A 143524-nucleotide genomic window follows, 5' to 3' on the forward strand; every position below is an offset into this window, starting at 1 on the left:
TGGGGAGGAGAGGCTTGAACCCTGGTCCTGGGAGACACTGTTGCTAACCACTAGCCTACCAAGCCACCCCCCTCCTTTATTTTGATTTTGCCTGGATGTTCCTTCCTCACCATTAGTTAGGCACTGGTGCCGTTTCAGGTAAAGTAGGAGACCGAGTTGTCAAGTTTTTGTACTGGTCTGTGTGGCTTAGTTGGCTAAGTGTCTTTGCTTGTGATCAGAAGGTCATGGGTTCAAGCCCAGCCTTGGCCTGCCTGTTGGTTTATAGGGAAAGAAGGGTTAAGGGTTGTGTATTATTATTATTATAAGTCTTGCTGCTCTCACACTTGTTTAATAATAAGGTGGGGGCCCTAAGTGTGGCAATTGATTTTTTCTTAACTGTATATTCAGGGGGGGGGGGGGGGGGCCTGAGGGTGGTGGTCATCTGTCTTGGCCTCCACATGTTGTTGGGGTGGTGGTTGTGCATGGGGAGGAGAGGCTCAAACCCTGGTCCCTGAGGTGTGAGGCCAGAGTGCTACCACTGCACCACTGCACCACCAAGACACTCAGGCTTTCCTACTTTAGGCTTAAAAAATTCAGGTAGACATCATGCGATAAGAACTTTCATTGTCATAAAATTCAGTTTCACAACAGGTAGACCAAGGCTGGGCTTGAACCCACGACCTTCTGGTCACAAGCACAGACACTTAGCCCACTAAGCCACACAAGCCAGTACAGACACTCAACAACTCGGTCTCCTACTTTAGCTGAAACGGCACCTGTGCATAACTAATGGTGAGGAAAGGATGTGCAGGCAAAATCAAAATAAAGGACAGGCAGGCCAAGGCTGGGCTTGAACCCATAACCTTCAAATCACAAGCACAGGCACTTAGCCCACTAAGCCACACAAGACAGTACAGACACACAACAACTCGTTCTCCTACTTTAGCTGAAACGGCACCGGTGCATAACTAATGGTGAGGAAAGGATGTCCAGGCAAAATCAAAATGAAGGACAGGCAGGCCAAGGTTGGGCTTGAACCCATAAGCTTCAAATCACAAGCACAGACACTTAGCCCACTAAGCCACACAAGACAGTACCGACATGCAACAACTCGTTCTCCTACTTTAGCTGAAACGGCACCGGTGCATAACTAATGGTGAGGAAAGGACTTATAATAATAAATAAATATAATATAGTCTTATAATAATAATACACAAGACTTATCCCCATCTCTTCCTCTAAACCCACAGGCAAGCCAAAGCTGGGCTTGATCCCATGACCTTCTGATCACAAGCACAGACACTTAGCCCACTAAGCCACACAAACCAGTACAGACACTTCCATCAGCCACCCGCCAAACACTCGTATACAGTTACCTGCTGGCCGTCAGGAGGAACACTGGAGGAACATGAAAATGCCTCACAGCAGATATGAGGCAACAGCGCCCCCATGCTGGTGAAGTCTGTATAGCACCTCTTTGAAATTAGTACTTTGATTAAATTAACGACAACAGAACATTTTTAATGGCAGTATGTGATTTTTTTTTTGTTTCACGCATAATACATTTGTAAGGTGGAACTTTGATTGCACACCTACATGAAGACTTGATAAAGTCACTTTGATCAGCTGCAGGTGTGAACAGCGACACCAGCTGGTGGGCCTTAGCACATTCACCTTGGTTATAGAGCTCAGGCTGGGTAAGACTTAGCGGCCCAGCGGCAAGACAAGCCACTAGGAACATCACACGGGAGGTGCAAATGGGTTAAAAGAAAGGGTTGAGTGCCGCCGAACTGGGAGGGAGAGAGAGAGTGGTGAAGGAGACCAGCCCTCGGCCACCCCCACAGCCCATGGACATGCCCCCCACAGGAAGACAGACAGCTCACGCTGTAGACTGATGACACTCATGCTTTAGGCTTAAAAAATCCTGGTAGACATCATGCGATAAGAACTTTCGTTGTTATTGCCTTTTGTCATAAAATCCAGTTTCACATACTTCCAAATTTATACACAGTGTTTCAACAGCCAGCACAAACCCCATTACATCACAGGGAACACGAACACGAACACATACACACACACACAACCTTAGCAGAGACTTGAACCCTGGCCCCCAGGGTGGAAGGCAGTAATGCTCACCACATCACCACCATGACACACACTTAGCCCAATAAGCCACACAAGCCAGTATAGATACTCAACATCTTGGTCTCCTAGTTTACCTGAAATGGTGCATAACTGATAGAAAAAAATCAGCTTGGTAGGATAGTGGTTAGCAGCATTGCCTCACACTCCCAGGACCAGGGTTCAAGTCCCTGTCATGGCACCATGTGTGGAGTTTGCAGGCTCTGCCTTTATCATCTTGGGGTTTCCTCTTTCTCTGGGTAAAAAAAATCAAGAATTTTGACCAAATTAAACATCATGTAAAGATCTGAAAATGTGTGAACCTTAAATTTTGTGACAAAAGTTAAGATCAAAGGGCTCTATATATATATATTTTTAAAAAATTATTGCATGCTTGCTACCTGTTTCTTTTAACGATGGTATTTATCATGACATATTTTTAGTTCAAATGAGCCCAGTGTGGGTGGCATGGTGGTGTAGTGGTTAGTGCTAACTGCTATTGCCTCCCACCCCTGAGACCAGCGTTCAAGTTTCCACCAGTAATCTGTGTGTGGAGTTTGTGTGTTCTCCCTGTGTTTGAGGGGGGGGGGGTGCTGGTGTAGCAGAGCCTATAAGACAGGAAACAACCTAGGCTGGCAGGGAGGGGACTGAGTCCCTCCCTGCTGTGTGTGTGTCTGCCTCTAAACCCCTCCCTGCTGTGTGTGTGTGTCTGCCTCTAAGTCCCTCCCTGCTGTGTGTGTGTCTGCCTCTAAGCCCCTCCCTGCTGTGTGTGTGTGTGTGTGTGTGTGTGTGTGTCTGCCTCTAAGCCCCTCCCTGGGATGTGTGAGTCTGCCTCTAAGCCCCTCCCTGCTGTGTGTGTTTGCCTCTAAACCCCTCCCTGGCATTTGTGAGTCCATCTCTGAGTCCCTCCCAGTGTGTGTGAAGATCACACTCATTCCCATGTGCTTCTGCTAATTCAGAGGAACTGCCCAATAGGCCCTGCTTCCTGATAGGCTGATAGGCCCTGCTTCCTGATAGGCTGACTTGGAAGTTTTTCATCTGTATAATCCACAGCTCTGGTGCAATCAGCAAACTTCAGACTGTGCTGCGCTGTGACACAGGGAGGAAGCAGCCCACAAGTGTGACACATGATGACTCTTTCCCCCTTGCAGTAACAGCCTTCAAGCTGGGAAAAGAAAGTCCTTTCTGAAAATCATACATCCATATCATTCAGAAAAACATCTTACATTGAGCCATGAACACTTCCCATTTCTCAAATAAGGACTTCCTTTATTCTGAGCCTTGACAAACATGGCAACCCTTGCTCCTTAAAGTCCTCTAGAAAATTATACTGACCCTGAGAGGACAGGAGTATAATTACAAACATCTGGTAACAAACCAGTGTTTGTTACTACCTGACATCTGCAGAACTTTGAGTGTGCCTTTCCATTAGATTCTTTTGGACCAAGAAGGAGCTATAAGATAAAAGGGTGAACAGCTTCCTCATTAAACCAGAACCAAAAGGCAACTTCAACCCATATCATAAGGGTCAAAAGGAACTTGTTGTTATAAATTTTCTACGCCGTACCACTAATAGAGGTGAGGAGGCACTGCCATGGACCTGAGCTAAGGAGCCATTAGGGATGATGGGAAATGAAATGCAGGTGTGTCATCATACCGGGTCACAGGGCCCCGCCAGAGGAGCCAGGATAGTGGGGTTGGTCAGCGAGACCACAGCTTGCCTCACCGGTTCAGTGTGAAACACAGTGATGCCTCAGATAGACCCCAAGCTGACCTCTGGGCCCCCCATGTGAAGTAAAAACAGAGCGTGTTTGTCACCTGCTAGCGTGGAGCACGGGCAGTTTCAACACAACATGACCCACAACCTGCGTCCCCCCCCCTCAAAACACATCTACCTACGCCCCAAATCAAGGCCTCTCTGCACCAACGAGACTGACGCAGACAGACAGGAATCTCCGCGGCTGCTTTACCAGGCTTACTGGCCATGTGATTAAGCTCAACCTTCAAAAGGAGCGCCTTCAAGCCAGCCCCCAGGAGACCCCAGCGTCCCTCCCGAAACACACGGAGCATGCCTCAGCACCTACACACACCAGTCCGGAGAGCCTCGGGCCCCTCTCAGCCTTGTTTGGTCACTGGGGGTGGGGGTATCAGGTATGGCTGGTTTATGTCACCATCACAGCAGACGGGGGACACGATAAAGCCCCCCGCAACACACGTTCACTTAGTGGAGAGCGTTTCTCATGAGGCCTTTCATCTTCTCGAAATCCACGTCACGGTGACATAAACAAGCAGACGGCTGTTTGCAGAGAGCAGCACAGTGGCGAGGGGCAGCTTTTAATGCTGTGAAGCTACGTGCTAAATGGAGGCACGCTTCCAAGCACGGCCCCCAGTCACTCAGTTGCGGTCCACAGGTCACCTCAGCAGACGCACCTTAACACATGGCCAATGTGCACACCCCACCACGTGAGACTGAGAACAATCTGCCAATGGGAAATGGCCGAGTGCACAGCAGCAAACTGGGGGCAAGTTGGGCCAGCCAATCACATCAGGGGTTCAGAGGATGGATTATTATTTTTTTAATTTTTTTTTTTTTTTTTATGTGTCCTGTCCGGCAGCTTTCACAAGCAGAATAATGGTCTGAATGCACTGCTGTGTCAGACATATTTGCTTTACCATGAGGGGCTCTATAAACTCTGTATAGGCCCTTCATGTTAGTCAATTTCTTTTTATTCGTATATTCATTGTATTTTATTTAATACATGTAAAATATTCCAGTTGCCGTGCTGCCCAGAAGGGAGTGATAGATTAGGAAAATGAGTGAAGAAAAGGGGTAGGGAGAGAGATTAAAGAGAAGGAAGGAAAGAGAGAGATAGCGAGAGAGAGAGAGAAAAAAATAAAAAATGAACAAAGGCAGAGACAACAGTGGGACAGAGAGGCTAAGAAAGACAGGAGTAACGTAAAAAGCACATAAGGCAAGAAAAGAAAAAAAAACGCATTTGAAATACAACCAAAAAAGGATAACTACAAAGACACAACCAGAAATAAAGAAAATGGTTTATAACCGGGCCGGCAGACAGGAGCTCATGATGCGCTGGTGCTCGCCGGGCCTCCATAGAGGCAGACAGCCTCCAGCGATGCGCTGGTGCTCGCCGGGCCTCCATAGAGGCAGACAGCCTCCCGCGATGCGCTGGTGCTCGCCGGGCCTCCATAGAGGCAGACAGCCTCCCGCGATGCGCTGGTGCTCGCCGGGCCTCCATAGAGGCAGACAGCCTCCCGCGATGCGCTGGTGCTCGCCGGGCCTCCATAGAGGCAGACAGCCTCCCGCGATGCGCTGGTGCTCGCCGGGCCTCCATAGTGGCAGACAGCCTCCCGCGATGCGCTGGTGCTCGCCGGGCCTCCATAGAGGCAGACAGCCTCCCGCGATGCGCTGGTGCTCGCCGGGCCTCCATAGAGGCAGACAGCCTCCCGCGATGCGCTGGTGCTCGCCGGGCCTCCATAGTGGCAGACAGCCTCCCGCGATGCGCTGGTGCTCGCCGGGCCTCCGTAGAGGCAGACAGCCTCCCGCGATGCGCTGGTGCTCGCCGGGCCTCCATAGACCCCTCTTTTGTGCCGCCAGCTAGACGGGATCCCAGCATCACACTTTCCGCAATCGCCGCCATCTCTGGATCCTGCGGATTTATCCACAGGTGTTCTTAGTTCATGTCTGCCCCCCCCCTGCTGTCTGAGTGTCCAGCCTGAAAGGATTAACAGGAAACACCCCCACCAGCATCAGTTAGTAACTGACAGTAATTCTGTGAGGGTCATTCAACTTCCATTGTGATCATTGGAGATTCGACTTTGGAGAAAGAAACAGGAAAAAAAAAAATATATATATCAGCTTGGGCTCCATACTGGACTCCGCTGCCACATCTCCATTCAGCTCCATCCTGCGATACTGGGGATGGTGGGGGGGGGGCGCACAGACCCACGAGGATTCGGCTCACAGAACACACTCTCGCAAAACCTTACAAACACTCTCAGTGTGGAATGGCGGCACCGTTCCGGGTCATTTCCTGGCTCGTTCGCGCCGATCTGGGTGGGGTCCTGTTATCCGTGGTGAATCTGAGGCTGCGCGACATCGGGGGCTTTGCCACGGAGACACCCGGAAAGTGAAGGCGTAGCGTTCACGGCCCGCGGCAGCCTATTAAACACAGCTGGGGTCCCAGCAGCAGCCGTGTGACCTAATGAACAACAGAGCCAAGGGCAAGAGGCTTTTATTGGCTCATCACGAGTCACCTGCTGAAAGCCGCAGATTGATGGGGGGGGGGGGGGGGGGGCACTGGGCAGATGTGAGCCTGGCTATCAAAAGGACATCCTGTGCTTAAACTGCAAGGCTTTAAAATTACAAATTAACATGGGGAGAGCTCCATTACTGGGGGAGGATTTGCACATTCCTCCCAAAGGTAAGAAGGGATGAATTGTCAGCCAACATTTAGATGATGGATGTACCAAAGGCCCGTAAAGCGGCCCGCTGGATGCAGGGAAGGTGCCGGAGGAGCCAGCAGGACCACGGCCAAGTAAAAGGTCGCTGGGACTCAGAAGGTGAACCGGCGCTGAGGGAATAATTAATAAAATAAAGGGAATGATTCTATAAGGCTGTAACTAATCAAAACAAGAACTGACTGGCGCGCCGGCAAGTCAAGGCTACCTAATCGGAACAGATAGGGGGGGGCGACAGAGAACATCAGCGGCCCCTACTTATCTTTTAGCCTTCCAGAAGGCCAAGAACAGTACGAGCCGGCTGGAACCACACATGTGGTTGTCACGTACACGGAAGGTACCGAGAAAGGGGGGGGGGATGCCCAAAGGGCTTTAAAAGGGATACAACTGATGCATATGGCAGAGCCTCCTCCTGTACATGCTGAATGTATGTCAGACGGCCGCTCCCGGATTGCAATCTGTCAGACAATAAACCGGTGATTTGCAACTTCTCCCCGTGTCAGCTGTGAATCTCTTCTCATCCACGGACCCGGTGGAGACGCCGTGCTCCAACAGCGCCTAATGGTATCGAACCCAGTGGCCATGGAGGAATGACAGCCATAACGCCCTGGCCATTTCTTACTGGGATTGCAGCTCAAACAGGAATCCTCAGACTGACAGAGGCAATGGCACATGCTAGGAGTCCACAGCGTCTCCTGGGGTGGGACTGACAGAACCACAACGCCGTGACACGTTTGCTTATGGTGCTTAGCTCACGGCATCCTCTCCCCCATCCTGGTTTCTACTCAGATCACATGTAGAGAAAAACTTTGATTGATCACTAAGAAACAGAAAACATGCAGCACCTCTGGGACTCAGACAGATCCACTGATTTAACAAAGTCCCAGTAGGAACACAAACACGCAAAGATAAACCAGAAGACCTAAATTAGCTCTTAAAAATGACACATCCTTCTCATAAACAAAGCTTTATGGTCTGTCATAACCGACACAAACGGGATGAGCGATGCTGAACTACAGGCTGTGATTGGGATGGCGATTCTTCACTTATGAAAGCAGGCATCAAGCTGGGCATTTGATAAAAGCAGGAATGTGGCTGGATCTGAGGACAGAAATAGCCCCGTACACAGTGAACATCTGGGCACTAATTGGAGGAGACATGGTCACCTGACAAGTTGCTGCCCAAAGGGATGGATCACTGTCACACAGGACCTCTGGACAGAAAGGCTGCCTGGTCTGAACCGCCGGTTCACGAAAGCCTTGTCCCATCTGTCATTGAGCTGTGCAGGGGGGGGGCGGCGCTCCTCACCATGTGCTGGGGGGGGGGGGGGCGCTCCTCACCATGTGCTGGGGGACGCGGAGATATTCACTCACCTCCAGGGGGAGACATGCTTAGGGGTCACCGCTGTGCTCGACAGACACAGGTGCGCCACAGAGGGAAAGCCAACCGCGGAAATCAACCAGGTCGCGGTCGACTCCGAGTCCAGCAGGGAGGCTAAGGTGCCCGCTGGAGTGACCCTGAGAGGCTAAAACACTTAAGTCTATCAAACTCTCTGCCCCTAATTCTGCCCAACATGCAAAATCTGAGCACCGCATTTGCTAAAAATAAAGGCACTCCCCGCAATCCTGAGATTAGTCACTAGAGGGCGAATATCATGCATGACGTCTGGCTCTTTCCAGTACAGAAAAAGCAGCACCAAGGCGACCTGCTGTAAACCACAACACAAACCACAAACCACAATACAACTGCTTAACACAACAACATAGGGGCTGTGATTGGCTGGCACGTTGAGTTATTATGGTCAATGAACGAACCGGCCTCAGCTTTCCGGACTCTTCCGCTAGCAAGGCTTGCCCTATAAGGTGTCGGTCAGCGTGGTTTGAGGGCCTCGAGTCCTGACCTTCACACGCTCAGATTTCACCATGAAAACGTACGTGCTCACATGGGCCCCGGCTTCCAGGATTTCGTTTCACAAAGGAAAGAGACGCTTACCCCATAAAGCTTGAATGCTTTATATTTAGCAGAGGCTTTAGTCCACAGAGACGCATACGGCAGGTGATACATCACAGGCGCACAGCTGACAAGGAGCCAGCTTAAGTACAAACGCAGCAAGACAGAGCTTCCAATGATGGACTGTTAGCAAGTGACAGTTAGCATAGGCGCTGCGCGACACAGCCATCGGAAAGCAAGGGCAAGCTGGGCACCTACAGAATTATCCAGCGCCGTTAAGGGAACGTGCCCCGCACAGGCAAACAGCCCATCAGCATGGAAAACGACACGTCTCAGAGCAGACTGATCCAGCCCCAGCTGGGTGGAAAGTTGGTGACTATGCAAGAACGAGGGGCGTCAGATATTGTGAGAAATGGCAGGAGGGAGCAAAGCAATAATTCAGATAGGATGTCTACATAAGAAAAGGAGACAATTTTACAGCCCGGAGCGGAAAATATATCCGCAGCTTCTGTCAATATGGACTCCCATTCTAATTTACGCCGGAAAGTCAGTTTGGACCGGGGTGGTGATTTAGCTGCTCGGCGCTTAAAGTGCGTTTCTGTGTATCACCTAACGCTCGTAAACATGGAGCGCAAAGACCTTAATGATGTACCGCCATCACGCTGACTCAGCACGGGACGCGGGGAGGACATTACTACACCAGAACGGGGACTTTCACAGATGGAGGCTTCACGGTCATTTGGGGGGAATTTGGATGTCCAGGACAAAAATGAGAGATATTAAAAGCAATTAAAAGAACATTTTTTTTTTTTAAAGTAAAGAGTGTGTTCTGCGTTGTTGGAGTCACATATTTGACTTTAGGAATAAGCAACGGACCAAAGCTCCATACAGACAACACAGAGAATTAGTACTATACCTACTGTGTAATTCGTGATTAATTAGTGATTAAGAAGGAAACACAAACACCATTCAGGCCTCGCATAATAAACCGATCAATAGCCGTAATGTCCTGCTCCTTTCTCTGTGCTGGGAGAGATTTAAGGACTACACTGAAACACCGGGGTGCAGCGATGCACCCTGGGTAAAAACAAACAACTCGGACGGGTGATTAAGCCTTGTCCGCAGAGCAAGGATGAGCCAAGCGCAGGGTAAACAAGTGTATGCTTCAGGGGAGGGTCTAAAAGAGGAGGGGGATTAGCTAATCGATACATCACCTGTGTTACCCAAACAGACCAGTGGGACTCAAGAGAGTTTTAGGGAGAAAATGTCATAATATCACGAGTCTCTCTTCAAGACGAGAAATCTGTAGTGATGTGGGATCAAGCCCGCAGTGCATGCTGGGATGGGTAGCGAGGACAGAGCCACTGTAAAACAAAAACAAGTTAGCGTATGAATTAGCAGACAGACAGCACACTGACCTCTCTCGCTACCCTGCTTTGAGATTAACTTCTCGCTGCTTGACTGTTATCGGTGTCAGGACTGTCACCAGGAGCCCCCCCGCTTAACCTCTGAGGTGGACCAGGCCACAGAACGCAGGAGAGGCTCATGAGAAGGCGCCACACATGCCACAAGATGGTCAAAACAGTGAACATACCAGAGTCTCAGAGAGCTTCTCTGTAAGCGGTCTGCGACTGTCTCCCGTAAAACGCTGTAGCGCTCTCTGGTGTTCGGCTGGTAAATCTACAGCCGCTGGGAGATTCACAGTACAGGAAACGCGTATGTGTGTGTGTGTACCAGGACAGAGAGAGATGTCCACCTTGCCCTTTATGCAGATTTCCCGCTGGGATCGCCCGCCTGTTAGGTTTGTGGAGCAGAGTCCCACCCCCGCGTCAATTTTCACACTTTGGTGTCTTTCTGCTGCACCCGCCTGTCAGCCACACCACTAGCCATACGCTTCAACTTCCGACTGCTGCTGGAGGAGGTTGCCATGGTACCCAGGAGGGCCCGCCACCTTCCAGAGCCAGGCGGCCTGCAGTGTGCTTTAGCCCCGCCCACATCACACCTCCCGGGGGACCCACATGGTCACTTTGTCCTCACCTTCAAATGTTCTGTCCCACTCCTGCTTTTCTTTCCTGATCTAATATTTGTCTTAAGGACTGTCTAAAGGAAATCAGTGGGGATTCCTCCAGACCCAGAACTTCTTAACAGGCAGACACTTGGACCTCACGGGCCTGTTTGAGGGTGGCATCCTGTTAAGCCACAGGATATTTTGTTATTTTTCTACGTACTTACGTAAAATAGCGTGAAGATGTCAGCTGGGGACTCTGGGACAGCTACAGCTCTTCTGTATTCCTGACAGCATCCAGCATCGTCGTCTTCCTTGATCACAGGAGAATTAATCGCAGAAAACACCCCCCACACGCCTGTCAAGAGTGCCCCCCCCCCACAGAGGCCCACTGCACAGCACAGCACACACGTAAAAAAAAAATCAATACACAATCCTGCTCGTTTGTGGGAGAATCTTAAAGAAATTCATGCCTGCAGAAGCACATTTATATACACATCTCCACCACAGAGGCGATGCCATATCCATCTCCACGCTTTGCCAACGATCCGATACATTAAAGATAAAGCAATTACCATTGCAATATGATACAATTCACCCCTATCGCGGCGGTGTGATTCGCCATGATACGACGCATGACCAGACACGACTTCAACTCGCGAGATACTTGGCCGACAGACAGGCAGGCAGAGAAGCCGCGACTGACCGCAGTGGCGAAATGGAGCTGCGGCAGGAAACGGCGTGCTTATGAAAGCGTAGAGAGGGAAATTAAATTAAAATGGTCAGAAATTATTGGTCACATTTCTAAATAATAAAGGCGTAGTGTCACGCCCAGCTCCGTCCGATCCTAATGTGTGCCACGCCCACCTCGTTACCTCATGTTCATCCCTGATTGTTCTCACCTGTTGCCTGTTCCGTTTGCCTAGTCTTGGGTATTTAGTCCTTGTCTGAGTCAGTCTTCCCGAGACTTGTCATTAATGTTTGTTGATGTTTGCTGTCGTGCTTCCCCGGTCCTGTTCCTTGAATAAATCCCCGTTTGACCCGACTTCCGGCTCCTCTCGCCTGCTTCCCGGCTCACCTAAAGCCCACGACCTGACAGAATGACAAGTCTCTCGGAAAGCACAAAGCGGCAGTCCGAGCATCACCGGCTCGGGCTGCTGCAGGAGTTTGTGTACTGGCGTTCCCAACCAGAAGTCGAGGAGGACCCCGTAGCCCTGGAGTTGGCTAACCGGGGCACGGACCTCCTCGGCAAGGAACGCCCGCCAGGTCAAGATTACCCTCTCAGGAGGGCAAGGAAATCTCTTCAGCGGCTGACAAAGAGGATTTCGGAGCGACGGGACGTGTGCGTTGCCAGGAGCCTGGGCAACGTGTCCGAGCCGGCTCCGCCCTCTCCCCCCAGCGGCAGGAAAGATCGGCAAAAGCAGCACCCAGCGCAGCACGAGGAAGAGACTGCGCTCTTCCTAGGAGCCTGCTCCATTGTGCCCGCTTGGGGAGACGCCGCTGTTACCAGTAAGCCTCACGTTGAGGAGAAGCCACCTCCATTAGAGGCGTATCAATATCGGCCGGAGCGTCTGGGGCACGGAGGGATACGTGCCGTGAGAGACTGCATTTCCCGGCTCCCTAAAGCCCTTAAAGGGGCAGTCCCAGGCTTACCTGCTCCGGACTTGCCTGCTCTGGACCTGCCAGCAGCACCGGCTGCTGCTGCCGCCGCACTGCCCACGGCAACGGCTACGGCTGCTGCTGCTGCTGCTGCATTGCCCGCGGCAACGCCTGTCCAGCCTGACCTGCCTGTCAAGCCTGACCCGCATGTCCAGCCGGACCCGCCCATCCTATCTGCAGTCCCTGCAGCTACTGCTGCTGCCGCACTGCCCGCGGCACTGCCTGCTGCAGCTGCCGCCGCTCTGCCTGCGGTGCCTGCAGCTGCCGCCGCTCTGCCTGCTGTGCCTGCAGCGCCGCTCTGCCTGCAGTGCCTGCAGCTGTCGCCGCCCTGCCTGAGGTGCCTACTGCAGCGCCCCCTGCTGGCCATGTGACGGAGGTGCCCACCGAGGCACCCCCTGCTGGCTGCACGCCCGAGGTGCCCGCCGAGGCGCCCCCTGCTGGCCGCGTGACTGCGGCGCCCGCTGAGGCACCCCCTGCTGGCCACACGCCCGCGGCCTTGCCTGAGGCCGCCGCTCTGCCCGTCCAGCCCGGCTCTCCTGACCTGCCCGTCCAGCCCGGCTCTCCTGTCCTGCCTGTCCAGTCCGGCTCGCCTATCCTGATTGCCCCTCCAGTGGCACCGCCCGCGGCTCTGGCTGCTCCGCCTGTTGCCTCTTTAGAGGCCCAGACTACTCTCTTCCCAGCACTAGTCCAAGTCCCCGAGGAGGTCTCGGACAAGAGAACCCCCACTCCTTTCTCCTCTGAGGAGGAGGAGCTGGAGTGGGATCCCTCGGAGACCTCCCTCATGACTCCCTCGCCCTTGCCCCGACAAGGCTGACACCCCCCAGGACCCCACCTTTCGGTATCCCGGAAGGGACGGGGACATAGGCGCAGGGCTCGGGTCCTGCCCGCCCTGCCCCCTGGCTCGTCCGTTCGGCCCCTGGTTGTGGCTCGGTGGCTGTCTGCGGGTCCTGTGCCGTCAGGTCGGCGGTCAACTCCGGGTCCTCCCCCGGTTCCTCGGTCCCGGTCCTCGGCGTCGCCTCCGGCGCCATGTCGGTCGCCTCCGGGCCCCCCTGCTCCGGCTACGCCGTCACCTGCCGCGGCTTCCCCCTCCTGCTCCCTCCTGCTCCCTCCATGTCCCCTCTGTCTCTCCCTCGTCCCGTTCCCTTGGCCCCTGTGTGGTTCCCTCCTGCTCCCTTCTCCCCTTCACCTGTGGCCCCTCCGGCCACTGCCCGTCGCCCGCCTGGGCTCCCTCTGGCTCCCTTTTGTCCCCCTTCCGTTCCTGCCTGGTCTCCCCTGTCTGCCCCTCCTCCTTTCGTCCCGCCTGTGTCTGCTCCTCGTCCCTCTGTTCCTCCTCCGTTCACTCCTGGCCCCTTCGTGTCGCCTGTGGGTGTTCCCTTCGTTTCGCCCTTTTCCGTCTGCTTGTCCGTGTTTCCTGTGCTTTGTTGGGTCCTGTCTTTCTTTTGGTCCTTCTTCCTGTTTTGTGTCTCTGTCCTGTTTCCGGTGTCTCCTTGATGTTTTGCTTTTGTCTTCCAGGTCCTGTTCCCCAGTCTCGTTTCATCCGTCGCCTCCTCTGGGGCGCGCCCGGTGTGCGTGCCTTTGGGGGGGGGTTATGTCACACCCAGCTCCGTCCGATCCTAATGTGTGCCACGCCCACCTCGTTACCTCGTGTTCATTCCTGATTGTTCTCACCTGTTGCCTGTTCCGTTTGCCTAGTCTTGGGTATTTAGTCCTTGTCTGAGTCAATCTTCCCGAGACTTGTCATTAATGTTTGTTGATGTTTGCTGTCGTGCTTCCCCAGTCCTGTTCCTTGAATAAATCCCCGTTTGACCCGACTTCCGGCTCCTCTCGCCTGCTTCCCGGCTCACCTACAGCCCAAGACCTGACACGTAGGGCCACCATTAATAATTTAATATTAACGTAACCCTGGCAGTGTGCTGCGTCCCATTCGATAACTCCAGTGGCTGAGACTGGTGCGGTGAGGGAGGCTCAGCCCAGGCCCGGCACCCTCCCGTCGGGACACCTTGCGATACGATGGCAGAGGTGGGTGATGCTGAAAACAGTCTGGAGGTGAATGTGACAAACGGACTCTTAATACTACATCTTAATAGAATGTTTTTAAAAAAATAACAAAGCAAAAAACAAACTTTGGACTGTATTAAAGATCTCATTTTCTCCGATTAAACTTTTCAACGTGCATAAAAGATACCAAGTTACCGGCTTCGTTAACTTTCCCATAGCGGATTAAGTCCTAGACATGTTACATTTTATCAAAATCTTTTAAATGAACCAAATGAACTTCCTCCCGGCTCAGTGCCAAATACGCTTCAACAGTTATACAAACAGATGGCTCCGTTTATTGAGCCCGATCTTACCTTCTCAAACAGACACAAATCTACATAAAGGGCAGCTTACAAACACAAGCAGGTTCGCCATGTTGGACATTCCCTCCTGTGATCTGAAAGCATGATGACCCAGAAAACATTAATAACGGCAGTCGTGAGCTAAATAAATAAAACGAAATCAACAAAGCATAATGATTTAACTTGCTGTTTTAAATCGGATTTTGCCGATGCAAATATGTTAGAAATGTTGCATCCCGAGGTCATCCCAAATTGCAACAGGTGCACACTTATTTAATTGGGACAGTCGCCCTGTGAACTTTCACGTGAATCGGTGTATCTTACCATCCCTAATATTTATACCCGGGTGAGGAAACTGACCCATCTGACTGCAAGCTTTTGCTCCAGGTAACAAAGGGAGCCCTGTAAGGTAACCCTTCACGAATAAGTGAGCAGTTTGATAGACCTTAAACCAGGGGTGTCAAACTGGAGGGCCGCAGCCCTGTGTAGCTTAGTTCTTTATCTGTTCCGCCACAAATGATTCAGCTCAACATCTATATGGTAATTAGCACAATAAGTTGAATCAGGTGTGTTAAGGGGAAACCCAAAAATGTGCAGGACTCCGGCCCTCCAGGACTGGAGTCTGACACCTGTGCCTTAAACGCTCCACGTCTCAGCTGACTAGACTGTAGGACAGGATTCTTCAAATCTGGACCTCGATTCCAAATCCAGGCCTTGTTTTCAGGTAGTTAGTTTAATACTTACTGATTCTGATTGGTCAGAGGCTTCAGACCTGACTGACAGGTAAAGGAAGGCTGGAAAACCAGCAGTGCTCGGACCTCGAGGACCGTGATTTGAATAACCCTGCTGTAGGACATCGACTGTGGGCCTAACACTACAGAACAGCCACTAGATGGCAGCAGCTCCCAATATAAGCCCAGGTTCTTGCGGCCTCCAAAGCAGAGCAGCCAGAGAGCTGCGGCCGCGTGCCCGGAGCTCGCGGGGACCTGCTTGCAGCTTTAACAGGCTTAGGTCCGGAGCCAGTTCTCCATTGTGTCAGACCATTAACTGTACTAGTGGGAGCGGCTAGAAACATCCCAGTCAAGGAAGACGCCTTGATCTAATATGTCATAGGCTGCCATCGTTTGGTTGATGTACTCAGGATGGAGTGTTGGCCAAAGGTGAAGTGGGATAGTCCTGCTCTTATTCCTGCATTTAGGAGTGATGAGGCATCTCTGAATTAGAATCAGTCTCAATGAACCCCTCCCCCCTCCTAAATGTTCATTTCTGTACCAAAAACAAGACAGGCAGCTCACACCAAAATTCCTGAGGGTTGCTGAAGGCTGAAAGTTCCCCTGAAGTGGGGACGTTGACAGTGAAGACGTAGGAGACATGACTCTCCCCCCTGGCCAACTTTTTAATCTGAGCATTTCCATGGCTCCTGCATGAACCCTGAATGATCTGATCACCTTTTGCTCAGAGATCAGGACAGACGGCAGTCACTGCGCTAAATAACCAGAAGCCTCATTAAAATGGGTTACAGTGTCATCTGCACAGAGATCCATCCATCCACACACTCCCTGCCTGAAGGAGTGACTGGATCAGAACCAGGCAGAATGCTGTGGTGCAGGCAGTGATGAGGACGCACACAGATACATGGACCCAAGCTGACAGCCTGTTATGCCCCCCCCCGCCACAATCACATGCAGAGGACACCCAAGTGCACAACGGTGCCTTCCAGCAGTGCATTACGTGCAGGTGCCTGGGGGGGGGGGGGGGCACTGAACTGTGTAAATATTTGGTTACTGCAGGCTCCATAGTAACCGTGGGCCTGGTGAGCCACTGCGCTGCCATACCGCCAGATGGATGGATGGATGGATGGATGGCACTCGTTCCGGACACACTCACTTTACTATTCCATTCTCTCAAATGTGCTATAGGATCAAAGCGTTTCCAAACGGTCCCTCACATTTACACTAGAAACTGACTCTAATTGACAGCAAATGCCTAATTTGCACACCATTCACTGGCTACAAACTCCCCAGAAATGAAACCAGATTATAGCATGTTTCAGATATTTCCCCCTGGGCACCTGCCCCCCTCCCTCTCCCATTGGGATTTGAACCGGCAACCTTCCGATCACACGCCCAGGATCACTGAGCTTCAGCACCCCCTCTGACTGTCTTCAGAAGACACTGTTTAACTTGCTTGATTAAGGCAATGAATTACAGCTCCAGGGATTTTAAATGTAAAGATTTAAATTTTAAATTCCACGTCAAGGCTCCACTTCTAGTTTAAAACTAAACCGAAATACTGCGTCAAGTAGGCATAGCTTATGAAATGCACATATTTAAAGAACAAACACAGTTCACCTTGACCACCTGAATCACAGCTGAGGGACCCAGAGTCAGCCAGGAAGGCCAGCCTCCCCCCCCCCCCAGGGTCACCGTCATGCTCACCAGCTCCTCACTGAGGATGCTAACATGCCCTGAACACCCCCCCGCCCCCCAAGAGTACGGTAGCCCTTGCTAGCCACGCTGGTAATATAATTAGCCCGACTGCAATCCCATTCACACGAGCCCTTCACGGCGAGTGATCGGCTGAAACGCGGAAGACGCAGTGGGACCATGTGGTAGTCATTTACAGCGCTTGGCAGGGACTGGGGGTGCGGGGGGTTCTGTAGCAACTGATGGTCTGGATTTTCTGGTTGGCCGGACAGAAAATAAATCACTCTGTGGAGAGAGGGAAGAAGCCCGGGCTGAGCTCTGGAAAGGGTCAAGAAGTAAATAAGCAGTGATGGAAGCTTCCGGAAGAAGGTTTCACCAGCTCGGACCCATAAGGCACGTCTGCACATTTCACTTTTTTACGGTTCTATAAATAGCAGCTGGAATGCCCCCCCACAGCCCAGATTTCCATCTGGTTATTAAATAAAGCTGGATTTGGCGGGTTCCATTTCACGCCGGCGGGTGTGAGCGCAGAGCGACCCTCTTTCTGGAAACATGGATGGCTGTCACCTACTTCCCAGGCAGGCTGGCGGCCCGCCGGCCCAGAACACGCCGGCGTTACCTGCGAGGCCCGGCAGACAGAGCCCCATATCCGCACTGCGGATCTTAGGGGATGTCAACCTGCTGTAAGAACTGCAGTGAGATTTATAAGCATCCATACAGAGATGGAGTTTGTTGCTAGCTGAGCAAAATGCTACTAAGTGTACAGAAAACCCATAACAATCCTGATAAATCATTAGCATACGAACATAAGAAATTTACAAAGGAGAGGAGGCCATTCGGGAGAACTTAACTAATAGCTCAGAGATGTTAAAATCTTATCTAGCTCTGATTTAAAGGAACCCAGGGTTTTAGCTTCCGCTACACTAACAGGAAGACTATTCCATACTCTAACTACACGCTGTGTAAAAAAGTGTTTTCTCAAATTCAGTTTAAAATGTTCTCCCGCTAATTTCCACCGATGGCCATGAGTTCTAGTATTTAAGCTAGCAGGAAACCTTCCTGTGACGATTACTCTACACAAACCCTTAGAACTGAGATCTGGCTGTACCTGTATACAGCTCTGTTCTTATTTATGCGATCCTTCAATAAAAAGTTACCCAGCAGAGTCTCATTCCAGCAAACATCCATCTAAACGCGCCTCTCCTAAGATGTCTGAGGAGTCACCGGTAACCAGTGGAAACCTGCCAGGGACCCCTTCCTGACCTGATAGCCCTAAGGGCGCCGCTAAGGGGCCCTGATACCCAGACGGAGCCCGAGAGCCTGTGAAGCAGCAGGGGAGTGGAACAGCACACCTACTGGGTAAGAGAGAGCGCGCCTGGGGCGTGGCAGCTGGGGAGGAGCACCCCCCCATTCGGGGGGGGGGGGGGGGGGTTAGGGTCCACACTCATGACTTAAACCAGATTCCCCTCCCTGGTGGTATCACTAGGGGGGGTATGTTCCCTTTGAGGGTGTAAAGAACAGTTAAGGAATAAATTTGTCATGTTCAACAGGTCCTCTACCCCCCCCCCCCCCAGCAAACCTACATACGGATGGTGGGGCAACAGTGGAGCTGGGCACTGGGGCGCCACCGCGATGGCTGAGCTCCGACCCAATCCTCATGGGCGGAAGACCCGACACCAGGACCACACCAGCGAGGGAAATGGAGCACATTTGCTGGTCCCGCTCCAGAAGGTTCTCATTTGCAGGGAGTCCTCCATGAGATGGGAAAAGTAAAGAAAGCAAAACAGGCAGCTTGCTAGCCTGCTAACACTTCATTTTGTCAGGACCCTCACCTCCCCCCCCCTCCAAATACACACTGCAGAAGCACCATTTTATTCGAACCCTTCTCTTCATTCACCTGGGCTTTAAATGTCTGGTAAATGTGCCCTTGCCACCTGACTGGCTGCTACGATTGCAGCCGCTTCTTAGAATGCCAGAGCCACCTGCAGGATGGCGTCACCCACCGCACCGGCTGCCTGGTGACAGCACACACACACACACACCCACCGCACCGGCTGCCTGGTGACAGCACACACACACACACACACACCGCACCGGCTGCCTGGTGACAGCACACACACACACACACACCCACCGCACCGGCTGCCTGGTGACAGCACACACACACACACACACCGCACCGGCTGCCTGGTGACAGCACACACACACACACCCACCGCACCGGCTGCCTGGTGACAGCACACACACACACCGCACCGGCTGCCTGGTGACAGCACACACACACACACACACACACACACACCGCACCGGCTGCCTGGTGACAGCACACACACACACACCGCACCGGCTGCCTGGTGACAGCACACACACACACACACACACACACACACCGCACCGGCTGCCTGGTGACAGCACACACACACACACCGCACCGGCTGCCTGGTGACAGCACACACACACACACACCCCTCCAGCCTCCATAGCTGACACCATCACAGGCATGATGCCTCAGGGGATGATCTGCAGAGCACACAAAGTCCAACGTGTGCAAGTGATCGATGGCAAGGCTGTAAGTGCAGAGCTGCAGCCCATCTGGTGGCTCTTCATTTAGACCTACACCCCCAAACCCACCAGCATTTGCTCTGGAGATACAGGTCTCGCTACTGAAGGTGAGATTGAGCGGCACCAGAGGATGGGCTGGATCAGCGGCTCGGCCCTGTTCCCCAAACGCAGCCAGGGATCCTGACCTGGCACCTACATACAGAGCCCTGCTATTGGCGTACAGAGCAATGGCTGCTCTGGAAACCCTTCGCCTTCCAGGGAATGGGGAGGCCGCCACTGCGGGGGTGTGCAGCATCCATGATGGATGGATTACTGTTTCCGTCGGGTCCTCCGGGGGCCGAGGACAACCCTGAACGCCGGCTTTTCCGCGGACACGCGGCGCCAAGTCAGCCTGAGTGCGCTTTTGCGGCCCGTCCAGACCCGAATCCGCAAGTTAAACACGGGAGTGTGGGGGGGTGTATCAGGAGATCCACTTTCCACAAGCGGAGAACCCAGTGGGTTGGCAGCGTGGTTTGGGGTTTGAGGCTCAGAGTAGCTCTGGAGGGGATCGGCCAAGAATGATCTGGGTTTGGGGAAGGCGTGATCACCTAATAAGGCACAAGAAGTTTGGCTCTGATCAAAAGTTTGAAAGGCGGCATGTGGAGCCATCAGAGGCCACTCCGATGTCAGTGGCTGTCCGTGTTCGGCAAGTGGAGGGAGGCCATGTATTCATAACAAGCATTTCTCAACATTGGTTTATGCAGACATTAAGCAACTTAAACAGCCTTTAATTTAATCTGTACCCAGCTTTGCAGCTGGGATTTCTGGCGGCATGAAGGTCTGTGGTAAAGGTTAGGGCAGCATCACTGCGTGTGCACCTCCAACCTGTGACCCTCTGGTCAAAAGCCCAGCTCCTTAAATCACATCAAGGGTCTCCAGACATTCTGGAGGTTCCTCCACTTCCAGGCACGGTGGGAGTTCCCCCCAAACCACATCAACCTGAAAAGGCACTCCGAAGGCGCGGCATTCACACCACAGAAATAGCTAAACATACTTTCCAAACGGCATCCAACTCGCATCTTGGCCCTCGAACAGAAGTGAAATGTGAAATTCACAACAGCTGAAACACTCATTTTACCCAGAACTCTTTACTTTTAAGAGATGATACTAATTCAATTGCCACAGATGCAACCACGGCAACAAGGAGAGGAGTCAAAAAAAAAATGGGATCAGTATTTCCTAAACAGAAACACGTCAGGAAACCCCAAGGGGCCCATCTCGCGGGGAGGGAGGAACACAGAGAGCAGACTGGCTGGGGTCAGGGTGCGGGGCAGTGAGGAGGTGCGGTGGGAAGGCGAGTTTCTGAACAGACACACCACAAGGCAGCGGAAGCTCTGGACGTCAGCCGGGGGGGAATCGCTCAGCCTTGTTTACGGAGCGCGCTGACAGTGTGTGTATATTACATTAACTTCCTCACAGCCCCCGACGCTCAGCTCGGCCGGGCGCGTTTCTGCTTTAAAAACCCGTGTCCCATTACGGGACTGATGGATCGCGGCGCGTCTGTTACGGGAGTGCTGTCAGTGCAGCGGGGACATCCATCTTTCCGTGGATTAAAGGAGGAGGTATGGGGAGCGGGGGGCACAGGTAGCGGAGTGTCATAATAGCAAATGCACAGGGAAAGAGCCGGTGAGACAGAATATGCGTGAGAGGATTTAGGGGGTGACGCAGCGGAGAGTGCACCATTTAAACTGCAGTGTTTTGTTCAAACTTCAGCAGGTTTGATCTCAGCAACGTGACCGTCAGAGCCTCTGAAGGATATAAGCAACACCGACACACTCTGGGACAAAACCGGGAAACTCCTGCAGATTCACAGTCTCCACTAGAGGGAGCCAAAGCTCTAGGACTCACTTGTTGCTTCTTAAAACCGGGACCAATTGTTGTAATCCAGCCGTACAATTCTAAAATAGCCAGCATTACATTTAACATTCAGAAGAATCAAATGTTTTAGTGCCAATTTCAACACAAAATACAGAGATGTTACCACACTGCCTGTGATCTACACACCCAACACTCTAGGATTTCATAGAAATCGGATCACAGACTATCCCAGAATACTGGCAGCATGAACCCTGAGAACCAATGAGGCGTCTCATGGGCCGAAGGGCAAGGCAGCCTACAGAAATGTAACAAATCACACTCCCGGTTACAAAGTTTAGCACATCGCCCTTAATGACCCACCGACTGCACAGCTCTGCCCCCCCAGGGATCCGTTTCTGCCCCCTGCAGCAATGTACATTACCCACAATCCCCCACTGTGAGCCGTGCATGGCCCCGAAGATCAGATCACCGATCCAGGATTTTCCATTGTTAAAAGTGTCGGAAAAGGGAATCCATGCACCACCCTCTACCCAAAAAGCAGAGTTCCACAGAAACCTTCACGCCACGACAGCTTCTCCTGCCCACATCTCAAACCGTACACAGAGCAGCATGCTGACACATCAAAGCCACGTTACAACCAGTATTCATGTAAAAAGCCACTTTATTGCACGTATCAGCAAAGCCCTGACATGCACACGGAATTCTCTCAGAAAGGCAGCATGTTAAACACATCACTACTTATAGCCTTGGGACTTGCGAGGCACTAGGAGGAAAAGACCAGCTTCCTGCAGATGTCCCATGAGCCTCTGGGGCCAGCCGGTCCTGACAGCACCTAGAGTGGTGACGTGTTACAGGGCACCAGGCAGGCCGGCCGGGCGTGACAGCAAGCATCTAGGTGATATTAACAATAAATAAATGTCCCCGGCCGACACCCCGGGGACCAGCCCCCCTCCCCCGACATAGGCGTGCTGAGAGGGGGCCTCGCCACCAGCTCCACTCCCCAGGCAGAGAGCTCAAAGGGCCGTCCCGCTATGAGCTCCATCGTGGAGGACAAGGCTAAGGGCTACGCTAAGGAGGGCTGGCAGGCACCTCCGGGGCAGCCTTGTAGAGCACTGCAGGGGCGACGCCCAGCTCACTGGCTGGGAGAACTGGGAGGGGGTCTTACTTTAAGAGCAAACTGGAACAGCAGCACATGGGCTATTGGGATCAGTTAAAGCAAACAAATCCCTCTGGTGGGGGTGGGGGGTACACTGGCAAGGACTTCCTCTGGCACTTTACAATAAACCATTCCAGATGAATTACGGACACTTTCTGAACTGCAGGCCCTCTCTGCCCCCCCCCCCAAGGCTTTGGAACACCACGCTCCCATGGAATAAGACCATCAGGGCTTTCCCACAAACGCACGATGCCTTACGGTCCCACACCACGACACTGCGGCAGCTCAGAGCGTGTGCATCACAGCCGGGAAAGCCCTCGGTATCCAAGGCGATGACGGGATGTCACCAACGCTCTGACACCAGCCTGCTTGCAGCCAAGGCCGCGGACATCACCGCCGCGCCACTGCTCACTGAAGCAGGCCAGACTTCAAAAGGTGTTCATCTTAACACACAGCTGGAGATCCTACAAATTTCAGATTTCAAATAAAAAATCCAACAACAGCAACAACAACAACACAGCAGGATTTCTTGCTTAACCAGATAACTTGGTGGATTTAAGGTAGTCATGGACATTATCATCATTCACTTAAATTTAGCCCAGACCACCTTAAATCTGACAAGTGATCCAGCTAAGTAAAAAAATGCTTTGTGTAATGGCCAGACTGACTGACTGCTCATCAATCACGAAAATTGTACCATATTAATACTCAGACACAAATAACAAGGGATGAGTTTAATTAGTCATGAGGACAATCCTCAGCAACAGTGGCTAGATTAAATGGGATGACGTGAAACATAATGGAACAGGAGGCAGTTTGTGCGATAAGGTGCAGAAAGTGGTCTGACGCGGGGTGGCAGTGTGCTTCATCAGTCACGCGCCTGGTACGCAGCACAGGACTTACCTGGGAGATGGATGGATGGATGACACTGTTCACTGATGCTGCTGGTGGGTGGAGCTTTAGTTCAAACAGGTGTCATTAACTACAATGGCTCTCAGTAATTAAGTCCTCATTAGTTACAGTCATACCCACAACTGGTCAACCAGGTAATATTTCTGATGCTGGAGCACAATATGGACAGCAGATACAGGTCAGGAGCTTCAGTTAATGTTCACATCAAACACCAGTACAGGGAAGAAAGGTGAGTTTAGTGGCTTTGAACGTGGCATGGTTTTTGGTGCCAGATGGGCTGGTGTGAGTATCTCAGAAACTGCTAATCCGCTGGGATTTTCACACACAAAAATCATCCAGTGAGAGGCGGTTCTCTGAGAGAAAATGCCTCGTTGATGGCAGAGGTCCGAGAAGAATGGCCAGACTGGTTCATGCTGATAGAAAGGCAACAGTAGCTCAACCAAGGTTTGCAGAAGAGCATGTCGAACCCTGAAGCAGATGGGCTACAGCGGCAGACCAGAGCGGGAGCCTCTCCTGTCAGCTAAGAACAGGAACCTGACTGGTTCCTTGAACATGACAGTGAGTTCACTGTAATCAAACAGCCTCCACAGTCACCAGATCTCAATCCGACAGAACAACTGTGGAATGTAGAGGAACATCATGAAGGTGAAGCCGACAAATCTGCAGCACCTGCGAGATGCTGTCATGTCAACATGGACCTGAGTCTCTGAGGAATGGCTGAATCTATGTCATGAAGAATTAAGGCAGTTCTGAAGGTAAAAGTGGGTCAAACCTGGCACTAGCAAGGTACCTAATAAAGTGTATATGTGTGTATATCAAAAATAATAAAATCTGGAAGAGGCATCAGCATGGACCCTGGGTTTTAGGGTTACTCTATTACCAGGCAGGCAATAAGCCCTTTATTTCTGCCCATTTTGTCATGACATTGTTAACAGTTTATGAAATAAGGCATTTCAAGCTGGACTTCCTGCTGCGCACCCCCCCGATCATTAAGCAGCCCCGTAACACCCCGACGGGACACACTCTGCCGCAAGTTCCCTCCTGACGGTCATACTTGCTTTGGTCCATAACGGTAATGACATCGCTTTCAAACAAGCACGTCTCAAGAGGAGAGCCCATGTTGGGAGTCTTTTCTTTCATTTGTGTCATGTCCACCTTTTTAGCGGTTACTGCTCGTTATAGAAATGTTTTAAAGACAGCATTGTGAGATCTAAAATAATCATGTCTACCATCAAATGTTTCGAGCAGGACCTGCTTCGTGTCTGGCAAGGCAATGGCTTGTGAAATAGTTTTGTAAATTGGAGTGCTGTGGCATTTATTGTTGCCAGACCAGATGCCTTAAGAAACATGTCATTGACCACTGTGACCCTGGACATTACATTGATTGCAGCGGATCAGCAAAGCGGTTTGAAAGCAAACTAAACTTCATACCCCGGAGCTGAACAGTGAACGCAAAATGAGGAGAATGTCTCTGAGGAAAAACCTGCAATGTTCAAGCCCCCCCTCTCCCCCACCGGCCGCCTAAACACAAATGCTCATTAATCGCCGCAGAGTCTAATATTTTCACTAAGCTCCGGGGTACAAGACGGAAAACGGTACAATAAAAGGGGGGCCGGGGTGACTGCAGGCTGATTTGCGGGATAATGGTGCCCTATGAACACGGTGTAGGTGGGAGATGCTCTACAGCCTTCAACATTGTAGGGGTGCGGGAAGAGAAAGGGGTCATGGGCGCAGTCTGGCGGTCCCTGGCGGTCCGGGGTCACGTTACCCTGCATGTGGAGACATCAAGCCCTCCACTGACGACACGGTCATGTTCTCCAATGGCCACGACCCGTTACGGGGGGCTCACTCAGCGAGGGGTAACACTTTGACTTCAGTATTTTAAAAATCCTGGCTCTGCAATACATTACATATTATGACATAAAAGGAGCTTTTTTCTCCACACAGTAACGCAGACTGCTTTCACCACTGCCGCAACTCAGTTTATGTGTTTTCTGAAAAATAAACACAGAAATAATTACAACACGGTAAGGCAGGCGACGATCCACATCATTACACAATGCGACGGCACTCCCGTGAACACGAGTGACAACAAAATAATACTGTATTCGCGAGTCTTCTCCGAAAATCACGAGACGCAAAGAGTTAAACGCTCAGGGGAGTTCATGAACTGAACCGAGCTGAGAGATAATTTGAGAAAATCTCATTAAATGCAAATAGCATTTTACAAGAAATGCCTATTGCTACAACAATTAGGGAAGCCCTGCTCTGTGATTGTTTTACAAATTCTATAAAGACTACCAGCACTGGAGGGTTGATCTGAAAACAGGCTGCAGAGATTGGAGAGCTGGTGCCCCAAGCCTCCTCTGACAGCATCACCACTAAGGAGATATGACATCATCAAAAACCCAACGCCAAAGAGGCCATTTTCTGGGAACGATATCTGTAGATGATCTGAATAATGCTACACAAGAACATCTTACAGAAGTTTTACTTTACCCAAAGAAGCTGGGAGCGTCAGTGTTTTTGTTGAGAAGGTTTCTGTATAAATTAAGCTAAATAAAACCAAGTGGTTATGTTTCTTTTGAAATGTGGATTCATGCCTGAAGAATTTCAGTGGGAATTTCGCTGTTCTTATCTCCATCAGTGTGGCTGCTCTTTGTCTTCAGCTCGTGGACTGATTCACTCAGGCCCGCTTCTACAGATAGATGCTTCCTTAGGAACTACACACGTTATGTTTACCTGTACAAGCTGAAACACAGAGAGCTTTAAAAGAAAACTTACATTTTGTGTCCTGCCTGAGCAGTGCAGTATTTACCAGTTCTGCTGGAGGGGGCCACACTGGGTACTTTGCTACGGAGTATTACAGCAGAGGGTCCAGGGCACTGAACCCACCAACCTACAGGTTACAAACCCAAGCCCTTAAACACTAGACTAACTGGTGCTGCCATATGGAACCCAAGAATGAAAACACAAATGTTAGAAAAGAAAATGCATTCTGATACGGTTAAAAAAATAATAGCAAATCAAAACAGTATCAAATCATGCACATCGGCCCGACGTCTAGGCAGGAGATGCATTTGTCGGCCATCATCCGAGTCGGGCTCCTCGCTGCCCTGCCTGGAGAGTAATGCCCTTGATTTCAGGAAAACGCACACGTTTACCATGAAAAGATTTATATTCGCCTAACCGGTACCATGTGTGAATACTGGATACCACTGAAAAACAGCAGGAAAAAAGAATCCATTTTCTGCTGAAATGTTTCTGCAAGTCCTGGGAAAAGGCTGCTGGAGTTTCGGGTCACGTGACCACATGGGTTCGCCACCCCCAGGGACAGCCTCGTAAATTTCTCCCTCTCCTGGAAGCCGCTACCTCGCTGCCCCCCCCCTCCCCACTTTGGACGATCATCCTGGACAAACAGACCACCCCTGGCCCGAGTCCCCCGGACAGGGGGCTGCTGTTCTTGCTTCTTGTTTGTGCAAACAGGGCATGGGATCAAATCCCGGCGACTCTCTTCCTTGCGGACGCTAAGAGCTGGCGGGCAGATAAACGGTCTGTGCTGTTTCTCATCCATTCGGAGGAAAACAAACCACCGAGTTTAATGTGATTAAACGCTGCTAACGGCTAATGGCAAGCGGCTGGCTGCACGGGGAGGTCCCACCCCCCCACCCCAAATAAGAAACCAGAAGAAAACAGTCAAATCAATAAGCGTGGAGGGATTAATGTTTCTGGGGGCCCTAGGCGGACTTCAGCATGAACACCCCGGTGCTGCCGGTTTAGTGGGACGGGGGCAGGGCCGGTGTTTGCCGGGATCCTGGCCTATAGGGACCCAGCATGGCCTGTGTATTAATCTGCTCCTGACGATAAGCTGAGTCTGAATCTGAGCTCCTTGTGCTGGGGGGGGGGGGGGAATCCTCTTCATCCCAGGATAACTTCTGGCTTCTGGTCCCCCTAATTAGGTGAACTGGAAAACATCTCGAGGTGTAGCTTGTATGGCCCAGGTACACTGACCTGCCCTCTGGTGCCCCCTGTCACATCTAGAAGAAACTACAAAAAAAAAACGTCTAACATCTAAAAGAGCTACTGAAATCATACCAGAACCAAAGGTCACACACGTTAGCTCTGTGCAGAGTCTGTGAAAACATAAAAATCATACGTTTATTTATGCAAATAAAATCAACGCATATTGACATTTAAACGTGATTCACCGACCACTCACCTCAAACAAGTGACATCAGCGTGCAAGTTCCTATTTCAAGAGCACATTTGACAACCGCCATCAATTCAAGCTGTTTCAACGGCTAACACTGAAAGGCAGCCTCCTTCCTAAAGGGCAAAGCGACGGCCTCTTCCCTGCCTGCCACGCTGGGCTGTGTCGGGCCCTTTGGAGAGGTGACCACGCTGTTAGAGTGTAAAGGGGGACAGCAGGAGCTGTCAAAGCACAGATTTCAGAGCACAATTACCAGCAAGCTTTCGCTTCATAACACAAGCAGCGAGTGTGACCTCCTGTGATAAAAGGCAGTGCTTCACTCGCGAGCCAGTGAACGCCTCCAGCACAGAGGGACCTCACTGAGTCAGGCCAACCATAACCTCACTGATGTCCCACAGCTTGCCAGCCAGATCCTCGTCGGTCGCCTTGGGCAGCAGGTCCTGCTCCCTGCAGTCAGCGAAACACTTGCCCTGGACGCCCTCCACGTCGGGGGAGCAGGCCAGGAAGATGGAGGTCTGTGCGCCTTCCAGTGGAGACTTGAAGCAGACCTGGGAAGCTAGCTTGAGCAGGGGCCGGGCCAGCAGCGGCACGGTGACGTGCCTGCCCAGGTTGGTGCGGACGATGCCCGGCGTCAGGGCGTTGACGGTCACCCCGGTATCCTCCAGCCTCTTGGCCAGCTCCACCGTGAAGAGCAGGTTGGCCAGCTTGCTGCGGCTGTAGGCGAAGGCCCGATCGTACCTGCCCTCGCTGTTCAGGTCCTCGAAGTTGATCTCACCGCCCTTGTACAGCTTGGAGGAGACGACGACGACGCGGCTGGGGGCCGACTTCTTCAGCAGGTCCAGCAGGAGCACCGTGAGTAGGAAGTGGCCCAGGTGGTTGACGCCGAACTGCATCTCGAAGCCGTCCTCGGTCTTGGCGTAGGGACATTGGTAGACCCCGGCGTTGTTGATCAGCACGTCGACCCGGACCTCCTCCTGCGAGAAAATGGCGACACAGGCGTGGTTACCAAGCTGTCAAGCGAGTTCAAGGGAATTCAAAATAAAGCGAACTGAAAAATCCCACAACGATCAAAAATTCCACTACGCAGTGTATGTGGGAGGGGCCCCAAATCCTGCAGATAAGGGGGACTTGCTTGGCGAATCAGATTATTTCGAAACATCCCGAATAAAATAAAAAACAGACCGTGGATTCGCGACGCAGCCTGTTCAGCCCCCAGTGGGCGAGGCGTGCTCCAGCGGGTTAAGCACTTTGGATAGAGGCTCGTCGAAACCACACACAAGCCACTCAACACCTCGGGCCGTTTTGGCTGTGACGTGGCCCGTTTGAGGACCCGCCTGGCCCAGAAAAGCTGTGGGAACGGCTCTGTCTCCAAGCACAACAGCGGAGCTGTGCATATCAGCCCGTACAGATTTCGATCTCCCCCCTTTTTTTGATTAATAGTGGCGAATGGTGAGGCCGCCATGTTTCACTGGCTTGTGGGGACTCCAGAGAGTAAAAGCCCCCCCCCCCAAACCCACACAACACTAACCGACATTTTACGAGTCCCTGGAAACCGGCGTCAGGCTTGTGGGCTTCCAGTCTGACATTATGCTGGGCCCAACTTGAAAAGGGCAGAAAAATAATGACTGGGGGATTTATATGTGTAATAAATTACTAATAAAACAACCTTTTATGCATTATGGAATGAATGTGTGGTTTCCGGGCGATGTTAAGTGCACGGGGGACACCGCAGGTGAGAGCGATGGAGTCTCTCCTTCTGACCCCAACCGTTTTTTCCAGAATACAACATATCCATCCACCAGGCATCTTCCTTTATCACAGGTAGCGGCGACCATAAAATGCGGCGCAGAAACCGCAGGTAAAACATTACAAACACAAGGCACTCGTGAATGCCAGCGTTCAGTGGGCGTTATGATCGAGAGGTTTCACTAAATGCTTCACATGATCGGCATTGTAGCTGGAATAATGCACGTTGGGGCGCTTCGCCGGCATTTACGCTCCATTACATACGCCGTATGAAACGATCGCGGGTCACACGTAAGTGTTAAAAGTGCAGACGTGCAGGAATCGTTGCATCTGCGCATACGCATACGCAGGACCAGCTACAAACGCCTGCATCCCGCTTCCTGCACGAGTGCTGCGCCGCACCTTAATGATCTCCGCGCAGAAACGTCGCACCGACTCAAGAGAGGCCAGATCGAGCTGTTTGACCACCAGCTGCCCCCCATCTGGCCCGGCCTCCCTTTGCATGTCCCGCGCCGCCTCCTCGGCCCTCTGCCGGTCCCGGCAGGCCATGATCACTCGGGCCTGCATTCTGAGCAGCTCGGTCGCCGTCGCCCGACCGATGCCGCTGTTGGCTCCGGTGATTATTACGGTTTTTCCGCGCATCATCTCCATGTGAGAGCTGCCGGAGAGTGTCCGTCAACAAATAGCAGCCTGCTGCCCGGCTCGGTGGCCACAAATACCGCTGCGTACATCAAAGCGAAACAGCTACGTCTTTGGCAATAAAACGCCGTGGGGGGCTTGCAAAAAAAAAAAGACTTCAAAACCCAGAAAGCCTTTCGAAGTCGCGATGCATCTATTGCACATGCGCATATGCGTACGACAGCTTGTGTATTTGGCATTAAATACTGTGTGTGCCCTCGGGGAGCCGGGAAGTCAGATTCCTCGTCTTAATGAGAGACCCAAGGAAACAGAATTACCTATAAAACAATTCGGTAACATATTATGATACATCTGCCCCACGAAGGTTTTCTGGCAGTTAGATCAAATGAATAGTTATTGTTATAATATAAATTAATAATTAAGTTGTCGACACATTCAGGACGTGTGCGGATAAACACATAAAGAAACGGAAAGAGGAGTTAAATATATTAAAATGTATTTTTAAATCCATGTACGTCAGGCAGTTCACAGATATGAAACAAAAACATTACACACCAACTCCAGACAGTTCATACAGATTACAGATATATGTAAACAGACAAATCAAAGGGAATAGATCCAGTGAGTTAAAACAGTCCAGCTTGCACCCGTGTCAAATGAACCTGATTTTAAATACTTAACGCATATTTTGATTATTGAAAATATTCTCTGTACTGGATAGCAATAAAGCCGGCGAGAAACACAACAGTAAAGTATATCGCGATCAGGCGGTTACAGTATTACAGTGTGTATGCCCTAAGTGTAAGATTACCATGCAACTGAAGTATTACACGTAGCCTAGATATATACAACAGAACAGTTTTATAAACATGTTGCCTAAAAGGTATGCCAATATTTTATTTCATTTACTGTATTAGCAGTGACTAACTGGTTAACCACAGTGTTCCCAGATAAATATTGCTTAAAAGTGCATATAAGCTAATACAACCAGAAATTCACATTCTTACTCTTCCAAAGGAAATACCTGAGCAACATTTTTTTTCTCTCTGCATGTATTTCCCTAAAAATACAGTGGAACGGTATAAAATGTTATTCTTTTGTAAACAGCTACATCAGAGGTAATCTTTGTGCGTTCGATTTTCTCTCAAAGTCGGAACTCGGATGAAAACGTCACTTCCCGTCGGAAACACGCCTCTTTTATGACGTTGAAGTCGGACAAGATTGTCCGAGTTGCCCCTGTGACATAATTTCAACATGGCGATTTGGTTTGTTTGTAGTTTGTTTGCCGTTCGAAAAAAGAATATCGCTATGAATGTACTAAGATATTTTATAAAGCTTTTAATGTGGTTTGACTAGTTCGTGTTTCTTGTTTGTCTCTCGGAAAAATCTCCATTTGGAAAACTCAAAATCTGCTAAAATATAAAGCAACAACACACAGCAACGTGTTCATGGAGGCAGCCATGTTTGTTCCGAGATGTGGGTAGCTCGAACGGGAGATTGTCGGACGTGATGTCACTCAACTCGGAATTTCCGAGTTCCGAGAGAAAAACTAAACGCACCAAATGTGTCGGAATGATTAAGCGAACACGTCACTGTCCTCGAGGTGCGCCAGTCGCAGCTCAAGCGCTGTCCCGCGTACTCATTCACATCATTACTTACGTCATACTATTTAGCTCATGCATAATTTGATTTTAGTTAATGCCTCAATTAAACTGCACCATTTAACAGATACTAACAATCAGCAGGATATTGGTCATTAATAATAATAATAATAATAAAAAAATACTCTTTCAAACAGGAGAGGTAATTTTTCACTCTTATACACTAATTTGGTTTTTAAACAACTGATTTAAGTCACAGAAAAATCCTCAGATCAAAAGAACAGGAAACAATAACATGTGTGTCCAAACTCCTAAACGCTAGTGATGACTGTTGCCTTTACTGGACGCATGGCTGAAAGGCTGCATCTGGGTCCCTAGTGACCAGGGGGGCTTGGCTGTAGGGCTATCCCCCTATGGTATTTCTGTCCTATCCCATAGGGCACGTGGGCGGCGATGGTGCCCAGCTTCTGAGCTCCCTCGATGTGGAACATCTGATCGTCAAAGAAGATGTGTGGCCGGATCTTCTGAAGGAGTGGGCCCTTGGGGGCCCCAGCCAAGAAGAGGGCCTCGTCCACCTCCAGGCCCCAGCTGCGCATGGTCTTCAGGACCCGGGCCCCTGCGCTGGCCGCGCTGCGCGCCGTCACCAGATAGGTGCGGATGGGACAGTCCATGCGCTCGTCCTTGCTATAGAACTTCCTCTGGAGCTTTCCCAAGGCCTCCAAGAAGCACTTCAGTGGACCCTGAGGAGACAGGACAGGGCTTGAACTGCGCTGAGGTCTGGGGCCTGTTTCACCACAGCTCCCAGCATTCTGAGTGATTAAACATCATCAACAGTTCAGGGTAAAACATTGTTCACAGCACGCTTGCTCAAAGTGTGGAAGTTCTTTAGAAGTTCACCCAGTAGGTGCAGGATGTGAGAGCAGGTCTGTCTAAACTGGTTACTTTCAAAGTGGAAACGATTTGAGTGAAAGGAAAGTCAGGAAGGAGAAAAACTATGTATCTAAAGATAGGTTAGGAGGACTCAGGAGTGTAACAGGTAACACGTTCAAGTAGGCCTCCCCCCGCGTAGCAAAGCTGACCTGCGCCAGAGGTTTGTTCGCAAACTGCTTCTCGTGCTCAAAGAAGCTGTCGAGTCCCTGCGTCTTCATGATGATCTCGGATTCGTCGGAGAACAGGACAGCGTCTCCGTCGAAGGCCACACGCAGCTGGCTGTCACTCAGATCGTTCTCCCTCTCCAGTGTGAACATGGTGGCTGCTGCGATCCCTTGGGGGGGTGGGACACCTCGTTACCCATATATGATCACCTGTCGGCCAGCTCGAACACGTCAGCATCCTTAGATTCTGACACCTGTAACTCATCTCATACATACAGCATCAGGAGAACCAGCCACACCAACTAAAGGTACAGCAGCAGAAAGTGAAGATGTGAAAGCACCTGGGGGGGGGGGGGGGGCTTCTGCACAGTCACAGGTGGTACATAAAGCTTTAAAGGGCCGCCTCCCCACATGCGTTAGCCACTACCTGCCTCAATCGCCTCCTGAACTTTTTTGGAATCCTTGGACAGGTAGAGATCCGTCATATATGCCGTCAGGTATCCGATTGGACTCTTCCCACCAGTCATGCAGAACCTCTCAATGGTCAGATCTGATGAGAGAATTAAGGGAGTGAAATTTCCAAGATTACTGACTAAGCTGAGCTCTTAAACCACTATGCTATTGAAGTGTCACACCATCTGTCAAATAGAGATATACTACCCCCTTATAACCGGCCCTACAACGAGTCTGCATAACGCTTCAGTGCACCATATTTTTAATTATTTTCAGTTTATTTTACAGTGTTTACTCAAAATGAAGTGGTGTAGTGTCCATGTGTGACTATCCAAGACTGGAAATTAAACAGAGATTGTATTACAAATTAGATTACGGACTGGATGGGATGAAATGTAATTTAATGACACTGTCCCTCAATGCCTCCTTGACTTGTTGAGTATTTTTCTCCGCTGTACTTTGTCTTACCATAGTAGTTGATGCTGTTGATAAGGCGAACTCCGACCTGGGCGTGATTGTTTGTCACCAGGACAATATCGAACATCTCGTCACTTTCTGGGTAGAGGTCACGGAGGCGGGCGTTTACCGTCATCAGAGCCTGCCAGCCACACACACACACACACACACACACACACACACACACACACACACACACACAAATACAAGTCAGTTAAACACCTGGCCAGTATGAGCACTGAAATACCAGTACGTGCACTGGGTACCTCCAAGCTCAGGTAGCACTGCTGGTGACACTGAGATGTCACGTGCAGCGATACTGAAATGATTATAAGCGCGTTACAGATCATGGTGACACCTTGACGAAGGGAAAAGCTGCCCCGGGCGTCAGGGGCTCCTCTTCATGCTCCTGCTGGTAGGAGACGTACTTCTCCAGCCCCTCCTGCTCGTATATGCGATTCTCCTGCGCCATGTTAAACAGCGTCCGAGAGGAAACCGCGATGGTCACCGCGTCTCGGGGTTTGGGCTGCGGGCACATCGCCGTGTTAGTCGGTAAAGCCCATATGCTGACAGTTCTGCAAGTATATAGCCTAGTTTGCGACTAATGCACATAGATGCGCGTCTGTTTACTGTACCAACGCTATAACAACAGAAATAAAGAGCAACGCTCACCGGTCGCGGCTTCTTGGTGGTTTTGAAGTTGTCATATAATCCCTTGTCGCTGTCTCCCTTTTCATCAGGCACCTCCGCCTGGTTTGCTACCGTTTCACACATATTGCTACTCATACCGTGACCTTAAGGAAAAGCCGCAAAACGCAGGCAGGACCGAAGGCGCAGCGTGACGTGGGTCCGGTGGCGGAGGGTGACGACATGCGCGGAGTGACAGCGCCCTGCATGACCCATCACACTCCAGTTTTTCCAAAAAAAAAAAAACAAAAAACATTTAAAATACATTATCATAAATAAATAAAATTTGAATTAAAATAAGTTTACTTTTGCTCATTTCCTAGAACTGGTGTTGTGCAATTGCAATTCCTTGCAGTAATAGCGACACAGAGTGTGTGTTTTAGCCCTTTTCGAAATGTCCAAGTTCTTTTTTGTTACCTGGCACATACAGAGTCAATGCTTTATACCCCGTTAAGATCCCGCTAGGACTGTCTATGAAATATTTCAGCTGATTTAAGATGTTTTTTGGACAGCAGAGGTACTGTACCGGCAGATCTACTGGCGAATAATGGGGCCAGTCCTCCTGAAACCAGCGGATAAGGTCCTGCCGCAATTTGTTCCATGGCATCTTCTGATGGTTTAAATCCTGCACACTGCGTCTTGAGGAAGGTCGCCAAGGGAAACCTCAGTGTACAATAGATGAGTATCAGCGGTGTTTTCAGCTTCCCATTGTGTTGATTTGGCTGGAACCCCCCAGCTCTTCCCTTCCTATGGACACAGTGGCCACGGGGAGCTCGGGCAGATTCAGCCTGCCATGCCTACAGAGTCAGGAGGCCTGAGCCCAGGACCGCGAACAGGCTGGATGCTGGGAGCACGCCGGCCCTCCTCCAGAAAATCACTCTGCTTTGGAGGAGCCCTGCGCGATGACTGGGACTAAGGGGCTCAAACGTGAACCAAATAAAACAGTACAGGGCCAAGTCAAAAAGAGAGCATACCTGCCCGTTTCAGTGTTACTGTTTGAGTTTTTTTAATTACTGAGACGGTATGTTAACAAACGGCCCTCCAGCCCCAGATTCTTAACTAAATAAATTGTAATTTTTATTTGAACAATCTGCCGTGTCTAGCATATCAGAAATTGAGTTTTAATGTCAACACTTTTGATTTGGCGAATTAGCGCAAAACTAAAATAAAAACACTATGCAGACATTAGCTCCCATAGGCTATGCCGTGAATTATTTCCGAATTTACTCCTTGGTGTTTTAATATACTTAACTGCCGCAACTGTACAGGATGTAAACGATTTAATCGGTACATTTTCCCATGCGCTGGCAGCCTGAGGTGCTGCACACTGAATGGGGCTAAGCTCAGGCGAGGTGCTTTTAATTAAGCCCTGAATCAGACCCGTTTCGGCGCGGTTTATTTGCACAGTCCGCGGGGTGGTATTCCTTCGTAACCGTAGCTGCCGAAGCCCCCACTGCCCCCCACCCGGCCTACTTTACTCCCCACTCTCCTTCTTTTACCTATCGCTTCCAAGCTCTAAGAAAAATAAACGGAACACTTAGAGACCCCCGGTGGCCAAGTTAAATATATAGCGCTTCACCGGTCACGCTGTCGTTTGCACAGTTCGGTACCCAGGGCATATCTGACATGTCGTTTCCCATAAGGCCGTGCTCCCGTGATGAGGTCTAGCTTAGAGTCACACCCTAAGGGATAGGTCCAGGGTTTCCTTTTCTACAGCTCCCTAATTGTGACCACAGACTCACACGTCTGGCTTATGTCATTGCAATGGAAGGGAAGGTGTTTTTCAGCGATGCCTCTTCATCGGCACACACGCACGCTCCCTCCATCCAGACCTTAAAGCTCCTGTCCATTCTCAGGCTCCTCGTCAACGGTGACATAATCGCCCCGGTCACCTGGGGATGGTTCACACGAAAACAGAGGCTGAGGATTTCTTTCAGCACGTTGTGATTTACGTGATTTAATGTAAGAGCGCTGGCTCCCTCACATGCAGAAATAGCCCCCACCGTTTATTTTACTTCGCATGAAGAATAGAGCGGCTCATCACTGTGGCCGGGCCGCTGCCCTGCCAGAGAAACAGCATCAGAACCCGTGTCACACGCATCGACGGTCAGAGCTGGGTGATGTTTGGTGGTTTGGACCCAGCAAATGCCTCAGATGTCGTGTTCATCGGTGAGCAGGCTCACGGTCTGTAAGTCCAGGGTGTGAAAACGGACACGTTTACAAAATGCAAGCAAAACAAACAAACAAAATCACCAGTTAGCAAGTTCCAAGGCCGTTTAAGGCCCATCTAGCTGGTGAATAGTTCATGGTGGGAGCCCGGCTGACCTTTGACCCAGTGCGGTTTGCTGTGCTGATAAATCACCGCACCGCAACCCCCCCCGGCCCAATTTCCCGGTTTATTTCTCACAAAGCATCAGTCGATCGATTCCCCACCTTCACCCGTGACTTGTTTGCATCCATTAACAAGCTGACACCAGTATTTGATACTTTCTAAAACACATGGCTAATTATGGGGCACAAATTCTGCCATTAACCCCCGGTGATAGCCTCCCCCCCCCCCCCGCCCACATTAAAAAAAGCAATTAAACAGTGATCTGTCATCCTGCTAATCAAACACACATTTTCTAGGTCCTTAATGTACGAGCTGGATGACAAGGCCCATTCCAAGCTGCCGTTGTTCGCTGCCGCATTCGCTGCCGTTGTGATTAATGTTGGGGGGGGGGGGGGGGGGGTGGATTCAAGCAGTGTGAGTGCAGCAATGCAGCTGGCCATGACTTAGAGGGGACCCCCAACCACTACCCCATCCCCCCACTGGACCGCCAAGCCCCATCTACTGGGCTCCTCGGGCGTCCAACTGGGGCCCTAATCTTCCACTGGGGGGCTGATGGCCCTGAACGGCTTGCAGGTCGCTCTCAATCAACGGCTCCTAGTGTTACGGACCCTGGGCCGAGAAACATCGCCCATCCCCCAGAAGCTGAAGGGTCACCATGGTAACGGTCCTCTGCATGACTTTGGTCACTTGTGGCCAGATTCATATTTTTTAGCTTTTTTTTTCAATGAAAGTTACGAAACCTCTGGCAAGTCCCTGGGGCCCGAGGTGTGTGTAGTGGGGGCCACTGATCCGCCAGCCAAGGGCTGTTATGGTGTGAAGGGGGGGGAGCGATGACAGCAGGGAAGGCTGGATGTGGGGGGTGGGATGAAGTAATCCTCTGAAGAGCGGCTCCTTGGGAAACTTAAAGCCTGGTGACCTCAGCCTCACGTCTGCAGCCAGGGGGCGCTGTGCTCCGTATGTGGTATGAGCTCACCTTTACACCATGTCGGCTGGGATGCACATGTCATAAATTGGCCAAAATCTCTAACAGAGTGGGAGGGGGTGACTGCCTGTTACAGCTCGCACCCTGCACCTTCCCCAGACCCAGTGTCGTGCTCTTGATCAGGCGCTGGTCAGTGATTTTTGGTCCGAAGGGGCTATTCCTGATGTCGACCGGTGTTCTAATACCAAACCTGTTATAGAAACAAATCATCTGAGAGCAGCAGTGGGCATTTACAGACTGTGGCTGGATTTACTTGCCTTACTGAGAAAGAAGCGCTCCATAAATGCTCTGCAAATGCTCCACAGGAATGCTCCGTAAACGATCCGCACGAACGCTCCATAAATGCTCCACACAAACGGTCGGTAAACGCTCCACACTAACGCGCCGTAAACGCTCCATACGAACGCGCCGTAAACGCTCCACATAAACATTCCATAAACGCTCCACACAAACACTCCACAAACGCTCCAAACAAACATTCCGTAAACGCTCCAAACGAGCGCGCCGTAAATGCTCCACACAAACGGTCGGTAAACGCTCCACACTAACGCGCCGTAAACGCTCCACATGAACGCGCCGTAAACGCTCCACACAAACATTCCGTAAACGCTCCACACAAACACTCCACAAAAGCTCCACAATCGCTCCACAGACAAACTAAACAGCCTTTTGTAAATGCTCTTGGTGGTTTTTCAGAAATCTGCTCATGGGGAGACAAGGAGCGGGACTTAAAAGAACTTTCATCAAGACTTTGAGATCTTTCACCCAGCTCTTCACTGGGGAGGGACATCACATTAAGGCAAGCACTGCTGTGCTGCAGGCCACAGGGTGGAGAGACGCCACACTGCATCACGGTGGGGAGGGTGGGGGTGTTGCTGCAGTGCAGGCCGCAGGGTGGAAAGATGCCGCACTGCATCATTGTGTGGGCACTGCTGTGCTGCAGGCCACAGGGTGGAAAGCTACCACACTGCATCATGGTTAGGGGGTGGGGACACTGCTGTGCTGCAGGCCGCAGGGTGGAGAGCCGTTGCACTGCATCATGGTGAGCAGTAATTAGGAGCATAATTGTCGAAGTGGGATAATCCATCAGGAGGTGGAGGCAGCATGCAGACCTCACCGCACCGCCCCTTATGCCCCCCCCCCCCCCATCTACCACTCCGTAATTATTCCAGGGATATGTAAACAACCCAGCAGTGGCCAGCTCCGCCACTGTGGGGTGACAGATCACGGCCCCCTGTGTCCCCCCCCCACCCCCACCCCCACCCCCACCTGAAACGCCTTTTTTGAGCGAAGTTTTAAGAACAGGCTTTGGAGTGAAACACAGCTGCTGTGTCTAGCGGTCTGGAATTCCGACCTCTGTGCTTACGGTCGATTCCGATGTAAATCCGGATTCCAGCAAAAGAGGTCCAAACCACTTAGGGCCTTTGAAAGGTTTCCAGTGCCCGACAAAAACCCCCTCTCCCCATTTTGAACCAGAGGGGGGCGCTCTCTGACAGTCAGCATATCTCATCACTATGTGCAGTGTCTCCAGTAAAGCGGGGCTGGTTTTTGCTGGGACCGAGTGTGACCCAGTAGAGGTGTCTATCTCTTTGTGTGTGTGTGGGTGTGTGTGTGTGTCAGTCTGTATGTATGTGTGTGTGTGTCCTTGCTCCTGAACAGCGCAGCGCCTCCACTTGACGTAACATTACACCTGCGATTTTGCTGCGCTTCTCCGCTCCAAGGTCAACATGGCTGTGTTTTTTCAGCTTTGGCGAGCTTGAGCGCCTACATAACATGAGCAGAACAGGTTCACTTTGCACAGAAAGAGGGGGGGCTTCTTAAAAATGTTTATTTATTTACCTTTTCTTAGCATGGCTTATATTGTACTCGCTGTGGCAATGACCTGCTGTATTACTTAATTGTTTATGTGTTAATGAATGATAGAGCAAGGTCTGAACCCACAGAGCATGTTTAACTGCATTTTAAAAGGTTCCCAGGGCACCGCAGTGTAGCAGCAGCAGCCAAACCAGTGATCTAACCTACGCTTGCTGCCATCGGAGTGAGAGGGAAGGCAGCCCATCTTGCCGGCTGAGATCCCGTGTTTTCTCATGATTGCAATCTCGGCCGCAGTTCAGACAGTAATGTGAGTAGCTTCACATCCAGCATGGGGACCCAGCGGGGGGAGGTCAGCCAAAGGGAGCACATAGAGTAACATGGGAAGAACATAGTGAGCACACGGAGATACAAGAGAAGTCCACAGAGGGACACGGGGAGCACACGGCGGGACAGGAAGAACACGGAGGGACACGGGGAGCACACGGCGGGACAGGAAGAACACGGAGGGACACGGGGAGCACACGGCGGGACAGGAAGAACACGGAGGGACACGGGGAGCACACGGCGGGACAGGAAGAACACGGAGGGACACGGGGAGCACACGGAGGGACAGGAAGAACACGGAGGGACACGGGGAGCACACGGAGGGACACGGGGATCAACATGTGGGAGAACACAGATTCATGGGAAACACACAAATGGACATGGGGAGCACACAGAGCAACATGGGGAGAGAACATGGAGTGACACCGGGGAGTGCATGGAGGTACACAAGGGGAGGATACAGAGTGACACGGGAGTGCATGGAAGTACACAATGGGAGGATACGGAGTGACACAGGGGAGTGCATGGAGGTACACAATGGGAGGATACAGAGTGACACAGGGGAGTGCATGGAGGTACACAAGGGGAGGATACAGAGTGACACAGGGGAGTGCATGGAAGTACACAATGGGAGGATACGGAGTGACACAGGGGAGTGCATGGAGGTACACAATGGGAGGATACAGAGTGACACAGGGGAGTGCATGGAGGTACACAAGGGGAGGATACAGAGTGACACAGGGGAGTGCATGGAGGTACACAAGGGGAGGATACAGAGTGACACAGGGGAGTGCATGGAGGTACACAAGGGGAGGATACAGAGTGACACAGGGGAGTGCATGGAGGTACACAAGGGGAGGTTACAGAGTGACACAAGGGAGTGCATGGAGGTACACAAGGGGAGGATACAGAGTGACACAGGGAAGTGCATGGAGGTACAAAATGGGAGGATACGGAGTGACACAGGGGAGTGCATGGAGGTACACAAGGGGAGGATACAGAGTGACACAGTGGAGTGCATGGAGGTACACAAGCGGAGGATACGGAGTGACACAGGGGAGTGCATGGAGGTACACAAGGGGAGGATACGGAGTGACACAGGGGAGTGCATGGAGGTACACAAGGGGAGGATACAGAGTGACACAGGGGAGTGCATGGAGGTACACAAGCGGAGGATACGGAGTGACACAGGGGAGTGCATGGAGGTACACAATGGGAGGATACAGAGTGACACAGGGGAGTGCATTGAGGTACACAAGCGGAGGATACGGAGTGACATAGGGTAACAGCTGCAATACAAAGCTGAGAAACGGAGCTACTGCTTCGACTCCCATAACTGAGGGAGAGTTGTCTGAATCCTCCTGGAATTCAAACCCACAACCTCTAGACTGCAAAGCCTGCATCCTTAACCACCACACTGCCTGCGACAGGCGCTACTGATTTAGCAAAGTAGAAGCTGGAACAGCACAGTAATCACTTTATAGATGGAGAACATGTCAGCGTTTTCCAATACGTGCCACCTACCACACTGAAGAGACCCAGGAAATCAGGTTCAGGTTCAGGGCACTTTATTTGTATCCATAGGTAGATTTGATTCACGTTACTTTAGCATGCAATTCCCCGACATGGCCACCTGGTGGCGACAACTGCTCTTCTTTGAGTTTTCTTTTGGGAGGGTGAGTGGGGGATGCACACAAAAAAGACTGAGCATCCCAGAGGAAAGAAAGACATTACACATTCTTCAGGAAGATAATCAGCTTGCCGCTGCAGATGTGGGGCTCGGTGCCTCAGCTTTGGCGCGCTTTCCCAGCCCGAGGTAGGGGCCAGCTCTGGGGCGCGGCCCCTATTCTCCTCCTGCCGGAATGAAGCGCTGTCCTGCTACTGGCTTTGATATGTTGGTCCCATTTTTCCATGCTATTTTGTTGTCAGTGGCTGCTTCAGAAACAGGGCGCAGGCACGGCGAAGCGTGTCTGTCAGGTGACACTCTTCTGAGGCTCTCCATCTGCGCTTCTCACTGGCTTCCTGACGTTTGTGCCATCTTCCCCCTACCTATGCTCAGGGTGTAAAGGGAAGCGGGCAGTGCTGGGCTTGGCCCCGGCCAGGGCTCAGGCACACCAGCCCTCCCCCAGCACCCCCGCATCCTGTCCCATGGCCCTTCTCTCCCCGCTCCCCCTCCGCCACATCTGCACGTACCACCTGCTCCGGACGGCCCCCACGAGCCCAAGCTCCCGCCCCCCTGCTCCCCATCTTATAATAAACACTGGCCGTTTTATCTGCCGCGTGTTTGGATGACAGAGTCTTCTGAGCGCTGCAGCTGGGGATTGGTGTGTGGGGGGGGGGGGGCTCTGACCCATGTAGATGGACGCCTGGTCACCCGCCATCCACTCCACACTAGATCCCCATCCCACAGCCAGTGCCCACAGCAGGCGGAGGAGGACCCTTATGGGGCACTGGGGTCAGAAACAGGCTGGGGGGGGCACACTCCCCGACTTTGTTTATAGGAGCCGCATCTGCTGTGGACTTGTCTCACCAGGCTTGGGGGGGTAGGGGAGTGGAAATGAATCCGTACTTCTTCAGAAAGCGGTGAGGGGTGTTTAAAGTGTCGTCCCTCCCCCTGGTAGCTCCCTCCCAATAACAAACAGGATGCAGACCTGTCCTTGCTCCCATCAGGTCCACCAGGCACCCCCTGCTGGCCACCGACAGCTAAAATGTCCCTCTCATTGCTGTAGGTTTGCTCTGTAAGTCTTGGTCCTCAGCCTGATCTTCATACAGGTCCTCAGCCTGATCTTCATACAGGTCCTCAGCCTGATCTTCATACAGGTCCTCAGCCTGATCTTCAGTTTAGTCTTCAGCCTGGTCCTCTGTCCTTAAGTCTTCACATGCTGTCCTTTCTCACTCTGGTTCGGCTTGTCTGCTTGTTTCGCTCCTCCCCCCAATTTCCTGCATTTTTCAGCCATGGAGAAAATGCACAGGGAACCTGAAGAGACCATCAGAGGAGTGGAATCATTACAGATGCCTCTGACAAATTTACCAGACACTTTTGTCCAAAGTGAAGTAGCAGTGGGGAACGCTTGGGCTCTGACAGCATCCAGCCCCTCTGCAGCAGTTGGGTTGAGGGCCACAGGATTCAAACCCACAACCAAGCACTGGCACAGATCCCTGTCCTGACCCTGACCGCAGGATTGTAAATGAGAGCGGCTGGATCAGGAGCCACAGGATTGTAAATGAGAGCGGCTGGATCAGGAGCCACAGGATTGTAAATGAGAGCGGCTGGATCAGGAGCCACAGGATTGGAAATGAGAGCGGCTGGATCAGGAGTCTCAGGATTGGGATTGGCAGTTTTGAGATCAGGAGCTTTGGGATTGGGGGCAGTGGGATTGGGAGCTGTGGGATTGGAAGCTTTGGGATTGGGAGCCGTGGGATTGGGGTCTTTGGAATTGGGGGCAGTGGGATCGGGGGCTTTGGGATTGGGATCTTTGGGATTGGGGGCTGTGGGATTGGGATCTTTGGGATTGGGGGCTGTGGGATCGGGGGCTTTGGGATTAGGGGCCGTGGGATTGGGATCTTTGGGATTGGGGGTCGTGGGATTGGGAGCTTTGGGATTGGGAGCTGTGGGATTGGGATCTTTGGGATTGGGAGCTTTGGGATTGGGGAGCTTTGAGATTGTGGGCTGTGGGATTTTTGGTATTGGGGAACTTTGGGATTGGGGAGCTTTGAGATTGTGGGCTGTGGGATGTCTGGGATTGGGGAGTTTTGGGATTGGGGAGTTTTGGGATTGGGGAGCTTTGAGATTGTGGGATGTGGGACGTTTGGGATTGGGGAACTTTGGGATTGGGAGCTTTGGGATTGGGGAGCTTTGGGATTGGGGAGCTTTGGGATCTGGAGCTGCACAGGGACATTTGGAAAGCTCCCCATGACTCCTGTGGTAAAAATACCTCCACCTCAAATCCAGGCGATTACAGAGGCGGGTCTGAGAAAGGAGCACATTAGCCATGACTCTCATAACAAGAAGCAGAATGCCCACATGAGCAGTATTCCCTAATTTCAGAATATCGCCATTAATCATTCCAAGGGCTTATGCTCGGAATAACAGCAGACTTCATCGGTGTGCAATGCGGCCATTCGTTTCAGCAGACCCAAGCGGGACATGTAACGGGCCCTCGCTGGGGCTGGCCTGCCCAGTGAGATTGCCTGCGTGTAAATATGACCTTGTCTTTCCTTCTGTTTACCCACGATGCTTCACTTCCCAGGCTTTTAAATGCACGTATGCCTGAGCCTTTGCAGAATTTAAATGGCTAACTGACTAAATGACTATGAAACACTCATAAGAAAATAATGTAATAAATACAAACAGATCTGGAGTGTAAACTATTTCGATATTAGAGAGATATACATCTGGCTAATTCTGTCCTTCCTGGCCAGTCAGTTGGGCTCCTGTAAGGCATATGAACAATAAACAAATGTTTATGAGTTTAACGCATGGCTGTCAGAGGATAATGAATCTGGAATGGGTCTGATCCAGTTTACTGCTGATTTATTTCAGAAAGTCAGACTTAAAACAGTCTATGGAGGGGTGGGAACGGTGACACTGAGTTTGAGCGGCTGGAAGAGAAATGAAACTGGTCTCTAATCTTCTATGAATGAAAATGTACCATGATCACCCTGGGCGAGAGCCATTGTACCACAGTACCCTGTGAAATGGTTTTATTTTTCCAAATTCGAGAGTAATTTTTTACAGTTGCAGCTCTGAAAATGTAGCCAATTAGTCACAGTTTCTTGGTATGTCGTTTTGGATGAGCGGTGAGCAGGAAATATCCCTTAGCTGCATGTGAAATGAATATGGACGTGTTATTAAGCGATAGCTATCTGTTTCTCATTCTTCATTTGCCACCCGTGAATTATCTGCCTCAATCTCACTTTCTGCATTTCCTACGCCGTCCCCAGCCAGTCAGAGTGGAACGCCAGCAGCCATCCCCAGGCTGTTAGCGGCTCCCGCGGAGCCACCCTGTTACGCTGGGAAGGACAGGCAGCAAATACGTTTGTTTTTGCTCAAGTGTGATCTGATACCCTTGCTCGGACCGGAGGGGAGATTTGACTATGGCGGGTCCCAGAAACGCGGTGTAGGAAAGTTTTCTGGCTCTGATCTTCAGGTGTGCCTCATCAGGTGTGGTGCCTGTCTTTCTGGAAAATACCCGGGGGGGGGGGGGCATCCTTCTTCTCAGGGAAGGGTGGAGGAAGCGGGAGGGCGACTGGACCCCTCTGGTGCCCACTGCAGACGCAGAGAGTAAACGGTCCTGGAGGAAACACAAAAAGGCAGCTACTATGTTCAAGAACGCAACTCGCACTTGGCTGTAAATAACAAAACATTAAATCATTTAATATTTAACATAATGTGCTTTGGAAAATTTGGAAATTGGAAGGTCTGCTAATGACACCTCTGCTGCTTAACGGGCCGTGCGTTTCACTCGGGATTCGGAGCCCGTCTTTCTGCTCACGGCTCAGGATAGCCGGGAATCTTACACTCACTCTACTGGTGCTTCTGGTTCTGCTATGTACAAAACCATATGAGAGATCATCAGAGAGTGATACACAGAGAGTGATACAGGCTCAAAACAGTCAAACGGCTTGCAGAGTCTATCTTCCTGGCATAAAAGCATCACTTAAGGAGATGGATTTGCTCATATCCTGTCTTCCAGTGGCATTTTTCCTACTCCAAACCTCTGGACTAATAATATTTATTTGTGGAGCTGGCAGGCTGATCCCGAATCAGATTACATTTTCCTTCAGCACAGCTGGGTATTCCATAAGCCTGCTCAGGTTAAGGATTCAGCTCAAGGTTGCAACCGCTGGCCTCAAATCTGAAGTCTTCCGGAGAGTCCCAGAAGAAGGCGCTAACGCCAGCCCCCCCCACCCCCCAGTGGTGGACTGCTAAGCAGAGGCGCTCCTATTTTAACTGCTCAACTCATAAAATGCTTTGGATGGGAACAACAGCTTCGGAGTGAAAAACCTTCACCATCTCGGTGAGACATGATTTAAAGACATGGGAGGGATGACCCGCCCCCCCCCCCCCAAACCTGACCTGAGACGCTTTCGGCTGATGACCGCACCTGTGCCATCCTGCAGAGCATGCGATGTTTGGTAGTTTTGCCAGGAAATAGTCTCAGCTATGGCTCCATCTATGTGGAGTTTGAATGTCCTCCCCATGTCACCATGAGGTTTCCTCTGGGTACTCTGGTACCCCTCCCCCCCCCCCACAGGCATAAAATATGCTGAGGTTATTTGGAGTAATTGCCCCTAGGTGTGCCTGTGTGAGACTGTGCCCTGTGATGGGCTGGCACCCCATCCCTGCTTGTGCCCTGCCTTACAGCTGTGGCCTCTGAGATAGGCTCTGGACCCCTCACAACCTTGAATAGCACAAGCAGTTACAGAAAATGGATGGATGGATTCCTTCATGTCCATCTTGTATTCATCAAAACCAAACTCGACTGAATGCGAAACCACCGACTCTATACATACACGTATGTACACACAAAAACACATTTTTCAGAGGCAACAAAACAGTCAGATTTTCCAGTTTTTCTGGGGAAGCCCAGCTTTGATCTATCGCAGATGTTCCCTGGACCACTTCAAGCAACAGACACTTACTGAATGTACCCCAAAGTTCCTGCTCCTCCCGGCCCCTCATGCTCCAGTCCTCATGCGGCTCGCTGGGACTCTCCGCCAATCGAACACTGCTAAGCCAGCCAGCATCCTTTCAGCCAGCCTATCAGCCGCACCCGAGGTTCAGCGTTGCTATACAACCTCAATCGCTCACTTAATACGGAGAAAAGATCAGCCGCAATGCGAGAGGGGTTCGGATAAATACCTGGGCAGGATTTCCAGCACTGGAAACTCCTTGAAACACATTTTGACTTTTATGACAGCAGACCAACGCAGATACACTAAATTCTGTTGGTTCTGGTTATTAGCTGATCTTACGGTCCAGATCAAACCAGACCTTGTCACAAGCTGGCTCCAAAGAACGTGTTATGGTTCTGAACGTTTACATTTCAGACACGGGGGTTTGACAAAATGACAAAATGCCGGCGAAATGCGGTGAGCTTGTGTTTCACATGCCGGAGGACCAACCCAGAGCCGCCCCCGTGTCGCCTGGACCATCTCTGTGGAGCGTGTTCGCGGAGCACCTGGCCCAAGCACATGCCAAACACACATAACTGCATGTGTCACTGGCGGCCCTGTATTGAAAAAATTGCTTTTGTTTTGCAATCTTTACCGGGTCAGAGAAAGAAAACACAACACAAATCAGAAATTCCTCACCCAGTGTTAATGATGATGAGGATTAGCATGATCCAGTGTCGGGGGTCCAGTGTCGGGTTAGGCTTAATGTTGTAATACTCGAGACCGGTCTTGGTCTCGTCTCGGAATCGACTTTATTTTGACCCAGACTTGTCTCAGTCTCAGACGTAGAGGACTTGAGGTTTTATTTCAAGACCAGTCAAGACCACTCATCAAAACACTTCAGCATTTATCACAACGGCTTAATATTCATGTTTGTTAACTCTTAGAACCCGACAACTAATCTCAGGCTTGTATCTTTGGATAGGTATAACGCACAGATATGAATCACATCTTTGCAACTCAATCCGGTCGTTGCAGCATTTTGTGCTAAAATAATCCTAGAGTAATCCTGTGCACAATGAGGCATATATTTTAAACATTTTCCATGAAAAAAGCACCCTAATAATCCACAAAACATGGATAATCATATTAGACGGAAAACAAAAGCGCATATTGTCTTCCGCAATGATCCACGCAATACCCTTCTGGGGGAAAAAAATAAAGGGATGAAAGAGACTCAAAAATGGCTGGAGTTCTATTAGAAATAACAACAAAATGCAGCATTCTATTTATTAGGAAGAAAATTACTTGATATTTTTGCAAGAGTTATTCACAAAAGTTTGTATATGTATGCTTTAGAATGCACCCATTGTGTAATTGGAACCCCCTCTACATGTAAACCCAATGACATGCTGCAGCATTGGTTTGTTATTTGAGGCTAAAATGCCGACTAAAAGTTTCATTCTCAAATTTCACTTTACTAATCATAGTGTACTAGGCGAAAAAAACAACAGCGATAAATATTCAGCATTAGAAAGTCAGTAAATGTCTGTGCTTACCCAGTGGATCATAAACTAAACAATACTTTTCTATTTCAATTTCTTTCAGGTGTCATAAAGTAATAAATAAAAGATATAAAAATATAAAACCATGTATTGCTGGCTGTCAGATATCAACAAGTTACCAAATGGATGCAAAATCAAAGATATTCATTTCCGTCTGTCATTAACCATGTATTCCTTTACAATGCTGAGCCATTAAAGGTCCCCAATGAATCCCCAGCATTCCTACATCACAGTCACTCTCATCTCAACATTTATAAGATTATATTTGTAGTGCCCGCAAATTTTTATATTAGATGCGATAAAAAAACTGAGAAATTTCAATAGGTCCAAGCAGTTTTTGATGATATCAAGACTGTCAGCATTTGCACATCAAATTATGACATATCTGAGTAGCCCAGAATGTCCTGAAAACAAACCCATGAAGCATATGTGGCTCATGTACATACAATGTAATAAGCCTAAAATCAAAGGGACAGAAAAATGCTCAAAAAATGGACAGGGTTCAAAGGGTTAACACAGTTCTGTGATCGGGTGTAAAACGTCCTGCTTCAAAGTTCAAATGCAATCAATACAACGCATCTTAATCGAAAATTTATAAAAAGGTTACATTTGAGCATAAGCATTTATATAGAAATTTTAAGAAATAACATCCATGATTCAAATTATACTGTGACACAAATTTTAGGCCATACTGCCCAGCCCCAAGATGGTGCCTATGCTCCACATTTTATAGTGCGTTGTGTTATGTAGACTCAAACATTAGTTTGTTTCTGATCTTGATCTGGTCTAGCCCTGCCTTGGTATTTGTCTTGTCTATGTCTCACCCTGCCTTGGTCTTTGTCTTGTCTATGTCTCACCCTGCCTTGGTCTTTGTCTTGTCTCGGTCTCAATACACTCTGGTCTTGGTAATGTCTTGGTCTCGGTTTAGGTGGTCTTGACTACATCACTAGTTAGGGGGTCTGGAAGGGACACAGAGGGCAGCACTGAGTCTCGTATCTGCTTCTAACAAAGAGAGAACATCCTGGACCATACAATGAAAGGGGGGAATTCTGAGGTGGGGGGTTGTGTGCTTAAATGTGGGACAAACTTGGGTTGGGAGGTGTGATGAATGTGATTTCCAAACACGGTCGCTGATTAGATAATCCTCATGCTGAAAAAAAAAAATCAGTGAAACAAATTCTTTCTGGAAGGCCACCGATTTGTCCTGGTGAGGTGCGTGTTGGGGGGGGTGTAGCCAACCGCCAGCAGTGGCTGATCGCCATCCTTTACGTGTAATCATTCTCGCTCTAATCGCCCTTCGAGGGAAATGAGTGACTCACAATGACAAATGACGAAAGCAATCAGGTTTATGTACTCGCCGCGTCCCTTCCAGTAAATCTCACTCAGGAACTAATGAGCAGGACAGGCAGACGGTTTCTATAATCTGCGGCTTTCCTAGAAGTCTTGGCAAGGCAGAAGCGGCAAGGCTTTCTGTGGTGAGCCCAGATGATTGCAAAAGAGAAACTGCTGTGTCTCAGCTGCACCCGTTTGCTCCCGATCCCCAATGCCGGTGTGAAAGGTAGCGGGAGAGCGGAGGATGATGGGAGATGATTAGTGGAACAGGCCCACAAAGCGGGTTGAAGTGGCCAGAGAGCTGCTGAGGTCTCCATCCTATAGATGTGTCAGTTGCCAGAGGAACCCCAGAGGATCATTAGAGAAACATCAGAGGAATATCAGAGGACCAGACCTATGACTCAGCCTCATGTCCTAAAGGATTCGGCTCAGCTGGGAGTGGACGGAGGAAGACGGGATCCTCCTGAAAGGTCGCCTGCATAAATTCCATGGCCGTGCATTTGAGAGGTGCTGGAAAGAGCAGGGGTTTGATGGGGCCTGTGCAACGTTACCGAAAATCCAGAGTGAAGTGAAACGCTGTGTTCATCATGTTACTGGCTCCAAGCGAAGCAAGAGTGGAAACACAGCACAAAAGATTTATTCGGGGTCGTCACCGTTCCGCAGATCATCAGAGGGTGAACCGTTCGCCACCTGGAGGGTCATGCTGTGGGTAATGTATGTATGGGCAGGCCGTGCTTAGGGGGCTATTTGTTGTTTTTTGGGCCCCCACTCAAAAAGTCACTTTGGGGTCCCCCATAGTGCAGTGACTGTTTGTGGTCCCCTGCAAATGCATGGTTTGAATGGTGGTAAACACCGCAGCTGGCCCTGCTCCCTGGCCCCCCTGGGGCTCGGCGCTGAGGCCCTTGGCCCAGACCCATGGGTGCGGCCGATTGATGGGGACCCAGGTTGGCAGCGGCATGTGTGCTTTCAATTGGATCTCTTGCCGTCTTGCAGGAGAGCTGAACCGCAGCGGTATTCCCATCACCAGGCCTCGTCATCCCCAGCCAAAGCCGCTCCGAGTCCCAGATTGGATTTCGAGCCAGAAGTGACTCAGATATCTTTCCTGACAGCCGTAATATTTCGACACAGATTATCTGTGTGAACGCATGGGCCCTTAATTCAGGTGCAGCTGCCCGAATGGAACCTCGCACGTGGGAATGCCCCCACCCCCTCCCGAAATGGAGCAGGACCCTCAGAGGAGGCGTCGGGATAGGCGCCGGATGGGTTGAGTATGGCTGTCAGACCCACGATGGGGGAATGTCAGGCTGCAGTTCGGGTCTCCCTGGTCTGTGCGGGCCCTTCTGCAGATTTCGGGGACAAAGGCAGGCGACCTACAGGCCTCAGGCTGGCTCAGCGGTGCCTGAAATTAAGGAGACAGAAAGTCCTTCCTGTCAGCAGAGGATCCGAGGAGGAGGTTTCTCCACACGTCTGGCATGTCATGGTGATGGCCCGAGCATGCTGTTCAGCGCTGCGGAATGACCACCCGCACCAATGTCTGATAAGTTGTGAAAAACTGAAGCAGCTGCGGATGGCGTTCCCATGCATCGTCGCATTCGGCTTTGCTCCACCAGACCTTAGTGCTTCACAGAGGTCACTGCGAGGTAGGTTTACGTTTTTGGCGTTGTATCTGAGATCTCGCTGGGGGGTGGTGAGTGGCTCAGTGGCCCAAGTCTCTGGGCCTGCGATCAGAAGATTGCCAGTTCTAGCCCTGGCCTCAGCAGAACAGCCCCACATGTCCGTGGGCCCTTGAGTAAGGCCCTTAACCCCCCAGCTGCAGTGGAACTGTGTGCTGGCTGACCATGTGCTGTGACCCCCCACCCAAGCTATGGAGAGCAAGATGGGGTCGATGTACCTGTAATGTACCTGTAATTGTACTTGTGCAAATGGCAAATAAAAGATTTATCAGATCTGGCCTTCAGACAGGCCGCGTGACTAATGCTACAGTGTGTCTGCGGGGGGTGGTGGCAATTCACTCTCCCCCCGCTGGGGCTCTGTGACCTTCTCACTCACTCATTCGAAGCCCTGAAGTGTGGGCGAGCTCCAACATTTGCCAGCAGGGCCCAGACGTTGCCGTGGGGATGCCAGAACCCCTGTGTGACCCAAACCTGGCCCCACGCCTCCCTTCAGGTCAGATGACTTCCTCTACATTTACGTCATGTCATTTCCTGTGACTCCTGGCTTAACGTGCCTAAGTATGTAACATGGATCAGCCAGTGTGAGAGTTTGCTGCTGCAGGTCTTGCCTCTAATTGCCAGGATTTATGTCAGCATGGAGGACAGATCAGTCACTCTTAACGGTGCCTTAAAACGGAGCAAGCAGGATGTGTTGGGCACCACGGGGTCAAAAGGTGCATTGTCGGATAGGGTTAGGGGTAGGGTGACCTTGGTAGGACCTTCTAAAGCTCTGAATGACACCTGTAGGGACAAGGAGCAGTAAGGAGGAGTGTCATTTGGAGCTGAAATGCTATTGGGCTAAACAGGTAGCATGGAAAGGCAGATGAAGGAACCTGGCTTGGGAGAGGGCCTCCTGAGTGCCGGGGCCTGTGCTGCCTCAGCAAGCCTGTAGTCTGCGCATCCTCTGGCAGGAACAACAGATGACCCTGAGGGCGGCTCTGCAGCGTTTAACACATTTTGTTTCTGGGAAAACAACATTTTCAACACAGTTCTGCTGAAAACAGTGGTGTGGCAGCCAGACAACAACGCTTGGGGAACGTTTGTTTTCGTCAGGGGAATGCCTCGATCCTCGGCCGTACAGAAACTGGCTGTGCGAGGACGATAAGTGAACCGCTCATGGAGGGAATCAATGAACAGCCCAGGGCTAACCTGCTGACAGGATTAACCCCCCTCCCCCCATTAATGGTATGGTCCAGTGGTCCAAACTGCTCCTACTGGACAACACTGGATCAGTTTTGCCCAGGATTGGTCCTGGTGTTTGCCAGCTAACATGTGTATACAATATGGGGTGGGGGGACTGCGAGGGGGTCAAAGGTGATGTTTTAGGGGTTACCTGGAAGAGTCTGGGTATGCCGAATCTTCCATATCCCAGAACCACCATTAACCTGCGTTTCTTTCATTAATACGGTCAGCATGAATCACCCTGGGCTCAAAAGTACTTACTGAAAACACAAATAAATAATTAAGCACCCTTCGGCCAGGCTCACTCTTCCCGGGCTTGGCTGCCGTCGGAGACCACAATCAGATCTCAATTTCACGTAAGCACTTTTTACCCTAGATATAATAAATCATTGTTATCCTGTCTGAATCACGTCCAGGCTAAATTTTTCACCGTGTTCGCCGCTCCGTCGAGCCCCGATGCCCGTGCAGCTTAAGCGTGCGACGTGACGGGCTTACACAAATAAATGCTTCAGACGCACAATGTTTTGGAGCGAGAGAAACCCCCTCTCCTGTTTCTTGGGGCAGAAAGGCTAAGTCAATATTTCCAGAAAGCCGTAATCAGATCTTTGAAGGACAGAACCTGCAACGGACCCAAATAATTGTTTTGTTTAGATAATTTAATTTCTGGTGCCCCACACCCCATTCCGTGTCACGCTCCTGTTCGAACCCGGGGGAGTTGCACAAGCAGTAATAGTGTCCCTGCACTGTGCCAACCCCTTGTGTGGCTTACTGTGGAGACACGCAAAGTGGCACTGTGAAAATTTCCCGTCTGTGAGGGTGGCTCCCCCATGCCTTGCCGCTCGGCACACTGGAGGAATTTTTTTACTCTCCTCCTGGCATCCACAGGTGGACAGTCCCTCAAACTGGGGTATTAGCTGCGTCTTTGTAGCCCATTAATAATTATAACAGTGCAAATGAGCAGCGGCACATCCTACAGTCGTATCCCTCAGTGTGAACGCCCCCCTCACCCCCCATCCCCTACTCCCTCCATGGGATGATCAATCACCCTACTCTGCGATGGATTTTGTTCTGGATGGGATGTCTTCCCGTCTGACATCGCTTTTCGTGTGCCTGCAGGGCTCATTCGCCTGATTTATATGTACAGCATATGAAACACTGAGCTGGGGGCGGGGTGGGGGGGTTGGGGCTCTCTCTGTGTCTGGCGGAGCTGGCCATCTGTGACGGCGTCCCTGATAACTTAATCGCGGGCCGCCACGGACTTGAATAAACACCAATAAACTGCCCTCGCGCTGAACCCTGAAAGAAAGTGTCAGGGACAATCCCCCCCCCCCGGCGAAAGGTAAACACCGTGCTCAGGTCCGGCTGCGGAATCCGAGCGAGACAGCGAGCAGGATCCCAGAGGGAGCGGCGCTACGTTTGTAATGGCTTTCACTAGATCCGCCATTAATCGTGATGTCGTCTTACTGCTGCTACCGCATAGACGTGGGGGTGGTTGAGGAGGCATCCCAATTTTAGGTGTTGGGGAGACGGGGTCCACCTGGCTGGCTGCGCTGAGTCTGCAGCGGGGGCAACATCACCCTTCGTGTCACGGAGGTCCGATACGCAGGCAAAATCTGCTGTGCGTCACATGACCACTCAGCCCGCCTGAGTCTGGACGATCTATGTCCCGGTTGGATCTGGTCAGGCCTGGTGACTCACCCTGCTCTCGTCTGAACGATCCAAGGTTCTGGAAGATTCCAGAGAATTGACATCAGTAGATTCCGATGGTTGTTTATGCTTGACTGCTACAGCTCTGGCCCGCTGGGCCTCTCTGGGGCCTCGCCATGTGCTGGGTCGGGCTTGGCGTGTACTCTGGACCCAGTACCCAGGGGGAAACAGGATGTCGGTAGGTTAATGTGCATTCAGGCCGCTCCTCCCCAGGGAAGGACGAATCACCAGCTGAATTAAATTCCCAACCCCGGTACCCTGCTGCTGAAGCCGGTCCAAACCCAGCTCCTCCAGACTGAGACTGTCTGGTGCTCAAAGTGGGCTCACATCAGAAGGCTCTTTGTAGGCCACCTTGGCTTCTTCACGACGTTTAGCATGAAATGCTGGGTTCAGCCTCCACCGAGGCCTTGAAGCTCTCTCTTTATCCAGCTTTCAAAGTCAAGCATCCGCAGAACACCAAGAGTGGCATGAACGTCCTTCCTGGAGAGCAGGCCGTGAGGAGCAAGGCATCCAACTGGTGACGAGCAGATCAGCTTGAACGGGACCACCAATCACGCTGCTCCGTGCCACCGCCAGGGGCCTAATCTTGCCAATTTGTGAAATGACGTGTAGCGACTTAAACACCGAATCTGCACGGTGCGAGGCGGCAGCTCCAGTAATAAACGTCCATGGGGATCCGGCTGCAAACTGTGCTGTTTTCCTACGTGGCACCTATAGGTGGAGAACCATGCTCTCCCCACCCCCACTATGTGGCTCCCACTCCGTGTTCCTCCCACCCTGCGGCTCCCCACATCTCACCCACGGGTGGCCAGCGTGCTTTTCATTCCCCCCAAACATTCGGTAAGACATGGGCCGGATCCATCACGCCCTCCTTGCATCCCCGCCTCCTTTATGGCTACTTTACTCCTCAGTGCTAATGTTCCTCACTTCCTCGGCAGCGTGTGAGGAAAGCGCCCACCGAGTAGCGTGGAAATAAGCGTGCCGCACCAATGGTGTTTTTGCACATAATTGCAATTTCAAGGCTTGCAAAAATAAAATTAGCATAATTGCTAAATTAAAAAATGGCCACCTTCAATTGCTTGCAGGAGTTCAGATGTGCCGATACCACGGCTGCTTGTCTGTTTCTGCCCAAAACGCCGGAACCGGCCCCCAATTACGGCGCCCGGGCCACTGCCGGCTGCATGTCGAGGCAAACGTCGCATGGAGAAAGCGTGTATTGTGAAACTTAATTCACGCATGCGATCAATTTACAGATAGCCGCTATCTGATTCTCCGGTGGAGGTCCTCGGAAAACACTCTGCGGCAGCCGGAGAGGTGGTACGTTTCTGCGGAATTCCACCTCACAGTCGGGAAATGGAAGCACGCAAATGCCACCTCCCTTAGCGAACTTGAGTGTGGAGGGCAAAGGTCTTGGGAGAAAAGGATGGAAAAAAAGAGGCTTGCTCCGGCTGCAGACGTGTCTGAATGCATATGAGGGAAACTCTGACTGCAGACGTGTCTGACTGCGTATGAGGCTCGCTCCGGCTGCAGATGTGTCTGACTGCGTATGAGGGAAACTCCGACTGCATACGTGTCTGAATGCCTATGAGGGAAACTCCGACTGCATACATGTCTGAATGCCTATGAGGGAAACTCCGACTGCATACATGTCTGACGGCATATGAGGCTTGCTCCGGCTGCATACGTCTGACGGCATATGAGGCTTGCTCCGGCTGCATACATGTCTGAGGCTCGTTCCAGCTCCAGATGTGACTAACTATATATGAGGCTTGCTCCAGTTGCAGATATGTCTGTCTCATATACGGTTCATTCCAGCTGTGGATGTGTCTGACTGCGTATGAGGCTCGCTCTGGCTGTGGATGTGTCTGACTGCGTATGAGGCTCGCTCTGGCTGCGGATGTGTCTGACTGCGTATGAGGCTCGCTCTGGCTGCGGATTTGTCTGACTGCGTATGAGGCTCGCTCTGGCTGCGGATGTGTCTGACTGCAGACATATGCACATCCGGCTTGTTCTGGCCAGGAGGGGGGGTGACCTCTGAACTACTGTGCCCGGGGCAGCAGCTTTGGTGTGTAATTGCACATCCACACTCAATTCTCATTTCTACCTTGGGCACTGAAGAGGCCTCTTCTATACTGCTGTCCATTTGATGGTAAATATAAACATGTCAGATACTGAAGACCAGCTTGGAGAATGAGTCCCCCCCCCAACCTCCAGAATCTGGAGGAGCGTGGAAACGTGGAGATACTGCTGTGACAATAAATTTCTCTCCTAATACAGTGCAATAAAATTAATTTGATCTGCTCTAGGAGTAAAAATGGCTGGCTGGAAAGTCAGAAGTCACTCCAGTCTCTCTGGTTCCTGAAAGTTCAGGGGGGTGGTATTTACATTTTGAGGTCCAAGCAGGCAGGAAGTGGCAAGCTTACATTGGCACTCTGTGTCTTACTGGGTCAGATGACTGGGGCCTCTGTTTATCCCATAATGCTTAGTGGTCATGCCATGCTGAGTCCCCTGAGTCACTCTTCTGCCCAGCTGGCAGGTGAGAATCAAGGTGCTGGGAGGGGGCCTCTGCAAGGATCCCTAAAGCACCCCAAACGTCTTCATAGTGTCCCCAAAGGGTCCCCATGTGGCTCAAAACCATCACCAAACGGTCCTCAAAGCCCTCCATCCATAGCAATCCCATTTTTCAGAGGGGTTTGGGTGATATTAGCCTTCACATCTTCACCAGGCACATCTTCGCAGCAGATTTGTATGTGTATCTGCACACCGGCAGGTATGTGTGGGGGGGTGGGGGGGTGGTGCTCCCGCTATGATGTGCTGAGGTCAGCCTACATGTTACACCAAGACATTTCTCGAGGGGGAAAACGATTTGTTCGGCAGTATATGTCTGAAGCGAGCGAACCTCCACGTCATCTGACGAGGGGCACATCTGACCCGAATTTGGGACATATGAAAAACTATAAAAAATGTTAAAATATGTATAATCAGTGAGTAATAATTTTGCTCACAGTGTCTATGTAACCATATATGCGCATTATTTGAATGGATCAATGTAGGATGATGGGATATTAAAAGCAGGTGCTGAAGGGCCGAGGTCGATGCTCACCCTCATCCTTGTCTTCATCTTCATCCTCGTGCTTGCTGTGGTGCGTCATGGCCTGGGGCTTGGCTGCCATTCCAAGCTGCACAGACAGGCCCCATTTCCCCCGCAGGGCTTCTGAATCGCAGGCATTACAGCGCATTGTTCTGCGGGGAGGGGGGGGGGGGGATGCAGCTTGATGCACAAATCAGGATTCTCCCTGTCGCCCCCCACAAATTTTCTCTGATGTAGCCTTTCCACATCCTACGCATGATCCGTCTCTCCATGGCGCCATTTACTCTCATGGAGAAGCTTAGGGGGGAGGGCATCGTGTAACCCAGCCCCCACTATTATACATATACTCCGTCTCTCCCTGCAGAGCCATCACCAGCCTGCAGGAGGCACTCATGCAGCAGTGTCTGACAGACCTCCGCTGACTAACACCCGGAGGCGTTTTAAGAGCAGCTGTGAGACGTCAGATTTCTGTAACAAGTATGTACACACAGTATAAGAAAGGCCCACCCAGGTTTAAACAGAAGTTGGAACAAAACCGCCTTCTTGAACAGGAGCGAGTGTGTGTGTTTACGTGTGCGTGCAGCATAATGTAATATTCTGAGGTAATTACCACAGTGACGTGGCCTTGACGCTTCCTAGCTGTTCAAATTTGGTGTCTATGAGTGCCTGCTTAAACTCCCTGTGTGAAGTGCAGGCTGTTCTGTGGCGTTAACCAGCACGGTGAGGTGGAAAGGCAGCTCAGTCGAAAGCACTCCACCCTCACACTCACACTCACCTCTCCCCAGTGTCTGCATGGGCTGTTATCTCGCTGCGGTGCTTGTAATCTCACTTGCTTAAGCATCCTCGTTAAGATGTGACTGAAGATCATAATGCCAAATGACTTAAGCCCAGCGCCATGCCAACTGTGCTGTTTGGCAATTACCGTGTGAGGAAAGGACAAGGCCAAACCAGGACAAACCAAACAAACCAGGACTAGCACAACCGAACCAGGCCAAACCAAGCCGAACCAGGACTTGCCAGGCTGAACCAGGCCAAACCAGGACTAGCCAGGCTGAACCAGGCCAAATCAGGACTAGCAAGGCTGAACCAGGCCAAACCAAGCCAAACCAGCACTAACCAAGCCAAACCCAGTCTAAACCATGCCGAACCAGGACTAGCAAGGCCATACCACGACTAATCAGGACTAAGTAGGTTAAAGCAGTTTTGTGCTCTTAGTCAATAAACCAATCTTTATTTATATACCACTGCTTTAACTACTGGGTTTACAAAGTGTTTTACAGACAATTTAAAAGAAGAAATTAAAATAAGCACACAAGAAATAACAATTACCACTGCCTCCACTGGGGACATTAACCCCTACCACACCGGGAAGTCTAGCGCCTGCCTCATCTGGCACCGGTGACATGGAGCAAGGTGAGTTTGAGGTGGCACTGTACTAGAAAACATGTCTCCAGAATATTCCAATTAAAATAATTTATTGTTATATTGTGAGACATGGACACTAGCCAGTGACATGAGACAAAGACTGGACTCCCATAGGACTGTACAGTGATCCCCTGCCTATCGCGGAAAATGCGTTCCAGACCCATCAGTGATAGGTGAAAATATGTGATATAGAAAGACCATACAAATTTTTTTTTTTTTTATAGTTTAAGCCTTAAAATACCCCTCCCACACACTTTAAACACATGTAAACTTATTAAAACAACACATATGATATGGGGATGTGTAGCTAAGGATATGAGTAACATAATAATAATAATAATAATAATAATAATAATAATAATAATACAGTGGTACCTCGGTTCTCGAACTCACTAGAACTCGAATTTCTTGAAAGTCGAACAAACCAGTTTGACCTAGAACTCGATCTGAATATTAGAAGTCGAACCGTGAATGCTGACCTAATATAAATTGTACGCGCCAGGAAATGAGTCATACTACAATGCAATTCTTACGTGAATGCCTTCTTCACAGAAGAAAAATAAAGCAGCACAACATTACAGTAACAAACAATAAATAAACCACTAACTTATGTGTACTATTAGAGCATTTATGTCATTTATTTAAACTTTATTTTACCAGGTAAATTAACTGTAAACCAGTTCTCACTGCTTTACGTGATATTCGGGGGAAATAGCAGATTACGCATTGGAACTGCCTGAGATACAAACGTCATGCGTGTAACTAAACTCTTCAGCCAATTAGGGCAAAGGTGTGTCGTCACGGAGGCGTTTCCAGTTTGTGCAGCCGGGTGAGAGGTCGCAATGCATCTTGCTCCGGCTGCAGACGTGTCTGAATGCATATGACGGAAACTCTGACTGCAGACGTGTCTGACTGCGTTTGAGGCTCGCTCCGGCTGCAGATGTGTCTGACTGCGTATGAGGCTCGCTCCGGCTGCAGACGTGTCTGACAACATATGAGGGAAACTCTGACTGCAGACGTGTCTGACTGCGTTTGAGGCTCGCTCCGGCTGCAGATGTGTCTGACTGCGTATGAGGCTCGCTCCGGCTGCAGACGTGTCTGACTGCATATGAGGGAAACTCCGGCTGCAGATGTGTCTGAATGCCTATGAGGGAAACTCCGACTGCATACATGTCTGACGGCATATGAGGCTTGCTCCGGCTGCATACATGTCTGAGGCTCGTTCCAGCTCCAGACGTGACTAACTATATATGAGGCTTGCTCCAGTTGCAGATATGTCCGTCTCATATACGGTTCATTCCAGCTGCGGATGTGTCTGACTGCGCATGAGGCTCGCTCTGGCTGGTATCCCACAGAAGCCCCCCCAAGTGGGAATTCTCCCGCTATGATGTGCTGAGGTCAGCCTACATGTTACACCAAGACATTTCTCGAGGGGGAAAACGATTTGTTCGGCAGTATATGTCTGAAGCGAGCGAACCTCCACGTCATCTGACGAGGGGCACATCTGACCCGAATTTGGGACATATGAAAAACTATAAAAAAAATTTAAATATGTATAATCAGTGAGTAATAATTTTGCTCACAGTGTCTATGTAACCATATATGCGCATTATTTGAATGGATCAATGTAGGATGATGGGATATTAAAAGCAGGTGCTGAAGGACCGAGGTCGATGCTCACCCTCATCCTTGTCTTCATCTTCATCCTCGTGCTTGCCGTGGTGCGTCATGGCATAACCGTAATGCATTGCGTCAGGATCAGAATGCGTTGCTTTAAGCCAGCGCAGTAAGCAAGTTGAACGCACCCAATGACCAGACTGGGGAGACAAACTGAAACGCGGACTTAATACAGAGGACTAATGACATCAACCAGAAACAACTGATCACATGGGGATCTCACACGAGGTTAACGAGGGGGCGTGGCACACGGAAGGAGCGGACGATCGGGGCAGGACAGGGGTAATGTTGGGACAAGATCTTTATCGTTTTGGAAGCCATTAAGAAAAAAATTTTCTTCTTTTATCCTGTTCATTTTGTGTTTAAATGCTAAAAAACAAAAAAAAAACATATTTAGGTGTAATTTTGAGGGGCCGGGAACCAATTAATTGGTTTTCCATTATTTCTTATGGGAAAAATTCGATCAGAACTCGAACTTGTTAGGATTCGATCCGGAGTCCGGAACGGATTAAGTTCGAGAACCGAGGTACCACTGTAATAATAATAATATGTAATGTATACGTATGCGATTCCATTTTAACGATGGTTTTATTCTGAGGACGTGCCACCCTCTTAGTTCCCGTTTGACTAAAGGAAAGTGGTGCCTCATGTTCTTTTCATCCTTCTTGATGTATCGTACCGTCGATTCATTCAAGCCATGATGGTGAGCGACGTCGGCGTAACACTTTCCTTACCGAAGTATGTCCAGGAGTTTTACCTTCTCCTGAATGGTCAAGGTCTTCCTCTGGCGATTAGGCTCACTACTGCCAGAAGGCTTAGAAGATGCAGGACACTTGGGAGCCATCGTAGGGCTTAAAAGAAAAGGAAAACAATCAGACCACAAGCAAGGTACGCGATACGCAGAGAACTGTGACGTGTCGGAGAATAATCCACGATATAGCGGAGGCGCGATAGCCGAACGCATTGTACCAGTGCACGCTCTCCAACTTGGCCTGACCTGAATGTTATATATGCTATATGGACAAAAGTATTGGGACACCTGGTCATTACACCCACAGGAACTTTTATGACATCCCATTCTAAATCTCTAGGCATCAATATGGAATTGCTCCCCTCTTTGCAGCTATAACAGCTGCCACTCTTAAGGGAAGGCTTTTCACAGTGTGTCTGTGGAAATTTTGGCCCATTCATCCATAAGAGCATTAGTGAGGTCAGGCACTGATGTTGGATATGAAGGCCAGGCTTGCAATCTCCATTCTAGTTCATCCCAAAGAGTTGATGGGGTTGAGGTCAAGGCAAAGCTGCAGGCCAGTCAAGTTCATCCACACCAAACTCACCAAACTATGTCATTATGGACCTTGCTTTGTGCACTGGGGCACAGTCATACTGCAACAGAAAAGGGCTTTCCCCAAACTGTTCCCACAAAGTTGGAAGCATTTTAGTGTCCAAAATGTCTTGCTTTGCTGAAGCATTAAGGGTTCTCTTCACTGGAACTAAGGGGCCCAGCCCAACCCCCGAAAAACAACCCCATACCATTACAGTTGACACAATGCAGTCAGTCAGGTAACATTCTCCTGGCATCTGCCAAACCCAGTCATCAGACTCACACAGAGAAGCATGATTCGTCACTCCACAGAACATGTTTCCATTGCTCCAGAGTCCAGTGGCAGTGTGCTTTATACCACTCCATCTGACGTTTGGCATTGTGTTTGGTGATGTGAGGCTTGCATGCAGCTGCTCAGCCACGGAAGCCCATTCCATGACGCTCCCAGTGCACAGTTTTTGTGCATGAGTTAATGTCAGAGAAAGTCTGGAACTTTTCAGTTACTGAGTCAACAGTGCATTGGTGACTTTTACGCACTATACACCTGAGCACTCGGCGACCCTGTTCTGTTATTTTACATGGTCTGCCAGTTTGTGGCTGAATTTCAGTTGTCCCTAAATGCTTGCACTTACAGTTGACTGTGGAATAACTAGCTGCGAGGAAATTTCACACCCTGACACATTGTAAAGGTGGTATCCCATGACAGTACTATGCTTGAATTCACTGAACTCTTCAGAACAACCCATTCTTTCACAAATGTTTGTAAACCTGACTGCATAATAGGGGCTTGATTTTATACACCTGTGGCAATGGGTCTGAATGAAACACCTGAATTCAATGATTAAGAAGTGTGTCCATATAGGGTAGTTAATTAACCTCATAACATCAAAAACTCAACTGCATTATTATAAAAGCCACTTTAACACGACCTGGGAGATCATGCAGACTTCACCTGAAGCAGCAGTGTCTCTTAGAATGTCCTTAGCGTCTCCTTAACATGTCAATGTCTCCTTAGCATGTTCTTAGTGTCTCCTTAGCATGTCTTTAGCGTCTCCTTAGCATGTTCTTAGCGTCTCCTTAGCATGTTCTTAGCGTCTCCTTAGCATGTTCTTAGCGTCTCGTTAGCATGTTCTTAGCGTCTCCTTAGCGTGTCGTTAGTGTCTCCTTAGCGTGTCTTTAGCGTCTCCTTAGCGTGTCCTTAGCATGTCCTTAGCATGTTTTTAGCGTCTCCTTGCATTGTTCTTAGCGTCTCCTTGCATTGTTCTTAGCGTCTCCTTAGCGTGTCTTTAGCGTCTCCTTAGCATGTCCTTAATGTCTCCTTAGCGTGTTCTTAGCATCTCCTTAGCATGTCTTTAGCGTTTCCATAGCCTGTACTTAGAGTCTCCGTAGCATGTCCTTGGTGTCTCCTTAGCATGTGCTTCATCATGGTTCTGCTCAGACTGGTACACCCTGAGGCCTATAGAACAGAACGGCATAAAATCTACACTCTTCACAGTTTAACCCATGTTGTCAACAGAGGGCCAGTGTCTGTCAGTCAAGTGTGCTTGTGAGGGGTGTGGGTGACGTTAAGGTAAGTGTCTTAAACAGTTTTTCTTGCCATAACTCACAGGGATATAAATGAGTATGGATGGTCTGTGTATGGGCTGCAGTCCAGCTGTTTACCATTTTCTAACTGAAAACAATTAAAAACCAGCCACTCGAGAAGCCCCTTCAACCAGACGTATAGGAAAACAAGGGCACTGGGGGCCTGAGCTCCACCATCCAAAACACAAATTGTTCCCATTAAAGAGACGTATTTACTTTGAAAACAAAAACGTAACAAACATATCCGTGTAAGGTGAACTCGACACAGATGTTGTACAAATTGTACTGAACTAGAAGCAGCTGCATAGCAAAAAAACTTGCGACATCCACCGCTCTTAAGCTTTAATAAAAATCTAACCCAGTGTTAAACAAAAATGTCAATGAGCTCTGTAAACAGCGAAGGCTTCGTAACACACTGTAAATGATTATCGTCCTTGTGTCGAAAGGCCTATATTAGAAATGACCTGCTTTTTAAAGCAAAACGAGTCACCGCCAAACCGTGTTAAAATGTGAGCAGTCTCCCTGCTGTAACACTGAAGAAGAGCCTCCTCAGGCAGCCCAGGCTGGACCTCCACCAGGCCTGCTGGACCCAGAACCCAGTCGCTGTGGAAGTGACCATGTTCTGACCCAGACATTGATATGTAACAGTGTATAGGTCAGACTGACTGCTGTCGCTCTAATTCCCTCCATCTGGGGACATAATACTGACTTTCAGAATGATAATGTGATGCGACAGAGTGGATGGCAACAGTACAATATGTTACTCAGGTGTACTTTCAGTATTTCAGTATTCAAAGCTGATAACATTTAAGCTTTTGTTCAATGCTGTAACTACGGCCAAGTTCTGTCATCAGGAGGCTGTACTTCCTGTCATAGTCCTGCTGTGTACACACACACACACACACACACAGACACAAATGGTACTTTCCCAGAACCCCCGTAGAAATGACACATGTCGGCAGAGGTCGAAAGCCCCCCTAAAAGGACCCCCAAGACGTCCAGTGCGGGGAAGCTGAACAAACAAGAGCAGCATGTCACCGAACATTACCCCCCCCTCCAGGGGACACACAGGGGCAGTTGGCTTAGCTTAGGCCTGTACCCCCCGTTTCCCATGGGGGGGACCAGGCTCAGGAGTGGCTGCGTTTTAACATGCCTCCCACCCCCCAAACCAGTGGGGGTGTATTAGTGCATAGTTTTTTGGGAAAAACAGGCCGATGACACTGTGATTAAACAAAGGGACGGAAGCCCAGAGGCTTTACTCCCAGTCACCTGGCCAGCTACTCCCACCCTAAGCCGTCTAGCGACTCTGAGTGACTCCTCATTGGCACCGCAAATGACTCCCGTGGTCGAACGTGGCCCAAGGCACTCGCATCTGTTTCTGTTGGCCCTGAAGTCCGGATCGGGGGTCGGGATCAGTATGCTGGACCGGTTCTTTGGCTACGCCATTGGGAGTAAAGATTCAGGCCAAGAATGAACTGGGCCAGGGGATCCATGTCACATCTTAATAAAGAAACCTATTACAGCATGTGTCACATAAATTATACAAGCAAGCATGTGACTGACGGTAGAAGGTTCTAGAAAATCAATAATGAATGCAGTACAAGAGCCGGCTGTCATCTTCCAGAGACACCTGTCCTGGAACAAACCCACAGCAAAGGCGTGCTGGAGAGGAGCAGGGCTCGGACTTAATCAGCGGCCTCTCCTCCGAGACAGAGCTCTCAGATGTGGTTTCCGTTTCCTGTTCCCGCCAGCTGGCCCTCAGCAGCCCAGACGGGGCCCGTCAGGCCTCCACGCCCCGTGGCTGGGGCCCACCTTAACCGCACAATCACACGCGCGGATATATTCCACGGCACATCCGGGTTGGGCCTTCCTCGCTGTATTATCCACAATATTTATGTACAGAAGCCTCCCACAACACTGCTAATACGTGGCTGTTGGCCCATCCGCCAGGAGGTTCTCTTTCTGGATAAGTCTCAGGCTTCTGTAATGGCTCTTTAACGAGTATCTCTTTTTAATACATCCCTGTGCGCACAGACTCACAAACCTCCCGCAATTAACGGAATGACTTCCAAATGTACCGTGTAATGATTAACAAGCGGACTTCACGTGGCCCCTGGGGAGCCCCAGAGGGAAGGCCGTCTTATCTGTGCCTGCAGAAAAAGCGAGGGGTTTTCAGAGCCCCTGAAATGCCGTTGGCAGCTCAGGGTCGCCCCTAAGATGGGGTGGAAAGTTTTAATGATGCGAAGTGAAACTCCATGAGTTCCAGCTCGCGGCTGAGGGACTGAGAACCGCAGGTAGCGCACCAGAGAAGCAGCCGCTGGTGGCTGACTCCGCGACCCAGCTCTGAGCCCCATCTAATCTCCTTGAAGCTTCTACAGGAATCTCCATGCTCATCCGGTTCTTTCCAGGGAGCCTCCTGGATAAGATACAAGCCAGTATTTTCTTAGCAATCATTTAGACTTGAAATTATTTGTTTTAGTTTTTCCTTATTTTAATTGTGTTTGTAAATGTAGATTCACAATAATGTACATTTCTTTGTCCCTCAGAAAATTAAAAACATTGACAGCTATTGATCATCGTCACAGTCATCTTCATCGTCCTCATCGTCATCTCCATTGTTATCTCCATCTTCATCATCATCATTGTCATCATCTCCATCTTCATCATTGGTATCATCATCTTCATCATCATCACTGTCATCATTATCTTCACCATGCCTCTCCTCTTGTTTCATCGGGGAGACCCCAAAAGATATCCCTAAGCCCGCTGGGAGTTATCATCCTCTACCCCCCTGCCAGAGCGTCCTGGGTCTGCCCCAGGCCTCTTCCCAGCAGGACATTCTAGGTACAGCTGACCATGCCGCCCACCTCGGAAGCCCACTCCAGAGCTCCAAACATCCCCCTCATTTTGGCTGCTTGTGCCTCTGGTCCTGGTCTTTTGGCCATTAGCTCCTCACCACCGGTGAGAATACAAGCGTAGGTTCACTGGCAAACCTAGAGCCACATTTACTGACTTATCTTCCAATTCATCACCACTGAGCTCATCTCCTCATCAGTCCCACGTTGCCTCCTTCCATCACTCCATACAATCCAAAAGTGCTTCAAGTCCTTCACTAAGGGTAGAATCTCCCCTTCTCTTGAGAGGAACCATCAACTGTTTTTCCAGAATGCACCGGGGCCTCGAATTCCAAGCTGCTGATTCTCATTCCTGCAGCTTCAAACTCAGCATAAAGCTGTTGAGGTATGTGCTGCAGGTCCTGGATGGAGTCATTTATTAGTGAGGTGTCAGTAAGGTGACAGTTCAGGGTTATCCTATGAGGAAGGAGAGTGCTAGAGGAAGAGGAAGGTGGAGATTCCAGCAGAAGATATGGAGGTTGCCCTCCATGTCCAGGGCTGTGCGTGTGTGCCTGAATGTGGAGGATCTCTTCTGGACAGAAATCTGTACTAACTCCCCCTCCCCACCCAGCTAGCTGGCTCGAAAGGACCCCCGTGTGATGAAAACTATGAAGAAATTCCCCATGAAGGACAACTTCATGAAATCCCTGGCTTATAAATTTCTCTTAGTGTGTCCTTAAAATGCAGCTGTTTAGCATGCATATCGTGCATTCGATTTAAGAGTGGACGTGGTTTCGAGGTGAGGCAGGGAGTGCCGCCCATCGGCTCCTGCCAGGGAGCTGATATGTCTCAGATGGGATGGTTCCCCTGGTTGCCATGCCAGCAGCAGTCGGGGACGCCTGGAGAATATTAAATGACTGTTGTTGTTCAGAGTGATACCCCCTCAGCTGAGCCCGCCCCAGAGCGGAGCAGACTCAGAGGATTCCCAAAAGGAACAGCCGGCGGACATGTGCCGAGCGGCTGTGGGCGGCCTGGACAATCCCTGCTGAAATCTGCAGGGATTGTTTAAATAACAACAGAGTAACAAAGTTAGTTAATTTCCAGGAGAGGCGGGTGACGCAGCCGGTGAGCAGCTGACACCCTCAACCCGGACAGAGAGAGAAAGGAGGATGAGTGTGAATTACTGGGCAAGACTACCTCACAGGGGCTGGGAAGCACTGGGAGTGGACCACATTGGCACTGGGAGCAGGCAGCCTCAGCACTGGGAGCGGTGGGAGAGGACAACCTTAGCACTGGGAGCACTGGGAGTGGACAGCCACAGCACTGGAAGCCCTGGGAGCACTTTGCTTGGACCTGGAGCCACAGGGTCTCTCATCATCTCTTGGCCGCCTCACGCTCATTCTTGAAACACGCCTGCATGGACATTTAACATTACACACCACCGAGGGGGGGGGTTCCCGCAAATGCGTTTGTCCCCAGAAGGGATAAGCCCCCCCCGATGATTTTCTGTAATCTGAGTGAGTCATGAAGATGCATCAGTTGCAGGATGCAGCTGGATGACGAATTGGGACACTTTGCTTTTCATCAAGTTAATCTTCGCTTCTGATCCCCCCCACCCACCCCCCTGAGGAAGGTTAAGACAACACGGCTAATGAAAGACAGCCCGCCCCCCCTCCCGACCTGCTGTGCCTGTGGTCGTACGGCCTCCTCCATGGTAGCAGGCTTTGACTTAAACAGACACAGCACCAGTATGAGTTAGGATCCCGTCCCAGGAGACCACAGCATGTGTCATGATAAGCGGAGGCAGGGGGCGAGCGATGGAAGGGGAGAGCGATGGAAGGGGATGGGAGGCGAGGGGGAAAGCAGTGGAAAGGGGTGAGCGATGGAAAGGGGCGAGTGAAGGAAGGTGCAAGCGATGGCTTGGGGAGAGTGATGGCAGAGGGCGAGTGAAGGAAGGGGGAGTGACAGCAGGAGTAGACGGTGTATGATGTGTACACGACTGGCTCTGAAGAGGGCAGAGTGGCAGCCCTTACGAGGGACTTCAGCTCTGTTTATCTGTTGTCGTTTGGATCCTTGGTCGTTGCTTGGAGAATCTTTCAACAATCGCAAACAAGCTGCACTCCCCCTGCGAAGACCGAGTGAAAACACAAAAACAGGAGAAAGTGTCCCCCGGAGACGTCCATTGTGCGGCTGGATACTGGGATGGGGACGCGGTAACGGGGGGGGTGCAGTGGCCCGTCACTCCCAGATGCGTCGTTGTGCATGACGAGTCCGGCCACTACTATCTCACCGCTGAAAGGAGAAAAGGCTGGATAAACAGCTGTTCCCAGCTCCAGCAAGGGGGGGACCGAGCCCCCCCGGGCCTACTGGCTGTTTATTTTCCCTCTCCTGCTCTATTTAGTCTGCTCTTCCTCACTAATGCACTTTTCCATTAACGACGTCCCCAAATCGCATAAATACGCCGTGGATTTATGGGAGGAAACATATTTCCAGGGACTGGAAGGTGGCATGTAACCCATCCTTGGGGGTCCCGACTCAGGCGACCCGTCCATCTCACTGGACAAGCAAATGGAGCCATATTTGTGCAAAAATGAATCACTGCTGTTGCCCATATGCAAAAAATAAATCAATGACTTCCATCCTGCTCTTCCACTTTTACATGAAGGACAAACCCCATCCTCGCCAGATCAATAAAGCATTTGGAAATGCTGTTCCAAATGCCCCCTGGCAGGAAAGCTGTCCGCTTCTTGGACAAACGCGGCAGTAAACAAATCCCGTGTGTCCTGCCTGGCTCGTCATGCCCTGAAATCCAAAGAGGAGGCCTGGGGGAGGGGGGCGGAATCTAAGAAAGTCTCATGGTCTGCAAAGCCTGTCCTGGTTTAGGCTTCAGCAAACATTTGCACGTGAAAAACAGAAAGAATCAGTAAACGAACAACACAGAATGAATGTTAAAAGCAACAGTCTCCCTATGTGATAAATACTGGGAGCCGAAGCCTTTGAGCGTGGCTCAGAGTGCGAGGAGTGTGTGACCACTGCTGTTTACGCCGTCAGAAAACAGCTGATTTTGTAGAGCTAAATGGGTTGAGGGCTCACAGATCACAGGAAACATCAGAAAGAGGAGAGGAATGTGATACCAGCTCTAATTATTAGCCAGTCTGTCTGTTGCAACCCCCTCCCCACTTTGAGCCCCAAAGATACTGGACAGAACTTACAGAAATGGAGGAGGCGTGTGATTCTCAGAGCAGCCTGAAGGGGGTGGCGATGAGGCAGCTTCCTCATACATGGGTTAGATGAGCAGTGGCTTGAGGGGACCGGGGTCCCGCCTTGGCGCCTGTCCGGCTCACTGATCAGTGTGGCGACAGTACCCACCTTCGCTCTTCAGGCTTAGACTCTCCAGAGCCTCCTACATCTTCTGCAGGTCGGGGAGGTGCCGGGGGGGTGGGGGTGGGGGGTTCCTCAGACTCAAACCACATCAAAAGAGTGGCTGAAATATAACTACCCTCTAAATGCCTCCAGGTTCTGGTGGGAACCATAAACAGACATCAGATGACTTTCATTCTCGCCACAGAGGCCAGTTTCACGCCCTCATTTGCATAGCCTCTCCAATAAGGTGCTGCATTGGTGCATTACTCCCCCCCCCCTCACACACACAAACACACTTGGGAGCCTTTCCAGCATGGATGCTCCTGACAGTATTTCCCCCGGTGACAGGGACCCCCCAGGCAGAGGACCGTAAAACACACATTTATCACACCCTGGGGGGGGGGGGGGGGGGTTCTTATTTTCCTTTTTTTTGTATTTTCTTTCCATTGTTTATGGTGACTTAGATGGCTAGAAGGCAGAGATACCAATAGTGTATTGCTCTGCCCCTGGAGGTCCTGCCATCCTCTGGCCACGCCCCCTGGTGCGCCTTGACCCGCCCCCTGACCCACCCCTCCCGGGTTTCACCCAGCCTGTGTTTCAAGGGGGGGCAGGGTGTTAATTACCAGGACAAACAAACTGTCACTTCCTGCTAGCAAATCAGGAGTCCTGCTCAGCAGAGGGGGTTCAAAACTTGAGGTCTGGGGTTCCTCGCATCGTCGGACCCCCCCCCCACCTCCCGGGGGCTCAGTTTACGGTCCCCTGGGAGGCTGCTGAGCAGAGGGCAGCTTGAGAGCTTACGCAGATTTATAAGGAGGTTAACATATTAAATCCATCACTCGGCGCTTTCTGCTATATTGGTTTACCTCTGGAGGCAGCCTCTTTGTCCTGGGGGGGGGTGGGGGTCTGTCACAGTATCTCCTCACATCCGTGGGGCAGCTGGCGTCAGGCCTGTGAAATACAACGAAAACTAAGATTCTCTCTCGACCTCCTCAGGACGTGGATTCTCTCCATCCGCTGGAATGCCGTGGGCAGTGAGTGCCGCTCGCTGCCGTCAGTCACACGGAGCGCGGCCCACCTGGGCGGGACCCACCGGGCAGGCGCCCGGTCCCCAGCCAGAGCACTCCCCGACGCCCCATGGCTGTTTGAAGTTGTTTCCTACTGGATTTATTTGTCTTGGTTACATGTTGACTTCTGTTGCTGTTATAATCTGCTTTCGTGTTTTTCAGCTGAGCGCAGAGAGAGTAAAAGGCAACAAGAATAATAATAATAATACAAACCGCTTGGGGGGGAAATTCGTTCCACATGCCAGGACTTCCTGTCCCTGTGGGGAGGGGGGGGGGGCTTTGCATAGATTTGGAGGACATGTGCTTTGGGCAGTAGAAGCCCCTGCCGACATCCGGCGGGTGGGGGGCTTAGGACCTGGGGGGCCGTGCTGAGAAGCTGGGGTTGGTCGTGAGCTTCAGGTTTGAGCGGTTCCCTGCAGTCTTACCATGGGCTGTTCATTAATAAATACTAAATACTACCCCCCATTCCTGCCCTCCTTTAATCCTTCATCACCCCCCAACTCACAATCAAGGCCTTGTAGAAATGCTTTGTCAGGCTGGGTCATGTGACCTGTCTCACATGCAGCGGACGTGAATCCGAGGCATGTCCCCATGTCACTGGAGGCTCCCCTGTGGATGGGTGCCCTGCCATGCCTCGCACCTCACGCCATCAGCTGGATCTACACATCATCGTTCAGTGTGCCCTTACTTGGGGTCACCCCTGACCGCACATTACCGATGGCCCAATTCACTCAATCTTCACTTTGACCATATATGCCGAGTTCATGGTCACCAGGGCTGCCAATCTGTGATTGCTGGGCTTGCGTTTCCATGCAGAAATGCCCACGTTGGTGTCCCGGCTGCTTGATGCAGGGCTGCAGATATGCTCCAGGTATTTGGGCCTGTTTTATTTCCTTCAGTTCTGCCAAGGGCTGGACGATACACAGGGCTCTAACCGGATTATTTCCCAAAAATGGCCGGGGTGCTATTTATGTCCGGAACACCACACGAGGAAAAGCGGCGCAGCCAGAGCGGATAGGACCCATGTAGCCCATCTGTTGCTACAGAAAAAAAAGGCATCTTTCAGTACCAAACGCTACCCTATGGATCCCAAGGTGCCCTACAGCCCTCGCTTCAGTCTGAGGCTCTCTCCTCAGGAAGGCACTGACTCGCTGCTGCCTTCAGGATCCCCGGCAGTCCTGCCCCACATCAGCCTTCTCCGAGCCTCTGATCTTTCCTGCATTCACACCATGATCCTGTCTGGTCTGATGCTGGAAGCACGTGGGGACACCGGTCTGTGTCAGGGGTATATACATACGAGACCCATTACTTCCATGACACCGTGTCTGAGGAATCCACAGGCCGCTCACCCCGGAAGGATTTCTACAGCACCGGCCCAGGAAAAACCAATATTTTTCCCTCCAGACTGAGGGAATGCTAAATTTAATAAACAACATCTCTCTGCTGCCTACAGCAGGACAGCTCACTGATTTAGAAGGACAAATCTACTCATGACTGAACTTTTCCTAGGAAAACCTGTGCGGCTTGAACGAGCCGTAAAACATGGTATTATTCTTTGCTGGAATTCCTTGGACAGTCAGACAGAAAATGACCTTGTCCGACGAGAGCCGACCCGAGCATGTCTGGAAATAACTGCGCCGTCACAAGGGTCAAATTAATATTTTCAGTCTGAAAGATTTAAAAAAATGAACAGGGGGGGGGAAAAGGCTTGACAGTGTGCAGTGATGGCTGAGTGGAAATGCTTTACGAGCGAGAGTCATTCACTTGGTTCAAGTCTCAGAAATGTTATCTACACGGCTTTCAAAGTAGGTTACTCTCCGCCGGGGAGTCAGGCCCAGCACACAAACACTCAAATTACTGTTTTCTTTCCAGGCAGTTAAACTTCAAACACATTGTAACTGCCAGTAATGAGCTTTTTATGGTAAAATCAGTCTTTTAAAGATGCATATTTTCTTAGGAAGCACAAGAATGTCATTTTTTACATATATAATACACTTAATTGAATTACAGGGAAGTTGAACAAACTGGACCGTGGGCCTTTAACTCCCTGGCATTCCTGCTGTTTGGAGCTGGGTGGTATCCTCTCTCTGACTATTTTGAAATAAAAAATGCAGCTACACACCCCGTGGATGTGAATTCGGTGAAATAAGATGCTGCACGACAGCGACACGATCGACTGGAACACAGAATGGGTTCCTAACAGGAAATGGCCACACACACACTGGTGACAGGTTACAGAGGGATCATGCAGTTAGCCGCGTTCCGGCCTGTCCTTCGTGTCCAAGTGGGTGGAGGTAGTACTCTGAGGGAAGTGCTTCAGACTGCCGACCACTGCAAACCACTGCTTTTTTGGAATAACATGAATTTTGCTTTCTTTCATTTGTAATGCAGATGCATAAAAAAAAAACCACAGAACTTATTTCTGCTCCAGCTATGGATGGCAAACCTGAAAGAACGGCAGTGAAAACTCATGGACACCCACCGCAAGAGTGTCGCACTGAAGCCATGTCCCCAGCTGGCTTTGTAGGGGCTTCACGCCTTCAGCTCACGCAGACTGAGGAACCTCATCCAGCGGCCATGTTTACCACCACTCAAACTATGCATTTGCATGGGGCCCCTGAGGTTATGGAGCCCCCTGTTGGCTACAAACAGTCACTACACCAAGGCAGGGAAAGTGACGTTTTATATGGGGCCCCAGAAACAACACACTGGCCCCTGGCCCCATTAAATGGGTGCATATGCTGGGTAGCCGTTACTCCCTAGGTCCCATCCTGCATCACAGGGGCGTCACTGGGGCATCCCGTTGGCGTCCAGAGGGCTGGCTCTGTCTCTGAGTCCCCCACCCCCAGGCAGCTCTGGGGTGGAGGCTTAGCAGACACATCTGGGGTGGTACTTGAGAATTTTGACATGTGTGACACAGGGGTTTGATGCTGGGGTGGGACACTTTAGTTGTCACTGCATATAAACGAGCTTTGATGTCCATAAACAAGCCCCCCTCTCTCCCGGAATAAAAGAGAAGGCCAGCTCTCGATCCCAGACTATTTAAAGGAAGGGCTCTTCCTCCGGAGCCTTTCAATAAAAGTAACACTGAACTCTGAGAACGTTTCTGTGGGCCCGGTCTGCACCTCTGAGCTCTTTACCTTGAAGCCCCCCAGAAACTGCCAGGTCGCTCCATGGTGACAGCTGCTTCCTGTTCCCAGGGCCTCTTTTTCAGGCTGCTGGACTGGGCTCAGCTGCAGCTCCATGGTTTAACTGGGGATTAATGCCTACAAGTGCCCATCAAGTTTGTCCCGGTTCCTCCGGAGGACTGCTATCCTTAAAGCTGCCTGTCAAAAAGCGGTGACATTTAGGTTAAAAAATACGCAGAGGCGGCCTGTCTTTAGGGCCAAACTTATCGCTGTTTCCATCAATATCATCTTCTCCCATGGCTCCTCACTTTCTGGAAGATTTGCTGCAACAACATGCCAGCATTGTCATGTGTGCTGAATGGAATTCTGGGACACCATGGCCTATTCTCTGAGGCCCGTGATCGGAAACGCCGGGCAGATGTCGGACTCGCCATAACAGAAAGGTGAAGTCACCAAAGAGGAGTTGGATGTTTCCAGAAGGCTCTCTCCCTGTTCAAAAATACTAACTTTTTCATCTGTTTAACTGACATTATTGAGCCATTTTCAATTACGTTTCCTGGGCTGTGTTGTAGCCTAAAATGATTATAAAACCCCTCTGTTGTGGTCTCACCATTGCTTGGGGGTCCTGGGCATCCCAGTGACCTGTGATACTGTTGTCTGGTTTCTGAGATCCTAGAAACTGAGGCTCACCAGAGGTGTGGAAACACTGGCCGCTCACTTTGCCACGAACCCTGCAAACAAGCCACGTTCAGTGGGACCTCATTAAGATCCCTACTGAGCAAACAGCCACACGCAATAAAGGCTCCTCCTTTAATCACAGCTGGAATGCTGGCCCATTATGTTTTTGCTCAATTATGCCATTTTGGAATATAGGCGACTTAAATCGGGCTGCCCACCACTCTGCCGTGAGCCAAAATAAGTGCAACACATCCTAAATACTGCACTTCATGTTTGTAGAATTTCGACAGCAGCTTTCCGTGCGGGAAATCGCGGGAAAGCATCCGTGGTCTGTGGCTGTCGAAATCCCAGCCAAACGTGAGACAGACCTCCATGCGCATTTTCCACACAGGAGCAGGCGTCTCCGGGTGACTGATATGGCAAAATGTGATTTTTATCGACCGGTTAAACTGTGGGGCCGGAAGCTCATACCGACAAACTCTGTGGAGGACGCCATCTTGTCACTTACAAAGGTTCCGTATGTTCCAGATGACGGCCACACTGGAGTTGCCTGTTTCCCGTACTGCACTCATATCTATCACATTTTTATGGCCTTTTCAACACCGCCGACCCACCCCCTGACCTCGCTGCCACCCCCCTGCCGCCCGTGTCCTGTGTCAGAGCATGAAGCGATCGAGCGAGTGAATAAGCGCCCCTCAGGGCCGTGGGACGGGGGGTGGAATGAGGATCGAGGTCCCGCTGAAAGAGGCTCTCCTGGTGAAATTACTCCCAATAAATAAATAAAGGGGGGATTTCAGGATGGGGGAGTCAAACGGGAGCGGGCAGCTGCTTGCAATTGAGCTGAAAGTTCACGTGGAGCAGGAATGTCCCACACGCTTAAAACAATAACAGAAAAACAAAGCAACGTGATGTGATAGAGCAGCGGTTTTGCAAATGGTAAAGGTAAATACCTGTCAGTTCCACCTTCTGCCTCTAGATGGCTCTCCAGACAGCTGATAGGCTCACTGCACGCACTTGTATTGCAGCTAAATTCAGCCTGGGCTCAAGCTGTGACTGGATATGCTAACACTATGCTTACATATGCTAACTGTCTGCTGCAGAAAGTGCTGCTAACATATTTAAAAAGATCAAATATATTAAGGCAGAGGAAATTCAATATGACTGTAAAAATGGAAAGGTTATATTATTGGTTATTGCTTTAACTCGGATTGTTGCTGACATTTTGACGCAGGTCATCTGCACGTAGCCCGTGGCCTCATGCACGCTGCTTAGGAATGCATCGGACCCGAGGTTAAATCATTCACATCTTTTATTACGAACCCTTGTAGCTAATCTAGAGGTGGGAAATTGCACCCTGCGAGCAGGAGTCCTGTTCTCTGATAGTGAACATTAAGGGAGGGGGGCAATTTAAACAAGAGGCTTTCTTGTCGCCCCCTTGGTGGGGCTAAAACAGAGCCCAGGCTCTTAACCTGCCTGCAGGGCCACTCAGCCTAATCATATAATTGTAGGATTTCCTCTGTCGGCGGGGGCTGATGTGTGTGTGTATGTCGGGGGGAGGGGGGGCTCCTGTAATGACCCCTAACCCCTCGTGACCCAGGAACACGGGTCTGGAAAAACAGGTCTGGTGAGTGGCCAGATAGGGAGCCTTAATCCCCCAGACTGCTGTTTAACCCCTTTGCAGGGTGGGTTCAAGTGAGGGGTGATCTCAGGCTGGGGTGGATGTGCGGGGGCACCCGGGGTATAGCTGATCCCCAGAGACGGGGGTACAACTGTAGGTGAGAGTGTGTGTGTGGCTCCCCTCGTTAAAACGTAAACACGGCATACATTCTCCATCTCCATCATGCCCCCCTTCAAGTGGCATTCCCCGCCAATCGTCACGAAAACCCGGGAACTTCCTGTCATGCAGCCTTGTCCAGCCACTGCGGTCCCCGTCATCTCTAGTCATTCCTGCCAAATCCCAGAAGCCGACAGCATCCCCGGGGCCGAGCCGGCCCGACAGTGGCATTCCCACCGAAGCTGTCACCGCAGACGCCTGCGCTCCCTGTATCTCACCGCTCTGAGGGTGTCTGTCTTTACGGCTCCCAGGCTGTCCACATGAAACAAGCCAGCCACTCTCCTCACCGGGACGCAGAGCGGCGGAATTCCACCCCACACCATTAAAACTGTTTAAAGTTATTTAATGACTTGGGCTTTGTCCTTCAGACCCTGGCTGGCCTGATTCATTGTTTTATTGTTCCAGGAGAAGGGTTCGAGGACACACACTGACCTCCATGCTTATCTAGGCAGGGGGGGAAATGCACTTTCCATCAACAAACTGTTTATTAGCACTATATTATACTGCATTTTATGTTTATAAGCCCTACACTGTACTACACTATGTTTATAAGCCCTACACTCTATGTTTATAAATATTACACTGTACTACACTCTATGTTTATAAGTGCTACACTGTGCTTCACTCTATAAACAATTCACTATACTACACTATGTTTCTAAACACTGTACTATGCTACAGTTTATAAACACTAGACTGTACTTGACAGTATAAGCAGTACACTATATGTTTATAAGCACAACAGTATACTACACTATAATTCTGTTTAGGTTTATTGGCTGTCAGAATGTGAGTTTCTCAGGATGAATTCACTGAGTAACACCTGAATGACAGGTGACTTTGTGTTATGGAGCAGGGTTATGGAATTAAAACAGCATGGAGCTAAGATCGATTGAAACTTTATACACATCCGCTCCATTTCCCCTGTACCTTTGGACCCTCGACCCTCGAACACGTATAATGAGAGAATACCCATTTAAATGTACTTGCCTTGCATGGTGTAATCTCAGATGGTTTATCAATCTGGAGCTGAGCTTTGGTTGCCAGCAGTGAAGCAAACCCCGCCCACCTCCCCCCCCCAGGAGCACGATACCTGGAATATCAATACTGAACCCCTTGAAGATGACAGGTACTCGGTGCATCATGTACTTTTAGAAACTGTTAAATATCATGTACTACAACAGCCTGGAACATTCTGAAAGGAGACTCACGCTAATCTAGGATAGCGCTAAACGTACAGGTTTAAATACTCTGTAGTGAGGTTCTTCACCCCCAGCTGGTCCATGTCATTTTATCTCGCCGTCCAAACGCTTCTCCCTCCCTCAGCCTCTCTCTCTCTCGCGCAGAGTCTCGCTCCTCTCTTCCTGAGCCTCCCCCTGGTGAGATACGCCGGCTTTTATCTTGCTCCCTCTCTGAACTCCTCTTCTGCGATGTCATGTTTGTGTTGGCTTTGCTATCTGGAAACACGGTGCTGCCACGGCAATATTTTACAAAATCATTTATCAGGCCTGCGTCGGAGATGCCGCTCGGCCGCAGTGACGTACGCTCACCCTGCCAGACCGCCGGGGACACATCGTTAATTGGAATAATATGACAGAAGTTCAGGAAACGGCCCCCATTTGATAACTGCGGCTCGATCGTGTTTTTCCAGATAATTATATTAAAATAGCGCACCTGAGAACAGGGCCACAGCAACAGCCCAATCTGTAGACATAAATATTTTCTTTCGGTTATGAACAATAGAAATTAGGCCCTGGCAGTCCTCTCGATTGCAATCAGCCCCCTAATTGTCAGGCATTTTTTTGGGAAGGAGTTCAGAGTATATGAAAATCAGTAAGGCGCTTGAGTCACCCCTAGCCTACCCCCCCACCCCCCCCCACAACCCAGCAAAGCCCATGACTCAGAGCAGGGTCTGGCCCCCGTGTGGGGAGGGGCCCTTTTTTCTTGGTACAGCTTCTGTCATGGAAATTAACTGGGCTAAGTGATGTTTTGAGTGATTTCTGTAATTTTCCCCTCCTCGTATTTGTAATTAAAATTCTTCCAGCGGGGGCTGACAGACCCCAGGAGCGATCAGACTTAGCTGTGGCCTTGGCTTTAGGGGCGAAAGCCCCGATATCACGGCGACCCTGGGAAAGAGCTGCCGATCCGTCAGCGTTTTTTGTTCTATATCGAGTATCTATATCGAATTAACTTTGTGAAAAACACCCGTATCATCCACCCTGTGAAGCAGCTCATGGCTCACACACAGTTACATGTAGCTAATTAGCTGCACTTATTGCTTTAACTGCTTTCAAAACAGCCTCGTCTTCTCTTCTTCTGCACCTCTTGGTCTCCTTGTCTTGTCAAAGCCACCCCCACCCCTTTTACATATTATACTTTTTTTAAAAAAGCATCCATCATTCTTCCGTGCCAGACCCATCGATTCCCACGGAGCTGCTTCAGGAAGTCTGATTTTACATTTATCGGACGTGTGCGATTCCCCAAACGCAGCTTCAGCTGCCAAGGAAGAGCTGGGATTTACTTTAGAAAAAGGGTTTCGATTATCTGATTGCGGGATTCATGTGGAAGGGATTCCAAAACAAAAGGCCGCATCTTGCTGGATCACAGAGCCATGTGGTGCTCAGAGCTGGCGCTCCCGCCGGCGGCTGGCTCCCAGCGTGCCTGAAGGCCCTGCACCTACAGCATGATTAATTATGCGACGTAACAGCACGGCCATTCTTCAGGCTGATTTGTTTTCGTTCATGTTTTCACCCTGAGAGCTGCAGAGATCAAGCATGCAAATGATGACAGGCGTGATTGATGCCTCTGTGTCGGGCAGGGAGAGGCACACTGATATAATTGTAAAGAAAACAGTTATTTGCCACGATTTACAAGGCGCTGTTGCATTGCGGGGGTCTGACGTCGTCTGGAGGGTGGGGGGGGGGCACGTTTTCATCTGGTTGGAAATCCCTCCCCCGGGTCTGACCTCCCCGTTTGCCCGGAGGAAAGGCATCAATAGCGTATCGGTGAATGTCGATGCCGAGGAGCTGGACGGACGCCTGTGATCGGGGCGGTCCGATCAGTGGGGACGCGAAGGGCCTTTCTGAGCCGTGCAAGGCGTGCATGGCGATGAAATCATGTTATTACGTTGTTTATGTGCAAATCCAAAGCTTTTTAACGGGTCTGAGTTAGTCTCCAGCTGGGGATTGACTGAAGTGCACCCGGGGGTAGGTATCCAGCTCAGAGCTCAATCCGAGTCTTTCCGGATGCAGGTACCCAGTACGGGTTTTGACCTGTTTTACACTTTTACCCAGAGCCTGGTACATTAGCTAGCTGTCCTAAAAGCTGCCCTTATACTGACCTGCCCTCCAACTGGCGTTCCTTAAACAGGGGGCGCTGCTGACGCACTTCTCCGTTCAAGTCGCTCAGAATCAGGATGTGAATATATGGGATGCCTGGTATCTGTCATCACAGTCAGTTCCAATAGGGGGCGCTCACGATGGACTCATTTCTGAATGAGGAGCTTTGCACATACGTATTCCTGACCCTGCCTACCCGTGTTCATGACATGTATGACATATTTACACGGCTTTCCTCCCCCCGTCCAGTGATCGGTGGCCCCACCTGTGATCAGAAGCCAGAACCTTTTGTCCAAATATTTTGCAGTCCCACCCCCCCTTACAAACAGGCACACACACACACACACACACACACACACATCGCCCCCATCACCTTCCAGCCATTGCTGGCTGACTTTTTGCCCCAGCGCCTATTTGCACACCCTTTTCACCTGCCAGTGATCCCCCCCCTCTCCACTCCATATCTCACTAATCAACCCCCACCCTGCCCCCCCCCCAACCCGTGCGTGTGTGTGTGCTGTGTCCATGTGTGAGAAAATGTTCAGTGAGGGATGGCAAAATTTTAAGAAATCATTGTGTAAATCGTTTGTTTATTAACAACACATTTTGGGGGTTTCTCTGGAGCGGGGTGAGGGTTAGGAATCACGAGCTGTGTGTCTCTGGTGCGAGCATGCTTGTGTGCGTTCGTGTGTGTGTGTGTGTGCGTGCCTTTAAGTGTGTGTGTGTCTGTGTGTATGCAGACTCCCCCCGTTTGTTTTAATAAGGCTTCTGCTCACATTCCCCCACAAGCAGTAGTCATAGGAGTCCCATTAAGTGATCAAAGTGGTCCCAGGGCCACCCCCCCAAACCCCACCCAAAAGGTCACTACTGGGCCCTCCGTGTACTCTGGGTGGGTGAGCCCCCCTCCCCCCAAACTCAGGGCTGCTTTCAAACCCCCCCCCCCCCCCCACCCCCGCCGAGTGCTCAGATCCATCACCCTTATCTCCAGATGCCTTACACCCTGGATCACGTTAAGGCAATTCGCCCCGGGATAAGAGGGCAGCTGCTCTGTGGCTGCTTTCGGAGTGCCCCCACCAACACCTCTCTGTCCCGGCCCTTGCTTTACCTTGGCCAATCTGTGTGGAGCACAAGTCTCCTGCCATGACTCCTGCTCGCTCCTCTGATTGGATGAATGATCAGGAATGCTGTGTTGTTTGGCCAATCCCGCCTCCATGGACCCTACAGACCAGGAAGGATTTCATTAGTTCCCTGGGGGGTGATAGGCGGCTGTCTGTGCAGGATGCCCCTGTCAACTTCTGCAGGGTCCTTCACATTCTCAAAAGCCAAACTTTGAAGTTGCTTACAGTTTGTAATTAGCTTCAGACCCAGCCAGGGTGGTGTGACCCCCCCGAGCAACACTAAGCTCATCAGGCCCCTTCTTGAAAAGTAACTTCAAACCAGTAGACCAGTTCAGCCTTAGAGTTCAGTACTGGCTTGCTGGATCTTAGACACTGGCCATGAGTATGAGCTTGTGAAAATGAAATTATGCTTAATTTTCTCTCCTTTGACACTTTTAATTACACCAGTCACACTGTTTTTTTGCCCCCTAATCACGGTCTCCCAGAATCCCCTGCTCATGGTTGCACACAAGTAGCATGGCCCATTCATCCGTACATCAGGCCAGTGTCCCGGTGGTCCTTTCCATTGTTATTCCAGCTCTGCAGAAAACAAACATGGCCGCCGGTGACGATGACGGAGCACGCGATGACACGCCAGGTCGGCGGGTGCGGAGATTAAGTGCCAGTAAGTGAGTGGATACTGACCTTCTAATCTAGGCCCACTGCAGGGACTTTGTTTATTCATGATATTAGAAGTACTTCATTACCACAACAGCCACAGCTACCAGAGCTGCTGGGGGTGCAGTGTCGTGACGGCCCACAGGATGCAGTGCACTGGGTATGCAGGGGTTCACAAAAGCCACTGACTGAAGGGAAGGGCTAATCCTACTGATCAGCACGATGCACACAACCTAGCACAAATTTCACGGTGTTATATATTTCCTTAGGCAATCGGCTGTGCCTGTAATCGGAAGGTCGCTGGGTCAAATCCCAAGCTTGGTAGAGTGATTTCACTGTTAGGCCCTTGAGCAAGGTCCTTTACCCCCAATTGTTCCAGTGACTGGCTCGTCCTGCTTTCTCAAAAATATATGTTGCTTTGGATAAAATGTAAATGGACATTCAAGATGACCATACATTCTTCTAATTTGAATAATAATCATTAGCCTCTCGGACAGACGAGGTCTTTAAAAAGATCAATCAGCTTTACGAAAAGCAGAAGGATCTGGAAGTTTTCATCAGGAGTGTGTAGGTGGTGGTGGGGGGGCGGGGTCTCTATCAATATTTGGGGTGTCCTCTGGGATTAGAGCTGGGGGGCAAAGGTCTCGAAGGACTGGTGCAGACCCCCAGTGATTTATCCTGCTGAGGTGTGCTTGTCTCAGAAGCCGGCGGTCGCCATGGCGAGTGTTGACAAAGTCAAGAGCCCTTCAACATAAAGGCTCCTTTGGCTGGTGTCTCGGACTGCGAGGGCTCTGTGTTTGCTGGGGGATGCCAATCCATTACTCAATGGCCAAACTATTTGTTGATAGAGTGAAACCGAGCGTAATTAATTTGTTTTAAGAAGCCCGTGAAAGAGACGTTGAGAAGCCCAAATGGAAAGAACATCGTTATCTAAATGAAATATGTCCAGAGCTTCTGCAGGAATTGGATCAGCCCAAAGGCTTAGAATAAGGGGGAAAAAACCACCATAAAAGAAAAAATAAAACTGAATGCCAGGTAGTCGATTCGAAAATAATGCTTAAGACTGTGGAAGAAGCAGCCAAGAATAAGGGCTTTAATAAATGAAAAATAAACATAAGAAGCTAAAGGCAGCTGAGCTCCCACACAGAGCGCCGGTCGCACCCGGGCGGCCCATCAGTGCTGCCCCCCCATGCTCCCAGGACCGCCCCCTTCCCATCAGGCCGCCTGCCGTGTTTCCCCGTCGTTAAATTCGGGACATAGCGACTCCTCGCCTGCTCTTTGTAGTGCACTGAGAGTGACCCGGGCAGTCAGATAGCCAGTGGGGCGGAGATACACCCATCTGGAGGGGGGGAGCGGGCGTTTACTCAGCTGGCTTCGTCACACCGCCAAGCGTCTTCACCACTCTGAGTCACTCGCCTTCCAAAGAGCTGCTTTTTCCTGTAAACTCCCAGGAAACAACCAGAGCCACCTTCAAGCTATAGTGACAGGGGCCAGTATGTTGTTGCTGGGGCCTCACCGAAAATGCACTTTGGGGCTCCTAGCCCACCCCAGTGTAGTGACTGTTTATGGCCACCAGGGGAACTCCCACACCTCAGGAGCCCCGCAGAAATGCGTGGTTTGTGTGGTGGTATAGTGACTAGTTACTACAGATAGTGGCAGCATAAACGATGGAATTCCACCCCTCCTCAATAACTGTGACTACTAATACTGACCCTCTCTCAGAGCTTTACAGTCGTCCGTCTTCAGCTAGGGCGGCGATAGCGAGGCCTCGGCAAGGTTAATCCTCGCTGTTCACGTACTTTAAACCCAGCATCTCCTCCTCGGGGCCCGTTGATAAATCAGCAGCAAAGGGAGCCTGACCACAAGCAGGCTGCTTACAGGCCGATTCAAGCTGTCAGACATGGGGGGGGGACGGGGGGGGACGGGACTGAGCCCGTCAGATTAGCGGGTGTGAAGTAGTGGGGTGGGAGTTTCCGGTGAGTTCTGAGGACACAAGCGGCCTGCCGCTCAGGTATGCGGATGGATTGTAACGTACGGGAAATATCGGCTGGTGCGAGTGGCAGTAACGGGAGATCCGCGTGGGCCTGGTCTGATGGCTGGCAGCATGTGCAGGGGAGGAGGGCCGTGATGGAGTGGTGGGGGAATCAGGTGGGCGTTTTTACCCCGGAGCTGGCAGCGGACCCACATTTTTCAACTTTGTCTCTATCCTCTATCAGCCCCCCCCTCCTGGATTAAGGTTAACCCCAGCTCATACCTTTCCACAGGTCCCGTTACTGATTAACATTTGAGAAATGGGCCCACAGATCAGACTGAATTGGCCCTTTGCGTAAATTTCCAAAGCAAATAAACTAATTTCAGCTGACAAAACAGACCTAACTGGCTTATTAATGAGTTTCTAATGCATAGTAAAGCAAACACTTACTGAGTTCATTTAGTACTTAATTATCAAGGGGAGAAAATGCGGCTTGTTGGTACAAAACCTATAAAGAGGCATTCAAACGTAAACAGTGTTTAAGTGGGCCATCCCCCCCACCCGAATGAGAAGGTGGGTCTGGAGAAGAGCCCAGAAAAACAGTTTATGACCTGGGTTTTATACGTGTTCGACACAAAGAAAGCTTTTCGGGTTTCCATTAGGCACTGGGAGGCCTCACTATGGCATCTCGGGGGGGGGGGGGGGTACCAAACTCATTTGCTCAATTAAAGGGTCATTTTGCTTTAAAAACATCGGAATTGTAAAAAGATTAAAACGGCAGCGGCTGAGAATCCTAACCAGCCCCGAACTGTTTCTGTAGACTTTGACTGTCAAATTATGATAAACTTATATTATTAAGCTTTTTCGTAACGTTTTACTTGAGGGGACACACATAATACGGCACTATACTCTTACTTAATGTTTCATTAAACAGAATTTACGTGTTATTTACGTACTGATCCCATAATCGTTCATAATTAATCAATCATAACAGTTTCATGTATTTCACGCAGTTACTATATGTGTTCATGACTTGTACTTAATAATAACTGAGTTACTAGGTTACTTACGCCGCTGAAGAAAAGCGTTACCAGCTTTTTTTTTTTAGCTGGAATCGCATACCTTGAATTGCCAGTAAAAGTTAAAGGTCCTAATGCGTTGTTGTGGCTAAGCTGTTCCATCACGTCATCCATGAGTATCCACTTTAGAGCACAAAACATTATTTTATCATTATTTTAGTACTTAGGACAGAAGATGAAAAAATGTCTGCCTAACTTAAAGGGGATAATCAGGACGATGGCCGGGTACGGCATAGCCTCTCCCACTCCGAGCCGTAAACGCGCCTCACGCACGAGCCGGTATGCCTCGAGATGCCGGTGCTGCTGCACAAGTCACTGTTTGAGTCTGTACCAAGATCCAGTCACCTGTTGCTAAGTGACTGCAGGAAAAATATTGCCCCAGTTTTCGTTGTTATAAATACATTTAATTAGATGTCATTTGAGCAGAAATTATAGTTATGATGTAAAAGAGTTGTAGTGAATTTGCCATGTCATTCTTCTGGTATGAGCCGATCGCGCTTTCGTCCTGGATCCCTCTGGGTCACGCGCCTTTGCTCCCGTTAAATCCCCCGCGCGGCTACTTGCGGTCGCGTTTCGCAGCAGTGTGAAGCCCGTAATAAATCTCATGTCACAGCTATCGGTGTAAATGCGTGGCGATTTGCCCTCCCCGAGTACGTGGGGAATTACGCTGCTTAATGACAGGTTTTAAAATGTGCCGCCCCAGGGAGTTTTACAGGTTAAAGTAGTAAACTGTAGAAATTCACCTTTCACTCAAAGACGAAGGATAGAGCAGGATGATGGATTCAGTGAAATGTGCAGTAAAATAAAGTCACATGGTTTATTGGATAATTAGTTTTTGCATTCAGTAACAGTGAAGTGCAACAGCACAGTGCTTGTCTCCGATCCTTTACCTAATTAACGTGTGCCGGGGGGGAACGTATACAGGTCGATTTGCAAAACGTGCCCATCAAATGGTATATTAGCATTAGCAGAAACGCACACCTCACATTCATCCAAAATTATTAATCAGCGCAGTGCCTGATTCAGTTCCTGAGTCTCCTCTGGGATACGGATGTACACGAGATACGAGTTAAGACACTTTATGAGTCTGGCAGTAAATCCTTCGGGCTGACGGAGGAAACTCCTCCCGATGGAGCAGAGGCTGTCATAGCGCACCTCTTCGCTCCTGCTCTCTAGCTGAAAGCGAGGCGATATTACTGGTCTAATTCTGAACCGCACTAAGGTGCCTCTGAAGTTAAATCCGCCGGCAGTCAGTTTAATGCTCTTACCTTAAATCGCTACTGTGGGATTTCCGCTCGCCGAAAGCTGAGGAGGTGTAGGTGAAAATTTGTCCACGGGGGGAGCTGTTTCTCAAAGTTAGGCTAGCTCCGTTTTATTTATTTAGTTGTTAAATTTTCAACGGTGTCCTCACCGACATAATTTCACGACAAATAATAATTGGAGTGGTTAAAGACAGAGGAACAAGAATTGTAGGCATGGAAACAGTATAGGGTAGGATATAGGTGTGTACACAAGCAGGCAGCCTACATATTGTCTTATATCCAACAATACATCAAGCAGCTGTTGTCTTTAAACTAAACAAAATCACTCTCCCTTTCTTCGTCACTTTGTCACCTCCAGGCAAACATGTGATGTCATATCCGAGTGCCTGGCTCCCTCGCTCTTCTGAACGTGTGATGTCATATCCGAGTGCCTGGAAGCCCTCAGCCGCGGGTGTCAGGGCCATCCCTGTAAGATCGCAGCCAGTGCTCTGTTTCTTATTCGCCTGATGGATAGAGGGCCAGCGTCTTGCCATGCTTTGCTCGAATGGGGCGGGGGGGAGGGGCCATCACAGCGCTGTCACTATCGGGGGCCTCGGGGGGCTCCCCGCTTTTACTCGAGCCTGTGGGTCGCGGGTTCGAGCCTGACCGAACCTTTCCCCCACTTTCCTCAAAACACGCAGCTGTGTAAATGGACATAGAGAAAAACGTCAGCGATGTAAGTCATGCAGGATCGGAGAGTTTTCTGCGGAAACTGATATTAATACGACGCAGATGCCAAAGACGCTGGATAATTTCTGTGTGGCAGATGTAGGAGTGAGATCCACCAGGCCGGGCTTTGATGCGGGACACAAGGGAGGTCTGCAAGCGCCCCCCCCCCCCTCCCCCTCCCCCTCCCCCTCCCCCCACTCTGGCATAAATTAGACCCCTTCATGTTGGAAGGAAACAACAGAGGCCTCAGCATAAGAAAAAGCGGCCTGCAAGAGCAGAATAGGAAAGAGCACAGGAGCGGGAATTCTCCGAAGCGTCCAGTGAAGTTCTGAGAGCTGCTGCTGAAACGGGATCATAAATCATGCTGTAAACTCCTGCTGCACGCGATTGTCATCCCGTGTGAGTGGAACAGGGCACCCCGAGAGCATGGTACAGAATCAAATAGAGCATGTTCCGTGTAAGTGGAACAGGGCACTCTGAGAGCATGGTACAGAATCAAATAGAGCACGTTCCGTGTAAGTGGAACAGGGCACTCCGAGAGCGTGGTACAGGATCAAATAGAGCACGTTCCGTGTGAGTGGAACAGGGCACTCCGAGAGCGTGGTACAGAATCAAATAGAGCACATTCCGGCACAATCCGGTTTTCCAGTAAGCATAGTGGTTTTATAAGGAAATTCAGCATTCCTTAATTTGGGGGGGGGGGTTCTCAAAGGTCCGGCTACCGCGCCAAGGTTTGGTCTGTGGTGCTGCTGTGGAGCACTCCTCAGGACATCCCAGCTACTCGCTTAAAAGGTCATGCAGGAGACCCGACCACGGTGCCCCGTGCCACGGGGGAGTCGCGGTACAGTCTAGATGAGCGTGCCACGGGGGAGTCGCGGTACAGTCTAGGTGAGCGTGCCACGGGGGAGTCGCGGTACAGTCTAGGTGAGCGTGCCACGGGGGAGTCGCGGTACAGTCTAGGTGAGCGTGCCACGGGGGAGTCGCGGTACAGTCTAGGTGAGCGTGCCACGGGGGAGTCGCGGTACAGTCTAAGTGAGCGTGCCACGGGGGAGTCGCGGTACAGTCTAGGTGAGCGTGCCACGGGGGAGTCGCGGTACAGTCTAGGTGAGCGTGCAATGGGGGAGTCGCGGTACAGTCTAGATGAGCGTGCAATGGGGGAGTCGCGGTACAGTCTAGATGAGCGTGCAATGGGGGAGTCGCGGTACAGTCTAGGTGAGCGTGCCGAGGTCCCCGGTGGTGTCAGTCAGGCCAGCAACTGCCTGTGCAGCTCTGCGAAGTGTCACTGTCCTGGGGACCCTAAGGGGCCATTATTATGCCTGGGGTTACCTAGCAACTCATAATACCGTGTTGGCATTAAGGTTTCTCCTTATTTTAGCTGACAAGACATGATGGAAGTGCAGAGAAGGCCAGCGTCGGGTAGGATGAGCTGCAAGACCGAGGCTCAGCGCCGGCAGGTAAATGTTACACCTGCAATCCCCGGGAAACAGGGGGCATCCCTGGCTGTGTGTAACACCGTGGACCCCCAGACCACATGTCGGTGATGCGGCTGAGGCCCAAAGCACAGTCAGACCACAACACTGTGACTGGCATCTCAATGATGAATAAAAAGAAAAGAAAAACAGCTGGACCCAGAACCATGAAACGGCGCAGACTGGGGGGGGGGGGGGGGTGGAGGCTGTTAGTGGGACAGAGAGGCAGTTTCAGGTCAGCAGAGATAAACTGCCGATCCAGTAAATGTCACTTTTTATCCTCTCCCTTCAGGTGGATTCAGAGTCACAGTTAAACATGGCATGTCAATATCATCCCGCTGCCGTGAGTGACGGGCTGGACTCATGCTGTTCCAGCGTGGCCTTGTAGGACGATAAAGGCGGCCCAGCGGGAGATTCCGCCACTCGCTTATCTTAATCCGGCCCCAGTTATGACATTTATTTAAACAGACCTCCTTTACGAGTCTGCCAGCAGATTTCTGCTTTTGCTGTGCTTGGACGTGCGGGCACAGCGCTAACGTCGTAGCATTAGTGTCATGGCATTAGCGTCACAGCTGTAGAATCATAGCGTCAGCATCACCGTATTAGCATCCCGATGTCGTGGCGTTAGCGTTGCAGCATTAGCATAAGCATTAGTGCTTAGCACATGACCTAGGCATACCTGGCCTTGGATAACATGGAGCGGATGCAGTTCCGTGTATTAGTCCATGTGACTTTGCATCTACAGTTAACCAGCATCTGTCCAGCTGGCCATTCCTATATTCACTGTTGATTTACAGTCAGTGCATTTCATCTCATGTTTTCCTCCAGAGCAGTGTAATGGCTGACGGGGTTATCCGTTTCCTGAATAGACACGGGGAGTAGAAACATGCTGATTTTCATCTCACGACGGGACGGGAGGTGTGTGTTTGTTTGTTTCAGGTGCTGAGCTGCACCTACACCACCCCCAGATACCAAAACAGAGACACAAACACACCAGCTACGCACTAAAGGGCCAGAACGCAGCACATGTAAGCGGAGACGCGGATCCCCTACCGGAGAATGACATCACGGGAGCAGTGAGCTCTGTGAGATATACGGCCGCTGGATGCGGGAACCACAATATCACTTAGCCTTGTTGCTTTAGGCTTCTGCGGGGCTTTTCTGAGGGGGCACTCTGGCTTGACACACTGCAAATTTTCTGCAAGTAAAAATCTCCCATCTGCAAAGACCCATAACTTAAGAAAAATTTCAGACCCCCCCCCCCTTAAATTTTGGGGGATAATTCAAACAACAGCCTCAATACTGTAAACTCTGCCCTCCCCCTTTCTACCCAGAGGCATGTGGCTTGATTGCGGCCTGCTGGTCTTCTCTCTCTCTCTCTCCCCCCCCATCTCTCTCTTTCTCCGTGTCTCTCTCACCATGTCTCTCCTCTACATGTCTCTGCTCTTCATACCTCTCTCTCCCTCATTTTTTCCACACTCACATGCGTTTCTGTGAGGATATTTATGGAGACGCACGCACTGGAGTTTCGGGGGGAAATCACATTTTTGCCATTTGGAGCCAGTGGGAGATCACCAGTGCTGCTATCATCCATAACTCATCTCCCGCTCTTCACTCCTGATGGATTTGTACTCTTTTTAGAATTCCTCAGCTCTTGATACATCGATCAAGGCCATCAAACAGGGAGAGAGTCCCCCCACTGTAAATTTAAATGTGTGTTTGCTTTAAAAATGTCAGTAGCTGCGCATTTTAGGAGCTGAATAGAGTTCATGTTCAGCTATAAGGTCCTGTAAATGCATTGAAGCTTCACTGGATTCCAGACATTTCCTTTAGCTTAAATTACAAAGGCTATGTGCCCTTAATAAGGGAACTCAACAATAATTGATTTGAAGGGGACACTTGCTCATTTTTTGGGGGGGGGGGGGGGGGGGGATACTGACATACAGAACAAGCCTCATGTTTCTCAGGGTTCGTGAAACAGGTCAAAAACCAAATGGAATAAAAAGTTGTCAAAATGTTGGAAAAACTCAAAAGAAAAATTACAGGTACATTATTTGTTTTAACAGTTGCGAACGGGGACATATGGGAATATTTAAGAGCGTATTTCTCAAGCACTTGGAAGCCGGCCTTCCAGTGGAGAGTAAGCACGGAGATCACAGAAAGGTAAGGGGTTTGTGTTTTACACGGCCCGCCGAACGTGACCTTCCATCAGGAACACTTGTTGAAAACAGACCGATAGCTGATCCCCTCCCTCCGACACGTACCCACCGCGCTTCGGCAGAATGCTTGGACCTCATACTTCTTCTTGGAAATGAAACGCAATTAGCATCTGTTTTGCTAAGCTGGCGGCGATTCCGACGTTCACATCCGTTTGGCGGACTGACGACCCCGATGCCCCTGCGGGTGAGAGGTCAGCCGGAGACGGGAGCTATCGCCCCGGCTGCCCACTGAACATCTCATCTGATGTTTTTACTCGGAATAAGACAGTGGGCTGGTCGGAGCGGAGGGTCACACAGTGTAACGTTTATTTGTTCTCATTAGAGAAGGAACCTTCCACGACAGCACAGGGAATATATATCTTCAGGGCAGAAACTTTAAAAATCTTATAGCAGACGCCCCTTTCCTGTACTTTTGGGACCTTCTGCCTTCCAAATTCCCTGACTGGGACCAGTGAAGTATATCTGTCGCACTCGGAACAGAGACTGCGCTGACGTCTGCGCTATCCCACGATGCACCTTGCTGAGAAGGCCCAAATGGAGCTGTGGGCTTCCATCTCGGGTTGCCTGGGTACAGGGTTTCAGTCCCGTGAACCAGCTGGGCTTGGGGCGGGGGGCACTGTTCCCAGCGCATTCCCCTTCATCCGGTTTGTTATTGATGAGAACAGGATACATGCGAGGACCGACACTTTGGGGGTGTTACTTGATTACAGTATTGCGTTACCTTTTTGGCAAGGGGGGAGTGAGAGAGGGAGAGCGGTTAGGGTGGTGGGGGGGGGGCGACGTGTAGCAGGGGCCATGTGTTTGCTATTAATTTATGTATTATCATTTTTCATTCTGACATAAAGAGTTCTGGGAGGGCGCTGTACATTGTAAACGGTAATGCCGAAAGAGCCTAACCCGTCAGCACCAGAACAGTCGTGACAGTGGGACGATTTTGGGGGGGGGGGGTGAGAAGCGAGGGGGGGCACACACAGAGGAGTTGAGGCACTTACGGGACTCCAGGTTCAAAGGATGTAAGGAACTAACCCTTATGCTGTTATTGCCATGGTAACGCTGCGGCCTGCCATGGTAACGCTGCGGCCTGCCATGGTAACGCTGCGGCCTGCCATGGTAACGCTGCGGCCTGCCATGGTAACGCTGCGGCCTGCCATGGTAACGCAGTGGCCTCATCACCGATGGTGCTGGCCACTCCTATAGGATGCCCTGTGGCGACTGCGTTCCTGCACGTGCTAAACCTTCTCTTGTCCACATTGCTGAGTGGGACAGGCTTCGAGGGCCAGTGGAAGGCGGGTCATGGAGATGCTGGGAAAAGGCTGTGGTACACATGTCTGAGTGTCATAGGCAAGGGCATACCTAGGCATTGTGGGCCACACTGTAGATATAATTTATACATCTCGACAAATTGTAACATTTCGCACTGAGGGGCAGAGGTGGATAGTTCAGGTCCAGAAAGTACAAATCCAGACCAAGGTTTGTTTCAACCAACCAGCTGAGTACTCTGTGTCTGTGACTCTTTAAACTCAACTATTCGGTTGAAACAAAACCGTGGACTGGATGTATATTTTCTGGATCTGAACTTTCCACCTCTGCTCAGGGCCCCTATAAAGTGCTGCCAGGATATCCATGCCCCTCCGACACCCCCGCTAACGGGGCTTAGCTTACCAATACGTTTTACATTTCAAACAGTAGTGCATGGTCTCTGCCTTTAAGGCGTCCATCTTGGGGCTTGGCCCGGCCCAGCCCCCCTGCCTGCCTGCTATGGCCTTTTTTTGATTTAGTCATGGAAAACTGCCCTTCCTACTTTTTTGATGGTTGATTGCAAGCATATGGGAACCCAATGAATTTTTCTGCTTTTTAAATGCCGTACGTCCCAGAAAGAACATGCCATTGTTTTTTTGTTTGTGTCCATATCTCTTGCAAAGCTTGTGTAAAAACACATGAAAAGGTTATTGTGAAAGGGCCAGTCAAAAGACTGGTGTGATATCCATTTACATTTGCTAGTTCGGTAACATTTTATATGAAATATTTAAATATTTATAAATAAAAGGCATAACACATTATAGTCAGTTTAGTTATGAAGGTATAGCGCATTATAGATGAGAGCTTTATAAGGCATTCATAATGCATAATAAACATGGCTATAACGTGTTATACCTTTTGATAAATATTATAACCATGATTATAATGCATTATGAGTGCATTATAATGAATTATGAAAGTGTTTACAAATTGCTAAAAGCATGGCCTTAAGTAAAGTGTTACTGCTAGTTCTTATGTGTTGATAATCTAACGGCTGACTTCTAATACGTCTAATAAATATGAATATGGCTGTAATGCTAACACTGGTGCACCTGTCTGAGGAAATCTAATTATTTGTTGAAGAAACCCTTGAGACAACTGTATTTTTTGCACTGTCTGACACGCCCCCATTCGCCATTTTGAAGGTATTCGCGGACGCAAACACTAGGAAGAACGGAGAAGAAAAAGCAGAACGAGAAAATTCCGTAGAGAAAAACTTACGAAGGACGCCAGGGATCGCTATTTGGCTAAATTGTCAATAATCAACAATATAGATCCGTATGATCTCACATCAAAAAAATGGAATTCCGACGCGACATTGTTGCCTCCAACTTCATCTCTGAATATAACAAATTACCTTGTTTATGGTATCAGCGCTTACACATATGAACAGTTCAAGAACTATACATCTCTTGAAGCCCACGGACATTTCATCAATGGCTGGTTGCAGGATCTGTTCACATTTCGAACGCAGGACTGCGATTACACAATAGTCACTGCAAAGGTACGCTAGCTTTTAATCAAGTTGCAAACAAATCTGTATAGCCTCGAACAAAGGAGACTAAGGGGGGGACATGGTCCAAGTATATTAGATTCTAACAGGTCTGGATGCAGCCAAATGGCTACTTCAATAAATTTCTTGTGTTCAAGTTATTAGTAATTATATGATGAAGTTAACTGCAATCTTGTAGACAGCCTTACAAATGAAGCATAATAATAAATAATAATACATACATAATTACAATAATAATACCTTCTCTACCTGCCGTACATATCCTCTTTTCCAAGTGGGAATCCGAAAAAATCTTATGTTGTGGTCCACCTTTCTGCCTTGTGATTTAGTATGACAGCCTTTCACACAGCAGGAGTATCCCATCTTACGAAGGATAAAGGCGGACGCAAACGCTTGCTCTTAGTCTTGAGTTATATACCTCCAAAATGGCGATTCGACCCACAATACACTGCGACTGTAGCGAGTGTGACATCAACTGTCAAAGACAACTGTCAAAGAATAAATTAATAAATTGTGCTAATAATATTTTAAAAAATGAAATTCATGATTTGGGGAGTGTGTTTAAAGGTTCTGTAGTTAAAGTAAAAACCAAAAATTCAGGTAAGTGATGTTTCGCGATGTCAGCTCTGAATCTGCGTGAGCTCGGCGTGCCTTTGGTGCTTCTAAAATATAAAGCCACGCGGAGAGGGAGCTTAGCTCGGAACGTCTTCATTACGCGGCGGGCAGCCGAGCGCTTCACCCGGCCAGATGCTCCGGGACCTTTCGGGGCGGTGGCTGCGGAGACCCGGCGCTAGCCGAACATAAATCATGCGGGTGCTGCACGCAAACAGCTCAGTGAGGGACAGCCGGCTTAGTGCGCTTCCCCAGCTGCGCGTCCGTGCCGCGGACTGCCGCTCCGCATCCCCCCAAACGCCGCGAACAAGCGGCACGGACACGCTTAAAGTGATAGTGATCGATGAGCTGCAGATCTGGAAAATGTGATCCTATTTGCGGTTCGGTCTGTTTTTCGTTTAAATCCCTGCTTTCTGTCTATTTAGGCAGCGACGCTCTGCTTGGGTCAGTCTGATGCGGGGCTGGGGGCGCATGTCCCCGGGGCTCCAGCATCGTTTCAGTACTGAGGCCGCAGGAAACCCCGCTCCCCCACCATTCCGATATAAACCAATAGAAACGCCTTTGTCTGTTTGTTTCCTTATGCAGTATTCCAAAAGATTTAGCTATCTACAAGGCTGTTTCTGGAACAAAAACGTATCAATCCGTTTCCTCCTTATCGATTCTGAATTGGGGGCCGTAGGATTCACCTGGATCGATTTAGGCTGTCTTTTTTCGTTTAGTTGCATAACGAGTCTGGGCATTTTATTGTAGTTGCTTCATGTTTCTGTAGCAGATGATCTGCCTGTGGTTTATAGTGGTGATTTTAAGATGTAACAGGTGTGTTTGCCAGTTTGTGGGATGATCTTTTGTTCCTGTTGTAAGCACGCACACCAAATAAAAATTCTCCAACACTATCCTCCCATAAAATCCATAACCCCCCCCCCCACCCCCTTATTTACTGTTTAGTTGACTCACAACAGGCCCGTTTACTTCTGAGTTGTTCGTCAGGCTGATTTTTTTGCTTTTAGTGTCTGTCCCTGATGTGGCTTGACTGATGTAGGTGACTCGGTGTCTTCCCCAGGCCACACGGCAAACGACGGGCCACGACGCAGGAGTGTCACAGGCTGCCTGTGCCTTGCTGTGTCCCTATAGCGATGCATATGCCTGCACACCTGTCATCTGTCAACTTTATTTCTTTAATCACAATAAACGCCGATCAGCGGTTGCTACGCACTCTGTCAAACACGGCCGGCTGAATGCAGCCTTTCTGCAGGCTGTCCCCACGCCAGCTTTTCCACACACCTCAGACGTAAACTGAAATCCTCCTCCTGTGAGACATGATCTAAGCCGTAAGGTGACAGTAAGGCAAAACAGCTGGATCTCACCCCTGTGATATTTCTTTCTTGGTAGACAGCAGGACAGACCTTTTGCCAGTGCGACCTTATAGCCAAACCCTGGGTGAGTGCGTTTCTGAGAATGGCGACGTGGTTCCTGCCCTGACCTGATACAGGCTTTGCTATAAACGTCTCTGAGGAAAAGCTCACCATCTTGTCCCTGCCATTATGGTTTACTGAGGCGTGATTCTCCCCGCTGTGTGTTTTTATTTATCTTTAAGTGCAGACAAACTTCACACACTCACTGTCCCGCCAGTAAAATGCCTTCCCAGGGGAGCAGAAATATCTCAGCTGGCCTAAACAAAAGTGATTTTAATGCGATATTACGTTTTTATTTCCTGTGTCGGCCAAATGTTTCGGTGCTCGACAGATCCCTGTGCCGTGTTGTGATTCGGTCGCCTAGGAAACTATCTTCAAAACAGAAGCCCTTGTAAATTCTCCCGAGATGTTTCAGACACGTTTTCCTCGGCACCCTCGCGGCCTGCCTGCGCTCCACACCGGGGGGAGAGGGGCTCCTGCCCCGTGCCAGCATCCTCCTCACGGGGACCTCGATCCAAGCCTAGCCAGCTCAGGAAGGACAGGGGCTCCTGCTCGCCGCTGCGGTTTGGGCACCATACCCATCGCCTCCGTGCCACGTTAGAATTTCTCCCAGCAAGCTATCAGATGGAAAATGACAGGCAATGGCGGCAGCCAGGAACGAGTGAATCGTGTCTCGATTCCTCCCAAGCGACTGACTCTCACCCGGCCAAAAGGCCGTCACAGTGGTGGTGCCTCTCTTAAACGTGTCCTGAATGTCTGAGGCCTCGCCTTGGACCCTGAACATCAGCCTCATTCATTTCCTGCCAAGTCGTCACCTGCTTTCAGAGCCTCCTCTGACGTGGCACGTCTTACAGAGTGTGTCCCATTTCAGGATGAGTACGAGCCCTGAGCAGCAGGACCAACGGGCACCTGGCACAGCGTCTACCCTCGGGCCATAACCCCCACAGACCAGGACCCGCGAGAAGCACACTGGCACCTGTGGGATATTTTCATATCTAATCACCGGCGTTATGAGTTTCAAACTCCTATTAACTCTATAAACTTATTTGCACACATTCCCAACCTTCAGTTATACATCTAATTTCTTTTTCCATCGATTTTACTTTATTCTATATATTGTTTACTAAAGTTTGTCTTAATTGTCTGTTTAACTGTTTCCTTCATGTCACTTGCACCAAAACAAACCCCTCACACTTTGCATACTTGCTGAATAAAAGGATTGAGATTCTCTTTCAGAAAGCACACGCTGGGACGTTTCGGGAATAATTAGGGAATACCATCACACGTACGCGAGTGCCCTAACGGCGAATCCAGGTCTGTTTGTACCCCTGTTTCCGTGTCAGCTGGGAACTGGAGCCTCACACTACGTGATTCAACACGGTTAGTTATGATATGATTGGGTTTACGACTTACTCATATTCGTAAGCTCAGCCTGAAGTGTGACATCACAGCCCTAAGAATTACTCCTGTTTTAGAGTTTAATGCAGCGAACCTTAAAAAGAAGCATGGGACTTAACAGGGTGTGAGGAAAATGGTCCCGTGTCCATGGGAGTTTAATGAAGCCTTTTACATTGTACCGATTGCCTTTCCAAAGCCGTATAACGGAATTATGGGATGTGCAGGATGAGACAGAGCATTCCGACACATGCAGCAAGGGACCGACGATGGATCATGTTTCGCTAGTAAAGTGACATCATTCTCACCGGTAAAAGCGAGAGGAGAAGAGACAGTTTATGACAGGAGTCTCCTGCTTTCCGGTGACATGGGCTTGTTTTTGGGGTCCACCGTCATTAACGAGCGTCTCTCGACCGCGAGCTGGGATGGATTTCACGGCGCCTGAGAAGTTGTGAGTGGGAGGAGATTAAGGTCTTTGCCGCTCAGGATCGGGGACAGAAAGGCAACCTGCGTGGGAGCCGGGGCGGCTGTAGCAAAATCGCTGCATCCTTTTCCGTCTCAGTCATCTCGCCTCCCATCGCCTCCCCCATCCCATGTGTAAGCCCCCCCATCCCCCACCCCAAAGTGAACTTCTGCAGATCAGACCTTCCTCTTTACAGGGAAGTCCTTCTTGTCCAGTCTAGCTCTCCAGACAGCCCTTTGGGCCATTTCCAACCCCCCCCAACCAGGATCCTAAATTCCCATGTGATGCTAACATTGTATCCACCCCCCCCCCCCCCAGAAGTCACAGTCATCAGTTATCCCTGTAGAGTATGACCCCCTTTGGTTTGTCCATAATTTAATTAATTCCTCACTTACCCCCCAGATGACCACACAGACTTCTGGAATCATCTAAGAATCAAAAGCCTTTGACCTCACTAAAAGGTCAAAAATGAGCCATAGTGTAGCTTAAGGGACCTGTGGACCTGTTTTGACCTGGAAGTTCTCATGTTTTTGCATAAATTGTGTGTAACTGACAGCCATCCATCCAGCCATCCATCCATTCATCTAACTGCTTCTCCTGCTCAGGATCAAGGTAATTTTTCTGTTTTGTGGCTTGATTCTGTGTTTAGGTGCTTCTGTGGACAAGCTCCCTGAGCGGAATGTGTGGTGAGGAGTAACTCGTAGAGCCCATGTCAGGACCAATGCAGATCGGCCAGCAGCATCGATGGCACACACTGGTGGACGGCATTCTTTCCAGTCCCTTAAATGGGAATACCCTGAGTTCTCCTTCCCTTGATACTCAGACACGACGTTTGACTCCTCGATGGCGGCACTGCTGTCCCTGGGATTACAGACCCCGTGAAAAGCAACGACTCACTTCCTGACCCTAAGAATGTTTACTTACGGTACACACGTGAGACGTGTAGAACAACAGAGCCCGTTTCCCAGGGAACCAGCAGCGGCGCCGTCCTTCCCGGGCTGTCTTGTTCTGGAAGCGTACCTCTGAGCTACGCTAGCGATTAGCGATTAGCGTAGACTGTCGGTGATAAATTAAGCCGCAGGCGAACATCCCAGAGCACCGTCTTTTCTCTGCACTCAGGGCCGCTTGGTAACCCCTGAGGCGCGATCCAACAGCAACAATGACCTCAAGGGTGGCTGTTTGACTTGGTGTCTGTCTCTGCTCTGGCTTATTCCACCATACGGAGTCTGAAAGCTCCGGCATAGTGCGGCGTGGCATAAATCTGAACGGACATGCGGAAAAAGCCGCTAAACGTGAGCGTCACCGGTAATTTGCTTCCAAGAACCGGTGCCGCGGAGCCCGGGGTGGAGCAGGCTGACGGATCCAGCTGTGTGATTGAAAGGATTTCCTCTCTATCTGGAAGGGGATTGGACGCAAGACACACTCAACTCCTGCCTGTTTTTGTGGACGCTTAATATGCAGGACTGCGCCAACTGCATGCGCCTGCGGTCCAGCGATTACATGGGACACAGATCATGGATGTCTCTGCTTGTCTCCGATTCCCCCCAAAACCCTAACCCCCCCTCCCCGCCGAGCCACCTCAGCCATGCCATAGACCGCAATCCCCCACCTCTGGTCACCCCTGTAGGTCACTGGGCTCTCCCTCTCTCTCTCTCTCTCTCCCTCTCTCTCTCTCTCTCTCCTCCGCCATGAGCCAAACACATCCAGCTAATGATCTCAGTGCTGTTAAACAGAATGAAAGACCGGCAATAAAAAAAAACACAGGTGCGCTGGGAAGATTCCAGAAACATCCTGGGCACATTACTACTGAGGGAGAGGGAGAGGGGGAAAGAGATGGAGAGAGAGAGACAGAGAGAGTGAGAGAGAGAGAGGGGGCCCAGGGCCTCGTAAAAGTCCTCGATCAGCTTTTAGGAACCACGTTCCTTCAGCCAAAGAAAAACCAACGGAATGTGTGTAAAAGTGTCGCAAGTTTGACGGTCACCATGCCTCTGAAATCCAGGGGGCCTTTAAGCAGCACGCTGAAAACAGCAGGGCTTGCCTGGTGGAGCAGAAGGCCTTGTCTACCCCAGCTTCTACTGGCCAGCTACCTGCCACCTGGCATGATCACTCGTCACGGCCCCGATGCAGGAGGGCTGCTATGTGCAGACAAACCAAGCACCCAAAGCAAATTCACATTTTGTTTATATGAAATCTACGTCGTATTGTGATGCCAAGATAATGTGGTTCCTGACTGTAAGGCCAGGGTCACCGTAAGCTTTAAGGAAAGTATTAAGGTGAAATGTGAAATCAGCTTGTAATAACAGGGTTTTACTGTATTGTGCGACTGAAGCAATTTACAGCCGATCTCACGGCGAGATTTAAGTAGCTGCTGTTGCTCTTGGTTCCTCGCCTGGATGATACATTTTTCCATGTCTCACACACTTTTTAAACCTGTCATCGGTGGACTTGATGACATTTTTCCTAATGTCATGCCGTTTATTCTCCCAGCAGTCAGCGCACCATAAATAACGGCTCGGCCGCCTTTGTGTTTCTGGCGCCCTTGGAGATGTCACACTGCCATCACATGCTTCCCCTCCGTCCTGCGCTGTCTTTTCTGGTGGTGTGATCCGCCACAATGCTGCAGGGTTACTTGTACAGTCCAGTAATCTCATATTCATTTGTTGTGATCACATGATTTTCACATGAGTGCAGATTCACTCCTACATACAGCACTCTTGTCTCGCAGTCTATGTAATGGCCAACTATGAAAAACCCAGGAACACCTGTCAATTACGAGAAACACCGTCTTTGATTCCAGAGGCCTTTTCACACCTTTCTACAGTCTGAAAGGCAGCAGGCTAGTTAGATAAGGGTTATCCCACTGAAGTCACCCCCATACAATCGTTTAGAGTTTTATCTCTGAGACAAATTGTGTGTGAGAGTTGTCTTGTGGGCCTCTAAGTCAGCATAGGAGTGAGTGTGTGAGTGCTTGCGTGTGTGTGTGTGGAGGGGGGAGGGGGGATCTCCAGAGGAACACAGGAGGCAAATTTCGAGATAACGCTGATGGAGGAGATCGCATGTCAGATTACCGGCATTAAAAGATCGGGTTTATCTTCCCCGAACTGCCGCGTTGCTGTTATTCTAATGGCTTCTGGCAGCAGTATCTGTTCTGAGGTGGCGCTGCTCTCCCGTCTCTGCATGGGCCAGGAGTGAAACCGGTATCATCTGCTGTCAGACGTAAGATTAAGACCTCAGTCCTGCCATGGGCTGGCGCAAAGCTCAGGTGCAGCAAAATGCGGAGTCTCCGCAAGTCTGCCCACAGCTCTGAACCAGAAATCCGGTGCTCCACCGTCCTGGATGCCATTACTCCCTGCCGAGGACGGCGGGAAGGTCTGAGTCACGGCGGGGATCTTATTTTCAGACGAGCCGACTCCTGGAATCGTCTTCAAGCCCTCGATTGGTTCAAGGTGTGCCTGCTTAGGCCGGCCTGCTTGTATAACGCTGCTCCATTGTTACAGCGCTGAGATTCATGTTCTCACACAATGTTTTATCAATCAGAAGATCCCGCCTGGCTGGTTCTCATGTGCTTCTGCTCTTTTTATTGTTCTTCTTCTCCGGGAGGGACAGCGCTCTGTTCTGCTGCACTTTTTCATGGGAAATGCCCATCAGCCTCAGGCATCCTGCCCGCTGCTGTGTAGCCTCAAATAAAAGCCTTTGGGTCGACCGACACCGCTCCCGTAATTCTCATCTGGTATGCTTTGGACCCCGATGTTATTGTGTTGCTGCCGAAGCTCCTTCGGACCTGTTGTCCTTTGGGGAGGGGGGAGGGGCAGAGTATGAACATTTCTGTCCACTGGGCACCAGGTGGCGTGGAAACAATGTGATATGTGAAAAGTGACCTTAAATTCAAACCCTACATCTCCTGGCGTCATCTTTATTTATACATCTACATCTTTGTTATTTACATGTTTCTTTCTATCTCTACCACAATTTTACTGTTATTCTATTTATGTCCTTTTTTGTACTTTTGTGTCGATTGTTTTTTTAATTGTATTCAATTTAATTTCATGCTACCACCTGCAGCAAAGGAAACTCCTTGTACTTTTTTGCTTGGCCAATAAAAGATTTTGATTCTGGTAAAACCTCAAGGATCTGGATACAAACAAAACAGACAGCAGCCAGCAAGCGGGGCGGGGCGGAGCGGGGCGGGGGGGGGTTTAGGGGGCTCAGCACGGTGCCCGGGATCTCACGTTATTAGCCGCAGATATCTGTGATGAAAAGCAAAGAGCAGCATGATGGGAATGAGACCCCTGACCTGTGGCCCTTGAAAAGCATTTAGAGTTCCAGAGCGATGCTCTAATGCGCGGGCCGTGCCAGAAACGGGCTGTGAGACGCAGCCCCGCTTTTACAGCCATCGAGGCAGGCCTCATTGGAGAAGAAACATCCATGATGGAGAGCAGGAACACGCTTTATCCTGTTAAGCTACTTTAAAGTTTCCAAGGACCTGGACATGCTTAGTACAGATTATATCTCCCATTCATCATACGGGTTTGCAAAATCAGATTCTGATGAGGCCCATAAAAGTGTAAGAGGAAGGAATACATCTTTTTTTAATTCGATGAGGCATTAAGCTTTTAAAAACTGCAGCTTTCTGTCCAGGAAACTGCTTACTAGCTGTGAGCTGGATCATTGTAGAAGCCTTACTGTCCTATGTTTAATTTGCTTAGGATACAACCATAAAGTGTCCTCTTAATCATCCGGTAACCTCTGTGGGGCGCCCCGCTCCATCACGTCCGGTTTGGAGCGTGACATCTCCTTCGTTTCGCCTGTCAACGGCGAGCAGTTAGATCGGCCGTCAGTTCAGAAGCCGAGGAGGACATGGTGCTCTCAGAATCGCGATGGTCGACTACAGATCAGGTGGCCACGACTTGGGGAACCTTCCGGATTTCAGTAGCTTACAGAGGACTCTGGTGCGGCCATTACAGGACGATATTCAGCAGTTACTGCCAAATTCGTTTGGTTACTAACAATACTAAGTGTGATGATTTCCTCAGACTCCACCTTATTTGACCCAACACACCCAAAGTTCCTAGCGTAGCACTTCGCCAAACCACTGTGCCGGGAGATCCTGTAAGTCTTTGTGTCGAAATGTCACTGTTTACTGTTTTTTTGGGTCCATTTGTTTATATTTTTGGCTGGTTAAATAGTGCACAACCAAGAGGAGGTTTGGATCCTGTTCACTAGTGGAAGTTGACGCCCTGTTGGGGTTAGTTTTGGTGATCCGTGAGGTTTGGATGAAGCAGGCTTTCATTTCCGAGCGTTTTATTCCAATGATTGTTTTTCCATGTTCCAGGAACACCCTGACTCAGTCGACAGGGCAGTTGGGGTGTTTCCTCGAATAGCGAAGATCATTCCGGCACCCTGAGGGTGGACCTCCCCTGGTGCTCAGAAAACGTGGCCCAATCCCCCCCAATGTGGTACCGAAGTCGTCATAGCGACCGTGGGAAGGTGCCCCCACTGCGGTGGCAGAGGAGGGCCGGCTGGCCCCTTGCAAGCGACGCCAACGGCAAAACCAGCTGGTCGGGGGGGGGGGGGGAGATGCCTCTGAATTATGGTCTGTATGCAGGTGTTGGGAATTTGTAAGCGTCACCTGTGAACTAAATCACCCACTTTGGACGCTGCTGCGTTACAAATGCATCCCAAGGTTGTGAAAATATTTTCATACGCTTCTCCTTCTGCTTGATGGATTGATGGAAAAACACAACATTATTTTATTTTATTTCTAACCCACATTATGAGCACCATCGAAAGGCCATAAATCTTCTGTGTTGTGTGTTCCATTTAGGATTTAAGAATAATTACATTTGGGCACTTTGCTTTTTTATGAGTTTGTGTAAAAGTCGGTTTTCCTCCCCCCACTTTCATCTCTATTCCTTCTTTTCATTTTCCCACAATGCCAGTACAAAAAAGATGACATTTTTCTCCCTCCTGAGAGGTTCTAGAGATGTTTTTGCAGTCCTTGGTGGAGCTGGACAGACACTGGCTGATACGACAGGCCTCTTCGCTGGACCACACGGACAGATCCTGGGATTCGTGCTTTTGTCACAAAAAGGAACGAAGTTAAGCATTTTTGTTCAAAGCCTGATGAAGAGGGAGCAACAGCAACAGCTCTGATCATCTAATCGCACTTTACCATCGCGGCAGAAATGCTGCATTTTTGAATGGTATCCTAATGAAATCGCACTCCACACAGTGTGAGGTATGGTATCTTTCATCACATCACATTCTTCAGAGCCATGGGAACTCGGTGCTGCGAGCTGGCTGCGGTGGGGGAGATCGCCGATGGGGTCCAGGGGACGAGAAGCAGACCCGCGGGCCGTAAAAACACCGCTCTCCCGGCCAGCAGGGAGCCCGGGCTTCAGCCGTGTGACACAGAGCTCCCCGGCAAATAAACCCAAACTAATAAAAACATCTGATAGGTGAAACGAGGCGATTATTCCACTGTAAACCTCTGCCGGGTCACTGTGCGCTTGCTGACGCGCAGTCGGCAGCAGGGGGATGCTCTGTCTCACACTGTTACGCTCCTCACCGAAAACACAGATGTGCCGCTGCTTATCCAGCTCCATCCGTTTATGGGATTGGATACTGGCGCACATGCTCAGTCAGTGTGCTCTTAACACGACAGAAAAGGGAGTAATAAGGTGACAGCAGAGATGTCATTTCTAGGTGGCTTTTGCTGACATTCTGCTGGGTGATAGGGATCTGGGTGGGATCTGGGAGCATGAGCCTCCCATCAGCATCGGGCTCACGGGGCTCCTCTACCAGTCAGCCCTCGCAGGGTGGCCCAGTCTATAGGCTGGCCTCTTTGCTCCTGCCACGCAGGGCCCTGATTGGCCAGCCGGTGACCAATGGAGGAGGAGCTGAGGTGTGTGGGACGGAGGTTCAAGTCTGCGTGTGGGTTCCTGCCTGCTCCTACGTTTGGCATGTGTGACTCGGTCTCACGTGAAACCCCCACCACTGAACACGTCCCTGGCCGGACGAACACACCCACTTCTAAAAACCTTCTAAAACGAGACTTTTGACCTCATAGTACCTAATCAGACACAAATAATTTCTCCTGCAAGGCCAACAGTAATAATTCTGTGACCATTTCCCAGCCAGCATGATAAAACTTTACTTTACCCTGGTTTCTTTCTTTATGAGGATCTCATGCAGCCATGCAGTGCCGCAGACACGAGGATCTCACGCAGCCATGCAGTGCCGCAGACACGAGGATGTCACGCAGCCAAACAGACACGAGGATCTCACGCAGCCATGCAGTGCCGCAGACACGAGGATGTCACGCAGCCAAACAGACACGAGGATGCCACGCAGCCAAGGAGACACGAGGATCTCACGCAGCCATGCAGTGCCGCAGACACGAGGATCTCACTCAGCCATGCAGTGCCACAGACACGAGGATCTCACTCAGCCATGCAGTGCTGCAGATACGAGGATCTCACGTAGCCATGCAGTGCCGCAGACACGAGGATCTCACGCAGCCATGCAGATACGAGGATTTCACGCAGCCATGCAGTGCCGCAGACACGAGGATCTCAGCTACATGCTAAGAGCCCACTTCCACCCCACTCACACAGAATTGGCTCAGTTCTCCTCAGGCCTTCTTGAACCCCCATCCTGCTTCTGATTACTCCTCCGCCTCCATGTTCATGGGGCTTCTTCTCACCTCACATGTATTTTGCATTTGATTTATTTAGTACATGCAATTTTTCAAGAAAGCAGACTCAGTCAGTCCCTGGAGCAACTGGGGGCTAATGGCGTAATCACTCTGCCAACCCTGGGATTTGAACCAGTGACCTTCCATCCACGCGATGGGCACGCTAACCCGCTGGGCACGCTAACCCGCTGGGCACGCTAACCCGCTGGGCACGCTAACCCGCTGGGCACGCTAACCCGCTGAGCCACACAACACTCCCTCGTTATCAAACAAGGGTTCCATTTAGGTTCCCGGGTGTGACGTCAAAACGCAGACGTTGCAGGAGCATCCCCACTGCGTGATGCGAGTATTATCCGGAGGTCCCACACCTCCCAGGGACCGGCCCGGGAAAACAATGGGAGCCAGTGCTGCTGATGACTCAGTAAGAGGATCTCCTGTGAACCTGGGGATCTGCAGAAGGCTCTGGTACTGCCGGAAACAGCTCCGGGGCGTCTCCCAAGAACAATATACAGCAGCTCTGCCCTCGGGAGCGGCTTCTGACGCCCCCGCCCCCCAGATCCCAAACGATAGGCTCCTCTTCACCAGGGTTTTATTATTTTGCATGCATAAAGTCATAATTTGACATCGCTGACAAATATGCCACCAACCTGGTGGTCTTAACTAACTTGGCAGTGAGATGTCAGGGAGCAGTGCCCCAAGTGGCAGGGAGGACTGTTCATATTTATTTAGCAAATAATTTATTCACTGCAAAATACAAACATAGCAGAAATATATCAGGTCCAATGGCAAACCCTGGAATTAAAGCCCTTTTTTATTCTCAAACTAGCATACTCACAGTAACACTTAGACTACATTTTACTTATTTTATCCAAAGTGATGTACATTTCTTGAGAAAGCAGGGCCAGCCAGTGCTTGGAGCAATTGGGGGTTAAGGGCCTTGCTCAGGGGCTCGATGGTAAGTCACTGGAATTTGGGCTGGTGACCTTCTGACCTCAAGCACTGCATTCTACCCGGCTGAGCTGCACAGCACAGCCAACACTGGTAGCTGTCAGCAACAGGGACATGTCCTTTTGCTTGTGTTTTAAGTTCTACCTGAAGGACACATCTACTGTATTCTTCTGTAAATACTCTACTTTTACGTTGGGGACTATTTTTAGTGTGTCTTTCTTGGATGCCCCCCCCCCCCCCCCTAACTTCAGAGAACCCGGGAGCTCTCTGTTTACTCCTGAAAAGTGATGTCCTGCAGACCGGGACCTTCTGCCTACAGACGCAGCCCGGTTACATGCTTGCTGTTTCCTGCACTCCGCTGGCTTCCAACTGCAGCGAGCCAGCGCAGTGCGAGGGGGCCAACGGTGCCCCCTGGTGGCAGCCAGCGCAAACAGCCACGGGTCCCTAAGCACAGGCAGAACGCGTTAGTGCTTCCTGAGAATGGGCCAATGCAAACTGAGTGCAGCTTCTCCTGGATGTTCTGTTGCAGAGGCCGAAAAAAAGAGCAAAGAAATCTGGTATTCTGGCTTCGGCAGAGGAATTCCAAACATCTGAAAATGTTTCTATATTACCAGATTTAATATAAAACAAACAATCTCGCTTGGCAAAGAGACTAAAAAGTTTTACCCGGTAGCTGTGTGTACTCAGAATAATCTCTAAATTGGTATCTGTCAATCTTTTCGGTCGTATCCAATATCGATCACGCATCCCCCCCTCCACCCCCCCGGCCTGTGCGCCCCCAGTGTGGCCGTGCTGAGATTGATATTAACGTTGAGAGGTGTGTACAGACTGCTGTAGTGCTGAAAGCAGAAACCATTTGTTTTGGGAGGAATTGTCATGGATTTGTAATTAAAGTGCCGCAGAGAGCCTGTCGTAGCACATGAATGCGGCGTAATTGGATCCAGAAGATGCGAGGAACACGAGAGTTAAAAAGACGAATCAAACCAGCAACAAAAGGCAAAAACACAATGGAAAAATGAGAAGGAAATGAGCTAATGGGCAGCCCCCCCCCCCGAACGGTGCTTTAATTAAGCGCAGAGTGCGGCCGCGGGGAGCCGGGGAGCGTGAGCTTAAAAATCCACCCCCTGGCCCCCTCCCAACGGGACCGCGGGGGCTTAGGGAGGCCACGCCTGTGAACAGGCCCGCGGTGTAGTATCACATGTGGCCCCCAGCCCGTACCTCAGCACTGCATGCAAAGCCAGAGCCTCCCCTTGTGCTCCTCACTTCTCCGCAGCAGACTCCTCTCCTGTTTGTCCTTCCCCTCTCCTATTGCTCCTTCTCTCCTTTTGTGCCTGCTCCTCTTTTGTCTGCTCTCCTCCCCTCTCCTATTGGTCCTTCACCTCTCCTGTCTCCCCTCTCCAATTGGTCCTTCACCTCTCCTGTCTCTCCTCCTCCTTTCTTATTGGTCCTTCTCCTTTCCTGCTCCCGACTCATGACCCCATATGCTCCTGCTTTAAACTCCTGCTCCTCACTTGTCCTAATCCCACACTCCTGATCTTTAAACATATTTAAAAGCAGCTGCCGGAGGTTGTTCCCCTCTCTCATGGACAGGCAGGTGCCAACTGTGGGCACCCATACCCGCCTGCGCAAGACCCTCACCATTCCCATCCATCCCAGTATGATCCCAGTAATCAGCTCAGAAAGCTGCCCGGTGACCAGTAACGTAGGAATTTCAGCCCCACATGGTACATTCTTGAGTGCTCGCTGCTTAACCTTCAGGCACTCATGCATCAATATATACAGATACATTCTAAAAGCTGATTACAAAACATCCCTCTGGTCAATTTTTCTCTCACACCAGCTGAGTCATCATGGAGCTGACAGTGGCCTTCATTACCTCCCAGAAGCTTCCCCCTCTCCGCTGACGCTGAGCCATCAGGAGCCTGGCTGGGGCAGCTGGACAGCGAGTGGCCGGGATTCAGAGTTCTGGGGAAGAACTGCCGGAAGGAACGTGGCCCAAACCGTGAGCTGTGTCACGTGTTCTCCGCCCGCAGGTTGGTTTTGGACCACTGGGTAATTCCCAGGGTGAATCACTGTGATGTCAGTGCTTCCCTTCCTCTCCCAGCAGAACCGGCACCCGGCGGCCATGACAGTCTTGCCCCGATGGACTTTCCGGATCGACTGTGGCCCGTTACAGTAAGAGCCCCAGCCACTCTCACACAGATCTCCTTTTCCCTCTGAAGCTCCTTTGTCATTTATTACCATTATTTGTTCAGCAGCGCCGTCACGCTGCTCGCAGGTGACCTGCAGGTTTCAGGATGTCACCATTCCGTGGGCGTGTCCCACAGTGCGCCACATCCCCGCAGCTGATTGGCTGCACGCTCACACAGAGCCGCACACACGCTCACTGCCAGGGACCCGCAGGGGTCTCGTGGTCTGTGGTCCATGCCGCAAACCCTGTAGAGTGTGTGTTTGTATGGGGGGGGCAGTGACAGGCCATGACGGGGGGGTGGGGGGGGGGTGCTTTAGCTGGACCTCTGCTTCCTTCGTGCCGCTGTGTTTGGCAGAGGATCACAAGTGGGAAACCCCCCCCTCCCCCCACTAAAACACACACACACAGAGCAACCCCCCCATGTGGGGAAGGCAAAGCCGATTCACAAATGAAATTAGGCTTGTTCTTCTGAAGATAACAGACTGAAGGGGAAATGGATTCTGTAGAGGGAGCAGCGCTTTCTGGAAGAATCCGCCAACGCCGCTGTGAGAGTTCCAACCCCAGAGGCAAAGGGGAGCGAGTCGCGGGTTTGACAGAATCTCATCTCAGCTCCGAAAAACTTGGATGCTTCAGGGGGTGATGTGTGGTTCAGTGGGCTAAGCCTCTGTGCCTGTGAGCAGGAGGGTGTCGGTTTGAGCTCCGCCTCTGTGACTGTGAGCAGGAGGGTGTCGGTTTGAGCTCCGCCTCTGTGACTGTGAGCAGGAGGGTGTCGGTTTGAGCTCCGCCTCTGTGACTGTGAGCAGGAGGGTGTCGGTTTGAGCTCCGCCTCTGTGACTGTGAGCAGGAGGGTGTCGGTTTGAGCTCCGCCTCTGTGACTGTGAGCAGGAGGGTGTCGGTTTGATCCCGGCCTTGGCAGGAGAGTCACATCTGTAGGTCCTTGAGTGAGGCGCTTAAGCCTCAGCTCCATGGGGGCCGCTATGGGTGGCTGCCCTTCACTGCCAAGCTTACTCTCACCTCTATATGTGTCTGTGTGTCAGGGAGAGCAAGATGGGGTCGGTGAAAGAGAATTTCACCATGGTGTTCAGTAAAGTGTCTTCATCATCATTTAAATGCACTCAGTATCAGACCATGAATTATAAAAATGTTATTTTTTAAACAATGAATATTTCACTGTTTATCTCTGATTGAATCTCCTCCCGGTTTGGCTAGTGTCTCCTTTAGAGGATGGAAAAATCATTCAAATTCAAAATACAGTCACACGCTGAGGCCAAATGCCAAGCCTGAGGAAAATGCATGCAGATGTATGGGAGAGAGGGGGCGCTCTATACACTTTATATATACAGGTGAGGGAGAAACTTAGGGACAGCCATTTATCCAGCACCCCTACTGCATTTTTTTTGGGGGGGGGGTTAGAAGCCTGGATCAAGGGCCCAACAGATATCAATATACTGCCGAGGGTGTGATTCGAACCGGCAGCCGATCCCTTAAAAGTGAGTTTTCTACACCTATGAGCCAGGAGCTGTGCGAGTCACTGCTGGAGCCTCCATCATCAACGAATGAAGAGCCGCAATTAATGCTGACTGCCCTTTAAATACGGGACACTGAGGCAGGACACTGAGGCAGGACACTGAGGCAGGACACTGAGGCAGGACACTGAGGCAGGAGGCGATCGGTCTCGCCCTCGTCTCCCAGATTCTACATGCGAGTCTGTTTTCTTTCAGCAGTGAGTACAGATATCGGCGACAGTACCTACTGCATGACAGCAGCCGCCATATTTTTTATTTCTAAAATGAAAAGACCCCAAAAGCTTGTTTCTTGGTTGTTGGGTGTGGCTCAATGGGTTGGGGCTGCGCCTGTGATCGGAAGGTTCCTGGTTCTAATCAGTAGTCAGAAGAGTGATGTCACTGTTGAGCCCTTCAGCAAGACCCTTAACCCCAGTTGCTCCAGGGACGTTCTCAAAGAAATGTCACTTTGGATAAAAGGATCTGTTTAATTAAATTAAAGACGCAATTAAATTAAGATGTAAATTTTCCCCTCTTTCCATGTCCTGTCACTTGGAGGGGGGCACGATAAATAAAGCAGAGCAGTTTGCCACACCCCCTGCGTCCTGAGACCCTGTTTACCAAAAGACAGATCTTTCACATGGGTATCCTGTTCTGCTAATGGTCTGGCTGAGTGACATCATCGCCCTGCCCCCAGTGAGGGGGTGGCTGTCATTGGGCCCTCGCTCTGGTAATGACATCACTGCTCCAGGCTGACGCGTGTAAGGAGGGTCACCGTCCAGAGCAACACGCTGCAGCGTTACGGATGTTTGCCATGGAGACGTCACCTGAAGTCGAGCGGATTTCTCAAGTCAAACGTAAAACAAACATTCAGCTTAACCGACGGTTGCAACAATCGCTGCCCCGCATTGTCAAAAGGCCATTTTGTCCTTGACGCATCAACAGAAATCAGTCCTAATATTTGGCTGTGACACAAAGCCGAGTGCGGCAGTGTTTGAGTGAAGATTAAAAGCATTTAGCGCACAATGCCTCTTTCTGGGACCGCAGGGCAACACCTTGAAGGGAATTCTGAGTCTGCCAAAGAGGCGGATTTGTTTGATGGATATCATGGGAAACAGTGTTCTGTCAAGGTAGGATTTCAGACTCCTTTCCATCTTTTTCAAAACATGTTTGTGGAAATATCCCTACTTGGTTGGCTTCTTGTTCTCTTATAAACACTCCTGATAAAACAGATTCCCCCAGCCAAGCGCATTAGGTGGCTTGGCTCTGCGTCCACATGGAACCCCCCGCCCCTATCAGTCTTCCTAAAACACTCATAAATGTGAAGCTTATGCTTCGCCATCTGATGCTGAATGAAGGAAACCTGCATCTCGATGGATCAAAGGTGTGTGTGTGTGAGCTTAGCTGGGGGGTAAATGGTGCGTTCGATTATCTCGGCAAAGTCGTAAATTGACGTCACGTCCGACAGTCTCCTGTCCGAGCTACACGCATCTCAGAACAAACATGGTTGCCTCCATGAACACGCTGTGGTGTGTTGTTGCTTCATAATATTTTAGCAGATTTGGAGCGAGATTCTTTTTTTCTAAGAGACAAGCAAACAAGATACACTAACTAGTCAAACCACATTAAAAGCTTTATAATATTTTAGTAGATCCATAGCGACTTTCTTTTTTCGAGAAGCAAACAAACTACAGACAAACCAAAGACACTAACAAGTCTGGTAAAAATCTGACATTGCGTGCTAGGATACTGTTTACGGTCATGATATGGTATTATCTAAATCGATCACGTGCAAATGCATTTATAACTATAGATACATTTAACAAAATAAACATTTAAAAAGATTTTTAAATATTTATACAATAGAATTAACGTTGACTGTGTTGAAATGACGACAGAGGGGAATCTCGTAGAACAAAATTCTCTCTGACGTCAACATCAGAAAGGGGGCGTGTTTCTGACAGGAAGTGATGTTTTCAACACATTTTCATGACATTTTTCTCTGACTTGTGGAGGAGAGGTAAATCGAACATAGGATAAGCTCAGGTGTTTACTATCAGTGCTGAGGGACTGTTACGCCACATGCTGGTGGGGGCAGAGCTAAAATCCAGTGCTGTTTATCAGTAGTGAGGGACTGTTACATCAATGGTGGGGGCGGAGCTAAAATCCAGTGCTGTTTATCAGTGGTGAGGGACTGTTACATCAATGGTGGGGGCGGAGCTAAAATCCAGTGCTGTTTATCAGTGGTGAGGGACTGTTACATCAATGGTGGGGTTCATTCTGTACTTTCACACTGCAGGAACTTTTTTCAAGAACCCCTTTTTAGTTCCTACTTCATCCTAGGTAGCTGTGTCCGAAATCACACACTACACACCATGCACATAAATGTGGAGTAAGTACTACAGCAACGGTCACTTAGTGCAATTCCTTAGTGCATGAAAACTTTGTCACAATTGAACTGCTGGACTTTGACCTTTGACCGCAGATGTCCTGCATAACAAGAAGCACCGACCAATTCTCAGAAATCACGCCTAGAATTGTGGGATTGCTTATGACCGCATGTAGAGTGCCATCCAGAAACTTTTTGTACACTGCAGTTTAGGACTCACAATAATGTCTCATGTACTATTTTCTCGCATTACATTTAGTGCAGCAATTAATACATTTTTGCTTGCATCTTCATATTTCTGCATCGGAAAATTGATCGTTAATATACTTTTGTCTAATATCTTGACTCCAGTGCCTAAGGAAGAAGCTGTTCAGTTTATGTTAAGTAGGCTCCAGCCATTTTGAGAGCCTGTGTACTTTACCGTGCCTTAACTGCGCTATACGGGGGCACCACGTCCACCAGGGCAGACACACGCTAAGGGAGAGCACACGCTAAGGGAGAGCACACGCTGAGGGAGAGCACACGCTGAGGGAGAGCACACGCTGAGGGAGAGCACACGCTAAGGGAGAGCACACGCTAAGGGAGAGCACACGTGTGCTGACACGGGCTGGGCTGGGAGGACCCTCACAGTGTGGGACGGGAAACACAGGCCTGCTAGATGGCAGATGAAAGCACTTCGTTATTCACATGAGAGAAAACCTAGATTTGATTCAGACAACCACACGGGAGCCCCCCCCCCACACTCATAAATAAACATCACCATCGGAGCGGTTCTGTCAGAATCAGCCTGGGCCCATCACAACAGATAAAGGGAGAGAGGGAGGGGGAGGAAAAAAAGATTTTCTGTTTACAAAATCTGTCTTTAGTTTATTTTAATTGCAAAAAACTATACTAACTGTTGACAAAAAGACATTTGTGTTTGGCATTGAGCTGCCAGATTAAAGTCTTGAGAGCACAGAATAGTTTATCGATTAAAAAAAGACAGGGGACAGATGAATGGACCCGGCGTGGTGGCCGACTCACTACCTGTTATGCCCACTTTCAACAGGCCCCCAAAAGCCACCCTCTGCTGTGCCTGTTGGATGAGTGTGTACAGATATCAGGCCCCCAAAAGCCGCCCTGTGCTGTGCCTGTCGGATTAGTGTGTACAGATATCAGGCCCCCAAAAGCCGCCCTGTGCTGTGCCTGTCCGATGAGTGTATACAGATATCAAGCCCCCAAAAGCCGCCCTGTGCTGTGCCTGTCCGATGAGTGTATACAGATATCAAGCCCCCAAAAGCCGCCCTGTGCTGTGCCTGTCCGATGAGTGTGTACAGATATCAGGCCCCCAAAAGCCGCCCTGTGCTGTGCCTGTCCGATGAGTGTATACAGATATCAGGCCCCCAAAAGCCGCCCTGTGCTGTGCCTGTCCGATGAGTGTATACCGATATCAGGCCCCCAAAAGCCGCCCTGTGCTGTGCCTGTCCGATGAGTGTATACAGATATCAGGCCCCCAAAAGCCGCCTTGTGCTGTGCCTGTCGGATGAGTGTGTACAGATATCAGGCCCCCAAAAGCCGCCCTGTGCTGTGCCTGTCGGATGAGTGTGTACAGATATCAGGCCCCCACAAGCCACCCTGTGCTGTGCCTGTCAGATGAGTGTATACAGATATCAGGCCTCCAAAAGCCTCCCTGTTTCTCCAAATCTCTGCCTTCCCTCTTTTAATGTGATTCCTTCCCTATGGAGATCAAGCATCTTCCATATGCAAAAGGCAAAGCCCTCAGGAATCTGCTCAAACAAACCATCCCTGCTCCTTAACAGACTTTAACTATAGTCTAAAGTAACAGACACAGGATCTGTATACAAAAGATTACAGGGAATAAAGGCGACCGCCTCTGCAGTGCAGCCTTGGCATGTGGCGGGAAAACAGAGCAGGACAGTTTGCGTTTGCATCCTGTCAGAGAGATCAACTCCTCTGCATAGTATTTATGTCCATAGCTCTGCTCTGTAAAGCCGGCATCATAAAACTGAAACATGCAGTTTTTCCTACATAAGACTGGGCTAAATTGAGTGGGAATGATATCAAAGGCTCCTTAAAAATAACAAAATTCTAGCTCTAACTTGAGCCAGCGGAGTCTGGGAGCCGCTGTGGGCAAGTTTCACCCTCTCTGCCTCGTGAGATCAGAGACCCGGCTCACCCTCTCTGCCTCGTGAGATCAGAGACCCGGCTCACCCTCTCTGCTTCGTGAGATCAGAGACCCGGCTCACCCTCTCTGCCTCGTGAGATCAGAGACCCGGCTCACCCTCTCTGCTTCGTGAGATCAGAGACCCGGCTCACCCTCTCTGCCTCGTGAGATCAGAGACCCGGCTCACCCTCTCTGCCTCGTGAGATCAGAGACCCGGCTCACCCTCTCTGCTTCGTGAGATCAGAAACCCGGCTCACCCTCTCTGCCTCGTGAGATCAGAGACCTGACTCACCCTCTCTGCCTCGTGAGATCAGAGACCCGGCTCACCTTTGAGAGATCTCGGACAACCCAAGGGAGAAATGACGTTACGGCCTCAGAAAGGCTCAGCGGATACCCTCAGGAAGGCGTCCCGATCTAAGCAAACAGCGGATGTGTCTGAGAGAGCTCCATTCCAGCAGTGATGCGGCGCCCTACCTGCACCACTGTTTGCGAAACTGGGATCAGGACATCGTCAGGACTGAACTGGGAGAACTGCCATTTGGGAAGGCCGTCTGCTGTCTGGAAAGCACCCTCACCTCCCCCTGAATCCTTAATTGAGCCGTGAGGTGAAGTTAAGAAGAACCCCCACCCTCCAGCTCACCTCAACCTGATCTGGGTGGAGATACCAATTCAGTCAACAGAAGCTCAGCATCCCCCCCCCCCACTATGACCAGGCATCACTGGGAATCGGTGTGTGTACCGCCGTCTGTTTCACTTCATCCCCCCTCCAACACGTGGTCAGTTGATTCAGCAGGAAAACAAAACTGCCACCATCATCCAAGAAGGTCAGGATGTTATAGTCTATTGTGATTTCCAAAGGTCAAGCATCTCTTAAAACACACTTTCCATTTGCCGGTCTAAAGATATAAACGGAAGATTCATCAGATGCAGCATCAGGTATCGATATTCAAACAGTAAGTACACAGCAAACAACATTATGGATTTTAAAAGTGATTTTTGTTGGCCCCAGCTTCAGATTTATTCTGAAGTGACTGTAGACTTTACTGAGTATGTTTTTCAGGAGTCACCTGGCCCCATCTAAATGTCATTTATCACTACGCCCCCTATGGAGCTCCTCCTGCCACTACCCACTATGCACGTCATCTGGCTTCTTGTGTTCATGAGTCATCCTCTGCTTTCTTGAGATGAAGGTCACCCTCTGCCTTTAAACTCGGTTGTCTGAAAATCCCCTGGCACCAGGTACCACCGTGTGATGGTCGGCACCTCCATGTTCTGTGGAGTTGCTGTTTGTAGGAACCTGATGCCAGTGACTCATTCACCTCCACCCTTTGTCACCCCTTGACCCCGCCCCTTCATCACCTCTTTGGCTCCGCCCACTCATCAGTGCAAATGAATAAGCTAAGGATTCTGATCCGTCGGCTTTTCATGTTTCTGTGGCAATGGGGCCAACCCCGCTCACGTTTGGTTGGGAATATGCTTATTCTGAAATAATGAGGCCCGAGATTCAGCGGGCCGATCGTTTGGCCAAGCTGAGCCATTTTCCGTCCTTTCCAAGGGTAACGATTCCAGGCCGCTCCTGCGAAATAATGAGAGCGCGAGCCGATCCCGGGAACATCGCTCTCGGAGCGGTCACACGGCAGAGGCCATGGCTGCAGAAGCCATCAGTGTCGTCACGGGCGTGACGGGTAATACGGCCCCTAATAACTGCCCGAGATATTACAGCTTAAATAATGGAAATTCCTCAACAGGAGAAAGAAATGGAAGGGGGGGGGGGGGGCACTGGAACAGCACTTGGTGGGAATCGATGTGCTTACGCAGCGTTCCCATTCTGTGTCCATAAAGACAGATTTTCCAGTCAGTTAGGAACTAAGAAATCTCGCCGACTGGACAGAGAGACGCCCCTCAGGCAACGGCTCCGCTGGGCGTGTCCTTCCCTCGTTCTCCCATTTCCTTCTTCCCTCGTTCTCTCGTTCTCTCATTCTCTCTCTCATCACCAGGAACTGCAGTGCAAATCAGCTAGTCGCTCCGCCTGATGCAGTACGATGCGGCAGACCGTATCTCACCGTCGTACACGGTCTCCGGCATGTAAACATAGCAAATAGATCCCGAATAAATGGGAGGGGCCAGGTAGATGGCCAAGCTCTGAGCCGGTCTATCACAGGCAGTAATGGAGATGGCGAGCTAATGCGTCTTATTGAAACAATATGCAGATCACTGCTGCGGGCTCTGGAAGGGTGGATGGAAAGCAGGCCTCTGAATGGAGCCCCATCCTGGAAAACGCCCGGCGACTGCTCTAAACACACAGGCTCCATTTTGGCTTTTTGCTCTCCCCTGCAGGTCGTGCCCACGCCCTCCTGTCCTGGGTGATGCCCAGAGCTGCCCCCCCCCCCTTTCTCCAGCATCTCACCTTCCATCTTCCGACGTGACCTGGCTGCGCTGGCCAGCACCTGCAGCTACCACAAGCCGCACTACGCTGAAACGGCAATGGAAACATGCTGGTTACGTACAGTAGGAAGGTGACACCAAGCTGGAGGTGATGTAAGTGAAAAGCCAGATGTGTTGCATCCACCCAAAGCTCCTCGGTCAGTCCCAGATGTGTCCTAGTGAGATAAGGTGGTATCGGGTGGATTCTTAATGTGGTCAAATGGGCGTGACCTCTGCGTCATTATTCACACACAGAAATCCCCAAAACATCCTTCTTCTTTTTACTGACCCTTTATTGGCAAAGAACCAAAGAACCAAACATGAAGCATGCCACCTTCCCAGCACAAACTGGCCGAGAACAGCAAGTCTCACTGGTGGAGGGAGGCCACCTGCCCAGCATGGAGGCCACCTCGACATCCATCATAAGGGCTACACTTAACAAGCAGGACCGCCTGAACTCAGTGGTCTGATGTACATTAACGTGTTGGACCCGGAGCCCTGGTCATGTTCCAGGTGAGCGGGTGTGCATATGGAAGACATGATCCCATCTGAACAGGCTTACGGGGTGCTGCCCGGCACACGGGATCGGATTACACGCACCGGGGGGGTCTTACGTGAGACTGGCCCCCGCTAGCCCCCTTCCCAACGACCTGTGTGCTGACGAGTGACGTTCCAAGCATCACCACTCTCACACCAGGGGGGGTCACTCTTCAGGGGTCCTTCCCTGAATGCTGTCCAAACGTGTCCAGGAGGGCGGGTGGATCGTGGACCGAATCTAGCTCTTCAAATACTGGCGTCGAATGAATCAAGATCCCGATATGCATGAGGGGATTGTGCTCAGTGATTGATGGACACATTGAAGTCCCTCCAACCTCCTATCCAGCAACCTTCTAGCTGTGGGTGACAGCGATGGCGTGGAGTACAATGTTACATCTCGCTTGCATCTCAATCTCATCACCTATTGAAGATCCCTTGGCTGTTGCTCTCCACAGTGTCCACTTTGGCAGCTTCATGAAGGGTTTTTGTAAACGATGTCAGACACGTTGCCTTTCTGAGGCTGCCGTGCCGTTCCACGCCAGCTGGGTATGCCTTGTAGATGCTCCTCCATGTTCCTCGACGCCATTTAACTGTCCTAGTGGACGAGAGCAACATTCAGCCTCCAACTGTTTCCCATAGACAGCATCAGCCAGTGATTCTTTCAGTATGTGCTGAATGTATAAGGTGCTCCAGTCAAACAGGACTCCTGCATAATGTATTCCCAAACTGTTCTCAACTTAAGCAAGGCTATAAACTCGGAACTGCCCTGAAACACATGTCCCTACTGTTTCCAATTGAGGACATCGTTCTGCATTTGATCTCCGAGATTTGAAAAAGGTTTAGCAGAAGAAGGGGCCGCGTCCGTCATTCCCGTCAGGCTCTCCCAGGCGGCGTCCCGTCCGTCTTCGTCTGAAAACCCGCGGATGCATGCCAAGGAGAGCCCCTCCCCCTCGGCAAACGAAAACTGTTAAGGAGAACCCCCTCGGCAAACGAAATCTGCCAAGGAGAGCCCCCCACCCACCGGCAAACAAAAACTGCCAAGGAGACCCCCCCTGGCAAATGAAAACTGCCAAGGACTGTCTCCCCCACCCCATCTAATTTTCACATGAATTTTTTAAATACTTGTTGGGATGCTTTGGCTCAGTGTATTGGGATCCTTATGGCAACAAACGCTTGTTTTGCGTGCAAAGCACCGCTGGCGATGGTCTCCACCCGCGGTCTGTGCTGGCGATGGTCTCCACCCGCGGTCTGTGCTGGCGATGCTCGTAGCTGTGTTGGGGATGGGGTGGGGGGGGGGGGTGTCACCTGGGGTGTCGCTGTGTTGGGGAGGGAGCGTGTCCCCTGGGGCATAGCTTTCCAGAATTACATGACGTCAGAGACAGCGTGACTCAAAGCGACGTGACTCAGCAACTCTGGGAACTTGGACCCTAATGGCTTTCAGACCGTCGTTACCCGCACTCCTGTAAACACCAGCGACTTCACAAACGAACCCGTTACGCTCTGAGAGCTGCTGACATCAGACGCTGTCCCAGCCCCCCGATAGCAGTGCAAACTGAATCCCGGATATCCACATAAGCACTGCCCACAGAATGAAGACAGAAGGCCTTCATTAATTACCATCTAATTTCTAAATTTCTGCTAATTAGTGAGGCAGAGGGACAGCAGGCAATCTCAGGTCCCACATCAGTGCCAGGGGCCCAGGAAGCAGAGCTGGGGGGGGGTGAGAGGGGAGCAGTTTGGCAGGGAGAACAGAGCCTGGCCCTCATCACGGTGTCCTCGTCCTCACAAAAGTGTGTGGGGGGGGCATCTTTCAGGTTGAAGTGAAACAGGCACGGCTTCAGGATGGGGGGTGGGGGGGGGCTTCCGGCCAATTTTATTACGCAGGAGTAGAGAGGAAGGATGCGGAGTTCTGCTGGAGGCCCAGTATCCGCGTCACACAGCTCGCCGGATCCCCGGTCACTGCAGTGCGCCTCCCAGTGTCCGCGTCACACAGCTCGCCGGATCCCCGGTCACTGCAGTGCGCCTCCCAGTGTCCGTGTCACGCAGCTCGCCGGATCCCCGGTCACTGCCGTGCGCCTCCCAGTGTCCGCGTCACGCAGCTCGCCGGATCCCCGGTCACTGCCGTGCGCCTCCCAGTGTCCGCGTCACGCAGCTCGCCGGATCCCCGGTCACTGCAGTGCGCCTCCCAGTGTCCGCGTCACGCAGCTCGCCGGATCCCCGGTCACTGCAGTGCGCCTCCCAGTGTCCGCGTCACGCAGCTCGCCGGATCCCCGGTCACTGCAGTGCGCCTCCCAGTGTCCGCGTCACGCAGCTCGCCGGATCCCCGGTCACTGCCGTGCGCCTCCCAGTGTCCGCGTCACGCAGCTCGCCGGATCCCCGGTCACTGCAGTGCGCCTCCCAGTGTCCGCGTCACGCAGCTCGCCGGATCCCCGGTCACTGCCGTGCGCCTCCCGCACTCCGAGGCAGCACTGCCTCAGCATTCCCATCCCAGAGGCTGAACATTTGGATCCCAGCTATTTGTAACCCCCCCTAAAAAATACGATACACTGATAATGAAGTTGGCGTGGGAGCGAGGGGAGGGGGGGGGGGGGTGGGATTGGTAGCCACCCGTAAGCTTCTTGGGTGACACGGCGTCGTGCCCGATGCTGGGCCCCTGTCTCACTCTGGCACACTTTTAGGTAAACACTCTCCGACTGCCTCCTTTTCTCTCTCTCTCTCTTTATTACAGCTGTTTCCTACTAATAGCTGCCAGCAGCGAAATGGGCCACCAACCTACCCCCAAGCCCCACCCACCATGTCGTCCGCTGGCTCCTCCCTCTTATCTGGCCTTATCCTGCCAGGGGGATCCACTCACCAAGCAGCGGGTATCATGCTTACAATTACCGTCACTTGTGATCTCCGCACTGCATAATCGAGCTTCATATCAATGAGAGAGTGAGAGAATGTAACCCCCCCCCCCACCCCCCCCCGCTGGTGACTGGATAGGGCCTTATATAAAGATACCAGGCGTCACATGGCACAAGGACCCATGTGTCCTGCAGAGCAGGGGGTCAGCTCTCCGGGAAGACGCACCTTGCAGTGTTTGTCGAGCAGCGAGCGCAGCCTGAGGCCATGGTGCCCAGCACCCCCGGCAAACCTGAGGGGGGTCACTTCCTGTGGACCACATGTCTGTGAGCCAGGAGGGGCATCAGTAGCTTCTAAGGTCCAGATGACAGTGCCATCAGAGCAGAGCGTACGGCACCCAGCTCTGGGACGGTCAGTGGCATAGAATCATAAAAACTGGGTGTAGAAACAATCAGCAATAAAAAAGGGACATTGTTCCTGGGGATCTTCGGTGGCCTGGTGACGTTACTCGCCCCCCCCCCCCAGTGAAACATTCCCCCTCTGCACCAGGAGGTTGTGGTGAGAGTAATCGGGCCCAGAAGTTTGGTTCTTAAACGCAAAACATGAATCCTGGGTGATTAAAATACAACATTACAGTATATTTTTAAAGGGGAGATATCAGGTTCGAGCCAGAAGGGGAAACGAGTCTGGCTGGAATATGCCAGAAACACGAGGGCTCTCTCCTTCAGACACGACCTCAGGTTGTTTGTGAAGCATGTTGCTTACATTTCAGCGTGGCATTTGAAAGCACATAAATTTAATTGCCTGGATAAAAGACAGTATCGCGTTTCACGGAGCGACGCTGTTGGGCTAACGATTAATCCGTCAATAACGATGTGGTGATGACAAAATAATGGTCTCCCCGTCCCGACCCGAATCCCCTGCTCCATGTTAAATGGGACTCTGGTACCCAGGTCCATTTCTTAAATGCTCTCTTGTGGTCTGTCTGCGAGGGACGGGGAAAACAAGCCTTTTCCCCAGCGTGGTGTACACCAACCTGCCTGGCAGTTAGGGCAGTTTGTATCGCCGCTAAATACTTGCGCTCGGGTAGAGTGTGTTAGAGAAAACCACGCGCATTGCGGGCGTTATGAAAACAAGCAGCACCGAGGCCAGTATCCATGGAAATACTGTCAGTGGTCAGCATCAATTTCCACATATCAGAAGCTAATTTATTCACTCAGCGACAGGCTAGTCTTTAAAATAATCATTCTGCGAAATCCAGCAGGTCGCAGTATAAAAGCTTCAATTAGTGCTGAGGTGATTAATGAAAAGGAATTATCTGTCCTGGCGAATAACAGTGAAATCCCAGCATGCCCTGAGGCTTCGAGGAGCACCGTTACGCAGCATCTCCAAGGCGCCGTGCAGAGGCTGTTGTCGCTAATGAGTACCTTTCGTTTACGGCACCTGGCTGTGGAGTCCAACAGGAAGTGATGAAAGGCGGTCTCCATGGTGACATGATTAAAACACATTAATAAAAACAAAAGGACCTCCATGAGAAGAGGTCAGCCCCACTGCCTGTTTAGCAGCCATGAAGATTAATCCGTAAATATGCCAAAAGGACACGTTTCACTGTCCACTGTGTGTCACTCCCACAAACGCAGGGCTGCTTCCAGTCCAGTTGTAGAGTCTTCCAGAAATCAAAGAGCACAGCGTGAAATATAATAATTTAAGGATTAGTGTTTGATCGCCAGCCCCAGCTGGCCCGTCTCCTGAAAGCGCAGTGGTGCTGGTTAAGGTGTGTGGATGTCAGTCATCAGCAGGAGAGACGGGCTGTCATGGGGCCGGCAGAACACGGCAGGCCGGCAGAACACGGCAGGCCGTCACGCCACATTAACACGCGTATCCAGTCTGCTACCTGCCGTGGAAAAGGTTCCGTGTGGGGCAAGGGGCTTGGGGGGGGGGGGGGGGGGTGCGGTAATGGCCGGCTCTCAGAGGAATTCCTTGTCAAAACACAAGAACTCTTCAGAGAGAAGCCTCCGGATGTTCTGGAAGCTTCTCCCGTCCTGGGAGCGCGCCTGACGTGGCGGACAGACCAAGGCAAAGATGCACACGCTGTTTCCGCTCGAGTCTGGTTAATGCTAATCCCCCCCCCCCCCTCGGAGATCTCGCCCCGGACTACACTGGAATGCGGCCCAATAACTTTTCCCACTGAAAAGAAGGGGGTATGGATTCAGTCCCTTTCCTGTTTAGACAGCGAGCAGGGACACTGCTGCTGCTGGGCCCAGAAGCTGGTGGACTTCTGAAGTCGGCGTGGGGGAGGGGGGGTAGGAATAGGGGGTGGCGAAGAGGCAAAACGGCAAAGTGTGGAATGGCTGTTATTTCCTGTGCGGCCAATAGGCAGACAACTGGGACCTCATGGTTTAAAATAATATATACAATATAAAATAGAGAGGCGTACATGAGGAAGGCCGACTCACACGCTCGCCCGGCCTTTGAAAGCATCCCTCTGTGCCGTAATTGTGAAACTGAAGTCCGCAGCGGATTCGCCCATAAATCTAGTATTTCGTGATGCTTTTGGCAGAGTAAACAAACATGCAGAACTAATAAGAGTGAGGCCGTTCCAGGGAACGTTTGTCAGGGGTGAGTCAGGTTCACGCATGACTGCGGCAAAAATCTTCCCAGCTTTCGAGGCCAATGCACTTGAAGCGGGTGCGGTCTGACCGTGCCGATCAGTCAAGGTGCACGGTTTGCTATTCCGGGGCATTCGAGCCGCCCTACAGCAGGAGTGTCGTCTGAATGGGTCAGACCATGTGGGCCGGGAGAGCGTCACATGACCGTAGGAGAGTCTGATCCCCTCCCGGCAGGACTTGGGGGGACAGTTGCAGTGTTACAGGGATGATGCAGTGCACAGCCTCTCGCTTCTCTGTCCTGATGTTTACTCCTTCCCTGTAAAATGTGATCCTTGGAGGAATGGGTCTTTTATACGGATTTTACGGCGTTCCCATCTAAACCTTTTTTTTGCTTTGTTGTTTTACCAGAGAAGTAAAACTTTTATGTGAGGGAACTCAAAGTTGTGTCAATATTATGTGTATCAATATTTCCCCCCACTGTGTCCTGGGGATGGGTTCGTGCCTGGGGGGGGGGGGTTCACCCCCTGCCACATGACCCCGGTGACGGGCTGGTCCGCCCTGGCATCGTCTCCTGGGCTCCTCCCCGCCGGGGTGGCGCGGCACGATGGGTGGAACGTTCGTAAAAAAGAAGATCGAATGTGAACTTAAATGGGAAAATGTACAGAATTCTTCAGTCCAGACATAGATTTAAATATACATTTATCTTCCATTCTTAGGTTCAACTTTCAAGGCACAGATTATTTAAACTGAGAAACCTGCTAAAGATTTTTATTGGGTGTATGAAGGCGTGTTTATCAAAGAATCCATCACAGATATTACAGTATGGATCTGGTTCTAACCCGTAACCGCATGTAAAACATCTCTCTTTCCCTGACGAGGGCATCTCTCCATCTCTCTTTGTTTTCCTACAATGTGAAACTTGTCTTTAAATACTTTAACAAATACGCTGAAAGCGACAGGCTATGAATCTGCCAGGGGAGTCCAGGCATTTAACATCCATTTGGCAGTTATCAGTCACTTTTTAATTGAAGCAAAGTCTTTTCACAGCAAATTCCCCCGTACAGTAACAACATAACCACAAGACAACTCCTGTTCTCCTACTGAACAATGGCGTTCTGTGCGATGTGTCTGCCGGGGAGTTTACGGCGCCCTGGGGACACACTCGCTATCTTGTTATTGTTGACACAACCCTTGTGGCTCTCGGGATTATTTATCACGCTGTACCTGGCTGAGCGCAAGGCATTCTGTTCGGAATGTAACGCTGTCGTTTAGCGCTTTATACAAGGTGGGGTTGCTTTCCTGGCAGACTTTCCCGCTAAAACGCGTGCACACCACACAGAGCAACCCTTTTCTTCTCAATCAGCACGGGTAGCGGCCGACGTCACGATAACCGACGTGCGTTATCCTCCAGTCCCGGTAAGAATCAGAACCAAAACAAAGCAGAACAAACTGGGGTTCTTTTCATCGGGCTGTCTGCTGCAGAGGAATGTGGCGGCGCTCGGGGCGAGGGCCGGGCCCTGACTCACAAACGACACCTCACACATGTGCGCCCCCCCCCCCCCCCCCCATCATGACAGGAGGATGCTGGGAGACATCTGAGGAAGCCAGCGCTGGATCCTTACAATAATAAACACCTGGGATTTTTCACTCACCGGATTTGGTGAGAAGAGGGAAAAAAATGGATGTTTTGTTCCCTTTGCCTTCATCGAGGTTTACATGACCGGACAGGTTAGGCCTCTTTCGGCGTCATCCTGAAGTGAACGGCAGGGTTTTTACCGCAGAAAAAAAAAAATCTTCAAATTCCTGCCTTTTATGTTCAAACACATAAAGAAAAATCTCAATCCTGATGATATCAGCAAGTTTTATGAATTGTCATGAAGAAATAATAACCTAATAATTCACCACAGTTAAAAGTTATTTAATAGATTTTCCTGTAACGTATTTATGTGTTCAGCAATCTTGTACTATTGACCATAATGTCACATTTTGCTGAAGTGTGGTGATCCAGCACCGTTTTGATGGATGTGAACAAACATGGCTGCCCACAGCGTTTCTTTACCTACGTGTCTTGAATTTGTGTTGAATTTCTCACTGGCTGTGTCCCGTCAGCACTGCCCCCCCCCCCACCAAGTTCATCCTAATGCTCCTTAGCCTGACGGAGAGCCGTAGTCATTGGTAACGGGATGCCGTGGACAGAGAAACGAGAATTTAGGAGGAAAATCCAGCCTGTGCTCAAATGGACTTAAATCCTCTAAATCAAACTGGAGGGGGGGGGGGCAGGTGTCCTGCTTACACCTCAGTGACTAACAGCCTGTGCCAGGCTGTGAAAACAGGACTGTATATTATCAGCCGCTGATACTTTCAGCGAGAAACAGGACCAAAGTGTCCATGAGACCAATCAAAATGGCAGCTCCCTGTATATTTTCACTTGCAACGAAACATTTTGTTGAGTTCACAGTAGACAGTTTCTTAAAGAAGGCATTGTGTGATCAGGATTTGATAAATTATCAAAACAAATCAGTCGTTTACCAGATTTTATTTGGCATCGTGTGCGTTTTACAAAACATTAAATCATTCTCTGACCCCCCTCTGAAATCATACCAGAAGGGTCCAGCCAATCCACCCCAATCGATGCGTGGGCATGGGGGGCGTGGCTGCTTCCGGTTTGCATGTGCCCCCCCACCCCCTGCTTGAGCACCATGGGAATATCTTGAGGAGATTGCTATCAGGAACCTGTACTGCAGGGGGGGGGGAGGGTCAAACACAAAGCGATATTGTGTCTCATGGAAAGAGAGTCTTCCGAAGCGTTCCGCGAGGCGAGGTGTTTTCCGAACGCCGCGCACAATCCTGCATTGTTATGGATTTGGCAGAGGGTTCGAAAAAAAAAAAAAACGAAAAACATGAAAACATTCAGAGAAGGCGGCACATGTGCTGCACTGCGGCCTTATGAAGGGCGTAGATCCTCCTGCAGTGATACCATGGTGCTGCCATCAGGAACGGGATCCAGCTGCCCGATGACAGCAGACACCTGGTAGGGGCAAGACCCTGCCGTGGACCCCTGAACCTGTATAACAATCAATAGCAAGGGCGACCCACCGCTGTGCCAGTGGTGACATCACATATGAACCAGTGCTGACCAGGGCTATTCTTTATTCATTTCTCTCTCCTTCCCGTTTTTATGAACGTTGGTAGAAATAATGTGTGGTAGGCATCCCATGTTTCAGGTGTCACTTTTTGGTGGGGGGCAGCGGCTGCCCCTCTTTAATCCCCCCACTGGTACATAAACAGACCAGTGGCCAGCCAGTGAGCGTCCTCTGTGATTAATGGCGGGCTGAGCTCTCGGTGTGATCCTCCACCTTCATCCTGAATCTGCGGCCCACAGACAGGCTGCACACAGTCCGCAGTAGCCTGGACGCCGCGGGACAGGCGGTGTGGTGCCCTCTGGGTGAGTCACAGCCCCACGCTCTGGCCACAATGGCAGTATTCAAGCTCACTTCCTTCTGGAATTTTCACTCCTCCGCTAAAGAGGTGAAGCGCTAACGTTTTTCTGAATGAGCGGGACAGGCGTCTGTATCGCCACGGTGACTCTGCTTTGTACGTCACAGGGATGGACCCGCGGAGGGTGGAGTTGTGTTTATCTCCATTGTACAGGATTCATTAACGTACAGAGTGTACACCACCCTCCCTCCAGGCTCAAAGGGGTCCGTTTTTTACGTAATACACTTTTATGGGCCTCCCTGGTTCTGTCAGTCGATACAAAGGGAATCAGGCCTTAATCGGTTCCGCATGGCGAGTCCGACTCGATAGTGTGTGCTTTGGCCAGTACTCTGATGGGGAGCCGGGGGGCATGGGACAGGCCAGACCGGACTGGGAAGCCCCAGAACTGGACCGGGTAACTATAGAACAGAATCAGGTCAGTCCCAGAAGAGAACCGGGGAGTCACAAAACAGAACCAGGCAGCTACAGAACAAAAGCAGGTCACTCTCTGAAGAGAACCAGGCAGACCCCACACAGGACCACGCAGATCCTTGAACAGAACCAGGGAGCTGCAGAACCGGGAAGCTGCGGACAGAATGTGAATAGTGGGGGGGGCTTCAATCGTATATGAACAGAGTCCTCTGCCCCCCCGCCAGTCCTGGCTGTAGCCGGGTGGTCCAGGACAGATCCTCCGCAACTTCATCAGAGGCACAGCGGTGTCCACATCAAGGAAGAGGCAGCGGGGGGGTGGGGGGGGGGGGGGGTAGCACAGCTGCTTAGAGCCAGCTGTGTCCTCAGCTCGCCTCCCCCCCACCCCCCTCAGAAAACAGCACTCACTCCTCCGCTGTGAACTGAGCACATTTCACTTCTCTTTTTTTTTTAAAGAAGAACTAAACACACACAGTAGCTGTAATTCATTCTTATTTAGTTCCCAGCGTAAAACCGCCCATGCTAACCTGAAGCGACAGCGCTAACATCGTTATTGTAACTGCACCGAACACAGTAATATATCACATGCTGTGATGTGTGCCGCAATTATTCATCCTGCATGTATGAAGAAAAGTAATTAGGGTTTTTCCCCCAGCTGGCAGAACTGAGAATGACCTTATCTGTTCGGCTCCTGTAGCTGTCAGTGACACCCCCCCCCCATGTCATCTCGCCGTAATGTCCCATGCACCGCGCACGTGCGTGCACACAACAGCCAGCACTGTCGCATTGCACAACCCCGAGAAGATGTGCAGAGCGGGCATGTCAGCGCGGCTCAACATGCCGGGTACGTGGCGACCGACTGGCATGCCGCCCCCACGGAACCTTCCGGAGGCCACAAAAGGCTCAATGCGAAAAGGGGCGGGACTTGGGTGCTGGAGAAGGCCGGTGAGCGGGGATGTGAGGCTGACAGTTTCCGCGTCTTGTTACCAGGGCGCCCTCCTGGTGGATGGTTCTGGAAGGGCAAGGGTGGAGGTTCAGGCTGTGCCGAGGACAGCGGAAAGGTTTAGGTTCCGACGGCAAGCAGCTGAAACTCGCAGCGCTGGATGTGTTACTGGTGGCCTGTGTTTCCTGCCAAGACAAATCAGGGACCTGGCCAAGGGTTTACTTTACAGATATTGTTGGGAACTTGATCCTCTGCGGTTCAGATGTGTCCGAAAGTCTCAAGGGTTCCCGGCTGCCTCGTGTCCAGCAGAGCCGTGACAGTGATTTCCCAGCGAGAGGCTCCATGCTGACGGCCGCTCCATTTCCCGCCGCGTACCGCCGTTTGACGGGCCCGGCGCGATGATTAACGGATCTCCCTGGCCGCTCGCGTCCTCCGGTGGATTGCGACGCACAATCACAAAACAGATTAAATAAAACAGAACTAACTTGCTCTTCTTGGGAATCTGGCTCAGAGTCTCTGTATTTTTATCATTTTCAAGCGTAAAACATTTGGCGTTAAAAGGCTGTGATTTGTGCGTATGGGAAAGAGGAACATGTGTTCTCGAGGATGCGGGGATCTATGGAAATGTAGGCTGGGCTGCTGGCCCAAAGCTCTGGCGGTGAACGGGTGTGTCTGTACTTGCCCTGCGCTGCAGGGGGCACCGTCGTGCTCCTATGTGATGACATCCCACTTCGGCATTCGCTTAAGGACGGTATTCAGTGCCAACGAAGGTCACGACGTCCCACCAATCCATGACGATCCTCTCCTGAATCGGAGGGGAGCCTCCCTGTTTTTTTAACTCTTGATTTAGTGATTCTAAAGCCCTGAGGAATGCGAGCCGGAATGAATCTCAGCATCATACATCTTTATCGCCCTTTACACACGGCGCTTAAATAAACTGCAGTCGGCTCTGAAAATTAGCATCAATCTAAGACCTCGGACCCCCTGTTTATGGCCGCGATGATTGCTTTGCTTAAGCAGCCCTTCAGGGTCAAGCAGCCTTGCCTAATATATTTTATGTTTAAAATTCCTAGATTATGATGCTTAATTTAACAAAGGTTACTGTTATAGTCCTTGGCAGGTACCGGTTTTCATAAGCAATTAATTACTGCTCCATCTGGCTGAGACCCCCTATTAAATACTTGGGGGGTTATGCTGCGATGGCTAGCAGTCAAGCCAAATAAGAGTTCATGCTCGTTCTTGTTAGGGGACTCTGTCCGGAGCCGCTGCGTTCCCAGCCTCCGAAGGAGGAGCTCTGTCATAACACTGCGCCAAATACTGAAATCAATGCAAAGTAAATAACGGACTCACAAAGCCACCCGGCCGGCCATCTTGCCCGGAATGTGCTGGGCTAAGCGAAAAAAGAACCCTTGACAGACACCTGCCAACCAAAGGCCGGCTTCTGGAATCTTCTCTGCCGGACGGGGCCTGTCAGGTGGCCCCGCGGTTTCTAAAGCAGCCCTTCCCGCATGGCGGCCTGTTTCCTCTTCCCGTCATTAGAGCTGGGGGGTGCTGGAGGGGGGTCTCCTTCAGAACTACGACCCCAAACACACCTCCGGACCCCCAGTCAAATCTCAGCCCCCCAAGCCCCATCTCTGAGCCTGCCCCTGCTAGACGAATCCCCCATGAGCCTCTCGGTGTACACTGTCCATGCAGATGTTAAGTTACGGGCTGCCGCGCTGACTGTGGTGGGGGGGGGGGGTATATAACACCCCCACTGGCAGTGAATGCTCGCTGGGATTATCTTTACTGTGAATGAACTTCCTATAAACGTCAAAAAAGGCCAAAGAACAAGATTCCCATATGGACAACAAACTCGAAGCGGTTGCTTGTGAATTATAAACCTGAGTAATTTATTGAACTCCTGAACAACCTCTGATGCAGTCCAGCAATATTTTCTGTGCATCACTAGTTGCTTGGCAACTAATAAGAAAGCATGGTGGTGAAGGACCCTGAGCTGCCCCAGGTGATGCCCGCATTTAGGCACTTACAGCAGGGTAGTTACTAAAAAAGGTCCTAACTAATTAGGGGTATTTTGACGGTTTAAATGTATCCATGAAACAGGCTTAGCGTGTCTGTGACATATCAGCATGCAGAGCAGCAGTGTCAGGGCCTTCTGTGTCCTGCCATCTTTGTTTACATGGCCTCTGGGTCTTCCCCTCCCCTATCGGGACATGCCATGGTCAATGCAGTAGTATAGGAGGTTCTTTTAAAGAGCAATTAATTTGTGCTGTTCTAGCTGTTCACCTCCAGGTGTCAGTGTCATAGAGTTCAGGCAGGTGGGCTCTTTAAATGCTTGTGATGATGCTGCTTTAAGAGAAATAATAACACTTTTCCCAATAATTAATCCCCTTTTTCTTGAATCATATTCAGCTTATTGTTAGAAGTTTGGCTCGGCTGTCCGTAAGGTGATTTACTGATCGACACGCCCACGGTGGTGATGTCACACCCCTGGAAAGAGAACACAGACACAGCACGTAAAATGCATCTCCTTCATGGGAGGAGTCGCGAAACGCTGCGTGAGACCACTTCTCTCATCATAAATCAAAACCGTTAGCGGCCCTAAAATACCTATCTTTACAGAGCAGCTAATCTTCAATGAGATGGACATTCCATCATCGACACCCCCGGTTCTGTGCATGAAAAGTCGTTTAAACATGGGTGTGATTATAGCATTAGCACTATAAAACACAGGCTGACAGGGACAATAATAATTTTCAGAACAGTGGATTAGCATTTGGTTGAATTTCCTCATCCCTCTCCTGGACCCAGGAGTTAGCATCAGAGGTGGAGGTACCTTTGCTGATGCCCCCCACTATGGATATGAGGGGATGGCCTCCTCCCAAGCAGCCACTCCAAAAGGCCTCCTCCTCGAACCCGCTCCCTCGCTAACTCACAGGCATGACCAGCCTCCTCCTCGAACCCGCTTCCTCGCTAACTCACAGGCATGACCAGCCTCCTCCTCGAACCCGCTCCCTCGCTAACTTACAGGCATGACCAGCCTCCTCCTCGAACCCGCTCCCTCGCTAACTTACAGGCATGACCAGCCTCCTCCTCGAACCCGCTCCCTCGCTAACTTACAGGCATGACCAGCCTCCTCCTCGAACCCGCTCCCTCGCTAACTTACAGGCATGACCAACCTCCTCCTCGAACCCGCTCCCTCACTAACTCGCAGCCATGACCAGCCTCCTCCTCGAACCCGCTCCCTCGCTAACTTACAGGTATGACCAGCCTCCTCCTCGAACCCGCTCCCTCGCTAACTTACAGGTATGACCAGCCTCCTCCTCGAACCCGCTCCCTCGCTAACTTACAGGTATGACCAGCCTCCTCCTCGAACCCGCTCCCTCGCTAACTTACAGGTATGACCAGCCTCCTCCTCGAACCCGCTCCCTTGCTAACTCGCAGGCATAACACAGCCTTCCGTTGCCGTCTGTTCAAACAAAAACACGTGTGGTTGCAGTTCCGTGCCCTCGGCTGAGGAATCCCACCGGGAATTCCTGTGGAAAACTTCATACTTCAGCAATAATTTGCGGGCAGCTAATTTGCTCCCTTGTTAGAGTTTACATTCCTGCGTGTGACATGATCTATTTTTATAGCGATCCCATATGAAACACGTTTACATGACATGTAAAATTTGCTAAGTTACAGCGCGTCTCCCAAAAGGCTCGTCGCTTACCAAAAGGGGCTAATATTCAGAGCTGACACTGTCCTCGCCGTCCTGACATCAGACGACCTCTGCTTAAATTTCACCCCTCTATTTTCACATTCTCATCTCCTGGAAACACCAGTGGTTTAACTTTTCCCCCCAAAAAAGTAAATACCCTAGGGCCAGAAACGAAATATATAAATTTAAAAAGTTCTTCTAGCCAGAGCAACTGCTCTGTGCTTTCGAGAGAGACTGCTTTTCGACGGGATATACAGTAGTCACTGAACAGCCTTCGGAAACAGCCAAGCAGGCAGGGCAGGCGATCGTGCTCCCTGCTCTGTCCAGGGCGAAAATCCCGAAGCCTGTCCACATGCCGGAAACAGCGGTGATGTTCTGACCCATTTTGAAAAGCATAGCCCACATGCCAGAACACAGCATAATGTTAATCTCAGGCACGAGGGAAAAACGGCTGCATGTAGACACTCCTGTCCCCCCGCTCAGTATAGTCCCTGGGGTCAGCTGTCGCAGTTAATGGCACTAACAGCGTCTACGTGAACCTGTCGAGTCTCTGTGTCTAAATTCTGAGTACATTAGGACCCTCCTGGCGGTTCTGGGCGATTGATATCGCAGCGGCAGCCATTCCGTGGCAGTTTTTGGGCTGTGATTGGGCCGTGCAGAGCTGCCTCTGCCATGTCACCATGTTTCCCTGCAGCATCCATCGGAAGTCAGTCAATTCGCCCCGGCAGCCATTCAGGCTTCTGCAGTGACTCCCCCCACCCCACCCTACCCTCCTGAGGTATCACCTCGCCTTTCAGGTCACCTCTCATTAGCATATTAGCACCACGTGACGCCGATTAGCCTCCCAGGCCTGCTGTGCGACGTCAGCGGGTGGGAAAATGCCAGCATCTTTATCTGTGCCTTTTGGCACATTATTGCCCCGGGGGGGTCCCTCACATGTGGGCTTTCGCCCCCAGGGTGGGGCGAGGACCCCTTCTGCTCGCACGTTGTTGTCAGGGAGCAGGCAACCCCGCTCCCTTACCTGTGAACCCCCTCCCACATTCAGCGGCGTTCCTTCCAGAAGTTTCCCCGAGCCCTGACTGGGTGCTCGCTGGCGACAGACCCCAGATTAAAAACACTGTTCAGAGAAGGGCAGGCCGACCTTGACTGGAAGTGTTTTGTATTTCAGCGTGTTTGTCCTTGGGGGGGGGAGGGTAACTTTGACCACTTCCCTATTGCTTAGCGGGCCCACCTCTTCACCCCCTCCCCCAGAAAGGACGCAGACGGTGCGGGAAACTGGCCCTGGTGACGCAACAGCCGAACTCACAGGAACCCTGTGGCCCGGCAGGCGCTGACGGCAGCAGGCCTGCTAGCGCCCCCCCGTGGCTCACACAGCCGGCCTTCTCATTTTCTCGCTTTTCGCCACGGTTGTTCTGTGTGTTTGTTGGATGCCGGCATACATGCCATGTGCCAACAATGTGATTCCCCAAACAGGTGGGGTCCTAGCCCCCACCCCCCCCATACAGGCTAAAACCAACAGCAGACCGTCAAGGCCGCCTTCCAGAGCCATCCACTGCCGCGGCAGCAAAACAGAGAACAACCCTGTCGGGTCGCCGGTGTGACCTCTGACCTCAGCCAGCTGCAGCATGCAAATTGCTCTGCGCTGCCAAATAATAAAAACACAGAATGCGACAAGTTCATTTGATTTGTGTTTATTTGCTCAGCTTATATGAACTGGAGTGACTCTGATTAGGTGTCTTGCTGAAGGCTACTACAGTGGGGCCCCTTCTGGGATCTGAACCAACAACCTTCAGGTTAGCAGTCATCAGCCACTCTGATGCCGACCAGTTTAAACTTTCACGGTGGAAAGGGAATGACCGTTGACAGAATACCCATAATACACAGCAGAATCTGGTTTTCAGTGCAGTTAAGGAACTGCTTCTTGTGCAGAAGTGCAGGGTTGCTCCCATTATAGGAGCGTTAAACCTCGCATTTAAAGAGAGCTGTGTTCGAGAGGACAGGTGCTCGAACCCAGGCTTCCCAGACAGCCTTCCCTCCCCACACTAAAACCCAGGCACGCTGACACCCTCACAGACAGGCAGGCCAGCACACACACAGTACCTGCAATTAGGGGCCGTAAAAAGACCCGTAAAGATGTCAGTCCTGACCCCGGTCAAATTATCGGCACGGCGGCAAAATTCGCAGTGTGGTCAAGAGAGCAGGGGAGTGAACTCCCAACGGGTAGCGGCGGTTTGTAGCTGGCAAGGTGAACGTGTGAGGGGATTGGAGGCATTTCCTCCCCCCAACATGAGGCCTTTAAAGAGATTTCTGGCAAATTCCGGCAATATCCCTTAAGAATTCACACAGCGCCCCTCCCCCCTGCCCCCGGGACACAGCACAGCCTAGACCAGAATGAGGTGTCTGTCTTTACACACTTTGTCCTGAAGGGTGGCGCTAGAGATTTTTGATGTTTTTAAATGACACGGCGTTTACACATACAGTGTGTTTGACACAATTTAGCAATATGGTAGCAAGCAGAGAAAATTAATAATTCTGGCTACAGCACAAAAGCCAGTGTGTGAACGTGGCTCTCCATAAACACCGCGTGAAGCAGAATTGTAGAGATGAAAAAGTCACTTCCTGTTCTGTGTGTACAATGGCTTCAGTCAAAGAAGAGAAGCATTTGCTTTAATTACAGCCATGGAGGAATAATCAACATGCGAGTCGCGGTGACCCCGAGAGGCACAAAACCCTATGCCTCTGTGTGCCTGTCCGCGAGTCGCGGTGACCCCGAGAGGCACAAAACGCTACTGCCTCTGTGCGCTTTTCCGCGAGTCGCAGTGACACCGAGAGGCACAAAACCCTATGCCTCTGTGTGCCTGTCCGCGAGTCGCGGTGACCCCGAGAGGCACAAAACGCTACTGCCTCTGTGCGCCTGTCCGCGAGTCGCGGTGACCCCGAGAGGCACAAAACGCTACTGCCTCTGTGCGCCTGTCCGCGAGTCGCGGTGACCCCGAGAGGCACAAAACGCTACTGCCTCTGTGCGCCTGTCCGCGAGTCGCGGTGACCCCGAGAGGCACAAAACGCTACTGCCTCTGTGCGCCTGTCCGCCTCACATCAAACGAGACGTCAGACATGTTATTTGCAGTAACATGTGAGCTGGTCCTTGGCCTTTTAGGACTACAAGAGGAGCGAGTGACGTGGGAAGTGCCCTCGGGGGGGGGGGGGGTCTGGAGGGGGCGGGGTCCCTGACAGTGTGAGGTCACACAGGCTCACACCATCCCACCCTGCAAGCGTGACGCAGTCTGGCCCATTCACCCCCGTCGGGAATCTCGGATGGATGCTGCCTTTCGGCAAAACGCAAAGGATTGTGGGTACGGTCCCCTTTTGTCCCACCTTTCACCCTCTTACTTGCCCAAGCAGTTGCCTTGGGGCTGAGCTAATCCCCCCCCCCCCCCCTTACCCCCCTCTGTGACCTTGGGCCTCAGACAGACGGCCAAATTCCTGGGCTCCCGTCCCTCCTGGCCCCCCCCGTGGCATCCACAACACCGCCCGGTGACCTCAGCTCGCTGGAACGGCCCGGCATTTCAACATCCATAGTGTAGACCAGCCAGAGGCCGGGGGGTGAATCACAGAATAGGGGGCCGGCAGGGTTACGGAGTGTCCGGCTTCCTGGTGAGTATAGCGCCCTCCCAGGTGGACCCATTCGCGAGTATAGCGCCCCCGGGTGGACCCACTCGCTCTGTCCTCAGCAGCTTCTCTTATTACTGACATATGCAGGAGTAATAAGGGTTTCAGGTTCCGACGAATGGCTTTGGCCCAGCCCGGCCCAGCCCGGGTTCAACTGACGCTTCATCTCTCTGCGGTTCTGGAGGCAATAACTTTCAATTAGAAGTGGATGCGCCGTTATATCCGGAGAGGTCCGTTACCTTGGCAGCGCGAACATATATCATAATTATTGTTATTAATGCTATTATTGTTGTACTGATGAATGTCCCCCCGGCGCCGAGCACCGCCCCCCAGGCGCCCCCCCTCTGTTTGCTTAGCACTTCTTGGTTTCTTGCAGATAAATCTGCACTCAGGCGAGGCGGCAGGCTGCAAAATGGCCACTCGATGCACGGCCCCCGCGGATCAGCATTCTGACACATCAAACGCCCCGCAGGAGTGGGAGGAGAGCGGGTTCTGGGACCTACAAATGCCAGGGTGATGGGCACCTCCCCCACCTGTCACACCTGGCAAACTGCTCTTCTTATGAAATATATTAGTGACTATCTTACTTTTGTACTACTGGATTTTTCCTTGTGTTCTCCTGGATTTCTCCTCATGTTAATGCCTGCAGGGATGCTGTTCAGAGACACTCCCTGAGGCTGGGTGTGGCTCCGCCTCGGCATTATGGGTACGTATCTGCTGCACAGCTCTGACGACACGCTAGTTAAAATAAAGAGTCTGGTTTTATGTTGCCTGTACACACTTAAAAAGTCAGGAGGGGCTTATTTCACCACTCTGCTGCTCAGCTAATGCTAAAAGAGGATGGAAAGGCCTTTATGTGGTATTTTAATGGCGAGCCTTGACCTTTTTAAAACCTTTTTGCCATCCTACTGATCACTGGAGGGTCAGTGTCTCCACCCCGGATCCATAAAAAACAAAGGTGCTTTTTAAAGAGGCCCCAGGCCCGGCCCTTGGGACAGAAGAGGGCCACGTTGACGCGAGGTCAGTTCCAGTGTACGCCGCAACGTGGGCAAGACCACAAATGATCCTGGCAGATGAGCGAGGTATGGAAAAGGTACGCGCCCTCTTCGGCCTTCCGCTATAGCTCCAGAAGAGCTGGGACGTGCCCCTCCTAGCCCCCAACTCCCCCCCTGTCATGGCTCACTTTTTCCAGACGCGCCCTCAAAATAACCATAATACTCTGAGATTTATTGAGGACAATTTATTAATCAAATGGACCTCTTTTTGTCGATTGAAAGAGAACCCAAGGATCCGTTTAGCAAGTCGAAAGATTGGATCTAAGTAAACCTTTTAAAACCGGCATTATGATATCATGTTACTCTTTTCTGCGAATTATTTTTAACGACCTTGTTTGCTTTATAGGTTGAGAAAAAAAACGGGCGGCAGTTTGGTTTCCATGGCGACCCCGCTGGTGGATGTGAGCGAATAATTCAACATCACATTTAGGACATTCGTCCTTTGAATGACTCAGGCTATTCAGAGGCGTCCCTCCCAGCAGCCGTGAAAGTCCGAACACGGAAAATGCAGGTACCACCGACACATGCTGGGAAACGGCCGCTGGGAACCGGCCGCTGTGTGTCGGCTCCAAGCCCTTCTCACCACCTACCAAGACGCTAACTCCCTAACGCTTCCCAGGAAGTTTACCCTCCTACTTCAAAGCGCAATTACACCATCGTTAAGAGGGTTTCAGTCACTTACAAGGGCGTTGGGATACCACATGTAAAGTGTGCAGGCCTTTTATACTTCCGGTGTTTATACAGGCCTTGTTAAGTGGATAATTAGTCACTCAATTAACAGGCTTTCATACCACAAATTGCCAGTTTTAGTAAAGATAATAACAAATTGACGTTTAACTGTCCGTTTTACTGTCCTTTAAGATCAGTTATTGCGGTGCGGTTTTCAAAACTATGTACAAGTACCAGAGAACTGCCAGCATACTGTTCACATAAGCACCACTAGCTGTTCATAGACTGGCTGTCCAATCAGATGTCACCAGTGATGTGACAAGGGAAGCTTTATTTCATCCAACCAGGTGTCACCTGTAGCATGACAAGGGCAGAATGGCTATCCAATCAGATTTCACCAGTGATGTGACAAGGACAGAGTGGTCGTCCAATGAGGTGTCACAGTTCAAAATCATTTTACAGGCACCAAAACTCTGCACTGAATATCAATATTAATTCTGAAATGTATTCCACACGTGGGTTTTTAGCATTAATTTTCTCATATTCCCATCCATTTTTAAACAGCGCCTGTGTTCCTAGAGGCAAAGCAGCAGCTGTGTTGCCAAATACTCTGATCGTGTTTCTGCTTCTGGCTGTGGGGCCAGTTACGCTCTACAAACTCAAATATAATATTTACTAAAGGCAGGCATATTAAATTTAATAATATCATGTTCCTAACTTATCGCCGCAAAAATAGCTTGGAGTGTTTCTGTGCTGTTCACTTAGAATGTATTCGCCGTAGAGCTTGACCAAAAACAAGAAATTCAGCCGCAGTGATGGAGAGACGCATGTGTGACGGGAACAGAGGATATACTCGAATATAACGATGCAGAAAGGAAAGAAAAACGACTGCAGACGGAGAGGGGGAATGCAGAGAAGTACAAACAAGTCATTCTGATCAATGATCCTTCAATTTTGAAACAAGACAGTGACGGATTCAAAACGTAGCTTCAAGAAATGTATAGAAGCTTCCGGGGGTTATTAAAGGGAGGGGGGAAGAGATCCAACACCCCTTTAATGAAGCCCTCTTCCTTCGGCCCTGTGGATGGATGCCAGTAACTGTTTCCTGCAGTATGTTAAGATTTAACTCTTCATAATATTGGTAAATACACATGCTTAATCTAAGCCATTGACTCAACGTTTCCAAATTGTTTACTTTCAGATTCAGGCATGTTTACCACTATTCCGATTCCACGTTTACAATGGGCTTCCCTTTGCACACAGCTTGATAGTCGCTGAATGGACTCAGATACCCCAAAGAATAGCCACACCACCCTCACCAAATAGGACGACACCCCCAGCAGGAAGTGCTGCCATGGCAACGAGCCACCCCAAATCACAGCTTTCGCTCTGGCACTGCCCCCCATATCACATGGGTTTTCTCGGTGCACTCCAGTTTCCTCCCAAAGTCCAAAAATCACTCATCTCTAACTTGTCCTTAGTGTCTGTGTTTCCTTCAGGAATGTTCCCCTACAGGCGACTCCTGACGCTGCTCTGGGTAAACAGAATGGCTGGATGGATGGATGGATGGATGGATGGTGCAAGATCAAATACTTTCTGGTCTCACTTTGGTCTCGCGGTTTCTGCTGGTTCAGGTCACAGAATAAAGTCAGTTTGGGTTCTTTGTGCCCCTCGCAATGGGGCAACTGTTGCCTTGTTGCATCAGGAAAAATGAAAGGATCCCTTATTTGCCATCTGCACAGACACATACAGAGGTGACACTGATGCTTGGGAGGGGGGTCACAGCACAGGGAGCTGGAGGTAAGGACATGTGACTATTCTGTTGTGGCCAGGGCTGAAACCCTGTTAACTGGCCCTCAGAGGCTCAGCCCGCAGAAGCGCAGCCTGCACTGCATGCCCCTGTATCATTCTGCATGTCGTGAACATTCGAGACACCCTGGCCTTCACTGTAACTTACTGCACTTAGCATCTGATTTATTGGCAGTGTCAGAAGCTGCCTGAGGGGTCTAGGCCTGCTCTGGCACTGAGAGCGCCACCCAGAGGTAAGGCAGGGCCTCTTTGATATGGTTTGGGAACTTAGCAGTAGGAAAAGCAGCCAGTCCGGCAAATGGCGGCTGAGCTGGTAGGTAGAGCAGCAGTTCTGGTTCGGCTCAGGACAGCTGAGGATTTACAGCACACAGGAACAGCTGTTGGACCGACGCTTAACGTGAGCCCTGCAGGCGCCGTACCCCGCCAGCCGCTTGCGCTCAACACAGCATCCGACGCACAAATAAATAACCCCACGTGATAAAATAATGGACATTCGCTGGAACTGCACATCGAGGCTCTGAGTGGATCGGGACCCCAGACACACTGCGGGGTGCGGGGGAGGGGGGGGGGGGCAAGCCAGCTCAAGCTGGTGTCGGGCCTCTCCGTTTATGCAACACACAGAGGACGGGGGACTTCTGGAGGGATGACAAGACAAACCAAGAGAGACGGACACGTGGGTCTGAGCTCAGCTAGAACCCACACCCACCCTCAACACATGTGATAATAAAATCCGAGCAAATGTGGGATGGGTGTGAGAGAGAGCGCCCCCTGGCTCCATAAGCCCACGGTGAAATGGGAACTCACCTAAAGGCCTGTGTATTGTGTGACCATATTCAGGTGAGGGAGGGGTGGGGGTGTCCATAAGCGTGACAGTGAACATCTAGTTCAACTGTCCACAGCTTCAGAAACACAGCACATGAGAGAACAGAAACACGGACGGCGTGAAACTCTGAGTGACTGTCTGTTTTTTTTTTCCTATCTGCAAATCCTGACTTGCTCTGAACTGTCCCTGTGTGAGAAAGAGCAGCTTACAGGAATCAGGCTAACAGCTCAGTCACTCAGTGCATGGCGTCCTGCAGAGTAACGAGCTACAATCCTGCCTTTCAAAAGCCAGGGAGGAAGCTGCTCGTGTTCAAAGCGCTCCCTGATGTCGCAGAAGCGTGGCGGAGAATCGGGCCGGTTCCAGCCCGGTCCAAAACATTCCCATTACACATCCTCCCTCAAGCAGCCGTCCCAAGGTCTGACAGTCAGGAAGGTGAAGGGCGGCTTTTTTTCTCCTTAATGGCCACATGACTCAAAAACAACGGCTTCAGTCCATTTCAAGAGGTCCATTTGGGTCGGTACCTTCAGTGGCCCAGCCTGTCCCTTGTTTCATTTGGGGCCTTCGGGATGAGGCCTGCGAAACATGTGGAGTTTTTTTTTTTTGGCTTGGGTTACCGTGGTTACTGCTGGAGGGAGATCAAACCTGCCGCCAGGGGCTCCTGCCTCCCCGCTCCTCCTCACTCCACCGGACTTTTTACGTTTAGCTTTAGATAAACGTTTTGGGGTTGATGGGTCACGGTTTTTTGGGGCGTACCACCACAAATTTCGGGCCGGCAATCAGAAACGGATCCGTCTCTTTCCGCGAGATTCCCCGGCATCGGGGCGGCACACATTCCTGATCCTCTGCATTAATCTAATTACCAAACACCTGCAGACGTGCAAAAACAGTCCTCGTGCCAAACCCCCGCCACCCTCAGCCCAACGCCCGCCAAAAGAAGAAAGAAAGGAAGGAGGGAGTGTAGAGCAACCTGAAGCGCGACGCGAGCGTCTCCGGTTACACGGCTGACGAGGCGTATGCTAGAAAAACAGCAGCCACCTGTTTTGAGGTATTTGAGGACGGCTTAATGTGAGTTTCAGGTACAAATCCTGAGATCCATTAAACTCAAACGATCACAGGATGTATTTAGCCGCACGTTTCCGTTTTCAGAACCTCCCCGCCCCCCCACGTTTTCGGTTACAGAGAGCCGACTGTCCGCCGTTTACTGTGGGAGATGAAAGATGTCAGCGCGATTCTGAGCATGTCTTTCTTTAGAAGGAAGCCACTGACATGATGAATACGCCTGGAACGGCTTTAGAAAAAAACGACATTCCAGTTTAAAATCATGAAGACATAAACTATAGCTGTGTGACATCCTTAATCTGCTTCCGTTATTGAAATCTGTCAGGGAGGCAGAGCCATCGCTCAAAAGTGAGGCGGCTTTTTTCAGATGGGGAATGGAAAGAACATGATGTGAAGCGAGGCCCCGCCCCCCGTTTCCCATGAGTCTCCACAGAGTTGCCCGCACTCTCTAGTGCCCCCTGCAGGACGCTCAGCCTCGGGACGGACGAAGGCCCCGCCCCCCGTTTCCCATGAATCTCCATAGAGTGACCCGCTCTCTCTAGTGCCCCCTGCAGGACGCTCAGCCTCGGGACGGACGAAGGCCCCGCCCCCCGTTTCCCATGAATCTCCACAGAGTGACCCGCTCTCTCTAGTGCCCCCTGCAGGACGCTCAGCCTCGGGACGGACGAAGCCCCCCCCCAGCCCCTCAGTTCAGGCTTTCGCTTCAGATAAACACTCCCGGGGTGCAGGATTCACACGGAAAGCCGCTTATAAATTTCACCTCGGTGGAGGCCAAACATCTCCAAACATCTGCGGGCTGCTCAGGTTCTGCATGACCTCAGCACCTCCACGTTTACGTCATGTATGAACATGGCTGAGGTGAAGACAGGGGGCTCGGGCAGTGCAGAATGGACTCCGCCCCCTCATGATGCCGCTGTAGTATATACACTCCCAGGCAAAAAAGTCGACCAAAGCTTAATGTTTTTTTGCCCAAGAGTGTACACTGTGTATACAAACCTCTGTGTGCCCCCCCCCGTCTCACACTGTCCTGCACTTTGCACAGTAAGTCCTGTGAAAAACCTCCTCTGTCACTCGCTGTCTGTACGTCACACAGCCGTCCAGGGGGACATTATTTCATGCTGCTGTATACCTGGACATGGACGATATGACAGTACAGCCCACTGCATTATTATTATTATTATTATTATTATTATTATTATTATTATTATTATTATTATTATTATTATTATTTTTATTATTATTATTACAGTATGACAATAAAGCCCAGTTCTCCTGGCTTGACTTGGACCAGCTACACATCTTCCCCAAAGCCCTGATCCTGCTACGACCTTCGATGTTTCCTACATTCTGGCGTTTGTTGGGACCTTTAATACACTCCAGTCTGAAGGTTATTTCCTTGTTTTCCAGGATTTTGGAAGGTTTATTTTCCAAGCGTGGAAGAATCACTGTGGGAACAATGACAGAGGATGTGAGCGATGACACCTCAGATCAAAAGGGAAACATTCAGCACATTGATCATGTTTTTAAAATACGGAAGAGCGACATTTTTCCTCGTCCCACGATTCATTCAGGCTGAAGGCTCTAAACACCAAGCCAAGTGTTAACTTTAACTGAAAGTGTTCAGACTGTATGCCCCTCAACACTCCAACATGATGCTCAGCATCAGGTGAGTTAAGTTCCAAGGTGGAAGGTACTGTTGGATCACTGTACATCACGCACAGAATTCAAGGCCTGTTGTGGGGAGGGGGGCAGGATTTACAGGTAGGTGTTTACTTGACACCCAATTAAATCTGTTTTGGACTGCTCTGTGAGGCCGGCTTGCGGCTGACCTTTGACCTCACAGGTCATTAAGGGCTGTTGTGTTTCATTTCCACACCCATAGAAACCTTACTTAGCCAACCGAAGGACTGAATCTATTTTTACTGATTTCCACTGTGATTCATAGATGATGCTTAATGGAGAGAATTACCCCAAAGAGCCTTACATCATAACCGTTTTTACAGCCTCTGTGATTATGTTTTCTTTTTCTGATGAAAGAAACGTCCCTTTGATTCCCTCCCCCGTTTTCGGCGTCTGTTTGCCGGTCTTTCTACATTAAGAAAACACAAATAATATGCTGCCCCATCATGAAGGAATTCGCATCCTAGGTATCCCTTTTGGGTGCAAGACAAACACTCACTAAAAGAAGAGGGGGACAGAAAATAAGGGCTTAAAGTTCGCGAAGCGGCAGAGCCATCTGCACGCAGTCGGGCCCCGGACGCCCACGCCGCAGCGGCCAATGCCGAGGTCAAGAGCGCCCCCGACGTCAACCAACAAAGGAAATTAAAAAGATATGAAGGTAAACATGCGACGAGGGCCAGGGTCTGTCTGAGCTCCCGCCGAATCATCGGGGGCGCCCCCCCCCAACACAGATAAAAGGCAGCGGCGGGAGCAGGCCGCGGAGGTACGGTAACTGTTATGTTTGGCAGGTCTGATAATAGGCTGTGTGTTCAGGAAGTGGGGCGGGGCTTAGCAATGAGCCACCTGCAGCTAGGAGCAGCGTGGGGGGGGGGCTGGGGGGGTGCCACAGCTGCGCCAGTGACATTAGAAGAATTTCAGCTTCAGTTCTCTGCTCTTGACTGGATGCTGTTTGAGGTCCAACACTGGATCCACTGGATCACTGGGAGTCAGTTAACTAGGATCCAGTTACATGGCATCACCACACATGGCTGGCCAAACAGGCCTTGCTTTACTCTAAGTAAGCACTTTATCCCAAAATCTCTGCAGGGAAACCGCAACGACTTATCCTGTGAGCCCAGAGCCTGTGAGCCCAGAGCCTGTGATCCCAGAGCCTGTGAGCCCAAATCCTGTGACCCCAGAGGTGCTGGCAGAATCTTCTGGAATTGCACTAGGGCATGCCTTTCTCAGGTACCGACATTATCCCCGTTGAGTTCTAATTTGGGAGGTGTGTGTGTGTGTGGGGGGGGGGGGGGTCGCAGTCCCACCGTACCATCAGGATTATTGGGAAATTCTGCCCTCCTCTGCGGTGAATTGAGCTCCCAGTCACCCGCAGCTGCGATAGGCCTGCAGACACACATGCTTCTCATTTACAGAAGAGCTCCACCTGCCAAACTGCTTGAGTGACAACGTCTTTATGGGTCAAATAAGTCATTTTTAAGCTCATTTATGTATTTTTTTCTCAGGTTCTGTTTGCCATTATGTTTTTGTAGTTACTAGGTATCTTTAAAAAAATACCATTCAAATATTCTTGGGGGCAGAGCAGCTGTCAAGCGCTTGCTTGGGATTGTTGTAGTGGAAGATAGCTGGAGTGTTTTGTCATCTGACCCTGATTTATGACATATTTATGTGTTAGTATGGTGTTCTCATGCTTCTATCCACGGAAAGCACCAGCATCCAAGTTTCCCCCTGGTTTCTGAATGACTTAAGCCACGACGCTGATCAAAAGCGGGGGAAAATCTCCAGCCCTGACATGAACAACAGTCTCTCAATTTTAAATTGTCATTTTGATTGTTTTCATTTACAGCATGTACTAATATATAACCTCAATATATATTTAAATATATATTTTAAAACAACAAAAAAAAACCTTTTAAAGCTTACTCTGGCTGCAAGCTTCGGCCTGTTTGCTGAAGAAAAAACTATTTATAAGCGAAGATGCAAATATTCCGTTCGTCAGTACGGACGCGCCTCTGGGAGCCAGTGAAACTCTCAGGGAGCGAAACCGGCTTCCAGAACAGAAACAAACAGGCGTAGAAAAACAGTGTCACTCCACATTAATGTTTGATTTATCAGGGTCGTAATGGGGCCTGCGATCTGATTTTCTGTTATAATCATTACGAATATTAATGCTGGCACAGTCTACGCCCCCCCCGCCCCCCCGCCCGAACAACCGCGTAATTAAAACACGGGCTGCTGAGACACAAACAGCGGATCCCTGTTTGACCGTAAGGATTTATTTGCACAGTCAGTCTTCATTAAGCGTGTCTCTAACAATGAGTGAGCTCTCACTTTTCAAGAGGCTTGAAATTAATGATTAATTGCATGTCCACGAGTTTCCAGGACTTGATTAATTTATGTATACAATGACTTCCAGTGAACAGGAACCGCTGTTACACGGCACACCTGGCCCAGGACATAATAGGCTGAAAACAAAAAAAAAAAGCCAG

The 143524-nt window shown here is 50.5% G+C and overlaps 3 protein-coding genes and 1 long non-coding RNA gene across 11 annotated transcripts; all 4 read right to left on the minus strand.

The window, feature by feature from the left end:
- Positions 1–9411: 9411 nt before the first annotated feature.
- LOC111834232 (uncharacterized) lies at positions 9412–14992 on the minus strand. The gene is made up of 4 exons (XR_002835964.2): positions 14857–14992; positions 14545–14627; positions 10762–10844; positions 9412–9893 (listed from the first exon to the last, which is right to left on the minus strand). It is a non-coding gene; the product is annotated as an uncharacterized lncRNA (long non-coding RNA).
- A 12569-nt stretch (positions 14993–27561) lies between these two features.
- rdh14a (retinol dehydrogenase 14a) lies at positions 27562–30187 on the minus strand. The gene is made up of 2 exons (XM_023793708.2): positions 29804–30187; positions 27562–28629 (listed from the first exon to the last, which is right to left on the minus strand). The coding sequence occupies exons 1-2, from the start codon at positions 30050–30052 to the stop codon at positions 28012–28014; spliced, it is 867 nt and encodes a 288-aa protein (XP_023649476.1). The 5' UTR covers positions 30053–30187; the 3' UTR covers positions 27562–28011.
- A 332-nt stretch (positions 30188–30519) lies between these two features.
- On the minus strand, positions 30520–34456 carry nt5c1ba (5'-nucleotidase, cytosolic IB a). Of its 3 annotated transcripts, none has more exons than XM_023793695.2 (6): positions 34317–34456; positions 34003–34170; positions 33657–33786; positions 33163–33285; positions 32721–32896; positions 30520–32381 (listed from the first exon to the last, which is right to left on the minus strand). In XM_023793695.2, exons 1-6 carry the CDS (start codon positions 34428–34430, stop codon positions 32016–32018), a joined length of 1077 nt encoding a protein of 358 aa, XP_023649463.1. In that variant the 5' UTR covers positions 34431–34456; the 3' UTR covers positions 30520–32015. The 3 variants fall into 3 exon arrangements, with proteins under 3 accessions (XP_023649463.1, XP_023649455.1, XP_072555505.1); XM_023793687.2 differs by having other exon boundaries at positions 32721–32905; XM_072699404.1 differs by having other exon boundaries at positions 32721–32905; positions 34003–34219; positions 34317–34434.
- A 9243-nt stretch (positions 34457–43699) lies between these two features.
- On the minus strand, positions 43700–92909 carry LOC111833951 (uncharacterized). Of its 6 annotated transcripts, XR_011982618.1 has the most exons (7): positions 84110–84262; positions 80346–80458; positions 70062–70146; positions 60098–60944; positions 57004–57143; positions 48792–48926; positions 43700–45078 (listed from the first exon to the last, which is right to left on the minus strand). XR_011982618.1 is itself a non-coding variant. In XM_072699408.1 (6 exons), exons 1-5 carry the CDS (start codon positions 92897–92899, stop codon positions 48892–48894), a joined length of 528 nt encoding a protein of 175 aa, XP_072555509.1. In that variant the 5' UTR covers positions 92900–92909; the 3' UTR covers positions 43700–45078; positions 48825–48891. The 6 variants fall into 6 exon arrangements, 4 of the variants coding, with proteins under 4 accessions (XP_072555509.1, XP_072555507.1, XP_072555508.1 ...); XR_011982619.1 differs by lacking the exon at positions 70062–70146; XM_072699408.1 differs by lacking the exons at positions 70062–70146; positions 84110–84262 and adding an exon at positions 92777–92909 and having other exon boundaries at positions 48825–48926; positions 60828–60944.
- Between the last annotated feature and the right edge of the window lie 50615 nt (positions 92910–143524).

The sequence above is a fragment of the Paramormyrops kingsleyae genome, chromosome 14 (genome assembly GCF_048594095.1).
Source record: "Paramormyrops kingsleyae isolate MSU_618 chromosome 14, PKINGS_0.4, whole genome shotgun sequence".
Lineage (NCBI taxonomy): Eukaryota > Metazoa > Chordata > Actinopteri > Osteoglossiformes > Mormyridae > Paramormyrops > Paramormyrops kingsleyae.

Bases quoted from the DNA above. Each gene is read 5' to 3' on its own strand.
- nt5c1ba (XM_023793687.2), bottom strand. From the start codon at position 34,430: ATGAGTAGCAATATGTGTGAAACGGTAGCAAACCAGGCGGAGGTGCCT. The intron at 32,906-33,162 runs GTAGTGGCTAAC...CACCCCCCCAAG, and splicing joins TCAGGAGGCGATTGAGGCAG to GGATCGCAGCAGCCACCATG. The intron at 32,382-32,720 runs GTCAGCTTTGCT...CTGTCTCCTCAG, and splicing joins CGAACAAACCTCTGGCGCAG to GGTCCACTGAAGTGCTTCTT.
- rdh14a (XM_023793708.2), bottom strand. From the start codon at position 30,052: ATGGAGATGATGCGCGGAAAAACCGTAATAATCACCGGAGCCAACAGC. The intron at 28,630-29,803 runs GTGCGGCGCAGC...ATTTTCTCGCAG, and splicing joins TCTGCGCGGAGATCATTAAG to GAGGAGGTCCGGGTCGACGT.
- LOC111833951 (XM_072699406.1), bottom strand. From the start codon at position 92,899: ATGGGATACTCCTGCTGTGTGAAAGGCTGTCATACTAAATCACAAGGC. The intron at 60,945-80,345 runs GTAAAGCAAGGG...TTTTCTTTTAAG, and splicing joins CTCCACACAGATTGGCCAAG to CCCTACGATGGCTCCCAAGT. The intron at 60,247-60,827 runs GTAAGGAAAGTG...TCCGCGTTTCAG, and splicing joins AAACTCCTGGACATACTTCG to TTTGTCTCCCCAGTCTGGTC.